This window comes from Podarcis erhardii, assembly GCF_964252035.2.
Source record: "Podarcis erhardii genome assembly, chromosome: 6".
Taxonomy (NCBI): domain Eukaryota; kingdom Metazoa; phylum Chordata; class Lepidosauria; order Squamata; family Lacertidae; genus Podarcis; species Podarcis erhardii.
This window is the reverse complement of record NC_138510.1, coordinates 83,917,264-84,061,442: the sequence shown is the minus strand read 5'-3', so window position 1 is coordinate 84,061,442 and position 144,179 is coordinate 83,917,264.

The following is a 144,179-nucleotide window of genomic DNA, read 5'->3' as shown; positions in this document are numbered from 1 at the left end:
GACAGGAGGATTGTCAAGAACGGATGAGCACTCCACTGTGGACAGCAGCGCAGAAGTGACATTTTGATTAAGCAAGCTGTGGAGAGAGGCTATCGTGAAAAGAATGTTCTACATTTATATATGCAACATGCAAAAACCCAAAATGTTCTCCTAAGAGACTGGATCAAGCTGTACGTGGAATGTGAATTGTAGAAATGGTGTTTTCCCAACTAACCTCTCCATTGTAATAGGGATGTGTAGAACGGCCCTGAGGGATTGTTTTTGCCTTGGGAATTTTGCTTTAGTTACAACATACTTAGCAACTTGGTTGCCCTCTCAACAAATGGGATCATCTTAATAGATGGTCCTGGTTGCGGGCAGGCTCTCAACCTGGTTCCTCCCACCCTGGCGTGGGTGGAGCTATCGCCCTCATGCCAGGGTGGCACCACAATCACCCAGGGCTATTGCCCAATGGAAGTGAGAGCTGGACCATAAAGAAGACTGATCACCGAAGAATTGATGCTTTTGAATTATGGTCTGGAGGAGACTCTTGAGACTGCAAGAAGAACAAACGTATCCATTCTGAAGGAAATCAGCCCTGAGTGCTCACTGGAAGGACAGATCGTGAAGCTGAGGCTCCAATACTTTGGCCACCTCATGAGAAGAGAAGACTCCTGGAAAAGACCCTGATGTTGGGGAAAATGGAGGGCACAAGGAGAAGGGGATGACAGAGGACGAGATGGCTGGATAGTGTTCTCAAAGCTACCAGCATGAGTTTGACCAAACTGCGGGAGGCAGTGGAAGACAGAAGTGCCTGGCGTGCTTTGGTCCATGGGGTCACGAAGAGTCAGACACGACTAAACGACTAAACAACAACAATTGCCCAATCATGTCAAAGGGTGATAGTGGGGAAAACTATAAAAGCAGCAGTGAGACGTGTGCTTGGCTCCTGCTTTGCGCTGCCAAACACCCTCCCTTTAATTTAGATCCTTTGGCCTTGCTTTCGACTTTGGTGGTTGCCCAGCTTGAGTCGGGTGCTGGGTAGGAATTTTCCCATTTAGCAAATTGGCACGGGCCACTTGGTTTTTACCTACCCCCTCAGCAATCGTCACAACTTTTAAGGTGGCGGTTAGGCTTTGGCTCATTGAAATGTGGGGGAGGGGAGGTGCAGCCATCTCCTGCCCCTCCATTTCAAGGGTATTCCATTCAAGGAAGCCGGGGCCTGGTTCCTGTCCGAAGTCTGCTTGAAGGGTGAGGGCCATGCCAGGCCTCTGGGAACACCAGGAGAGATGCAGGCGTGTTTCCCCAAAGCAATTTCCCTTTGGGTGGTTTACCCTTACAGACTTCCTGCAAAGCAGGCAGGAGTCAGATATAGTCTTGCCAATGCCTAAGCCAATACCGCTCTCATTCCTGTAATCAATAAAGTTGTGACCAAATTTTTACCTTAAACAAAATATCTGTGTCTGTGTGAATTTATTTACCCTAATGGGGGGTCAGCTCTTGAGGGTCTTGCCACATAATTAGCAATTTGGTGGGAAGCCTCAAGAGGAATGGGCAACATGTGGTTCCATCCACCCCAGCCAACATGGCCAGTGATCAGGTGACAGGCCTGGGCAGGAGAGCAATGGTGGAGGCCGCCTCCCCAGCCTGAATCTTCCAGAGAAGAGGAAGACAGTATAGATTTACAACAGTGGTTTGTGGGAGGTCAAAGCTCAGAGGCAGATGAGGGGGAAAGCTGGGAAATAATGGGAGAGGAGGAGGAGGCAGAGCCGAAGCAGCTGGCTGACATGTTATCACTAGAAAGCATTCCAGACACATCCCCCTTCTCCCAGAACCTGGCGAGCATTGAAAGTAGGAGAGCCAAGGGCTCAGAGACAGGTGGCCCTAAGCGACAACTGTAAGGTAGGTGGTGCTGTTGATGAATGAGGAAGTGGAAGAGAAGGGGGGTGGAGATTTACTTGGAACAACACCATTACTCCAAGAGGCTGCATGTTTAAGCCTCTCTCTTTGAATATTGAATAAACAACATTGGTAAGAACTTTCCTTGTCTTATCCATTCCTGGCAACCTGCCATGGGGTATGTGGATCCTCTGAAGTCTGACATCTCTGCAATTCTATCATTCTATGTTGTTGGACAACAACTTCTTCATTCCTGATCTGTACTGAGTGAAGCTGATAATAATAATAATAATAATAATAATAATAATAATAATAGTTAATAATAATAATAAAATAATTTTATTTATACCCCGCCCTCCCCAACCAAGGCCGGGCTCAGGGCAGCTAGCAACCAATAATAAAAACAAGTTGATTGAAATACAACTTAAAAAACAAGGTTAAATACAACATTAAAGCATTAAAATGATGGGAGTTGGAAACCAGAAAAATCTGGAGGGCTACAGATTCTCCATTCCTGTATTTCAGAGCTCGTATATCTGGATGAATAATGTGCTGGAAAGCTCCAATATGTACACTACTGGCCCAAAGCATCATAATTTTTCATGTCTGATTATCAAATTTATGGAAATAGCATTTTTGTGATTTAATAAGTCAGTTATAGGTTGTTCATTTCACAGTTAGTTGCTTGAAACTCAATCAATAGCTAATAAAAAAATAAAAATCTAGCCTGTTTATGGTAGTGTACAGATATCCTGGAAAATGCATTAAGTATTTGGAGGTTTGTTACATTGGCTATTAATTGGCACATAATGAGTCAGAGCAATTCACGGGAAACTTAATATAAGGGAATAAACTAATCAGTTATTAAATCACAAATACAGGGAGACAGAATATTACTTTAAATTACGCTACACAATACTGATTCCTGTTGTTTTGTACCTTAATGACTTTGATGGATACCGCAGGAGTTATAATTGCAAGCTTTTTCTTGCCAAAGGATAAAGCAAGTCAGAGCTGCTAAAATGAAACATCTTTTATAGCTGGAATAGCACGGCACTGTATAATCAGCCTGTTGGGCATTTAAACAGTGTAGAATATCACAGTCTGATACATAGTGTAGGCATTATAAATCCATTTATGTAAGCAAAAAACAAACGACAGGCAGCTGTATCTGCAGTTCATTTATTTTATTTTATTTTGCATTGCTGAATTTTAAAACACAATAAAGCACCACGGGAGATATCACAAGAAAATAACATATTTAAACCCCTGGAGGGCAAAGATAAAAGTATTTAAACAATCATTTTTAGGCCACAGGAAAAGAAATGTGTGTTAAATGGAAATCATAGTAATAAATCACCACCATCCCAAGCTAAAAACTGTCCCCAAATCAGCATGCTGCAAACTGAATAACTGAAAATGTGTAACTGAGCAGGGGAAAACTTAGATCTTATCGTACATATTATGCAGAAATAGATGGTAGATTTCTAGTCCGTATCACTTCAAGCTGCAGGTGAGGGAGCTCATATTTTTGAATTTTCCTCAGCTTTTTAAAAAAGGTTTTCTTCTATTTTGTTACCTCCTAGTGCATCAGAGGGGCGTATGGGATGTTAGGGGAGGGGTAGTATATCTGGTGGGGAACTCATTGTGCTCCTTTGGGTCCACCTTTGTGTTAGAATTCCTGCTCCGTGATTGCAGTCATGGGATTGTTGTCTATCACATGACAGTATATGTTTTAACTCCACAGAGTGGGAAGTGACGAAGACAGGATGTTTGTGTTACTGTGTTCTGTGAAGTGGGACTATTGGCCTTTGTTCTTTTTCTCTTTGCTGTCTGATGCTAGAGAGAAAGGGAGCCATGTCGCAGTGCTCCGTGTGTGTTTATATGCAAATAAAGTTGATTAGCCAAAATGCTGAGTTGCTGAGGTCTGTCACACCCAAAAATCAGACTTTTGCTTTTTTGGGAATGTTGTGTATTTTTTGCGTTGTAGATATTGTTATTCATTTTGCATTGTTACATATTTGTACGCAGTGATTTTTCTGCTTCAAAGAAATCTGTTGTGTATCATTCCTGAATGGAGGACAAAAATGGAGGCTTAATTTAAGTAGCTGTTGCCTCACTGTGTGTTAATTTTAAGGCATCCTGTTGTGACAGTGATCAATGTGGAACAGTCTATTCTCATTATTTAGAATACACACTCATCAGCAGCTGTGCTTAAAAAGAGATTTTCTACTAGCATATTATTGTCCATAATGAGTTACTCAATGGGAGCTCTGCTCTCTTCCTGGCAGAACTTGTTACTGGCAAACAAAATATCAACACCAATCTCCAACTGCCTGGTCCCATAATCTAGCAATGCTTGGTTTCGTGTTTGCCTTTATTTATATGAAGGGGGAAATGAAGCAGTATTTTATAAGTGGGTTGTTGTTATTTTGCAACCTTAGTCCCATTTCCACCTAATAAATGCATTTTTGTATCTCTTTGGTGGAGTTGGAGAAAGTGTAATACAATTCAAAAAAGTGTGAATTTTGGAGCATAGCTGTGTTTGGGTTCACATATTGCTTCTAAAAGTGTGAATTAGGTAGGTAAACCAAATTTCTCCCCAAAGAAAGAAACCAAATTTCTTTTAAGAAGAAGCACCTGTCAACCATTAAAATGAAGCTCAGGTATTCATTTAAAATAAAACTCTCTCTCATGAGAAAGCTTTTCTCAATCACGATTCTCATGAGGTCAACAAAGCGTTTGGTTATGCTCTGGCCTATTAGAACCATCAGCAAATACAAGTCAGATGTAATTTGGAAATTCAGAACCGTGAGATTATTTTAGTCAGTTGAGGTGCTTGTTCTTGTTATCTGCGGTTTAATCAGAACAGCTCGATATTAAGTGAGATTAAAACCTGAAAAAAACTTTAGACTAGCTAGAGAATGGCTCTATCGGGTTCTAGGAATGAAACTTCCATTGACACTCAGTAGCAAACACAGGATTTAAAATCCAGTGTTTGCTACCAAATGTACATAACAGGTGTGACGAGTGGGTGGATAAGTTGTCTGTGGGGCAAGAATGAACCCTTTCCCTGCCCGCCACTTTGCCCCACATGCCTCAATTATCAGACACGTTTTGGACAAATGGGAATAAACAGCCACTGCTTTGGAAAATGACTGCCCTAAAAAAATAATTAAAAAAACCCTTAACTACTCCCTTTTTTCCTACCATAGCTCTCCTATGTATGAACCCAGGAGAGCCAGTGTGGTGTAGTGGTTAAGAGTGGTAGTCTCATAATCTGGGGAACCGGGTTCGCGTCTCCGCTCCTCCACATACAACTGCTGGGTGACCTTGGGCCAGTCACACTTCTCTGAAGTCTCTCAGCCCCACTCACCTCACAGAGTGTTTGTTGTGGGGGAGGAAGGGAAAGGAGAATGTTAGCCGCTTTGAGACTCCTTAAAGGAAGTGAAAGGCGGGATATCAAATCCAAACTACTCTTCTTCTTCTTCTTCTTCTTCTTCTTCTTCTTCTTCTTCTTCCCTTCTTTCTGCTGTCTAAAGGGCTAGTTATATTGTCTGGATGATCCTGGATGATTAGCCAAAAATCATGCACAACATCTTCCTTACCCATTCACATCAACTCTTTGAATCCATCTAGCTTTTGAAATATGTGTGTTTTCAATTGGCGCCAGGTCCTCTTCCTCTAACAGGTTTTCAGGATATTAAGGATAGTAGCAGCAAGTGGGGCCAACTCCAAAGGAGAATGTCTAATAATAATAATAATAATATGAAATACCCTATCACACTATTTTCTGCCTGTGCCCTGCACTTTACACTTCTATTTGAACTCTGCACCGCTCAGTGAATCCTAATTCAAAAGTAAAGCTATGCAAAGAGGTCCTGCCCACACATCTCTGGGCATATCATGCAAAATTTTGGAATCTGGACTGCCAGCTTTTCAGCTCCTGTTGTGAAGGGTTCCCTGCCTTCATGTCGCTATGAGAGCAATTCTAGGCAACGATTGCCTTTTTGCTCACTGTTGCTCTCCTTTATAGGAAAAGATAGGGGTGCTTGAAGAGCAGTCCTACCTTACCAATGGTGGTGGACCTTGGTGCCTCAAATTTCAGCAGCGGCCTGTGCAATGGCAAATTTCAGTGCTCCCACCTCTCACCTCCTATTTTGCATCATAGTTGTGGCGGTGTGAGGATAAAAAGACTAAAATCTTTTGCTACTACAAAAAGTAGGGTGGTGCAGAAGATAGTTCAGATGAAAACTCAAGTGTGCGGACCCTGTATATAGACTGTACCCTACTACTTGCACTCCTCACCTAGGGAAGCCTATCCCAGTCAGGTAAAAAGGTAAAGGACCCCTGGACAGTTAAGTCCAGTCAAAGGCGACTATGGAGTTGCGGCGCTCCACTCACTTTCAGGCCGAGGGAGCCAGCATTTGTTCACAGACAGTTTTCCGGGTCATGTGGCCAGCAGGACTAAACCACTTCCGGCACAACGGAACATCATTATGGAAACCAGAGCACACAGAAACACTGTTTACCTTCCCACCACAGCAGTACCTATTTATCTACTTTCATTGTTGTGCTTTCAAACTGCTAGGTTGGCAGGAGCTGGGACAGAGCTCACCCCGTCGTGGGGATTCGAACTGCTGACCTTCTGATGGGCTAGGCCAAGAGGCTCAGTAGCCACCCGCTGTACAGGAGGCCTACATTAGTGATGGTGATCTGAAAGGGAATCTATGAACACAGTGTTACTAAATGTCCAATGATCCAGTTTAGTATGTGTAATCTCCATATTTTCATGTATTCCTAATTTCTGGTTGTCTTTCTGGAACACTCATAGCCTCTGGATTAGTTTTAGCCAACCTGAAGCGTGCTAGATGTAATCAGACTCAAAATCCCATCAGCCCCAGCCAGCATGGTTAAATAGTCAGGACTCAGGAGGGTTGGAATTACTATCAACCTTTGGAAGGCACCAGGTTGAAGAAGGTTGCTCTAGATGGAAATGATGTCTGTGTCAGTTCTCTCCCCCTCCCAGCAACAGAATTCATTAAGATTATAAAATATTAATCATATATTCATATAATGGGACCTCTTGACCATTTGGTCCAGTCATGGCCCACTCTGGGGTTGCGGCGCTCATCTCACTTTATTGGCTGAGGGAGCCAGCGTACAGCTTCCGGGTCATGTAGCCAGCATGACTAAGCCGCTTCTGGCGAACCAGAGCAGCGCACGGAAACGCTGTTTACCTTCCTGCCAGAGCGGTACCTATTTATCTACTTGCACTTTGACGTGCTTTCGAACTGCTTGGTTGGCAGGAGCAGGGACCAAGCAACGGGAGCTCACCCTGTCACGGGGATTCGAACTGCCAACCTTCTGATCAGCAAGCCCTAGGCTCTATGAATTAACCCACAGTGCCACCCGCATCCCATTAATCATATATAGATAGCATGTAATGGCAATGAGCGAGCCCTCTTGCTATCTCTTTGATTCCGCCATTTGTGACATTTCCCCACTGGTTTGCACAGGATTCTACCTGCCAAGAAAAAAGTAGCAGTGAGGTTGCTGCAGGTTGCTGTTCTTTGCCCTCTCTTTTGGTGCTGCGGCTTTCTGTGGAGTGTTGGTTAATTAATTAAATTAATTTCCCATATCTTGCAGGAGATGAGCACTCATTTGCTTTCTTCTGCAATGGAATAGCTATTGAGAATTATTTTTTTTAAAAAAATTAAAAATCCTGGGACTGTTTATGGGCTGAAGAAGAATTAATATTATTGCAATTGTTCTGCGAAACATGGTGGGATCAGCTTCATTACCAGCTTCCTAATTGCACCCAAGACCCTTTGTGTAGAGATGTTTTCACGGTGGGGCAGTTTCCATTGTTATGGATTTATTAATTTATTCCTCAGTTTATTTTCAGGGCAAAGCACTAAACCTATTGAACCATAAGCCTTAGGTGAATAGATTGCTTTCTGCTTGCGGTATTTACTGCTCGAGTAAATTAGGTGTACATAATAACCAGCTGTCGACCTCCAGATGCAATGCAGCCAAGTTGCATAAATTTCCTCCCTCCCTGACATGATGACTTCCCCTTGTGAAAAACTTGGTGGGCTGCTATAAATAACATCCTGCTGCGTATCCTAATTTCACGTCTGCTTTGTTTTTATTTTATATTTTTAATCATTCAACAAAAAACCTATTTTAGAAACAGAAGGTGACTGGGCTGAATGTGTCTATGATATGCTTTCCAAGGTTTTCAGATGTATTCAGCTGGGAATGTGGTATCTGAAGTGTACTGAGAGATCTCGAGAAAAAGGGCAGTGAGAAGCTTCAACATGAGTAGATAGTTCTCTTTGTCCAGTCTTCCATTCAGTTTCACAACAGCTACATATGAAAATATTACCCTGTCTTATAATCAGCCAGAACACTGGTCCATCAAGTCCAATAAGGTCTGCTCCATTGGTCTTCAACTTAGCTACTGATCTAAGAAGTTTCCCAACATCAGTCCCACCATATAATATATGGCTATAAGCTAAAATGTTGGTCTCTGTATACATACCTGGGTTAAAGGTGGTTCCTGGGTTTGAATAAGCTGGAGATTGCTCTTCAAGATCTAAAGCAGAATTTTCAGATGTTGGGAATTGAACCAGTGCCTTTTACAAGCAAGATGAGTTCTGCTGCTGAGCTGTATTGCCTCTCCACTGGGAAGCTCACAAGGTAAAAGGTAAAGGACCCTGGATGGTTAAGTCCAGTCAAAGGTGACTATGGGGTGCGGTGCTCATCTTGCTTCCAGGACGAGGGAGCCAGCGTTTGTCCACAAACAGCTTTCCGGGTCATGTGGCTAGCAGGACTAAACCACTTCTGGTGCATCGCAACACCATGACAGAAATCAGAGGGCATGGAAACACTGTTTACCTTCCCACTGCAGAGGTACCTATTTATCTACTTGCACTGGTATGCTTTCAAAGTGCTAGGTTGGCAGAAACTGGGACAGAGCAATGGGAGCTCACTCCGTTGCAAGGATTTGAATGGCCAATGTTCCGATCGGAAGACCAAGAGGCTCAGTGGTTTACACCACAGCACCACCCACTCACAAGCAGAGTATGAAAGCAACAGCCCACTCCACAGTCTGCTTCCAGCACCTAAGGAGGAAACTCACCACTGACAATGGGGTTGCCACTTAGCTATCATAGCTAGGCACAGAGCCACTCCAACCATTAAGCAGGGTGAGGCCATTACCTCAGGTGGCATAATTCCTCCAGGAGGCATGACTACAGGTCCTACCAACTCTGCCAGAAGTGCTGGTGAGGCGTTCTCAAAGTAAAGGAAGGATTGAACTCTGATTAATAAGAATACACACAGAGGCTTGAACCAGCAAGACTCTGGGAAGGGTGTGTATAATAATCTCTGCCCCTCTACTCCTCGGCCCAGGTCGTTTTATTCACAAAAGAACTTTTTACAGAGTGTTCGTAAGAACCAATCAGATTTCGTCTGAGCATTTCAACAAACCCCATGTGGGGACAAAGTTAAACTACCAAAACTAATTAAGCACACATATTTCTGGGGTAAACAAAACAGAACTACAAAGGAGTGCATTTGGCAACCCCTGAGGTCATAAACAAGCAATATACATGATAAGGAAGACAGGAAGACAGCGATCATTATCACCTTCAGGTGAGATCTGTTTCCTGGCCCTAAGATTAACATCCTAAGATTAACATATCAGAAAAGCTACATCAAAGAACCTGCCCACTGTCTTTGATGACCCAGGATGCCTGCCTGGCGAAGCAACTGGCAGTGTACCTGACTGGTCAAGAAAGAGAAATGGAACAGGGATGTGGATTGATCCAGAATCATATCAAAATAGTTTAAACCCAGTCAACGCAATGTTTTCATTGCTGACACAGATGGCTTACTCTATATTTGTTGTAATTCCTCATAGCAATCCCACCTGATCACTACATGCTGGTTTTGGGCAAGATCGTGCCAATTTGGGGTGAGATCTCACCTGAAATAGTGCAACATCTCACAGTATCTCATGATCTCTGCCTTGGAGGATGCCTTGGAGGAGAAGAAAAGGCTAAGGAGTAAATCCTACACAAATCTGGAGCTGAATCCCTTAGACAGTTAGATTGTGCCTTGTACGCCTCCTTCCAGCAACTCCTGCAACCAAGCCGGTGCCAAATATATTGCTCTGCTTTCCTTTGGATCACATCAGCGAGGCCTAGAGCAGGGATCTCCATACACACTTCCCAGGCTTGCACCCAGGCGAGGTGTCTTCATTCCTTAGCTTCACTCCGAGAGGCACACTCCATTGTCTCTGGAGACAGACGGGTGCCAACACTGTCTGTGCAGCATAAACATTTGTAGGCAGGAGACTTTTCTGCATATACAGTGGAACCTCAGTTTTTGAATGTAATCTGTTCTGGAAGACCATTTGGCTACCAAAACGTTTGAAAAAACGAGGATCAATGAGCTGGCTGCAAAGTCAATGGGGGGAGGGAATGAAAAATGTGCCTTGGAAGCCGTTCGACTTCTGAAAAATGTTTGAAAATGGAAGCAATTACTTATAGGTTTTCAGCGTTTGGGTTGCGAATTGTTCGGCTTCCAAGACACTTGAAAACCGAGGTTCCACTGTACTTAAAAGACCTGACCATTAGGTCCAGTCGTGACCGACTCGGGTTGCGGCGCTCATCTCGCTTTATTGGCCGAGGGAGCCAGTGTACAGCTTCCGGGTCATGTGGCCAGCATGACTAAGCCGCTTCTGGTGAACCAGAGCAGTGCATGGAAATGCCGCTCATCTTCCCGCTGGAGCGGTACCTATTTATCTACTTGTACTTTGACGTGCTTTTGAACTGCTAGGTTGGCAGGAGCAGGGACCGAGCAACGGGAGCTCACCCCGTCACGGGGATTCAAACCGGCGACCTTCTGATCGGCAAGTCCTAGGCTCTGTGGTTTAACCCACAGCGCCACCCGCGTCTCTCCACTGTACTTAGATGCACAGTAACTTCCATGGGATCTGGAACCCTGAATGATCAGGGTTCCTGAACTGCTGAACTGCTTGCTGTATAGACCAGATACTATCATTAATCATCCTGTGATCCTCAGATGAAGGGTGGTATATAAATTTAATAAATGAATAAATAAAAAATACCCCATGGGTTGCCATTTCATATGAAGTAGTGCTATATGGTTGTTATACGACACACCCTTTACCTGGGAGTAAGGCTGCACTGAAAGCAATCAGACTTACTTTGGAGTAAGCGGGTCTAGGATTGCACTGATAACTATGACACTTAATAGCTCTGCCGAAAGTATGTTAACATCTTGCTCTTCGGTTTCCTGCCTGGGATAGATAGAGTATTGCAGAGTAAATTATAGCAATATTAAATTGCAAGGGTTGCCAATCAATATGATATTAAATAGCACTGCCAGATGCTATGCTAAACGCCATTATTTCATTTTTATTTTTAGCTTATGCCTTCTTTAAAATTGCAAATGATTTCACAAAGCTGGGGTCTAGTAAACAACCAGGGAAGGTCTGTGGCTCAGTAGCAACGGTCGTACTTTTCATGGAAAAGGTTCCAGGTTGAATCCATGGCATCTCCAGTTGGAAGAGACCTTACCTGAACCCTTGGAAAACAGCTGCCGATTAGTGTAGATAATACTGGATCAATGGTCCGACTCTGTATAAAGCAATTTCCTATGTCCCTACGTCATAGAGCTGGTGTATTAGTAACCCTTTTGTTAATATACTGTATAAACCAAACGTTTTAAAAAATAAATAAATGTGCATATCCTTGCCTTAGATATGAAGCAGATGATTTAAGGAAAAGGCTGGAAGTCTTTGTGATACATTTATTAGATTATTCTTTCCTTGATCATGAGCATAACTGTATGTTGCATTAAATACATAACTTGCAGCTTCATTTCTGTGTCATTTTCTTTAATACTAAGTATTTGCAGGTGTGGTTTTCACCAGAAGTGTATTACAAAGGGAGGGGGTATCTTTCTGCTTCCTAGTTGTGATCCCAATGAAAATTGTCCTCAACAATATGGGGCTTCTGTTTACCCCAGCTTTTGTGGTGTGTGTGTGTGTGTGTGTGTGTGAATGTGTCATCAAGTGACATTTATTAATTAGGAGTGGATAACTGCTCTGTGCTGGAGCTGAATAACTAGGCAACTGTACCCCTTTCTAAGCTGAGCAATGATGTCAACTTGTACCCATAGTTAGATACGAGTCCCCACAAAGCCTCATGTCACTCTGTTGTCCTGTTTTTCTGTACGCTCTATTATCCTGGACACCATATCCCTATGTTTGTCGATGTTTCTCTACTCTTGGATCCATGGGCTTCCTGAGAAATGAAGCTGTCTAAATGCGGCTTGTGGTTTATCTCTAGCCAGGATCACCCTCGACCCACTAATTGCTCATGGATTGCAGATATGTTCAGGGAGATTCGGTGTACAAACACACACATTATTTATCTGGGTCACAGTTTCTGCTTATAGAACAATAGAGAGAAATGTGTCTCAAGGATTCCAGAACAAGGAAATGCCTTATTATAGATAAGTCAGACACGTTTTGGCACAGTTGCGCTTATCAAGGGTTTAGCTGTGAGAAACAATACAACAGTTGCTCAACTATCCATTTAAAAACATTGGAACCTTTAAGAAATGCACTCATATGTTATAAAAAAGACTTTTTTCAGATGGAACTTTCCAACAAGGAACCTATTTAAACTGAAACCAGCCATATCTTATAACCCATATAGACATACTCTCCATTTCTTTGCAAATTTGATCAAGAAACCTCTGTTACAGAAGAACGTGCATGATAAAAGCTTCTAAGAGACCCACTTTGAATTTCCATTCTGGTAGCAAATGCAGAACCTGACATGTCTGCAGTACTAGATTTGGGTGTCCAAATCTTGCAGAGCTGGACCTCCAGCTGTCGAACTGGGCATCTGTTGAATTGTAACACAAATAGATAGATCATTTCAGAGGCTAATTCTGTGTATCCTGGAGCTAGAGCACTGACTTGACCCATTAGGGTCAATGTAATTATGTAAATTTAGTGGGGCATTATTAGTTGCATAAATATTAGCTGTATAATTATTAGGACAAAATGAACTTTCTGAAACCTTGTTGATAAGGTTCTTGGTTGGTTCAAATTCTGTCCTGTTGGTTAATACGGCTTCTGTAGATTTCAAGTATGTAGATTCCAGGTGACTTTTAACATTTGGAAGTCATAATAGTCCTTAATTTGATTGTCCAGGTGCCATTATTAAAGCAAACCCTTGCCATCCAGATTACAGTCTGTGCATAAAACACCATTCAACTCTATTTAATTTTTTCTATCAGTATAGGGCAGGCAGATCATAACATAAACATAAATTCTTTATTGGTTCCAGGACTGGTCATTCCCATCATTTGTGTATTTTGCAAGAATCCTATTACTCTTCATACACAGTTTTTTGTTGACTCGAGCTCAGTGGTGGATTGATGATTAACCTATTGATGTTTATAGATCCAGCCGTACATTCACCCCTCAGTAGTTCATTTTCCATCCCACCATGTCTCCAATTCAGAGAAGCACAACAGGAATGTATAAATAGGCACTTGGCTTATCATTTTAGGTAAGCTTTCCACTATAAATAGGCATGCCAGTTGTGTTGGGAGACAGTCCCAAGCACAATTAATTTACCGTTAGACTGCCAAACGTAGCTTGAAGGCCTGCCAGTGGTTCCTTTTGCCAAAATTAAATAGTTCACAAGCACCAGGGATGGGAGCCAGAAGTCGTCAAGAAACAAGTAATCTAAACGTACAACTCTGATTTGTCTGTGGAGATTTTGAGCTGCACATATGCTTCACAGGGGTGAGGAGGAGAGATCTGTTTAGTTTCCATTTCAATGCAAACCTACCACATTCACAGGGACGCGGGTGGCGCTGTGGGTTAAACCCCAGAGCCTAGAACTTGCCGATCAGAAGGTCGGTGGTTCGAATCCCCACGACAGGGTGAGCTCCCATTGCTTGGTCCCTGCTCCTGCCAACCTAGCAGTTCGAAAGCACGTCAAAGTGCAAGTAGATAAATAGGTACCGCTCCGACGGGAAGGTAAACAGCGTTTCTGTGCGCTGCTCTAGTTCGCCAGAAGCGGCTTAGTCATGCTGGCCACATGACACATGGCTCCCTCAGCCAGTAAAGCGAGATGAGCGCCACAACCCCAGAGTCGGCCACGACTGGACCTAATGGCCAGGGGTCCCTTTACCTTTACCACATTCACACTTCACGAACCAAGATGTGAACTGAAATGCAGCAGCCCTTTGTAGTGCACACTTTCTTGGAACTTGCAGTGCAGCTCTCCAACCAAAAATGCATTGAGCAGTGGTTCCCAATTAGCTAATGCCCTCCAGAGGACCTTAAGGTCCACAAGTGACAACATTTTGGAGGTCCCAAGTCACAAGGTGGTTAGAATGGTCTCAGCTAGGGCCGGGGCCTTTTCAGCACTGGCCCCAACTTGGTGGAACACTCTGTCACAAGAGACTAGGGCCCTGAGGGACTTGACATCTTTTTGCAGGGCCTGCAAGACAGAGCTCTGCTGCCTGGCCTTTGGTTTGCGTTCGGTCTGACCATTATGTTTCCCTCCTCTTATGGTTTTGATCTATGGGCTATTATTAAAATGAGGCTGCATTTTAAATTGTATTTTTAACCTGTATTTTAAATTGTCCCCCCCCCATTATATTTTTATTGTAATTTTACTGGTGTTAGCTGCCCTGAGCCCTGCTCTGGCCAGGGAGGGTGGGGTCTAATTATAATTATAATTATAATTATAATTATAATTATAATTATAATTGGTAATTATTATTATTATCATTTTCCAAAAGCCAGGCCATGGACCCCCTACTTTTGAAAATTTTGATATCTCTAAAGTAGTTTTTGTTATGTGAATGGTGTCATGGACCCCATGGGTGGGTTACACAGACCCCCTGGGGGTCTGTGGACCACCAATTGGGAATTAGAGAAATCTGTGAAAGTAACATAGAATAGTAGTAGTAAGGAGCAGCAGCATGAAAATGACTACCTGTCCTTCACCAGCAGGTCCCAGGAAGTGTGTAGAAACTGGCCCACAGTATAAGAGTCAGATTTCCATTCATTGCTATGTTCCTCTAGCCATGCCCATCATGGGTATGTGGTCTTATGAAAGTTGCCCAGAAGGGAATTTAGCCTTCAGTCTGAAAATTGGTACCACATACCTGCTGCAGTGAGTGTGAGTGGTGGATTAGCTAAAAATGTGAGCTCAGATACCGGCTTTATTTAGAATCTGTCCTCTGCCACAAACTCCCTAGATGGTATTAGGCAAGTCATAATTACTCAGACTCAGCCCCTCATCTGCAGTATGGAGAAAACACTGACCTACTTTGCAGGGTTATGGTAAGAATTACTGAGATAATAAAAACAAAATAAAAATATTCCTTCCAGTAGCACCTTAAAGACCAACTGAGTTAGTTCTAGGTATGAGCTTTCGTGTGCATGCACACTTAAGCTCATACCTAGAACTAACTCAGTTGGTCTTTAAGGTGCTACTGGAAGGAATTTTTTTATTTTGTTTTGACCATGGCAGACCAACACGGCTACCTATCTGTAACTGAGATAATAAATGTGAAGTGATGCATTCCTATCTTATGTACATAGTATGCATTATTATTACGCTTACTATTAATTTATTAATCACCCTCTAAACCAGCCTTTCTCAGCCTGTGGGTCCCCAGATGTTGTTGAACTACAACTCCCATCACCCCTAGCTAGCAAGGGCAGAGCTCAGGGATGATGGGAGTTGTAGTCCAACAACATCTGGGGACTCACAGGTTGAAAACCGCTGCAACCATCATCTCAAGACGATTTGCTCGTTGCAAGTATTGCTAGTCAGATAGAACACTATTTTAACAGCTAACATTTGACAAATAAGCACCAATTTCTACATCACAAGTTGATTAAGGCTACAGGTATACTTGAGAGGAAATCCCATTGGACTTACTGAGATTTTTTGAAGTAAACCATGCATTGAATTGGGATGGAAAAGGCTTTCTTTTGGAGTAAGCATAAGAAAAGGAAGGAAGAAAGAATGTCCTTCTTTAACTGGCTTACCACTCTGAAGTTTGCAATCCTTTTTTCCTTCTCCTATAGGTATTTGAATTGGCTCCCCACCCCTGAACAATACAGATTATGTCAGATCATTAAATCATTCCAGCTGCTGCTCTGGAGATCACATGAGTAGGTATTTGACCGACAGGATAATTTCAAACCATTATTTGTAGCCCTATTAACAAGCTAGAAAACGGGAGATGTGGGTTGATAATTGGTCTCTGCCCACTGCAAACTGTTGAAATTAATTTGGCTGCAGGCTGAGAGCTAAAAGCAAACCAATACATTAAAGTGGTTGGATCCATACTGCATTGTGTTAATATGCACTAAGGGAGACTATTCTTCTCGGTTTTCCATTTACGACTACCAAGCTTGTTTCCCTTGTTGTCTGCTCAGTCATAAATCATGCATAACTCCAATGAAGTTGCACTGATAAAACAGCTTAGACGGGAACACCGAATAACGAAATTACCAGGAACTTGTAATAAAAACAATCAAAATCTGATTCCTTTCTAGTTTGTATTTGTGTAATCATTGCAGATCTGCCAACTCACAGCTACGTGGGTCTGATCTGGTATGTTACTTCTGTTGACTTTCACAAACCTGTAAAAGCAATAAGCCTCATTAAAGGCTCTCTGTAGGAATCTTTTTAGGAACTATGGCTTCCTCTGTCTTTTCACTTTGGGGTTGCAAGTTTATAGCTTGGAGTTCACAACCAGGGGAAAGGAGGCAGTAACAGTGAAGACTGCTGCCCCCTCCAGCAAAATTCATAGATCCAGCACTGTTAAGAAGGACTCTATGAAACAACTTGGACTACTGCAATGCTACCTTTGGGGCTACCTTTGAAGGTGACCCAGAAACTACAACTAATCCAGAATGCGGCAGCTAGACTGGGAGTGACTGGGAGTGGCTGCTGAGACCATATAACACGGTCCTTAAAGACCTACATTGGCTCCCAGTACGTTTCCGAGCACAATTCAAAGTGTTGGTGCTGACCTTTAAAGCCCTAAATGGCCTCAGCCCAGTATACCTGAAGGAGCATCTCCACCCCCATTGTTCAGCCCGGACACTGAGGCCCAGCTCCAAGGGCCTTCTGGTGGTTCCCTCACTGCGAGAAATGAAGCCATAGGGAACCAGAGAGAGGGCCTTCTTGGTAGTGGCGCCCACCCTGTGGAACTCTCTCCCATCAGATGTCAAGGAAATAAACAACTACCTAACTTTTAGAAAACATCTGAAGGCAGCCCTGTTTAGGGAAGTTTTTAACATTTGATGTTTTATTCTGTTTTTAATATTCTGTTGGGAGCTGCCCAGAGTGGCTGGGGAAACCCAGCCACATGGGCAGGGTATTATTATTAATAATAATAATAATAATAATAATAATAATAATAATAATAATAATTACTACTACATGAAATGTCCCAACAGTGACTAAGAACCTGTAGCACAAAAGCAATGCCATCATTGCACAGCAGGATCTTGAGCACTAATCTATTTATTTATTTATTTATATTTATTTATTTACTGAATTTGTATACCACCCTATACCCAGAGGTCTCAGGAAGTACACAGAACAAAATCCAAATATAAAACCACATAATATATAATCAAAATAAAAACAACCCGATAATGCTCCCCCCACCACATTTTAAAAGGGCATAGGATGTCAATCAAATCAACCAAAGGCCTTGTTAACAAAGGAATGTTTTTGCCTGGCACCTAAAGGTGTATTATGAAGGCGCCAGGTGAACTTCCCTGGGGAGAGCATTCCACAGACGGGCAGCCACTGTACAGAAGGCCCTGCTGTCCTGTTGCCACCCTTCAGACCTCTTGAGGGCCTCAGAAGATGATATTGGGGTCTGGATAGGTTCATATGGAAAGAAGTGGTCCTTGAGGTATTGTGGTCCTGAGCACTGGTGGAGGAAGAGGAGTGTGGGAGGAGCGCAATGCCCACGGCAGCGCAATCCCAGTGTGGTGCTATCGTGACTGCTGCCCCGCTCATGCTGGGTGCCCCTCCTCTCCAGGTGGCGCACCCCACCCCCGGCATGCACGCTAGCCCCGCCCCAACCTGCTCTCCGCCCCCCAGTGCCGGAGCATGAAGCTCCGCCCCTGGTCCTGAACCTGAAGTTTGGGTCAATTTTTTCACCCATCTAGAGAACATTTAAAATATTAATTTACAAATTCTGAATCTATACCAGAATAAACATGGGTTTATGCTCCCTTGAATTTACAATTTGGCTCTGGAAACATTTCCAAATTAATGAAATTGCATGCTTTTTGGGGGAAGAAAGAAAGGCAATCCAACCAAAGCACAGAATATGTGATGATAGGAGCATTTTGCTTCACTTTTCTTGGTTCTACAGAGCAGAGGTCCTTCAGCTATGTGCATTAACGATTCTCTATTGGAACTCTATTTCAAAGTTATTTCCAATAAAACATGGCTTAAAAAAAAAAGTGAGGGGGGGAGAACTGGGTGTGCCCGTGGTGACACGGAATCCTTTTACATGATTAGTGTAAATCCACCCTTAAGAGAAAGCTTACTGCACATACCACATAAATCCTGGAATTACTATTACATTTGTTGTAAAGGGGCCTTGGAGCTTCAGAAATCTGGCATTAGCACAATGTGTTTTCCATTACAATGACAAGTACATGGTGGAACACAAATCCCACTTGAGAGTCTAAGCTGTTTGAAGGGCTTTAGTGTCAGCCACTCATTTCAAGAAGGTTGGATTAAGCAATGAGAAAAGATGCTCCCTTTGCAGCATTATAGTTAGTACATTAATGCACAGCTGTCTATCACGACTTGGCTAAAATTGAAAGGCCACTGTTTGTCATCTCAGATGACATTCATAAACATTTCTCATTATAATGAAGTGATGGTTTTACCGCTTTAAAAAAAAAATGCATCACTTCAGCATGAAATTGTTGCTATGTTTTAATATATGGCATTTTCCCCTAATAAAGCTTCAATTAAGAAACACAGCACAAATGGAAGACCTAAAGTTTCTTCCATTCCACATTTAAGCAAACCTTTATAGGTACCGTATTTTTCGCTCTATAACACGCACTCGACCATAACACGCACATAGTTTTTAGAGGAGGAAAATCCGTAGGCATGCCACCCGTAGGCATTCCCTCCATAACACGCACAGACATTTCCCCTTACTTTTTAGGAGGAAAAAAGTGAGTGTTATGGTCCAAAAAATACGGTATATGCAAATTTGATTCATCCGAATGAGGAGTAATTTGTCCAAAGAAGCAATGCCACATCAAAGGACTGTTGAGAATTTTTTGTTTCTGTTAGTCAAAATTGAAAGGAGCAAGTTTGCAGAGTTCTCGTAAATGCTTTCCTCCTGAGGGGAAATTTATCTGAACTGGACAGAAATTAGGAATGTCTGGTTGAAGTAGTAGTACAGGCTTCCTCAACCTCGGCCCTCCAGATGTTTTTGGCCTACAACTCCCATGATCCCTAGCTAGCAGGACCAGTGGCCAGGGATGATGGGAATTGTAGTCTCAAAACATCTGGAGGGCCAAGGTTGAGGAAGCCTGTAGCAGTATTTCAACAGGAACTATTATATAGCACTTTTCATTTCAACAAGAAATACTGATGTGGAATAAAGCTATACTGCCCATTATCACTAGGTTGTGGACCTTTCCCTCTGTCAGAGCTAAACCATAGGCTGAACAATATAACACAACACGATGGCCAATAATAATGGCACTAAACACTATTTCTAGACTAATACAAATGATCAGAAATTACAACCAAAATCTCTAAATCTTCTTCACCAGTCGCAGTAGAATAATTCAAAAGTTCAATACAGTGGTACCTCGGGTTAAGAACTTAATTTGTTTTGGAGGTCCGTTCTTAACCTGAAACTGTTCTTAACCTGAAGCACCACTTTAGCTAATGGGGCCTCCCACCACCGCAGCACCATTTCTGTTCTCATTCTGAAGCAAAGTTCTTAACCTGAGGTACTATTTCTGGGTTAATGGAGTCTGTAACCTGAAGCGTCTGTCACCTGAAGTGTCTGTAACCTGAGGTACCACTGTATATACATAATCTGTCACCAAATATCGCCAGAACAGAGTTTCCAGATAATCAATATGTTTCATTCAATGCTTCATCAGCCAATCTAGATCAATTCTTCATCAGCCAGACTTGTAAGAATTAATATGAGAAGGATGCAGTTCAATTTCTTAAAAAGCCAATCTTACATGTAAGCAAATGTAAACGCTGTAGAAAATGTGCTCTGGATCAGTGCTCAGATGATACTGTAGTCACTGAACTAAACTGAGCTAAACCATAGGCAGTGGTCTGAGATGAGCCAGGCATCAGCAGCTGAATCAGAGTTGAGGAACTAAACCAAAAGTCAAAACCAAAGAACAAACAAGGAGGCAGAACTGAAGATCAACCAAATAGGGTTGTTATATGAACACACCAAAGCTTGGGAAGACCATGTTCTTAGGCAAGGCTTAACTAGAACAGTTAGCCCTTTTATACTCCTTCCTGTCCAACAGAATCTAATAATCACCATGAGATGCCCTTACTGGGGCCATAGGACAGACATCTGGAAGTATGTCCCATAAGACGCAATGAGCTTTTCTTTGCTTAGCTCATTGAATCTTATGGGACATAGTCCCAGGTGTATGTGTGATCCTGTGGCCCCGGTAAGAAAAGCCAGGCACTCTATTCCATATGTGGTGGCTGTGTAAAGAAATTAAGGTGTTCTGGGAGGATACCCATTTGGAATTGGGGGAAAAAATGTTAAAAATATCCTGTAATAAAAAAACAGAAGCTTTCCTTTTGGGAATTACAGACTCGGACATTCCCAAAAGGGTAAGAGAGATTTTTCTATATGCTACAGTCGCAGCAAGGGTGCTGATTGCGGCAAATTGGAAGAGTGACAAAGTTCCATCAAGAATAGAATGTATATAAAAACTGGCTGAATATGTGGAATTAGACAGCTTGTCAGAAAAAAAACAAAAACAAAAACAGGTATTTATCTCAAGATGGGAAGTCTTCAAAATCTATCTGAAAAATAACAATTGTAGTTTAAAGTCCATCACAGCGTTCAAATAATTTCAGTAGTAGTTTTAAGTATGATGTAAAATTTAAGATTAACTAACGATTATTAAGCTTTAATATAACTTGTTATGTCATGGCAGAGTACAACTGATGAGAAATTGAACTAAGCAGTAGATGGGAAGTTGGGTTTATAGAAAAGGACCATTATTATTGAAAGGTTTTAAGAGTATAAGCTGATGTATTTTTATTTTTATTTTGCTTTATGTTGATGGATATTTGTTGTTGTTGTTGTTCCTTTTTTCCTTGTTGGTATGTCAAAGTGAATAAGAAAGAAAGAAAGAAAGAAAGAAAGAAAGAAAGAAAGAAAGAAAGAAAGAAAGAGAGAGAGAGAGGAAGGAAGGAAGGAAGGAAGGAAGGAAGGAAGGAAGGAAGGAAAGAAAGAAAGAAAGAAAGAAAGAAAGAAAGAAAGAGAGAGAGAGAGGAAGGAAGGAAGGAAGGAAGGAAGGAAGGAAGGAAGGAAAGAAAGAAAGAAAGAAAGAAAGAAAGAAAGAAAGAAAGAAAGAAACTGAATGAGCTTACTTGCTTGCTTCTAATACGGGATAGTTTTGAACTTTCTTAATATGATGCTCTCATGGCCAATAAATGCATTCCAGTGAACATTAGAGACCAGCAAAGGACCACTAGCATCTATATACATTTTTAGAAACCGTGTGCACTGAACCTCAAAATAATAATAATAATAATAATAATAATAATAATAATAATACTACCCCACCCATCTGGCTGGGTTTCACCAGCCATGCTCGGTGGCTCCCTAAAGAATATTAATAACACACTAAAATATCAAACATTAAAAACTTCCCTAAACAGGGCTGCTAAGAGCAGGGAGACAGAAGTCGGAGGGAGATTGAAAACTGCAAATCAAGGAAAAGAAAGGGCAAAATGCAGGCTACTTCCCTTGTCCCTCGACTACTCTCATTTATAGCTGGAGACAAATGGGGCCATTTGCTAGATGGGAGGATAATTAGGTTGACTGTGTTTCGAATTACCCCTGTCTCCTAGATGCATTTTCAAAGGAAGAACAGGTATCAAGCAAGTTTGTGGGGTTTTTGGGTTTTTTTAACATCCGGAAAAGAAAGACATTTACCCTACCACACAGCTGGCTGACTGTCCACGAGAATCCTCCCTGATCTCTTTCATGGGCAGTGGAATTGACAGCTCTTATCGCAGAGTGTTTAACACCAATAAAATAGGGGTTGCGTGATGACAACGCAATTCATTATATTTCCCTGAGGGACATATAATGTCAGATTCCCCACTTCCCCAGGGTGTCTGAGACTTGCAAAACTGTGGCTGAGACACGCATTAGCATTTCCTTTTACTCCTTTGTTCTCAACTTTATAGATATTGATAGAATGGTAATTAGGAGTCAAAGAGAAAGGGAGAGCTAAGTCGGATCAAACGATTTTCCTTCGGTTAATGGCTTCATTTTGAATGCCAGTGCCCAATATGACAGCGCGCTTGAACCCCTTTTAAACCTCTACCCCCACGGAAAATTGATAGAACAATGCTTTATAAATGATGCAAACACCAAATTAATTCAATTAACCAACCAGGAGCAGAGTGGATGCCAGCCTCAAAACTCTGCAGTGGAGGAGATATCTCGCCACAAGGTAGCATTTTCGAGAAGACCCCATTTCTCCTAAGCTGTTTTGGTTTCTTACAGTGATTAAGGTCATCCACATTCTGCCAAATGCAGCCTACCCATTCATTAAAAGCCAGCTTCAGCTTTTTAGACTTGCATTCCATTCAAGTTTGGCACTGGGAACTTCAGAGTAAGGTTCAGTGTCAGGGCTGCAGCCGCTTTGTAATTCCCAAATATTTATAAAATTGGAACTGCATTTATTTAAAGCTTTTCATAAACATATCAAAAGATCCCAAATGGGGTACAAGAAAGAAAGAAAGAAAGAAAGAAAGAAAGAAAGAAAGAAAGAAAGAAGGAAGAAAGAAAAAAAGAAAGAAAGAAAGAAAGAAAGAAAGAAAGAAAGAAAGAAAACAGACAGTAGACAATAAAATAGCCTTAAAAACAATTGTGTGTGGAGGTCCCCAAGCCACCCCTCAAAAAATAATTCACAAATCACACATAATTTTTGTTTAAGGTTTTTGGCATAAAATTTTGGGCCACAACTTTATTAAAATACATAATATGTGAGTGGTTGCTTAGGCATTGGTTATGACTATCTGTCCCCCCGCCTGGGACAGAACTGACTATCTGAACTCCCTCGGAAGCCAGTGAAGGGAAAACAATGTTGGGGATCAGTTGAGCTGAGCGTCAGTCCCTCACCGCTCACTCAACCAGCTCCCCAAGGCTTGCCAGCCCTGGTCCCATTTCAGGGATTGGACGAAATTGTGGCAAGCCCCAGGATTCCTTTAACAGAATTCCCTTCCACCACCATTGGAGGGGCAGGCCCAGCCTATCCTGACCCCTCCTCCACCAATTTTTATAACCAATGCCTAACCGCAACCCTACAAGTTGTGATGAATTGCTAAGTAGTAGGCAAAAACCAAATGGCACCAGCCAATCAGCCAAATGGACAAAATTCCTACTAGGCCCCTGCCCCAATGGCAGATGACCCCATGACAGGCATAGCAAGGTCAACCGGAACACAGGGCAGGCGGGCGGGTGATCCGATGCACTCAGTGAAAGAGAAAGCAAAAGCGGAGTGCCCCAATATTTAAAACCTTTGGTCCCACCCACCCAATTTGCAACACGCAATTTGCCCCAGCAACCTGGTCATACAATCATTGCTTCAGGCAATAACCATTTAACCTGCCTGGCAACAGAGGGCTGGCCTGGCAGACCCCACCGCAACATGTGCTCTCATTTCAGGGAGAACACGCTTTCTGAAACATCCCAGTTTCAATAGTGGAATCTAGGGGATGGCTAACATGGGACTTGGCTAAATTCATCAATTTATAATGTTATAAATGCGTTATAACAATATGACACCAGATGACGCTGTAGAGTTGAAATCGAAAGTCAATAATAATTTCCATTGTGAGCTTTTTTCATGTTTTTAATAGCGTTTTTTAATAGCTGTGTAGATCCAGCCATGCCTTGGGTGAAGGGCCACATTGTATAGCGGTCAACTTTTTGTGGGCCACAATGTGAAAGGCGGGGAGTTATGGCCATTTTTAGATTCCCCATTACAGGCAACTGTGATGAAACAGAGATCAGATTTTTGACCCAAATAATTAAGCAAATCAGAATGACATAATGCAGCTCTGAGACATTTCAGGATGGTTCCAAATGCTGCAGATCTGATCTGAATCGTGCGGTAACTGCACCCCTAGCATAAGATAGCTTTCTGTGTTTTAAAATATCATTCCGTCTCAAACTAGGGAGGCGCGGCAGTGAGGCAAAATGCCTTTTGAGTTGACACCTCAAGCTGTCACTGTCTAGCCCATCACATGACTGAAAATTAGTTGCTGTCACTGGGATTTCTGTTTTTGATCATTGTTTTATCCTTTGCACAGCTTCTTAGAACCTAACAGACCTAGGTGGCTCTGCAAGACCCATTCCTGCCTCTGTGGTGTTCTATTTTCCTGACAATGACAGCTGGGTCTCATTTTCTTCACTTGTTTTCTAACTCATCATTAGAATACTAGGCTATGCTGGCCAAAATAGACGTGAAGCTCACAGGACTTAAGGTCCATATAACCAAAACTAAGAAAAATAGACCAAGTTTTCATCTTAAATTGACCTTTAAAAGCTAAGGACCTATGCAAACCTTAACATTATCTCTATTCACACCTGTCACAAGTCCATCCAATGGCTGGAGTGAGTGGAGAATAGTATCACGTTGAGGTAACCATGTTCCTAACATTGTCATTAAAATAATAATAATCATTATTTTTGCATTTTCTGTAATATTAAAAAAGTACAAGTATGGAAAACATACAGTGTAAATTCCCATCCCCGCAGGAAAATAAATAAATCCAGGCGTACATACGGTATTTAGTTCCCAAAAAAGGTAAGTTCACGGGCTGAATTTGGGATAGTTGTGATTATTGAGCATCGTTGTCTCTTCTGATTTAAAGAAGCTGTTTCAGAGAGAGCCATCAGCCCCTGCTCCTGATGTCCATTCACTGAAAATGTCTGTGGGCTTTTACACATCATAATCTAAATGAGCCTTTGCACACTAGGCTGCTTTAGATATGATAAAGGTAAAGGACCCTGGACGGTTAAGTCCAGTCAAAGGTGACTATGGGGTTGCGGCACTCATTTCGCTTTCAGGCCAAGGGAGCCAGCATTTGTCCACAGACAGCTTTCCGGGTCATGTGGCCAGCACGACTAAACTACTTTGGGCTCAACGGTACACCGTAATGGAAACCAGAGCGCAAAGAAACACTGTTTACCTTTCTGCCGCAGTGGTACCTATTTTTCTACTTGCACTGGTGTGCTTTTGAAGTGCTAGGTTGGCAGGAGCTGGGACAGAGCAACGGGAGCTCACCCTGTTGCAGTGATTCACCTCTTGGGCTTGATGACCGGAAGGTTAGGGGTTTGAATCCCTATGACAGGGTGAGCTCCCGTTGCTCTGTCCTAGCTCCTGCCAACCTAGCAGTTTGAAAGCATGCCAGTGCAAGGGGTCCTTTACCTTTTACATTTTACACTTTACCTTTTACCTTTTACTTGTTGTTAGCCGTTCTGAGCCCAGCTTTGGCTGGGGAGGGCGGGATATAAATAAAATTTATTATTATTAATTATTATTAATTATTATTATTATTATTATTATTATTATTATTATTATTATTATTACTTTAGATATACACATAAATAGCCTTCTCTGTCTTCCACCCAGCTGAGCAGAGTCATTATGAGAGTTCAAATATATATCCTAGTTTTGCAAAAACACTTGAGGTGATTGCATGGCCAGGGAGTGTGGCTGAGGAGGGTGTGGGGGTGTTATTTATTGTGGTGTTGCTACAACTCACTGATCTTCCTTATTAAAAAAAAAATGGAGGGGAGAAACACACAATAAAACCTCTTCATTTTTTTAAAAAAATGTTCTGGGAGCAGAGATTTCCGACCTTTGTTCATCTCAGAGGAGCTATGTAATCCTCCTCTGACAGCGCAAAAACAACTATGAAATGAAGTACATTTATTTTAATTTGCTACCTCCTACTCCAAAGTTATCAATTAAAGCAAGTGGTAAAGTGAAAGGACCTGTGGTTGACGTAGTGCTCCAGAGAGCAAAAGTCTCTCCTGTGGTGTACTGACTGTTAAATAAATGATGCACTTAAAAGTTAACCTTTCTTTTAAATTGAAAGAATGGTTTCTACTCAATGCTCTATGATTTATTTATGGCTTCCCGAAGCCCCTAATGTCATCTCACCTCACTAACGTCTGCTAAGGTAATGCATCTAACGGCACAATTGCTTTTATTAGAAGCACTGCAGAGTCTTCTAAGGTCAGAAATGTCTTGGTGTTTCAGGGGGCTGATAGACACCCAACCAGGACATTTCTAGAGTTGACCCTGAAATTTCATGCGCAACAAGATTTCAAGCAAAACTGGAGGTTCCAGCCTTTGGTGAAATATCTGTTGCGCACAAATCTTTTTCCTAGATGGAAAATTGTTCCACTCGTGGTTTGGTTGTCTTGGTTGCCACCAAAGATGTAAAAGTACTGAATTTTAGCTACAGTCCTGCAGAATATACATGTCAAATTCAATTAGGCTTAACTACTGAATAGACATATAAGATTGTCCTTGGGAGGATGGATGGTGGCTAACGGATGGAGGTTGAATCCTGACAAGACAGAAGTACTGCTCTTGGTGGACAGGGTGAGGGCTGGTGTGGAGGACTCCCTGGTCCTGGATGAGGTAACTGTGCCCCTGAAGGACCAGTAGTGCAGGCTGGGAGTCATTTTGAACTCACAGCTGTCCATGGAGGCGCAGGTCAATTCTGTGTCCAGGGCAGCTGTTTACCAGCTCCATCTGGTACGCAGGCTGAGACCCTATCTGCCTGCAGACTGTCTTGCCAGAGTGGTGCATGTTCCAGTTATCTCCCACTTGGACTACTGCAATGCGCTCTACGTGGAGCTACCTTTGAACGGGACTTGGAAACTGCAATTAATCCAGAATGCAGCAGCTAGAGTGGTGACTGGGAGTGGCCACCGAGACCATATAACACCAGTCCTGAAAGATCTTCATTGGCTCCCAGTACGTTTCCGAGCACAATTCAAAGTGTTGGTGCTGACCTTTAAAGCCCTAAATGGCCTTGGTCCTGTATACCTGAAGGAGCATCTCCACCCCCATCGTCCAGCCCGGACACTGAGGTCCAGTGCCAAGGGCCTTCTGGCGGTTCCCTCACTGCGAGAAGTGAGGTTACAGGGGACCAGGCAGAGGGTCTTCTCAGTAGTGGTGCCTGCCCTGTGGAATGCCCTCCCATCAGATGTCAAGGCAATAAGCAACTATTTTACTTTTAAAAGACAACTGAAGGCAGCCCTGTTTAGGGAAGCTTTTAATGTTTAATAGACTATTGTTGGAAGCCTCCCAGAGTGGCTGGGGAAACCCAGACGGATGGGCGGGGTATAAATAATAAATTATTATTATTATTATTACTATTATTACTATTATTACTATTATTACTATTATTATATTACAACCATTGCATTACAGTGTGTGTGTGTGTGTGTGTTTAAAAAACTCACCACACGCACTCAATTTTGAATTCAACACACTTATGAAATTCCATATGTACGAGTGGTTCAGCTTCCCAGATGGAATGATTCTCCCTTCTCCTTACCCCACATGCTGTTATGGGGGTTCTTCTGTACCCCCTAGAGTCAATTTTGGGCAGTGTTTTTTCTCTGGAAGAATAGGTGCCGGTATTCACCATGACGTTACAGTAAGTGTCTTACTTTTTAACATCAACAGCAGCAGCACAAAGAGATGCCAGTACTGCGTACTCTTGAGTGCCCCTGAAAAAAGCACTGATTTTGGGGGTGCAGGAGGGAGTCATATGAAGCTCGTGGAGGTCGTTGAGCAAAGGGTTCCACTGGCAGAGCTCTTTAGGCGAAGCACAAAATTTGTAAGTTCTTTGTCATTCAAAATATCGAATCCTGGAAGGCTACTAAGTTTCTAATTTGTGTGAAATTCTCTCCCCCCCCCCAAAAAAATCCCAATAAATACTGGAACACTCTGAAGAGTGCTGGTTTCACAGAAGCTGAAGGAGACTTCTGCTATTTTTATACACGACATAGCAGACTGCTAATTGCTTTTCTGTCTAAAAGGATAATACAACATTGCAAGTAATTCTGAGAAATTTATTTCCTAATTCATCACACACTTTTACACATACTCTCTCACACATATTTTTAAGGCAAATTCTTTTCTATCATCTTTCTCAGGCTTTGCTGAAAGCCCTCTTCTCCCTCTCTCTACTTCTTGGTTCAGTATCAGTTAAAGTAAGTGAAAATCACTCGAGGGTAATGATTATCAATGCTTAAATTTAACAACATCTATTGTGAAGAGAGTTAGGCAGTGCATTTAAATAAGGCAAGCTGTGTTTTGCTTTTTGGCTGTCTTATGGAAAGAGATAGACATATGGTGATAGTTCTTGAGGTATTATTTTTGGAAGGAAGAATCCTAGTCCATTCCTTGCGTGATATCTAGATAAAATTATGATGCATATTCTTCTGTTTCAGTTCTATAACCACGTCAGTTGAAGCACAGAATTTCCCCCCCCCCAAAAAAAATATGTATGTTTGCCTAAACTGTATGCAACCTTATAGACTTAGAAATGAAAAATAACTTTATCTGATTGAAACTGCCAAGAGAATTTAGCAAGATGGCATACAATTACCAGATAAGAAGGAAACTAAAACTAAAAACCCAAACACATTTGCAACCGATAACATATTTTGACTGATTGCTCTCGTTTCAAGTGCCGCAGAAGCTGGGTAGCTACTGCTGTCAGCAAAGTAGGAAGACTGCACATTGATACAAATGAAATTCTCGGTGCAAATAAATGTCTGCAAAGTCTGATGAGTGGTATTTACATTTTCAACAGCCCCATTGTCATTAAATCAAAGCTCGCATTTTATTGGCCATCCATCCCACTTGATGGCAGTAACTGAGCATTTCATGAAGTGGGTGGTGAAATATGGCAAATCAGTCTGGCTTTCCCCCCGAGTTTTGCACAAGCACAAGATTCAGTATCAAAATGAGGAAATGGGGGAAGGACATTGGGGGAAGAATGGTAAAACTCACCATTACTCTCGGGCAGGGATAGGAAATCTCAGGCTGGGGGTGGGGGTGGCAAATGCAACTCTTCATACCTTTCTGTGTGGCCTTTGAATCTCCCTTTGGGCTACACACAGCCACACCTCTCCATTGGTACCCTCTGTGTGTATTTTTGCCTGGCTGGAATATCTCTGGAACTGTGTTGGCTTGGGAATCCGATTCAGAGGCTGAACCTGAGGAATCCCAGCCTGCACAGGAGTCCCCGCCTCCAGAGCCGGCTAAGCTGGGGCTGGGGCTTGAACCTCACCTGTGCCGGATCCTCAGGAGCAGACACCAGCTGAATCCGCTCTGGCTCCAGAGGTGCCTGCAGGTGCTCCTTTCCCATTGCCTGCAGGTGCTCCTTTCCCAGCCCTGTCAGGGGAAGGTGAGGTTGCCTCTGGGTCCAGTAACCCTCCAGCCTCTCCAGAGCTGCAGAGGCTCAGGGCAGAGAGGCGGAGGGAACTAAGTTCTCACAGGAGGAGTGCTTGCCTTCAGGCCAGGAGAGGCGAGTCACCTGTGGGCCGGGACCACCCTATGCCTCAGAGGAGATAAAGGCCAGTCAGCCCAGTCCCAGGTTGCCGGAGCAACATTGTCAGTAACCTGTTCCTGCCAGCACCCTGACCTGCTCTCCAGAGTTCCTGACCACACCCGACTCCTCGCTTTGGACCTCGCTTCACCCCTGACGGACAGCCTCCTTACCCTCAACCTAGGACCGGACTTAGACCACGCCACACAGTAACCCCCCCGGGACCAGCACAAGACCTCTGATAATGCTTTTTGCTCTCCCAGATAGTAGGAAAGGGGGGATGTGTGAGTGTGAAGAATTACACAGGGGCATAGGAAGGGGGGTGAGGGATACGGGCTACCCCGGGTGTCATTCTTAAGGGCGGGGTGACATTTGGTACGGCCCCCTCACCCACAACTCCCCCAAGCCTGGCGAGCGGCAAAGCGGCGAGTGGCGAAGCAGCTGCTCTTCCCCTGTAGGCTTGGGAGTCACTCAGGGGTGTGCTGAATGTCACCCCCTTCAACCTGAAGATTGGCTCCTGGGGAGGATCGTGCAGCCACGCCGAGATAGGCCCTAGCTCCACCACTGGAATTACAAAGGTAATATTCACATTTATTGCTCTGCTCACTTTTGCTTCTGGTCCCATCCTATACTGACACATGACTCTTGGAAGGCTGTCCTTTTGGATATGTGGCCCAGTGGCAGGGTGGAGAGCAGGTGTGGGCATGGCTGGTGTGGCACGCTGCCAGCAAGGGAGAGCAGCTGCGATGGCACCCCACCGGGATCATGGTGCCGGGGGCAGTGCACTCCCCCTGCTCCCCTCTTCCTCCGCCAGTGATGTGGTCCACTAGTGATGTGGTAAGAGCTATAGGCTCAAGCCTAGACACAGATCCTGCCCCCCCCCACTTCACCACTAGGCTGCTAGTCAAAGAAGGGAAGTGTAGACCTTCAAGCCAAGAAGGTCTCCAAGCCTGGTGTTGAACATCCAGTGAATCCGGAAGGCCTATGATGTCCCACCTGCATGTGGCAGCCTTTCAAGTCTGGATAACTCATCGCAAAGCTAAACCATTTGGTGGTCCTTTTGTGCCTCCTGCCTATCTGTTTCTCTGATGCATCTACAGGTGCAACAGGCATTTGAAATGTCTCCAGGAACTGAGAGCTCTATTGCATTAATATATTGGCCTAAGTGCCTGGTAGCAACATGAGGTCTTCATGGAACTTCATACACGTTACCTCAAAAAATCCTTCCCACAACTTTGTAGGAGAAGTTGGTAAGTATTATTCCCATGTAAAACGGGAGGGGATCAGCATTTGAGGATGAGAGAACAGTGAGTTCTTGGCTGGGGTGAGATGTGAACTGTGGATGTCATGGTTTTACAGCACACTTTTATTCTTACACAACCATCACTATAAGTCTTTATGGGAATCTGTTCCATATTAGTGACTTTAGCACAGTGTTTTATATAATGAGAATGAAGTGTCATCCAGAAAGTGATTGGGAATTAGCATTTGTAGTTGTGACTTGTTCCTGTGTTTTTCTTTTTAAAATCACATTTGTGCCATTGATCTGAGGCAGGGGTAAGCAACCTAAGGCACGTGGGTCGGATGTGGCCCAATTGCCTTCTAAATCCGGCCCGCGGATGGTCTGGGAATCAGTGTGTTTTTACATGAGTAGAATGTGTCCTTTCATTTAAAATGCATCTCTGGGTTATTTGTGGGGCCTGCCTGGTGTTTTTACATGTGTAGAATGTGTGCTTTTATTTAAAAGGCATCACTGGGTTATTTGTGGGGCATAGGAATTTGTTCCTTTTTTCTCTCTCCCCAAAATATAGTCCAGCCAACCACAAGGTCCGAAGGACGGTGGACCAGCCCATGGCCCATGACCAACCCTGAAAAAGGTTGCTGACCCCTGATCTGAGGCCTGTATCCTTCTCACAAGGCATAGAACTGAGAATCTCTTCATGCAAACATGTGCAAACAGACCCTCCGAGGTCCATGCTTCCCTGTGCTTGTGACTATTGCATGAGGTGCTCCAGATATGATTTTGTTTTTTGTTTTTTAAATAATTTTTTATTAACAGGCCAATCACATCACATTATCCAAATCACATTAGTTCCAAATTATACAGCCAAATTTTAAATTTTGTTGGGGGTACCCATACATCAAGCTCCGCACGAGTCCAAAACTCCGCACGAGTCCAAACATCACTTATATTACTGCTTTATTACTGCTTTAATTAGACAGTTCCATCCAGTTCAATCCAGATAGTCCTTTATTACTTTCTTTCTCTTCTTGTTGTTATCGTATATTCCTTTCTTTGTGATCTCTGATAATTTTCACAAGCAGATTGAAAACAGGCATTCTCTGTGTGGGTTTTGTACTCTCCAAAGATCATATCGCTCAGGGACAGCCTCTATTCAACGCTTCCATAAAAAATAATAATTAATCTTATTATTAATAATTAGTCTGTCCTTTACTTTTCTCAGGCTTGCCAAATAAATCAAATGAATCAGGAGGCTCTGTCAGGTCAAGCTTGCGTTCCAACATTCCTTCTCTTTCAAATGATCCTGATTCTCCTCCCCCTGTTCTTCTTTCTCTGGCAAGCCTGTCTTGGCGAGACGCCATTTTTTAACTGCGTCCTCTTTCTCACCGTTCACCAATCCTCTCTCCTGTTATAATCCATCCCACACAGTTCTTGAATTCCTGCTTGTGATTAGTAAAAACGCAATCTGGGGTGAAGGGTTATTAATATCACATCGTGCAAAGAAAAAAATGTTTTTCCTCCACCCCCCCCTTCATTCCAAACACACAGTCTCCTAGTGGTGATTCATCAGAAGATTTACTTATCCATCCGTCACTCCCTGTCACAGAGATCCATTAATCAGCAGTCTTATCTCTCGAACATTACTTGATGTATGTGCTTCAGCTTCATTCCAATCGTATGTTTCCAATTATAATTCTGAGCTGAAGCTAACCAGCACGCGCTGATTGGAAGATCTGACTTCACCGAGGGCTCGTGCCAAGTGTTCGGCACCCCCATCTCTCGGATCAGGGGGTGCATTGTGAACACCGCTGGCAAGGCAGCGCCCCCCCCGTCTCCTGGGGGGGTAGGAAGACTGCATACTTCCCATAGCAGCCCCTTAATTACCTATACTTCCCATAGCAGCCCCTTAATTACCTCGTATGGGTCAGAGAGATGTTATTGTTGGCCATCTTCCAACGCGCCACCTGGTGGCCCCCCAGATATGATTTTGTTAGCTCAGAAAAAGAACATTTGGTGAGGCTGGAGTGGGAAGAACATTGGAGCTGTTTTCTTTTCTCTTAGTGTCACAAAGGGAATAGGAGAAATCATTACTAAATTGGCCAACACTTTCCCCATATAAAATAAATGAGTTGTAAAAATGACTCTGGTACTTGTCCGGCTGTAAAGAAGAGAGGCATCCAACCAAGCGTGTATAAACACAATGATACATATCACCTTAGAGGAAAATGCATCAGCAAACGATTCTCTTTGTTCAATTCCTCAGGTTGGCATTGCAAAATAAACAGCAGCCTCCCTCTTGCTCTCTCTGATTTACCTCAAGGCGTCCCAAATGGAAGATTTTTCTGTGTGCCCGTCCAATTATAAAACTCTTGGTCATTCACTCTCCTCAACTCCATATGCTATTTTTAGAGGGAGCAAAGTAAAGATCAAAGGAGGGATACAGACTCAGTTCTACATCAAAGGCTGTCATTCTGAAGAAAATTTGCTCGCACCGCTACAGCCTGTTCTCAAAGTCTGCAAACCCAAGTCTCCTATGCTGCACACTGCAATTACTTTTTCACCTAAAGCTATATGGGGGGGGGGAGAGAGAGAGAGAGTGTGCCAAGGGTTGCACTGCTATTTTAATTAAGAGCTGCTGTCAAAATCCAGAACAGTACTTAGCCACCTAAAGAAACCAAGCTTACAACTAATTTGTGATGTTGGCAAAGTTCAGAAATCCTTGGGTATGAACTTTGGTAACTTACGATGCCTGTCTTCAGTATGAGGTGAGCCTTATGGCCTCTGAGTTCCTGTCCAGCTTGGATATTAACCTAGGGAAAAATTATCCCTCTCAATCAGCCATCTACCTGGCTGCTGTTGCTATGGCAGCTGCGACTGGGACGGAGAGAAGTAGATCTCTCTCAATATCTCTCTCCTCCTCCTCCCTCCTATCTGGCACCTGGAACAGGATCAATATGTGATGGGAAGGGCAAAAAGTTCCCACCATTACCACTTAGGAGAAAGGGGCAGAATGAATAATAATAATAATATATTTTATTTATACCTCACCCTCCCCAGCCAAGGCCGGGCTCAGGGCGGCTAACAAGCAATAATAAAAACAAGTTGAATGAATACAACTTAAAAACAAGATTAAAATACAACATTAAACTATTGAAACATTAAAATATTAAAATGCAGCCTCATCACAGGAGGAGAAAAGAAAAAGAAAAAAGAAAGAGGGGCAGGGAATCAAATTGGCTCCAAGCCAAAGGTCAGGTGGAACAACTCTGTCTTACAGGCCCTGCGGAAAGCAATCAGATCCTGCAGGGCCCTGGTCTCATGAGGCAGAGCGTTCCACCAGGCCGGAACCAGTGTTGAAAAGGCCCTGGCTCTGGTTGAAGCCAAGGAATTAAGGAAGAGAACTATCCTTTTTAGGCATTCCCTGTATCCCAATGCACAAGGGCAATAAGTTGGGACTGCTGCCTCCATTGAACTCCCAGTGGCCTGGCTCCACAGCCACTCCATGCATTGCGAGTAAACATTTGCAGCAGGGCGCCTGCTCTGTGCATGCAGGTTTCCATCATGTCCACTCATGGTTCTAAAAATCAAGGTTGGCACCACATGTGCAAAGCAGGTTTCCCCTTGTAGAAGTTCAACCCCAGCAACTGGGGAGGCAACAAGCTCTTCCAAGTGGTCAATGCGTCTGAGAGAATACTAAAAAGGGCTGCTTTGCTGTGCAGCTTTTGTTTGCTACAGATGACAAATAGTGCCAAATAGGGAAGTTTCAGTCGGCAGAAGACAAGACTCACTGCGAGAGTGAAAGGGCAATTCCTGAATATTTGCACAAGCACACAAACCATTGCATTTTTCAGAGGATTGGCTCGTGTCATTCCCCCCCCCCCAAAAAAAACTTCATAATAAACAGACTGCTGGTGTCCTTGAGGAATAATAATATGTAATCTGATATATAGCCAGATGTCCCTGTCCTGTATTGTTCAGATCCCTATTGATGGTATTCATAGGTATACCGGTCAATGTTTGATGTCACAGCAGTGTTTAATTCTATATTAGGATTTGGTCCTACCACATAACAGAAATACCATAACCATACTGCCAATACTATTTTTCTAGAAAAAAACAGTGCAAACTATTTTTCTAGAAAAATAGGTGCCAGAACTCACCATTAACCTCTCCATTTTTTTCTTATAATGGCAATGGCGCCCACCTGTGAGGTGCCGGAACTGAGTTCTGGCAAGTTCCGGCTGAAAAACAAAACAAAAAACCTGGGTACCACACTATGAGCAGGCTAAGACACCCAACAAATGCTTAGACAATATGATCAGCCAAAAAAGAAATTAGTGCATGCCGGCCACTATAATACAGAGTGACCATCCTGTAAGCCATATGTAAACAACCTGGTGCCCTCTAGAGTGTATGTTGTTAGACTATAGCTCCCATCATCCCCAATCATTGGCTGTGCTAGCTGGGGGTGATGGAAGTCAGAGTCCAATGGTATCCAAAGAGCGTTACGTTGGCTAACCCTGCAGTCAACTCTTTAATTGTCACATATGAAAGCTCCTGCCAACCTAGCAGTTCTAAAGCATGTCAAAGTGCTACTAGATAAATAAGTACCACTCTGGCAGGAAGGTAAATGGTGTTTCCGTGAGCTGCTCTGGTTCGCCAGAAGCGACTTAGTCATGCTGGCCACATAACCCGGAAGCTGTACGCTGGCTCCCTCAGCCAATAAAGCGAGATGAGCACCGCAACCCCAGAGTCATCCACGACTGGACCTAATGGTCAGGGGTCCCATTAGCTTTACCTATGAAAGCTCCCTAACTCTGGAGGAGATCTCTTCCATATTCTGGCAACATAGACCAAGTGCTTCCTGTGTTGATAAACCTATAGAAAAAGGTAATGAGAAGTGTAAATGTGGAGGGAGACTCTGTTTAAAAGGGAGTAAGGATCTGGCTTAAAACGCTTTCATATTCCTCTTGGTTCCTCTGTGTCGCACCATAAACACTGTACGGTACCACTGTACGGTATGACATGCCCTCCGCGTCATTTCTGAGTTTCTTGTGACTCATCATCCTTTTAAGTACAAGTGGCTTGTCTGAATTATTTAGTTCTCAGCATTACAGATTCCTCTGATTTATTTTAGATGCCGTTAATGTCTTAATATAGAGTAAAAGTTTCATGATCTCATGTTTTATTTAGGGTATCCTTGTTGGCAGGGGATATTAGACTGAAGCAGCTTCTGGTTCTTTCCTGTCAGCACAGCTGACAGTCATGACAGGACAAGAGGCAATCCAGATGTTTCTAAAATTGGTGAACATGATGCTGAGGGACCCTGCCATTGGCGCATTGCCCCCAAATTCCCCACCTTCTGAGATTCAGGAACCTTGTGATATCCCTACTCATTTCAGAAATAAGGATACTGTACCCCAGCAGGCAAAGAACTTTCTCGTGTGTCCATCTGTCTTCCTCACTTCCAACTTCTGCTGCCTCAAGGCAGTCATCAAAACTACCTATTTCTTTCTTTCTTTAGTTCTGTAGGTGTTTAGTTAGCCAAAGGCCTAGGAGTAGGGGAATGTTCTTACCTGGCAACTAAAGATATGTAATGAAGGAGCCAGGCGAGCCTTCCTGGGGAGAGCATTCCACAAATGGGGAGCCAATGTGGAAAAGGGTGATACCCTCCAGAACTCTTGTGGGGGAAACACCAGACCCTCCAAGTGTCCCTATTTTCCAGGGATTTCCCTGATTTAGAGAAGCCACCCTAATTTTGGATTTGATCCCAGAATGTGCCATTTTTCTTTAGGATATCCCTATTTTCATTGGTGAATTGTGGGAGGGTATGGAGTTATTTGACCCGAGCTGTCTGAAGGCAATCCTGTATAGGCAAGTTTTTTTCTTGAAATGTTTAATGCTTTATTATGTTTTTACATATGTTGGAAGCTGCCGAGAGTGGCTGTGGCAACCCATTAAGATGTGTGGGGTATAAATAGTAAAATTATCATAATGGGATGGGATGTCTCAATTTCCATCAAAGAAATGTTAGAGGGTATGAGGCACAAGAAGAAGGGTTTCAGCTGCTGATCACAGGGTCCAGGTTGGTTCCTGTGAGGAGAAGCGATCCTTGAGGTATTGCAGTCCTGAGCCATTTAAGGTCAATGTTGAATTATGGACCCTCCAAGTGTCTCTATTTTCCAGGGACAGTCCTGGATTTACAGAAGGCATCCCAGCTTTTGATTTGATCCTGGAACATCCCACTTTTCCTTAGGACATCCCTATTTCCACCAGAGAAATGTTTGAGGTTATGGAGTTATGCAACCCCTGAGCCAAGGAGATAAGTAACTGTACAGCCCTTGGAAGACATCTGAAGGCAGTTCTGTACAGGGAAGGTTTTTCTTAATGTTTAATGTTTTATTATGTTGTTATATATGTTGGAAGCCACCCAGAATGGCTGGGGCAAACCTGACAGATGGGTGGGATATACAGTAAATAATAAAATTATTAGTATTATTATTATTGAATAGGATGTCCCTATTTTCATCAAAGAAATGTTGGAGGGTATGCATTGAATTGGGCCCAGAAACAACTAACTCAAAGCCTCTACAGTCAGGCCAGGATTGGATTTATATTCTCCAACCAGTTGTCCCAGTAGCATCTTGGCCACCGAATTCTGCACCAACTGAAATTTCTGAACCATCTTTAGAGGCAACCCCTCATATAATGCATTGCATTAATCCGACCTATGTGCTCTCTCTTTAAGCGAGATATAAGGAAAGACCAAAGTGATCAGCAGTCACAGGGTTACAAGGTTGAACCCATGTTTTCAAAGGCCATACCTACAAGGTTGGAAGTAAGAGTGGAGGAGAAATTTGATTCAGGTCACAATAAAAAGCAAACCTACCTGATTTGCTCACTCCAAAACAGTACACATATTCACGGGCCTCTCATGCTCTCAGGACAGTATCTTAGATCTCTTATTCAAGGGGCAGCTGCTTTATTCAATACCCCTTTTTAGGAAATTAGAAGCCTTGCGAATTGGGAGCTGGTGTGGTATAGTGCCTAAAAATCTAGGTATGGTCTTTGAAAACATGGGTTCAAATGCCTGCTCTATGAAGAAAATCACTGGGGATCCTCAGGGAAAATCATTCTCTCTGCTTGAAGAATTACCTGACAGGGCTTTTGTGAGGGCAGAGTCCCATTCTCTGAACTCATTGGAGAAAAAGTGGGGAAACGAAACGAAACCGTGAAGATAAATTGCGGCAGATTTTACAGCAGACAAATGTAATATGATCCCCATTAATATGAATAAAATGTGTAATGTACCACATCCTGCAATGAATTTGATCCTGGGGGGGGGCGGAGGAGAGAATACTTTGGTGAAAAGCACATCATTCACTGAAGCTAAACATACCCAGAGGGTTGCTCACTTTTTTGCTGAAAATCAGAGGGTCAACTTCCCAATTAAATCCTACATACGCCCTTGCAACAAAATCCTCATGTACCAAGATTTCCAGAGAACTCTGCTTCTAGCAAAGTTCATGGCTTTCTGATGAGAACAGAATTCATAAAAATGAGATTTGGGAGGAAAGATCCTTGTTTGAAAAAACTGTCTTCTCAGGATCTCAGTTAACCTCTGCAGATGCCACTTGGTACATCATTCAAAGATTGAATGCTTATTTATTTATTGGAGCTATTTATATACTGCTTCACCCCTGGAGTTTGTAAGTAGTCACTAGTCATTTGTTTAGGAGGGGAAAATGATTAAGATATCTACGTGTAAGAAAGCAATGCTTATTTTCCACATGCAAGGAATATTTACAGGAACATCGAAATACAGGACACAGAACAGTAAGACTCATAACATGTGATTCTGCTGATAGTGTAGCTGAGCCTTTGTGTGATTACAGAATCAGTCTAGAAATGACTTCTGTATGATAAAGTTACTTGTAATGAATGTGGTTATATAAAAAAACCAACCTTCATATTGAAAAGATTCAACAAAACAGCCAATTCTTCCTCTAGTGCTTCATCTATTAGATGTCAAATTATAGAAGGAAACATGAATTGGAACATAGAATGAGGAGTATAATTGCTGTGATATAGTCTTTAGACATTGAAGAGGATAATTTTGAAGAATGTGAGGTTTATGAAATGTGTAATTTCTAGAAGAATACCTTACAGCTGCTGCTTTGAACTACAGTTTGGAAATAGTCTTCGGTGGAAAATAGCACAGCAGAATTCTCTTCTTATTCATGATTTTCAAACATTTGATCCACTAATTTTAAACACTAGGATTAACTATGAATAGTCCTTTAAGTACTGAATCTAAATGATAAATTACTAATTTTGTTGCAAGGATTCTCTGTAATTGTTGGATAATTTCTGGGTGGTTTTGTGTGTGTGTGTGTGTGTGTGTGTGTGTGTGTGTGTGTTTAAAAAAAATCCTGGAAAAGCATATCTAATTGCATACAGTGCATCTGATCCAGATCTTTGAGTATTAGTTTGGGGCTGCTCCTCACCTTGTGATTGTCACTGGAGGCAATGAGCATCCTTCAGCTACGCCAGCTGAGATGCTTCCTGGATGGAGATAGCTTAGCCACAATGACACACTTATTGGTAACTTCTAAGTTGGACTATTTCAGTGCAGTCCATATGGGGCTGCCCTTGAGGTTAAGAAGCTGCTACAAAACACAACAGCTAAGCCACTCTGGAACTGTGTATCACGTCGTCTTCTTCTTCTTTGGTGATCACTTGTAGCCAAGTAAGATTGTCTTCCATAAACATGGTTTTAACAATGAGTCCGTAAGTGACTGTGGAGGCCAATTCTGGATCCACACGTCCTTCCACAATGGGGACATTGGTTTCTGGGTGGTAGCTGATCACGGTGTGGATTTGCAAAGCATGCATTCCTCCTAGCATGTTTCTCCCTTGTGTCCTGAGTTCGAGTGTCTTCAAAGCCCATGGTTCTCCAACTGGAGTGCTCGCAGGCCAGTGTTTCCCAGTTGTCAGTTGTTTATACTACATTTTAAAAGATTTGCCTTGAGACAGTCTTTAAACCTCTTTTGTTGACCACCAGCATTCCGCTTTCCATTTTTAAGTTCGGAATAGAGTAGTTGCATTGGAAGACGATAATCAGGCATGCGCACAACATGACCAGTCCAACGAAGTTGATGTTGAAGAGTCATTGCTTCAACCCTGGTGATCTTTGCTTCTTCCAGTACACTGATATTAGTTTGCCTGTCTTCCCAAGTGATGTGTACAATTTTTCGGAGACACCATTGATGGAATCTTTCTAGGAGTTGGAGATGGCGTTTATAAGTGGTCCATGTTTCACAAGCATATAGTAAGGTTAGTAGTACAATCGCTTTGTAAACAAGCATTTTATTTTATTTTTTTTTTATAAATATTTATTAAAGTTTTTAAATATCAATGCACAAATAATAAACATTCTTACTTCTGTCACAAACATAATTTCATCACTTCTTTGGACTCCCTCACGTCTCCCGCTCCCATTTACATCGTTAAAAGTGTTTTCCAGACAAATTATCAACTTGTTTACAATCTCATGTCCACTCATTCAAATATAATCTAGCACTTCTTCCAAAAAATTTTATATTTTCTTTAGTCTCACTTATCATCAAATTTAAATCTAATTTAGTGGTGGCCAATTTTTTATAATCTAGCATCCTTCTTAACATTCAACCAAATTACATTGTTTTTGTAGATACATCTTGAATTTCTTCCAGTCTTCCTCGATCTTCTCTTCTCCCAGATCACGGATTCTGCCAGTCATCTCGGCCAGTTGCATATAGTCCATCAGCTGCATCTGCCACTCTTCCAGTGTGGGTAGATCTTGAGTTTTCCAATTTTTTGCGATGAGTATCCTTGCTGCCGTTGTTGCATACATAAAGAATGTTCGGTCCTTCTTTAACACCTTCTGGTCGACAATACCCAGAAGGAAGGCCTCTGGTTTCTTAGTGAAGGTATATTTAAATACCTTTTTCAGCTCATTAAATATCATTTCCCAGAAGGCCTTCACCCTAGGGCATGTCCACCAGAGGTGAAAGAATGTTCCTTCATTTTCTTTACATTTCCAACATTTATTATCAGACGAATGGTATATTTTGGCAAGTTTAACTGGGGTCATGTACCATCTATATATCATTTTCATTACATTTTCCTTCAGAGCATTACATGCGGTGAAGTTCAGCCCAGTGGTCCACAACCTTTCCCAGTCCTCTGTAAACAAGCATTTTGGTTTCCCTGCGAATGTCAAACACTCTGCACTTCAGTCAGGAGAAAGAGCTCAGGCGATGCTGGATTTCGGCATCAATGTTGGCCCTTGTGGAAAGATATAACACACATTGTAAAAAAATTGTACTGGATGCCTGTTTCTTCCTACACAGAGCCAAGTTGAAGTGGGACTGGTAGCAGGGAGGCCCAGTGCCATTTGCGAGCCAGAATGAGCTGAGATCACATTTCCAGGAGGTTAGAGATCCACTCATAATGGCAGTTTATACCTCCATTTTCACTTTAGGTGAACTCTGGTGGTACTTTGCACTTCCTTAACATCGTGTATGTGTTCTTTTTTCTCCATAGTTTTTAATCTGAATTTTAAAATTCCCCTCCTCCCCAAAGGTTCAGCCTCAATTTTTTAAGAGAGCAGTGCATGCAGAGGTTGCATGAATTAAACATCTGCAAAAGGAATCCCGGCTTCAACGTGACTTTAGCAGTTCCTTACATGAATGCTTTTCCATTATTGTTGTTTATGTGTGTGCTGTGCATACATTATTAGTGATCTGGGTAGATGTCAGTGCAGAATGATAATAAGGTGATAAACCTTGCATCACCCTGCATTCTATTATCATTACTACCCTGCAGGCATTTCATCTTTTTAAAGAAATTAAAGAGGGGAGGGGAGTGCAGTTTTCAAAGAACACGGCGAGATCCGTTCAGAAAAGAAATAAGGGCTTATTTTGTTTAATGCACAATGTCACACAGCTTTCCAATATACCAGAAATATCTCTTCTGGAGAGAAGAGTTTTAACGCTTGGCAACAGTTGCCTTCAGTTTTTGTAAAACTGAAAATCTTTCAATTTTGCATTGATCCTCATGCCTAGGGCTGGATAAGAACCTAAGAATCTAAGAAGAGTTTTGCTGGATTGGACCAAAGGCCCTTACAATGCAGTATCCCATTCTCACAGGGGCCATCCAGAAGCCCACAAGAAGGACTTGAGTGTCATCTCCCCACTTGTGATTCTCAGGAACTGGTAGAGGCATTTGAAGGTAGAGCATCAGTATCACGATGAGTAGCTCTTGATAGATCCATCCTCCAGCAATTTGCCTAATCCTCCCATTAGAAATGCTCCCCTGGGTTGGGTAACATGCCTCCAATTTGGGAAGAGCAAAGATCATAATAATTCCCTCATAAGTGGAGGAATAAACACTGAAGGGAACATTCGCAACCCACTCTTTCAAACTTCTTTGACAGTATGTGAAACAAGAATTTTGACGCATTCCCTTATATATTTTATTGTATGGCTAATTAGAGGGGAATCTGAAATCAATGGGGACTTTAGCTTGCCAAATGAATGCCAAATACTTTAATTAATGGGATTTCCTAGGAATAAGTCACCCCCAGTGATATTCATGGATGATGTTGAGTCTGCCAAGGTGCAACTGAAACTCTTGATCATAGCCAGATCAAAATATCACTGCATAGGGTTTCCAGGCAATTTCAAGTGAGATTTCTACTGAGGTTGCCTGTTGCCTTGTGGGACATCTTTAGGGGGAAGAAAAGGCTAAGGAGTAAACCCTACGCTAATCTAGAGTAGAGTCCCTAAGGCTGTTGGACGCATCTTGTACTACTACTACTAATAATAATAATTTATTATTTGTACCCCACCCATCTGTCTGGGTTTCTCCAGCCACTCTGGGCAGCTTCCAACAAAGATTAAAAATACATTAAAATGTCACACATTAAAAACTTCCCTGAACAGGGCTGCCTTCAGATGTCTTCTAAATGTCAGGTAGTTGTTTATCTCTTTGACATCTGATGGAAGAGCGTTCCACAGGGCAGGTGCCACTACCAAGAATGCCCTCTGCCTGCCTCCCTGTAGCTTTGCTTCTCACAATGAGGGAACCGCCAGAAGGCCCTCGGCACTGGACCTCAGCATCCGGGCAGAACAATGCGGGTGGAGACGCTCCTTCAGGTATACTGGCAACTTCTGCAGCCCAGCTGCTGCCAAATGTATTGCCCTGCTTTCCTTTGGACCACATCAGTGAGGCTGAGAGGCGAGTCTAGTAGTCTGGGCAGCCCAGGACTTCCATACACACTGCACAGGCTTGCATCCCAGAGAGGCCACTTCAGTGCTGCTAATGTTGCAGAAACAATGTGGGAGGCAGCAGTTACAAGTTACCAGTCTTTGAAGACATACCAGGTGCTGTGATTCTCCAGGCACTGTGAGAGCCAGTGTGGTGTAGTGGTTAAGAGGGGTGGACTCGTAATCTGGTGAACCGGGTTCGATTCCCCGCTCCTCTGCATGCAGCTGCTGGGTGACCTTGGGCTAGTCACATTTCTCTGAAGTCTCTCAGCCTCACTCACCTCACAGAGTGTTTGTTGTGGGGGAGGAAGGGAAAGGAGAATGTTAGCCACTTTGAGACTCCTTCGGGTAGTGATAAAGCAGGATATCAAATCCAAACTACTCTTCTTCTTCTTCTTCTTCTTCTTCTTCTTCTTCTTCTTCTTCCAGCAGTTTGACTCGCCAGAGATGTATGTTAATGGCAAGTGAAAGAGCTCTACTGCGTAATGTCTGAAAGACAGGAGATGAAAATCGTTTTCTTTACTTCTCATTGTTGGCTAAGCTAACAATTCTGGTGTTTTTTTGGTCTGACCATTAAACATGGTGAATTTTCAGGATCCACATGGACCCTCTTCGTGCAATTAACATGTGAAGTGAGTAAGTGATTCTCCACATTGCAACCTGGCAACCCAATACTGGATTAAATAGTTCAAGGGTGACAGCTTAAAAATCAGGTTTGCGCTGCAAGGCCAGTAGCCATAGCAGCATCAGCAAATTATTTTTCTGTCCCTTCGCCAAAAGTTTACCAAACTGTAATTAAAAACAACACAAGCAAATAACCTTATGAATCTCTTCTTCCAGATGTCCAATTAGGAAGCATCATCTTCCCTAATTAACACTGGTAATTGCACCCAGATTGGGAAGCTAGCATCATTTTATTCTTTAGGCGAGGCAGAAACTTGGCTACTGCCTAATTAACTGCCCTCTGGGATATCTTTGTCCTGTTTGAGAAGCCATTCTGTTTGTACAGATGAACCACCAGATATCAGGAAGTAGCCATTAGCCGAGAAGCTGCCAATTGGGCTACTGAAGAGAGAAGACATTCCTTAGGGAACTTGATGTGATACATTTGGTCTTTCAATATACTGTGAATGATATGAGAGGCATTTCAAATCCAGAGGCTATTCTTCTAAAGAAACAAGAACAACAGTGCTATGATCCCTGTAGTTGTTTGCTAACTGGATCTAGATAGCCAGATTGGGAATTATATATTATTTTGGATATCTTTTTGTTTCAGTTCAGAAATTTATTTTTCTAGCCAAAGGCCATTACAAACATGTAGTTATAGTATTAATAAAACAATACAGAATGTAGATCCATAATATAATCCACCATCCATGATGAAAGAGAGAGAAGTTACCTGAGAGACTAACAAACTCAAACCCAGCTTGATTAAACCTTAAAATAATAATAATAATAATAATAATAATAATAATAATAATAATAATAATTTATTTGTACCCCGCCTATCTGACTGGGTTTCCCCAGCCACTCTGGGCAGCTTCCATAAAAACCAGAAATACAAAATCACCATAACAAACTATATAATTGTATCTAACACATTTTCCTGAATTATTATTATTATTATTTGCAAACAGTGCATTAGAGGGCTACTCTGTCTGCAAAGAAGCTATTATTGTCACTCCAAAGAAATAGAACCATTTATGCCAGGGTGCATCTACTTTCTTGTGAGAACAAAGGTTTCAGAAAGCAATCTCTTGACTTTCTATATAAGGGGCAAGCAAACAGATAATGAGTGATATCTTCCCCCTGTAGCTGACCACAAATGCAAAGTCTGTCTCTGTGTGGGAACTTGTTGTAGCAGCCATCCAAGACTGCAGTGGCCATCACTTGGAGACGCAGCTTAATAAGGGCATTTCTTAAGGAAACTGGTGAGAATTTGGACAGATAACTGGCTCTAACATGCTCTGTTCTCAAGAGTGGATACAAAGAAGAAACTTTGGTGTTTCTACTTAGTTGCAGGTCCCTTCTGGATTTTATCCAGAAGAGCCGATCCTTTTGTTGACACTTATTCAAGGTCAAAGCAGAGCTCAGTCCCGAAAAATAATAATCTAAAACAGCTGAACATGTTGCTTTCCAGAGTTGGTCATCCCTCAATTCCATATAGCAATGCACAGCTACTAGGCTCAATAGGCATAGTAGCAATTTTTTCAATATACTTTAACTGAGCACAGTCTTCTCTTGCCTTAATTGTTGGTCACCCAGATTCTGAACAAAAAAGAGCTCCTGGTATTCCTTCTGGTAGAGAGTATATCCTCCAATTTTATTTTATTTTCTATTCTACAGAATTAAACTTTAAAGGAGTTTTAATCAGAACTGCATATTTCAATGGCATAGAGCATTTGAGTAAGCACTTTGCTATCAAATATCTTTAGATATGGTTCAGCCATCTGCTCTCTCTTATTTTAATAGAACTCCATCAAGGCCCCATGGTTTTCAAGTTCCAATATTGAAAGATGGCATTTAATTTTTTGGTTATTGAATCTGATATGGACTTTGTGAGCACAGACCTACCAAACTCTGGATGTACCTTCAAACTATCACCAACTCCTATTTCTTTGCTGGTAGGTCTTATCTGCAGGAATACAGTCAGAATTCCTATCTCTACTAACCTGACCAGTGTACCAGTTATGGCATTCAGACCAGAAACTTCCTTTTCCGATCCATCAATTCTGCTAAAGATCTTAGGACAAGACCTGCCAAAGAAAACAAAGTATTTATGTATGCTACAACAGTGGCAAGAGTCTTGATAGCACAAGGATGGAAGAATGAGGAAATCCCGACAAAAGAACAGTGGCGAGAGAAATTGATGAACTATGCAGAACTGGCTAAACTGACATACAAACTGTGAGATAAGGACAACTGTAACTTCAAAGAAGAATGGGAACTTTTTACAAATTACTTAAAAAGGCAAAAAAAAAAAATATGAATTGGACTCCTTGGCAGGTTTTGAATAAACATACACAAATTTATTGACAGATAATATAAAGATTTATACAATTTTATAATATGCGGAGAATAATATGTGTGGAGAAATCAGAGAGAGGGGCTGAGGGAAGTCTCTGGGGGGAGGGGAGGGTTTGAGGGGGAGGTGGGGAAAAAGGGGAAAATAATGAATTTGATATGTTTTGATATTTTGCTATATTGAAATTGCTAATAAAATTGTTTTTTTTAAAAAAAAAAAATCTGCTAAAGATCCCCTCTATTGTTTGTTTAGACAGGCAACATAGGTTGTGTAAAATTTCCCACAGTGAGAGAGTTTCAGGTTCTGCTGTGGCTCAGTCTATTATGCAAAGATTGTTATTACGTATGGTTGAGGTTTCATTATATGGAGGAAGCTGAGGTTGCCTGGGAGCATATATATCAGTTGCTAACAAGTCCAGATCAATTGACCACTTAGCTAAGTTTCCATCAGAAGAATAGGAAGCAAAACCTCTTCCTTGGGATAAGGCATCTATAGCTGCAATACTTGCACGCTCAACATATAATGAACCAGGGCTGCACGTTAAAGACATATTAATTACATCTTGCTGCAATTGTTTTTCAGTTACCTCTGCCTCCATTGCTTCACTTGCTGAATTACAATAATCACAAAAGTCCAGCAAAAAATTCTGGACAAAATGTGGCAATGGTGTTCTGGACAATTTGTCTCTGTGCTTCTGTAGTAACAATGTTAAAATGGTTAAAACTGCAAAGTATTCTTGACTGTTGTATTTTCTTGACTGCTCTTCATTGGCTAACATGTCTAGTGTGTGTGTTTTTTTGGTATGAACATTAACATGGTGGACTTTCAGGACCCACTGCCCCTATAAACACACTTCATGCAATTAACATGTGAAGAAAGTTAGAGGGATTCTCCATATTGCAACCTGGGACACAGGTGGTGCTGTGGTTTAAACCACTGAGCCCCTTGGGCTTGCTGATCAGAAGGTTGGTGGTTTGAATCCCCACAATATGGTGAGCTCCCATTGCTCTGCCCCAGCTTCTGCCAACCTAGTAGTTTGAAAGCACATCAGTACAAGTCAATAAATAGGTACCGCTGTGATGGGAAGGTAAATGGAATTTCCGTGCACTCTGGTTTCTGTCATGGCTTTTTGTTGCACCAGAAGCGATTTACCCATGCTTACCCAGAAAGCTGTCTGTGGACAAATGCCAGTTCCCTCAGCCTGAAAGCGAAATGAGCGCCACAACCCCATAGTCCCCTTTGACAGGACTTAATCGTCTAGGCGTCTTTTACCTTTACCTTTTATACTGAACTAAATGTCTTAAGGACAGCAGCTTAAAAATCAAATTTGTGCTGCAAGGGCAGTAGCCATAGCAGCAGCAGCAAATTATTTTTCTGTCCCTTCGCCAAAAGTTTACCAAACTGTAATTAAAAACAACACAAGCAAATAACCTTATGAAACTCTTCCTCCAGATGTCCAATTAGGAAGTATCATCCTTCCTAATTAACACTGGTAATTGCACCCAGATTGGGGAGCTAGCATCATTTTATTCTTTAGGTGAGGCAGGAACCTGACTACTGCTTAATTAACTGCCCTCCAAGATCTCTTCTTCCTCTTCTGTGTCATTCTGTTTGTACAGATGAACCACCAGATATCAGGAAGTAGCCATCAGCTGAGAAGCTGCCAACTGGGCTACTCAAGTGAGTGGCTATTCCTTAGGGAACGTGGTGTGATATATTTGGTCTTTCAGTATATTGTGAATGATATGGTTGGTATTCTAAATCCAGAGGCTGTTGCACATTCTTCTAAGGAAACAAGAATGTCAGTGATAAAATATCCACAGTTGTTTGCAAACTGGATCTAGAAACCCAAAGCAGGAATTATATTATTTTGAATTTTTTTGTGGTTGTTTTTTAAAATAACTATGGCAATTTGCATTTCTGTATTTTGAAAGCCATACTCCAAACTAATTCCTTAATAAATGGTACTATGTGCTTCTGAAGCCAAACCAAACTTTCAAAATACTTGCACTTGTATAGTTCATTTCTACTCAAGTGGTAATTTTGTGCAAAGCTGAACAACCTTTCTCCCCAGGAACATGAACTTCACTTACCTAGGAGTGATGCTCATTGAATACAATAGACTTTCTTCTGAGTAGATCTTGTTAAGAATGCACTGTAACATGTGAAGTGGATGATCTGTTACAACTTTGGAATCGTCTGAACCTTCGAAGTGCTTTCGCCTGTTGCACAGCTTAGCAGAGTATAGCAGAGTACCGCAGTGATTGTTGAGCAACTCTTGAGCTTGCCCAGGCAGGACAACGTTCAGGAACAAAAACTCCTTACTAGTAACTTGATACTTGTTGTTTTATTATTTACAGCAGCAAACATACAAGTCTACCTACAAGTTACTATTTACAACTCGACTTCTTCACTCTCAGCAACTCCTCAGCAGTAACCCCACCACACTAACACTCCTCAACACCAGTGTTATAGGTCATGCCTATATAAGGGATCTCAGCCAATCACTGGCCTGTTGCTGGGTCTCCTTATCTCTAGGCAGATTCCTTTCATGCTCTGTCTTCCCAGGTTGCTGTGGAGACACTATTTGCTAATGTGCCAAGCTGCACTGAGTACATGGATTCCAACATGATCCACATAAGAGGGCTTTATGTGTGCAGGTGTGCCGACTCTATAGGGCCAAGGTGTCTTTGGCTCCCTCAATATCTGTTGGCAAGGAACCGTACCCCCTCAACGTTGAGGAGGCCAAGCTCAGAGCTGGGCACAGAGTGGGCTCCTACTAAGTGTGAGAGCAGAGGAGACACCAGAAATTGAAGATTCACTGCTCTGTGATCCACACTTGGACTGCTGCCAATGATGCAATGTTGCACGTGCATCGCTTGCTGTGTATATGATGTCATGCATGCACAACATGTTATGGATGCATGGTGTCATACACACAGGACACACTTTAGATACATGATGTCACACACACAACGCACACTGGGTCCCTTTAATCTTGGACGCAAAATGGCGCCTCTGTATGTGTGTCTTCACGTTGGATGCCTATGTTGCAAAAAAAAAAAAAAGCAGTATAAACACCAACAACTGGGAAACACTAACCTGTGAGCGCTCCAGTTGGAGAGCAGCCTTTACCAAAAGTGTCATGGGCTTTGAAGATGCTCAGACTCATGACGCAAGAAGAAACGTCCTAAGAGGAAGGCACACTTGGCAAACCCTCACCATGATCAACTCCCACCTCGAAATCTATGTCCCCAGTGTGGAAGGATGTGTGGATCCAGAACTGGCCTCTACATCACTTACGGACTCACTGTTAAAGCCATGTTTGCCACAAGTGAACAAAGAAGATGATTATAGCCAAGTGCCTGGTTGCGTCCCTACCAAGTGAACATATCATCACTTAGGTATGAACAATACCAAAAGGGGAGGGGGAGAATAAATATGTGGGCATTGAAATTTCATGGACCAAACAAGCTAGTATGTAACTATTTCATTACTATATAATACATTTCCTTGCTCCTTCTAATGCCTTATTTACTCTGTATGTTTGGGTTCCTTTGTTATACCTTTGCTAATAATGCAACGCACTCATGTATTCTGTACTTTGTTCATACAGACAGCATAATTGTAGCATTATTTTACAATCCCTTTCATCTACGGTTTCTTCACAATTGCATGGAGATTTATGTCCTGATGAAGAATGCTGGGAAAGCAGATTTGTTTAATTATAGATTGTTGGAAATTCCAGTGAGAAAGCGACTTACTTCAAGTACCGTTATGCTAATTGCGATCTTTGTGACTTGGGGGACTGCTATATATAGAACAGCCTTCCAAATGTGTCTTTGCCTGAATGACTTCCTTGATGAAATATAGATGAAGAAAACTACTTTGTGCAATCTGTCTCCTTCCATAAATATGAACAAGTTTGCCTGAATGCAGCAGGAACATTCAAAGAACTCCTAAAAACCTGTTTCACTATAGAGAAGCCTAAATTGCAAAAGCAAACACCAGTACTTGCAGTAGGAGGGGGCTGAATCATAGTTGGGAAAATTGTCCATGATCTAATATTTGCCCCCATGCTGCCATTTTGTTTTCATTAATGTAGGTCAGAGGTGTGCAATGTAGTTCCCTCCAGATGTTGTTGGAGGGCATCAGTGCCAGTAATTATGGCCAGTGGACAGCTGTAAGTGGAGCTGTAGTTCAACAACATCTGGAAAGCACCAAATTAGCTACCCCTGATAAAGGTGATGGGGATAAAAAATATATAACTCAGTGTACAAAAACCTGAGCTCTCTGGAGAAAAGAATGGATAATCATGTGATTAATAATAATAAAACAAGTACACTGGTACCTCAGGTTAATTATGGTCTTCAAACAAAAACATCTTGGAGGTCCCAGGCCACAGAGAAGTTAGGCTGGCCTCAATCAGAGCCAGGGCTTTTTCGGCTGTAGCTCCGATCTGGTGGAACGATCTGTCACAAGAGACTAGGGCCCTGCAGGACTTGACATCTTTCCGCAGGGCCTGCAAGACAGAGCTGTTCCACCAGGCCTTTGGCCAGGGCACAGCCTGACTCCCTCCTTTGGCAATCCTCACAGAACTTCTAGCCCAATGGTTGCCATTAATTTGATTGGAATTAATTTTATAATGGAATGATTTTAGAATGTTTTATTGTTTTACTGAGCCCAACTTTGGCTGCGGAGGGCAGGATATAAATAACATTTATTATTATTATTATTATTATTATTATTATTATTATTATTATTATTATTATTTCATTCCGGAGGTCCATACTTAACCTGAAACTGTTCTTAACCTCAAGCACCACTTTAGCTAATGGGGCCTCCTGCTGCCTCCTGCTTCATCCTGAAGCAAAGTTCTTAACCTGAAGCACTATTTCTCGGTTAGCGGAGTCTGTAACCTGAAGCGCCTGTAACCTGAAGCGTATGTAACCTGAGGTACCACTGTAATAAACAAGGCACCATGATACAGAGAGAGAGATGTTGCTGAAGTACAACTCACATCATTCCTGATCATTGGCCTTTCTGGCTGAGTCCAGTAACATGGGGAGCCCACTCTTGCCCTAGGACCACAACACAGATTGCATCCCAGTGAATTCGCTTTTGCAGTCCTGTGGGATGTGTGTGTCAAATGCAAACCTTTGAATTATGCAGCTGTTCAGCTTGCTGCCACAGAAATGTTTTCCCTTGAAATGCGAAGCAATGAAGAACATGATTGGCTTTGGTAACCCTTTGCTAATGGATGTGGACAAGCAGCTTGTTTTGTGAACTAGAGCAGACATAGCAGCACGAAGGTGCTTCAGCAGTGCTCAGTCTACATATGCAAGACTCAAACAATATGAATTATGCAAGGAACAGCGCAACAAAATCCCCACCATCTCATTGGCTGTAAGAGCTGAGGCCTGCAGCTCTTGCATAGATATATGCACACAAATTAAAAGCAATTTGCAATTTCACAACCAGAAATCCTGCAGTCAAATGAGATGTTGAACTTGAAAAACTAAGAGAAAAATGTGTTGTTCTAAATAAATAAATATGATGGGAACTAATTCATCTCAAAATCTCTGTTTTAGTACAGCAATGGATTTTTTTCATTGAAGGTGGAATTCAATGGCAATATGAGGTTCCAACAAATTGAAAATAAAAATACATGTACTTAAATTTTGATGCGCTACCTTTTTGGGGGAATGTTGGAGAGGGGCATGTGTTTAACCCATTCACGTGCCTGCAAAATTTCTTTTGCAGTTCACCACAAAGGCTTTTCTTCTGGATGGTTCATGTGCATCTTTACCCTCACAAATGCAAACCCGGAATCCCATGAAAGCAAAAACACCTTGATGTGGGGATGAACTGGAAAAGTGGGCATGTGTTAAACACTCCCATGACTGTTCTGCTGAATGTATTATTTTCCCTGGAACCATCTAGGTTTTAATACATTTGTATGTCATGTGTCATTTAGACCTGAGAGGAAGTGACCTCTACTCTAGGAAACTTTTGATAGTCTTTTGTAGTATCCTTGCAGTAACCTGCTATGAGACAACAGTGCTTTTGTTGTTGTTTAGTCGTTTAGTCGTGTCCGACTCTTTGTGACCCCATAGACCAGAGCACGCCAGGCACTTCTGTCTTCCACTGCCTCCCGCAGTTTAGTCAAACTCATGCTGGTAGCTTCGAGAACTTCGGCGATCAGCCTTCTTTATGGTCCAGCTCTCACTTCCATACATCACTACTAGAAGTTCACAAATAGAGATGGGCAAAATATCCCAAAAACAGATCTCTCAAAGTCTTTGCAGAAAATTGTCAGAAAATCTCATGGTCCCCATCCCCCACAAGAATTCTCCAAAGCAAGCCAAATTCTTCTCCATCCCTAAACATGTTATGACATTACTAAGAAGGTTATTCCTGCCTCGAGCTTTTTTGTGGCTCCATTTATTAAGCACTAATGATTCACCCCTGAGAGGATAAAAACCTTGAGGGAAGTCTTCCAGTGGCAGCAAAACTGTCTTGTCCAGAGTCTGATGACTCTTATATTGCATAGAACTCTGTCTATTTCAATGCATCACACAAGGCTGCTTAGACTCTTCTCAGAGTATCTAGTATTACATTTAAGGTTAGATGAGAAAGAGAGAGAGATGATAGATAGATAGATGATAGATGATAGATAGATAGATAGATAGATAGATAGATAGATAGATTCAGCAGGAAAAAGACACACAAAGTCTACCACAAGAAATCATACTCACAAACCATATTGTCTATTAATTTTCACTCATACCACCCAAAAAGTCTACTGGTCCAAGAAAGATTCCCACTAACTTTCTCAAAATCAACAGAGCTAACTGGAGAGGCCATTTTGGAGAAGTAGATTTGGGTGTTTTCTGAGGGTGCCACTGTAGAAAACACCCCAGACATGGTTGCCAACCAAAGGTTCATTCCAAAATTGGGAGAGGTGCAAAATTTGAAAGAAAACCACCTTCAAATTCACATAATCCAGGAGTCGCAAGCCAGCTCACACCAGAATTTCCAGGTAAATTCCTCAAGCATCCTTACCCTTGACCAAACCATCTTAACCCCATTTCTTTGATGAACCCCCTTCGTGTCTTTGCTTTCCCTGCATCCAATGTTTTCACATCCCTTTCACTTTGGTTGGCACCAGAATTTTCCAGATCCAATAAACACATTACAACCTTTTAGATCACCATATTCGGGGGAGGGGGGCACCCTCACAATTGTCTATAAAAGTTTAGCACAAGAAGGGTATTTGAAGTGAAATCGCTGCAACTTCCCAGATTGCTGACTGAATCATTCCTTTGTCTCGCTGCTGGTATAATTTATGGCTTTTAAGCATCATTAGTCAACTTTTTGATTTCACATGGCTTCCAGTAGTTTTTTCAGGTATGGCAAGTTTAATGGTGCCTTCATTATAATTGTGTGGGGCTGAATGTCAATTACTACTTGATCAATACGAAATTTTGCTTCAGTCATCTATTTCTGTCTGCCTGTTTGTTTAGGTTTACTTCTAAGGGACATTTTACTTTAGTGTCTACTTGTATTCAAAGAAAGAATTTTCTTTGAAAATCTCTTGCCACAATCCAGAGAAGGGCCAGTATCTCTGGATGAATGTAAAATCATGTGTGCCAATTAGGAATGGATCAGGCCCATGCGGGGGGGGGGGGGGGAGAGCCAGATACACTTTCCCTGGGCCTCAGAGGACTTAGCTGGCTTGTGGGGGGGGGGGGGCACCAAGGGCCTGCTCAACATAGGCTGTCATACTAAAAACAAGACTCCCATCCTGGGCTTCAGTCAAACTGCATGAGCAGTTTGGAATGGATATATCATTCTATTCATAGTCCACAACAGATTCACATGTACTCCTTCATTAAGTCTGCTCCATCCCATTTTTGTAAAATTCAGTGATTTTCTTTTTAAGCATGAAAATTAGCATTTGGGGGTATGCATTTTACCTTAAGATAGGTGAATTTTTGCACCCAGATATACATTTTCCACACATCTTTGTACACCTTTGGAGCTTGCAACTGTACTGCAAAATTCCGAGAGGTTTTAAAATGGCATTGCAGTGAATATTGCAACCCTAACCTTGTCTGCTAGGAAGTAAGTCCAATTAAATTCAATAGGGCGTTCTCCCAAGTGGGTTAGGACTGTAGCCTTGGTCTTACAAGTTCAACTCAGACTGGTTTCCTCAAAAATGGGGGCTGAAGAAAATCCTTGAGCATTTCTAGTTTCAGTGGGTACAGCACAAGCAGTTCTGCCCCTCTCTCTAGCTGCCAAGACTGTACATATAGAACCATCTCAGAAGATCATGCCTAGCAGTTGTCCAGAGCAGCAATAAAGTGATGGGGCAGTGATAGCTGTAGCCTTGACCCAGAAAATTTTCTATCTTTCTAAGGAGCCTCTGAGTGCACAACCAATTCAGGGTGACTAATTAGAAGACTGCTTTTACTTGAAAGAAAGTTCACTGGGAGTCTGAAGTTTGAAGCTGAGCATGGCAGGAGGTGGGGTAGCTGAAAACAACATTCCCATGATGTTGCTTTGGATGCTATTTAATTCATACAGATTCTGAACGTACCATTAAAAAAATCTACAAATTTATAATTAAAGTAACATTTCCAAAACTGGAGATGGCCACCACTCTGATGCCATCAGCACTGAAGTTTGGCAAATGCAGATATAGATATATAGTGGTACCCAAGTACTTAATTCGTTCTGGAGGTCCGTTCTTAACCTGAAACTGTTCTTAACCTGAAGCACCACTTTAGCTAATGGGGCCTCCTGCTGCTGCCGCACCGCTGAAGCACGATTTCTGTTCTCATCCTGAAGCAAAGTTCTTAACCTGAAGCACTATTTCTGGGTTAGCGGAGTCTGTAACCTGAAGCGTATGTAACCCGCTGTACCACTGTATATATATACCACTGTATATATATGTACCACTGTATATATATATATATCCACCTGCTGCATCCCACCTTCAATAATTTCAGCATTCCAGTGGCATAGGATATGTAATTTGATCAAAAACTTCCAAGACGTAATACTAATGTGCCTGGATATATAGATGGAACATTTATACTAAAGTATCTAAGCATCCAGACTCCATTTATAACTGCGGTGTGGGCATGCTTAATTTCCTGTGCCTGATTCTCATCTGTCACAGACAGGGAGCGCATTTGTGTATACTGTCTAGACAGTGTTTCCCTCTTGGGATTCTCAATTTAAATGCTAATAAGCTTTGTTACCTGATGGGGTTATGATTACTCAGCTCCAGTGCCCGATGCCATTCATAACTTTCTCAGCTCTAATTGGCTCGTGGACCTGAAGGCGTGGAGATTTGATCTTGTTGCCACAATGGGGCATTTTGTTATCCAAAGAGGTGGATCTGACATATCCCTCCTGTCTTGCATCTCCCCACCCCCCTCTGGTTTCTCCCTGATGCCGACATAAGGGGCACTGGGCAGGTCTGAAGCTTCTGGCTGTGAATTTGCAGGTTCACATAGGTGTGAACTGAGACTCTGTGAAACAAATTAGACTCAGGACTTTTGGAGCTTGCTAATTTGAGCCAATTCAAGTACACCTGAGCAATCCTTCACTCTGCTTTTATGCCACATCTTTCTGCTTCTTCTGAATGGAAAAAAAAACATTGTCGGAACACGAGTGGAAAGACTGCCGGTTCCTGCTGCAAATTGCTGCAGTTCAACACTTTGTATGAACACCAAACTGCGATTTTAAAATAGATTTTAAAAGCTCAGCACAGCCGTTTCTACTCACGTAGACCTAGTAAGCGAGGTAGTTTGCAAACGGCTAGAAGTGCTCCTTGGCACCAGCACACTTAAGCAACACAAAATCTTCCACTGTCTCCCTCTTTACATGTCTTCCTTTCTTCTTTGTTTATTTCCCAGAGGGAGGCTGTTTCTTTTTCTATGATGCATCTTCTTCAGACTGAGAAGTATTGGCATCGTTTTCAAATTTCCCATTCAAGTAGCTTATCCTTAGGCTGCCTTTTCTTTGGTTAATATAAAAATAAAATAAAATTCTGGATGGTGTGGTGTGTGCATGTTGTGAGTGAGCAATGGTAGTAGTGAAAGGAGAAGATAATACACCTGGTGAATGTGGGAAATATACGAAGAAGATCTGTGTAGAGAGTCTTTCAAAGAAGATGTCATGGCCTCCTTCACCTGGACCTTCACCTCCCAAGACTATCAACTAGCAATTGCCCAGTGAGAAGGACTGCAAAAGAGAGATGGAGGTAGGTGAAGATCGAATCTGAGTCCGTTCCAATTGAACTATCCCTCCCCTTCTCCCAGGATCAGCAGTCACCATTGTAGACTACAATAACATTCATCTGACCTCTCAAAAACTTCAACACACTTAGCATGAGGGAGAGAGGTCTGTATTAAATAGGAAGGGGTAATGACCGCTCCCCACTTAAAACGGGGGGCGCCTTTTGCGTGGACGCAGCCCTGGATCTGGAGTGGCCCCCATCAGCATAGGCTTTGCCTTCCCTCAGGTGGGATACCTGGAGGTCCCCGCCTACCCCAGCGAGTTGTCCAATCCCACCTGGGGGAAGTGTTGCCAGGGAAACCAGGCCAGGTAAGGGGAGGGATTACCTGCCCACACAATAGAGGGTGGATCTTAATTGTTAATCCTCACTTGGCTCCAGAGCTTCTCCCACCCTACCCACCCTCAGTTAATGTCTTCTTTTGCAGGTTAACTTTTCTTCATAGGTTTTGCAGGTTAACCTGTCTCCACAGGTATGCGGGCGCTGCTACGATAAGGTCGCTGTTAAAGGGCCGGAAAGGAATTTCCCTGCATTGGCAGGTTTCGCCTTTCCCGTAGCAAAACGTCACAACTTTGGCAGTATCAGGCCTTGGGCGGAATCCTTTAGTCCATCTTCCTCTTTGCGGCGGCGATACCAGGGTTCCCCGTTAAAGGGGTTTTTGAAGGGAGGCTTTGGCCGTACGCCGAAAGGTCGTCATTGCTCTCCCCTGCGGCGGCGTAATGGGGGCGGCTATCTCTGCTTGAACATATGTTCTCCAGAGCCGGCCCATCCCCCCCCCACACACTGGATAACCCTGATGCTCCCTAGGTCCCCGGCTGGGGACTAGGGAGGGAGAACGCCCAATGCCTGAGCCAAGGTCTACCCACATTTGAAATTTAATAAAGTTGTGGCCAATTTAATCCCATAGCACGTTGTCTAGAGTCGTTATTCCACATGACGGGGGGACCACTCGGGATCTGGGGACTCCGCCTGTCCACGCAACATCTGACCTTAGTTGGAAGAGAGCTCTATCATTGAGTAGATGGCTCCTGTTGGCTATGTGTCATGGACCAAGCCATGGAGTACCTCCAACATTTTTTCTGATGAAAATAGGGACAGCCCATTTCATCATGATACAGTGTTGCCTAGCCAGACGAAATTAATCCGTTCCGTGAGGCTCTTTGTATAGCGGTTTTTTCGTCTTGCGAAGCAAGCCCATTGCCAGCTTAGTGGATGAGCGCTATTAGCGGTTTAGCGGCTTTTAGCGATCAGCTGTTAAGCGGCTTATCAGCGGATCAGCTGATAAGCGGCTTAGCAGCTTAGGAAAAGGGGGGGAAGGGGGGAACCCGCAGGAACTCGCAAGACATTTCGTCTTGCGAAGCAAGCCCATAGGGAAATTCGTTTTGCGAAGCGCCTCCAAAACGAAAAACCCTTTCGTCTAGCAGGTTTTCTGTCTTGCGAGGTGTTCGTCTTGTGGGGCACCACTGTAATTTTACTGTTCATACCCCACACATCTACCGATGGAAAGAAAATGCTGAAACCCACAACCACATGTGATCTCCATTCTAGATTAAAATATTTCAAAATACTTCAAGGAGAAAATGACATTAACATGGCAGTCATCTGGAGTTACTATAGCAAGGGATACTCCCTCAAAGGCACAGTACACAGTACTACAACACTATTTGCGTTTGCTATTTGCTTATTAAGCAGTTTTGTGTTTTTTAGATTGTAGTTTTATGTTGTGAACCACCCTGAGATCTATAGAGGAAGGGCGGAATACAAATTTAATAAACAAAAACACGCAACAACATCTTCCTGGTTTGCCCGAGCCACTCTGGGCAGATTCCAACATATATTAAAACATAATAAAACATTAAACATTTTTTTAAAAAAAAACACACCAAACATTCCCTATACGGGATTGCCTTCAGACAGCTCGGGAGTCAAAGAACCCCATACCCTCCAATATTTCTCCAATGAAAATAGGGACATCCTAAGGAAAAGTGGGATATTACGAGATCAAATAAAAAACCGGGATGGCTTCTCTAAATCAGGGGTGTCCCTGGAAAATAGGGACACTTGGAGGGTCCCCCACTAACAGGGATTCTCCCAAAGACTATAGTTATTACAGTTGGCATCCATCTGTCTCAAGAGACAATGGAGTATATCTCCTCTTCAGGGCACAGGCCTGGGCAGTGTGCATGGAGGTCTTGGGCTAACCAGATGGACAAGACTCCCTTCTCAGCCTTGCTGAAGTGGTTCAAAGGAAAGTAGAACAATACATCTGGCACCAGCTTGGTTGCAGGAGTTGCTGGAAGGAGGCGTCAAAAGCGCCATCTATCCATCTTAGGGACTGCACTCCGGATTTCTGTTGGTTTTACTCCCTAGCCATTTCTTCTCCTGAAGATACCCCACAAGGCAGTGTTCTAACAGATTGAGGTTGAATCCTGACGAGACAGAAGTACTGTTTTGGGGGGACAGGAGACGGGCAGGTATGGAGGATTCCCTGGTCCTGAATGGGGTAACTGTGCCCCTGAAGGACCAGGTGCGCAGCCTGGGAGTCATTTTGGACTCACAGCTGTCCATGGAGGCACAGGTCAAATCTGTATCCAGGGCAGCTGTTTACCAGCTCCATCTGGTACGTAGGCTGAGACCCTATCTGCCTGCAGACTGTCTTGCCAGAGTGGTGCATGCTCTGGTTATCTCCCGCTTGGACTACTGCAATGCGCTCTACGTGGGGCTACCTTTGAAGGTGACCCGGAAACTACAACTAATCCAGAATGCGGCAGCTAGACTGGTGACTGGGGGCGGCCACCGAGACCACATAACACTGGTCTTGAAAGACCTACATTGGCTCCCAGTACGTTTCCGAGCACAATTCAAAGTCTTGGTGCTGACCTTTAAAGCCCTAAACTGCCTCGCTCCAATATACCTGAAGGAGTGTCTCCACCCCCATCGTTCTGCCCGGACACTGAGGTCCAGTGCCTAGGGCCTTCTGGCAGCTCCCTCGCTGTGAGAAGCCAAGTTACAGGGAACCAGGCAGAGGGCCTTCTTGGTAGTGGCATCCACCCTGTGGAATGCCCTCCCACCAGATGTCAAAGAGAAAAACAACTACCAGACTTTAAGAAGACATCTGAAGGCAGCCCTGTTTAGGGAAGCTTTTAATGTTTAATAGACTATTGTTGGAAGCCACCCAGAGTGGCTGGGGAAACCCAGCCAGATGAGCGGGGTATAAATAATAAATAAATTATTATTATTATTATTATTATTATTATTATGGATAACAGTAATTATGAATTGGTAAATCAAGGCGTGTTTCAACTATGCATGTTCATCACTTGATGACTGCAGCATCACGTGAAAATGCACGCTCACGCTCATTGCATGGCAAACCTCACGCTCATTGCATGGCAAACACAATTTTTTTCAGTTGAGTTCATTTTCCCATTCAGCTGGCAGTTATAAAAAGGCAGTAACCATGCAAAGAAATCACATCATGAGCAAATGAACCTTCGACCAAAAAGCATAGTCTGTGATGCCTCTTCCCTAACACCCCTTCTCTAATGCCCTGTTTTCTCTTAGCACATATGGATAAAGTGTAGCCCTTGTAGTTGTGATGCTCATGTTTGGAAGTTTCTCAAATTTCAGGAACAAGTTAAACAACCCAGAGCACGATCATTTCCAACCTCGATTTCTGCTGCCCGTCATTCCTCTTTCCATTAAAGGTAGCATATTTTCCATTAGGAAAATGGCAAGCCGTGAGCTCAAACAGCTCAGCTGAGCCACCAAGAAAAATATAAGGATCATTGTTAAATATGCACTGATTTTTAATAGCTTTGCCTTCAAAATGTTAGTTATATCATAACACATTTACTTGAAGTACAACTCTTCCTAGTTTTGCCTACATCTGAATTTTTTCATGAAATTATTTCTATTTTTCATTTTAAAAAGACTAATAATGCAATCAATGATAATAATAATATGTTGCCCCTCATTGTTTTGTTCTGTGACCTATGCATGTTTACTTGGAAGTGAGTTTTGCTATGTTTCATGGGACTTTCTCCCTAGTATGTGCTTTCTGTGTATATAAATTCAATGAAGAAGAATAAATAAAAAAGTGAACATAAAGCAGCATGCATAGTTATGAAACATTATTCAAGGGAAGCCATTGCATTCAGTAGTCTGCTCTACAAGAGCATTTTAAAAGCTTGTTAAATTTAATTTTGCATTTTGAATACCTGCAACTACCGCGAGCTTCCAAATAAAGCTGACAATCATATTAAGCAGAGCATTTGTATGCAACAGTGTTTTCAACACTGTAAACACTATGGAAAAGGAGGAGGGAGATGTGAAGGAAAGCCATCCATTTTATTAAAGGAATGAATTGTCAGTGGAGAGCAGCTTATAGGACAACATCTTAGCAAAATGACAGTGGTCCTTCTGCAAAGCACAGTGTTGTTGATGAGAGGGCCCCGGAGACCATTGGTGCCACCTCCTACTTAATAAAGTTGGTGGAAAAAATTAAGTTACTTTAAAGCAACTTTGATTTTTAACTAACTTTAAAAAGAACATTTTTAAAAGTGCAGGCATTCTCCCACCTTACCCAGAATTCTTTGGTCTGAGGAAGAACCCTCAAGGCAGAGGAGGGGGAAGGAAATGCAGAGACAGAATGATAACTGTTGGATCAATACATCAACCTCTAATGGATGATTCAGAAGGATTGGGTCTGGCATCACTTTGGCTGCTTGTGTGTGTCAGAATCCCTACTCAGCAGAGTTACATCTCAAGGCAGCTCCTTCCTTGGAAGTGTCTTTGGGGTTGAAGGTACACAGCAGGCAATAAACACTCATGGACACCATAAAGATTCAGTCAAGTGCAGAGGTCTACTTGACAGACAAAAAAGCATATTGGTATCAGATATATACAGACATTCACCACTGTCATGGTCAAGGCATGCTTAGAGTCCAACAGGAGTCCAAGACTCTCTCTCTCCTTCTCTCACCACAAGACACAAGCAAGAGATTCACAAGAAGTTACAACAAGTTTACACAGAGCCATTGTTATCAGTACTTCTGACACACTGCACATGTCCAAAGAACAGTTCCCACAGAAAATGTCCTTGCATAGAGAAACAATCTCAACCTTTTGCTGCTTCTTGAAACTTCTGCTTCTGCTTCTGGAACAAATGATTCTGACAGAGAGAGAGAGAATATCCAGAAGATAACACCCCAAAGGCAGTGGCAAAATGATAACAAGTAGTGAGAGAAGGAGCTGAAAGAAGTGGAGTGCTGTGCGTCACTGTCTCCTGCCTCAGGTGGCACAATGTCTTGCACCAAGCCTGTCCTATCCCCCCCTAAATTTATCCAACCTATGCCCCTGTAGCCTTCAGAAGACATTGTAACATTCCAGGTGGTTGTTACAAAAGGTAAGGGGGAAGATTTCCTCCGCCCTTTTCCCGTAATTTGAGTACTGGAAACACCAGCGTAACATTGAAACAGACCTTTAAAACACATCTGCAATGTAAAATGAGCAAGCTAGATTGGGGGTTCCATGAGATTCCTTAAAACAGTGAGAGTCTTTGAAATGATTAGTACCATTGGCTAAAATAAAAAGTGAAGTGATCCAGCAGACTCTTTTTACGCTCGGATTTCCCCCAGCTCTGCTTTTAGAAACTATTCTGTTGTTGTTGTTTAGTCGTTTAGTCATGTCTGACTCTTCATGACCCTATGGACCAGAGCACGCCAGGCACTCCTGTCTTCCACTGCCTCCTGCAGTTTGGTCAAACTGATGCTGGTAGCTTCGAGAACACTATCCAACCATCTCGTCTTCTGTCGTCCCCTTCTCCTTGTGCCCTCCATCTTTCCCAACATCAGGGTCTTTCCCAGGGAGTCTTCTCTTCTCACAAGGTGGCCAAAGTACTGGAGCCTCAGCTTCACGATCTGTCCTTCCAGTGAGCACTCAGGGCTTATTTCCTTCAGAATGGATAGGTTTGATCTTCTTGCAGTCCCTGGGACTCTCAAGAGTCTCCTCCAGCACCATAATTCAAAAGCATAAATTCTTTGGCGATCAGCCTTCTTTATGGTCCAGCTCTCACTTCCATACATCACTACTGGGAAAACCATAGCTTTTACTATATGCACCTTTGTTGGCAAGGTGATGTCTCTACTTTTTAAGATGCTGTCTAGGTTTGTCATTGCTTTTCTCCCAAGAAGCAGGCATCTTTTAACTATTCTAGCATTTCACTATTTTAATAGTTGCAAACCAACTCTGCAATAAGCCAGCTCCAAGGAGTGAGGCAGTCACATATCACTTCCCCTGCCAGTTCCTAAAATGCCTTGGACCTGCCCTCATGTGGTGTGCTTGCACGCACATAGACACAAATGTGTGTGCACGCACACACACACAGCAATTAAGGCAGTCATTGTCACTTCTTAGTTAATGGCAAGTGGCACAAAAAAGCCTGATTGTTGCTGTTACACGTCACTAGAGGTCTGAGCGGTCCCTACTCTCCCCTTTTTTGCATTAAGCAGGCGATAGTGTTGCTATCGCAGTCCCTGGGTTGGCATTGCAGCACTTCAGTGGCTCTTTCCAAGGCTAATGAAGCTTGAGTATATTCAGAGCAGCCCAAATGGAAGTCCCAGGACTGCATTTACAACACTTATGCAATACAAATTGTTAACAAGGAGGATTTGGTTTAGGTTTATCAGCAGCCCCTTTGCTGCTCAGGGACCGCACTTCAGCAATTCTGGTTGCCAGAGAGGAGGAAAATGTGTTGCTTCTAAATTGCGCTCTGCAGACAACTTTTACGGAGAGAGAAAAAAAGAAACATTAAATGCCTGAGAGCAAAGAAGAGCCTCGTGACACCTTAAATGCAGGGAACATTTCAGACGTTCACTCCATTTCAGATCCAGTATAAAAGACGGGAAAGCTAACATTAGCCGGTAGAAGCTATTGTGGTGCCTGTACCATTACTGGTGGCAAACAGAGTCTTTGGGGCATCATGTTGATTGGGGGAATGGTAAGGGAAGAAATAATAATAATAATAATAATAATAATAATAATAATAATAATAATAATAATTTATTACTTATATCCTACCCATCTGGCTGGGCCTCCCCAGCTACTCTGGGCAGCTTCCAACAGAATATTAAAAACACAATAAGATATCAAACATTAAAAACTTCCCTAAACAGGGCTGCTTTCAGATGTCTTCTAAAAGTCAGATACAGTGATACCTCGGGTTAAGTACTTAATTCATTCCTGTACTTAACCTGAAACTGTTCTTAACCTGAAGCACCTCCTTAGCTAATGGGGCCTCCTGCTGCCGCCGTGCTGCCAGAGCAGGATTTCTGTTCTCATCTTGAAGCAAAGTTCTTAAACTGAGGTACTATTTCTGGGTTAGCAGAGTCTGTAACCTGAAGCGTATGTAACCTGGAGCGTATGTAACCCGAGGTACCACTGTAGTTGTTTATTTTCCTGACATCTGGTGGGAGGCCGTTCCACAGGGCGGGCGCCACTACCGAGAAGGCCCTCTGCCTGGTTCCCTGATCATTCATGTTCAGTTACAGTTTGTGAGCACTACTGCTTGAATTGCTAGGAGCAGAATCTGAAGGTGGACAGCATAGCTTGAATCCACCGGACAACAAGACAAGTGTAATAAACAGCGGCTATGCTTCAGAGGTGGGGAAAGTGTGGCCTTCCAAAAGCTTTTGGACTCCAGTTCCCATCAGCCCAAGCTAGCATGGCCAATGATGAAGGATGATGGAAGTAATTGCCTCCCATTCTAAGGGCACCCATACTCTTTGGGCACCCCAAATATTTGAGGGCTGCCCCCCAAATTACCTGTGCTGAGCCACCCCAGCCACATGAGAGTGCAGGTAAAGTGCCCAATTGGCCACCCACCCTCCCTCCCAGGGCACCCTCCCTCCTTTCCTCCTCTCCAGTGGCCTCAGCTTGGACCTGGTGCCCACGAGCCCCCTGCCCAGGAGGGGACTTTGCCAGCAATATCTGCTGGCCTCCAGGTGGGGAGAGGAGGGAGTGGTGTTCCGGCTCGGCCTGCTGTTGTCTCCCAGTGAGCCACTCAGCTCAGCCTCTCAGCCTCAGCCTGGGCAATGTCATCTCCCATGCCCAGAGCCCAGATGCCCAAGTCTGAGAAGTATCGGGCGAGGGAGGAAGGTGGCACAGCCTCCGCTGGGCTGGGGGGGCTCACTCTGGGCTGTGCTTGCTTGGCTCCAGTCTCTCTCCATCTGTCCATCCTTCCTGAGACCTCCTGGCATGTGGCAGGATGGTGAGCCCTTCCAATATTTTATTCAAGTTGGTGCCACTGATGGGAGTTGTCAGCAGGTCTGGTGCCAACTAGCCAACTGCCTAGGGTGCAGAGTTCAGAAGGACACAGAGCTGGTCTTTGCGGAGTACAGTTTTATACAAATTTGTTTTTGCTACATAGTTCTGGGCTTTTCATTTTTGCCTTCAAGGTATCTGTTTTTGAAAAGAGAAGTTATTTTTTTAAAATAATATTTATTGAAGTTTACACAACCATAAGAAAAAACAACATACACATACACAGACAAAACATAAAAAATAAACAAGTATAATTTCAATCCTTATTTTCTTAAACCTAATTTCATCGACCTCCTCATACCTCCCCCTTCTGCATTCTAATTTCATTATCTAATCAGCAAATCCATTCCCTTATTTCCCATAGCTTTTAACAATTCTGTTCGTTTTCTCTAATCAAACCTCTGTAAACCACGTAATTTTTAAACCCATGTCAATTCTAGCTTTCGTTAATTTTTTAATATTTATTAAGATAGTCTTTAAATTTCTTCCAGTCTTCTTCCACTGTCTCTTTCTCCTGTTCTCGGATTCTGCCGGTCATCTCTGCCAGTCCCATATAGTCTGTCATCTTCATCTGCCATTCTTCCAGTGTGGGTAGATCTGGTGTCTTCCAATACTTTGCAATAAGTATCCTTGCTGCTGTTGTAGCATACATAAAAAAGGTTCTGTCCTTCTTTAACACCACATGGCTAACCATACCCAGGAGAAAGGCCTCTGGTTTCTTCAAGAAGGTGTATTTAAATACCTTTTTCATTTCATTATATATCATTTCCCAGAAAGCCTTAATCCTTGGGCATGTCCACCAGAGGTGAAAGAATGTACCTTCACTTTCTTTACATTTCCAGCATTTGTTATCTGATAAGTGGTAAATCTTTGCAAGCTTGACTGGAGTCATGTACCACCTATAGATCATTTTCATAATATTCTCTCTCAAGGCGTTACACACCGTAAATTTCATACCGGTGGTCCACAACTTTTCCCAGACAGCAAACATAATGTTATGTCCAATATCTTGTGCCCACTTAATCATAGCTGATTTAACCGTTTCATCCTGTGTATTCCATTTCAGCAGCAAGTTATACATTTTTGAAAAGTTCTTAGTTTTGGATTCTAACAATTCTGTTTCCAATTTCGACTTTTCCACCTGGAAACCATTTTTTCTATCCAACTTATAGACCTCCAATATTTGATAATAATGAAGCCAGTCTCGCACTTTGTCTTTTAGATTCTCAAAACTCTGCAATTTCCACTTATTGCCCTCCTGTTCTAAAATTTCACAATATTTTGGCCATTTAGACTCCATATTAAGTTTTTTCAAAGCTTTTGCCTCCATTGGTGACAGCCACCTTGGAGTTTTATTCTCTTGAAAAGAGAAGTTAGTGGGGGGTGGGTGGGTGTGAAAGTATTTAGCCTTGCCTAGGGCACAAAACAAGAGACACGGGTGGCGCTGTGGGTTAAACCAGAGAGCCTAGGACTTGCCGATCAGAAGGTCGGTGGTTCGAATCCCTGCAATGGGGTGAGCTCCCGTTGCTCAGTCCCTGCTCCTGCCAACCTAGCAGTTCAAAAGCATGAAGTGCAAGTAGATAAATAGGCACCGCTCCAGCAGGAAGGTAAACGGCGTTTCCGTGTGCTGCTCTGGTTTGCCAGAAGTGGCTTAGTCATGCTGGCCAAATGACCTGGAAACTGTACGCCGGCTCCCTCAGCCAATAAAGCGAGATGAGCGCCGCAACCCCAGAGTCGGTCACGACTGGACCTAATGCTCAGGGGTCCCTTTACCTTAACTATGGCACAAAACAGTCTGGCACCAGCACTGATTGTCGGCAGGCAACAACTGAAGGGGGACAGATTCCCCACTCCTGCTGTCATTGGATGCAGCTGCAGTCTGGATTGGCATTGTGAGGGACAGGAAGTGCAGAGAGTGTCTCCTTCATGTTGTTGATTGTCAGGTGCGCAACAAACGCAGACAGATTTAATGCCATGCTTTGTTTGGCCCTGAGATAAATTAACAATGGGGATGGCAACTACTCTCTGCTTCCATCTGAGACAGTCAGATTGGGGGTGAGTCACAACTCATCCCTGTGGTTATGGATAGATACCCCGGGCATGAGAGTTTAAGATACAAAAAAGTGGTTGAATGTTGGAGGGATGTGATTCCCTGATATTAAAGTTCAGTTTTATACAACCTCCTACTTGCATATAAGGCGATCAAAAGTCTGAAGGACATAGCATAGCCAGGGGGCCGAGCTAAACCAGCAGCCCATCACTACCAATCTGACAGACTGAGGCGCAAGCACGAGGGTGTTTTGTTTTGTTTTCACCTCACTGACTGCAACAAATTTGAGGAATGAAAAATAAAGCAAAAAACACTTCCCAGGCCTGCATCTTGAGCAGTTACGGGCATCCTCTGCATGGGAAGCTCATTTTAAAAAGGAATTTGTTCTGGTTTGCTCACACCTCCCGAAAAGAACTTCCAGCTCCTACTGACCCCCAGAATTATTTTGACGGGGACTAGTTTCTTCCTCATCACTTTTTTGAACCACCACACATACTTACTTGAGCTGCAATTCAAACCTTCTCTGTCCTCATCTAGCAGGACTTTATGGAGCAGTGGGACCACTGACAAATTATCAGCACATGGTGGCCGGGGTGCAAGATGGATGGCAGGCAGTAATATTAGTGTACCAGCCTAGAGCTGGTGAAGCAATTGGTCCCAGGGCCATCTTACTGAGGCAATGAAACTGCCTTCTGGTTCCATGGATCCTGGAGTGACTTGGTCTCCTCTGCCCCTGGAATCCCCATTATAGAGACTTCAGCTGGTCGCGTGTTCAGACCCAGAGACCTCCCCCTTAAATAAATTCACACATGACTCAAATTTTAATTTTGGTTTTTGAAAGAATTTAGGTCACAACTTTATTGATTACAGAAGGTGAGTGGTTGCATAGGCTCTGGTTCGACTAGCTCCCTGCACTCTTGCAGGCGGCACTGACCCAGGGCACCAGCATAGGTCCTTGAACAGAATACCCTTCACATAAGGATGGCGAGAGCGTTCACCTGAACCAGTGCCTATCCACAACCTTACAAGTTGTGACGATTTGCTACGTGGCAGGCGAAACCCAAATGGCAACAGCCAATCAGCCAAGTGGGGAAATTCTTGCCATGCCCCTGTCCCAATGACAGACGACACACAACGGCATAACAAGGTCAAGTGCACAATGCCCTAAAAGTAGGGAGAGGTGGGCAGGTGTTCCAAATGCACGTGCTGAAAGAGGAAGCTCTGGGTCACGTGCATGGGTATAAATAGGTCCCTTGAACCGTTTGGACTGCGTCCCATTGTCCAGATTGAACCCAGCAACGAGGGACCTACCAATCAGGTGTTGTGGCTGACCAATCCAACCCACCCACAACACAGGAGGTCGGTCTCCAGGTCTCACCACAACATGTGCCCTCTTTTAGGGAGGACACGATCTCCAGAAGTACTCTTGGCTACCTGCATAGTCAGTGAATGGAAACAGGATGGATCCCACCATTGGAGTGGTACAAGGATCAATATTTGATGGGAGAGCTGGGCAAAGGGACTCCTGACAACTCCCATACCTCCCAGCCCAAGTTGGGTGGGTGTGGGGGGTGGTTGGGTTGCACTTCTTCTTGAGCAACAGTCAGGGTTGTGTTTTTTTATTGCTCTCTCCCATCCCAATGATTCAGCGAGCTACCATCTGTGTACTGATGGCAATTATGTCATTTCAAGACTGGATTATTTATGCCTGTTACACAGATTTTGCAGGGCTTGTTAACCTTTATTTTTGCAACCGAGCCTGAAATTGGTATCTTGTACACAATTTTCAGTGAAGTCATAGTGAAAATGGTGGCAAATTGACATTTCAAGGATTCCTGTTTCTTTTTCTGTCATTAATTTGTATTTATTTATTTCTTTTTTAAGCAGCAACATTGTACTCTCTGACACACCTCCTGTAATGGGAAACAATATTTTTTTATGGTGTAGCCCATTAGTTTTCCAGCTGACGAAACATGCTTGTAAGCTGAGCCACTCAGGGTCAAACTAAATGTCATGTTAAATGTGCTGGTTCTTTTCTTTTAACTTAAAAAATAAAAGCAGAAACATTCTGGATTAGGGTGGGGCCACAGCAAGTGGAGAGGTGTGGATTAATCCTTCCCCACTGTCGTCCCTCACCTCAAATCACTGCTGCACACCAAATAGCAAAAAGCGAAAGAGAAAGAAACTCTGGCTGCCAAAACTTTAAACAGGTGTAAGTCAGAGCTTGGTCATTAAGGAAAGAATGTGGGTAATGGCCAATTTGAGAAAGCCCAGTCTCAGATCCCACCAACAATTTCAGAAGGGCATGTTCCCATCCATTTTCAACCCATAGCTGTCAACTTACAGAATTGAAAATAAGGGACCAGCAGCCTCGAAAATAAGGAATCAGCAGTCAAAATAAGGGATTTTCCAAACACAGGTATGTTCAACTTCTGAGCCCCTCCAAGCCAAAGGCAGGAAGCCCAGCCAGCAGCCAAACGAAGCCTCAAGCAGTGGTTCCCACAGTGCAGCAACCCGGCAAAGTGGATGCAGCAAGGAAAACCACTGTCACCTCTCCGCTGGGAAGCACAGAGCAAAGGCGAGTCCCCAGGCAACGCAGCCTATTTGATTGGCACAAGGCATGCAAGCTCCACCCCCAGTTGTTCTTAGACTCCTTATTGGGTGAGCAATGCAGCCAAGCAACACAGTTGTAGCCTCCCTCCTCCCTGGCCAGCAGGGAGGGAGGGAGAGGAACTGCTTCCTTTGAAACCCAGGAAATTTAAGGGACATCATCAATAAGGGACAGCAGCGGAACACAGTGTTGGGATAAGGGACTTTCCCGCCAAATAAGGGACGGTTGACAGCTATGTTTCAACCATTCCTAAATGTCTCTGCCTCCAAATAAAACAGATTAGAATAGATCCTGAGAACTGCAAATTTCAAAGTGCCTCCACCAACTTTGGGTGATTCCTATAAGAGTTCAGCCCTGTCCAGAACTGGAATCTGAAGTCACAAGAGGAGCAGGGCACAAGCACATCAATGGGAACCCACAATCCTGAATGTGAAATGGCTCCCATGGTTGTCTAGTGTTGTAGAAAACAAACCAAATGATACGAAAATGTGCATAAAAATCTGACACACAGCATAAATTGCTTTTCTTAGTGTTTTGTGCTATAAAGAAGAGATGATATGCCCCACAGAAGTACAAAAGGAGAATGAATAGCCCTCATTGTTCATGCCGTTAGGATCACAGAACCAGCAAGTAAAGATGTAGAAAATTCTGCTGAATAGCATGATATTTTAGTGGTCATGCTGGCTTAAAAAATAGTGATAAATATAAAATACTGCCTTCCCTGACACAGGAGTTCTTTTAAATGCAGCAGAGGAAGCAGAACACCTTTCATATAAATAAGTGCCAATTCTTTAAAAAGGTCTGAAAAAAAATTTTTTTGTCTCTGTCTCCCTTACACACATTTATGAACAATTCCGTACATATACTATGCATCTAGGCTGCCTACACTTCAAGAAAGAACTATGGTAGCAATTTCAACAGTGGATATAATGTTATTCCCAAATTTGCTATTTTCTTGTCTTCTTCTTTTTTATGGTTGCAAAGGTATGGAGTGAAAAGGTAAAAATGCACCAGGATACTTAAACGATCTTTTTCTTTGCCTCACAACTTTAGTGAATAGATTAAATAGAAGAGCTGAAAAGAGCCCGACTTGGCTTTCCCAAACAACCGCACTTGTGGTCAAACCTTTTGAAAGTTGGCCTTTCCATTTCAAAGCATGTTTGCCCAACTTAGTTAAATGTTACATCTGATCACAGGTCCCCCTGTAGCTTTCACAGTTCTCCCTTTGCCAACCATACTACGTCATGCGACCCTGATAACTAGGTTATGTGAATCTCTTTTTCCTGGTATGTTGTATCTCATGCTATCTGGGGGAAAGGAGTGGAGGAGGTAGTGCCTTATCGCGAAAGGCAAACTGCAACCTGTGCATGTGCACTCATGCTCACAAAAGCATACCTGCTCATTCGAGACATGTTCAATGGAAATGCACTCTTGTCAAACACTGTTGGCTCAGAAACCAATCAAAATCATGTCACAAGAAAACGTCCTATGAAATAAGTTGCAACGCTAATATGAGGTTGCTGGCTTGCAACTTCATTCTCCCCACTCCCCACTGTTTCCTTTATGTCTTATTTGTTGTCCAAGGTGTCAATATCTCTGCATGCACTTTTTCAGCTATTGTAATTTAGGTTTCTTTATCCTGAGGCCCTGATAGGTGTCTGAGAGCAATGATAACCCAATGTGGGGATGCAGCAGGCATAATGTGAGGATCTGGCAGTTCTTTCAGTTTGGAGAGGGTCAGGGAATAAAGTAAAACCAAGAGTGGTTTGCTGTATTGCAATTTATTTGGAAAAGCTTTGAATGTGTTAGGTGAAAACTTATATTTTATATTTTATATTACCATAGCAAGCAGGGCCATCTTTAGCATATGTGGTGCCGGGGTGCAAAAAACTTCTTTTTTAGGGGGAGAGAGGAGAGCAATCCCTGCAGAGGCTTGGGAGGGAAGGTGCATATGGATGGCGGATGCACAACTCTCTCCCATGCCACTGTGGGAGGAGAGCAACCCCCGTAAAGGCTTGGGAGGAAAGCTGTGCAGGAGGGCAGAGTCGGCTGGCTGCTTCAGCACCTGCAGTGGAAAAGCCTGTGCTGCTCCGACGGGCTCTGCTCCGCTCAGCAGCGGCTGTTGGCTGGCCTAGCTCTCCAATCCCCAGACTCCAAATCTCAGCCCAGACTCTCAGCCTGGTGCCCCTGAGAGTCCGGTGCCCGGGTGCTCTGCACCCCTAGCGCCTATGGGTAAGCTGGCCCTGATAGCAAGGGTAGGTGGTTATAGGGATGAGACCCCAGACTATGCGCACATTGAATTTTTTAAAAAAGAACCACAAATTTGATTAAAAAAAAAAAAACAACCTGTAGGCTTCTTCAGTTTCTAGCTTGAATCATATATTTTTTTTCAGCTATCTTGTGTTGTACCTAAACAATACCTGAGCCTTTAGAGCCTTCTGTGTCCTTAATTCTCATAAAATTTAGCTGGCTAAAGTTTTGTTTCTTGAAAGTTTTGTTTCTTGAAAGTTAAAATTGGCCAATAGGACTTGTATTCAGGTATAAATGATGTTTTAACAACATCATTAACATCACACATTCGGATTTCTGAAAGCTTTCTGGAAAGCGCATGTAGAAGCTGGCAGATATGTGGATTTGTCTTCTTCCATCTAATTATCAACTGGAAGGCTGTTCCAAACACTACACATCTTCCCTTTAGCTGTCGAATGTTTATGGAATGTTTTATGCAAGTAGGTTAAGCAAACATGCAGTAATTGCTTGATTGCTTTCTACAGCTCTGTTTATCCCGCAGAGTAATACCAGCCACTAATCTTGTTATCACACCAAAAGAGGAAGTGAAACAAGATTACATCCATTGTCTCGTCCTAACTCTGGCGTAGGCTATTGGCAGGAAGTGTCTAAGTGCGCCAAAGATGAATGTGAAAGAATGTACTGCACTGCTTTTTATGAAATATATGGATAATTTGTCTTTTCAAAGAAATAGAACGTTACAGGCGCTTGGATATTTCTGAGTATGACTGTTTGTTTCACTTCAGCTGCTTCTTGAGAAAGATGGATAGATCTGACATTGTTTTAAAGTGCTAGAAATTGCTTGCAAATGCATGACTAGCTAAGCAAAGTGGCTGTTTTATTAGAAATATGGAGCCGGGTTTTCATCGCAGACACTTTTAACAGTGAAAACTGAAAGAACATCATTGGTCGTTGGAGTCATTCTGGATTTATGTTCCCACCCCTCCTGCCTTCTTTCTTGACTTATTTTTACACCAGAACATCCAACATTTTCCATTGTGCCCTGAATCCCCTCTATATTCACGTCGCTCTGTTTTCTAATAGGCACAACAGGAGCAGGGCTGAAACAAGTGTTCATATGTGTTTGATATTTGACCCACTTCCCAGTTTTGTGACTCAAATATTTCAGAAATTGGGGATTCAACATTTGTGATGCTGTACCTCAAAACTGTAAATCTTTTAGGAATGCCGACATCTATGGATTGCTTTCTTGGCATTAAATATGCTTTTTTGGATTTACTGGGGGACTTCAGTCAAAAGTTTTGACTGACTTGCTGGAGTAGCACATCAAAAGCCTGCAATTCATACAAGAATTGTACTGCTCTGGAGGTGGTGTCAATCATGCTGAGAATAGAAATTACCATCCCCAAACACCAATGATCACTCCAGTTCCTGAGCCAATGAGTCCCTCCACCCTTTCCCCTCCATCTCCAGTTATAGTGCTGAGGGATTTCTGGAAGTAGCTTAATACTGTAATAACATCTTAGGCCCAATTGCCACATTTCTTCATTAATTTTTTGCATTTAAATCCTGCTTTACTTCTGATGTGGAACCCAATGTGGTATCCATGTGCTTCCCAAGCAGTCAGCCATCCATCCAGGTATGGACCAGCCCCAAACCTGCTTAGCTTCAACAAGGTGGTGACTTATGAGCCTTCAAATCACCACTTTGATGACTCCAGATGAAAAGGAATCCCGCTGTTGGATTCTTCTGTTGTTGAATGGGAGCAGGTGGTGCTGTGGTCTAAACCATGGAGCATAGCTGTCAACTGTCCCTTATTTGGCAGGAAAGTCCCTTATCCCAGCGCTGTGCCCCGCTGCTGTCCCTTATTGATGATGTCTCTTAAATTTCCTAGGTTTCAAAGGAAGCAGCTCCTCTCCCTCCCTCCCTGCCGGCCAGGGAGGAGGGAGGCTCCAATTGTGTCGCTTTGCTGCGTTGCTCACCCAATAAGGAGTCTAAGAACGACTGGGAGAATGGAGCTTGCATGCCTTGTGCCGATCAAATCGGCCACGTTGCCTGGGGACTCGCCTTTGCTCAGCACTTCCCAGTGGAGAGGTGACAGTGGTTTTCCTTGCTGCATCCCCTTTGCCGGGTTGCTGTGCTGTGGGAACCACCGCTTGAGGCTTTGTTTGGCTGCTGGCTAGGCTTTCTGCCTTTGGCTTGGAGGGGCTCAGAAGTTGAACATACCTGTGCTTGGAAAATCCCTTATTTTGGCTGCTGATCCCTTATTTTGGAGGCTGCTGGTCTCTTATTTTCAAAACTGTAAGTTGACAGCTATGCCACGGAGCCTCTTGGGCTTGCTAATCGGAAGGTTGGTGGTTCAAATCCACACGACAGGGTGAGCTCCCGTTGCTCGGTCCCAGCTCCTGCCAACCTAGCAATTTGAAAGCACGCCAGTGCTAGTAGATAAATAGGTCCCACGGTGGCGGGAAGGTAAACGGCATTTCCCTGTGCTCTGTTTTTTGTCACGGTGTTCCGTTGTGCCAGAAGCGCTTTAGTCCTGCTCGCCACATGACCCGGACAGCTCTCTGTGGACAAACATTGGCTCCTTCAGCCTGTAGTGAGATGAGTGCTGCAACCCCATAGTCGCCTTTGGCTGGACTTAACCGTCCATGGGTCCTTTATCTTTACCTACCAACCTGTTGTTGAGTACAGTAAAGAATGGAACATTGGGAAGCAACTACTAAGCTTCTAACAGATGCCTCACATGCCGCTGGGGTGCATGCTAGAGTGTCTCCCTTGAACTGCTGTCCTTGCAGCATTCCACTTCCAGACAACATTCTACTTCCAGAGAGCTAAGCTTAGATGTAGAGATGACAGAGGGGAGCTGGACCCTGCAGCTCTCCTGCAGATCCATCCTGACAGCTTCTCTGCTGAAGGCTGTCCAGCCCCACTGACTCACAGAATGCACAGGATGTTACATGTTGTTGAGCAATGAGCCTAGCAGGCAGAGAGAGAGAGACTTGTGGAGCTCGCCATAGTAGAAGATTACAGGGGAGGAGCCCTGACTCAGAGAACTAGAGAGCTTTACACCAGTTCAAGCAACTCCTTTATACAGTGGTACTTCGGGTTACATACGCTTCAGGTTACAGGCTCCGCTAACCCAGAAATAGTACCTCGGATTAAGAACTTTGCTTCAGGATGAGAACAGAAATCGTGCAGCGGCGGCGTGGCAGCAGTGGGAGGCCCCATTAGCTAAAGTGGTGCTTCAGGTTAAGAACAGACCTCCAGAACGAATTAAGTATGTAACCAGAGGTACCACTGTACAGGGTTTTGGGGGCTTTATGAACCTCCTTGTAGTCCCCCCCTTTCCTTAATACAGTGGTACCTCGGGTTACAAACGCTTCGGGTTGCAAGCAGTTCAGGTTACAAACTCTGCTAACCCGGAAGTAATACCTCGGGTTGCAAACTTTGCCCCAGGATGAGAACGGAAATCGTGCACCAGTGGTGTGGCTGCAGCGGGAGACCCCATTAGCGAAAGCGCGCCTCAGGTTAAGAATGGTATCAGGTTAGGAATGGACCTCTGGAACAAATTAAGTTCATAATCCAAGGTACCACTGTAAAGAAAATAACTGCAAGTTAGCCTCATCTCTCTCTCTCTGACCTGTGAATGACTTGCCCTTCCTGTTAGCCCCATGAGACTAAGATGAAAGTGATTTGCTCTCTCTTCACCACTATGGTAGCTTTCAGGGGACAGAACTGCTGTGCTTAGACAGCACCATGCCTGCAGGGCCACAGAATGGAACTGTATCTGTCACATGACACAAGGGACTGATCAAGTTCCATCTGGCACTAGTAGCAGATGCTGTGGGGGGACAGAGCCAGTCAGCTGACTTCTGGCTAGTCCCTTCACTGCTGCATAGAGATGGGGAGGGATGGCGTAGAGAGGACTCAGTAAGGGGCAAATCCACAGGCAGGTGCACCATATTGGCTTGACTGGTGTGGTGTAATGGTTAGGAGTAGTGGACTAGTAATCTGGTGAACCGAGTTTGATTCCCCACTTCTCCACATGCAGCTGCTGGGTGACCTTGGGCTAGTCATACTTCTCTGAAGTCTCTCAGCCTCACTCACCTCACAGTCTGTTGTGGGAGAGGAAGGGAAAGGAGATTGTTAGCCGCTTTGAGACTCCTTAAGGGGAGTGAAAGGCGGGATATCAAGTCCAAAACTCCTACTCTTCTTCTTCTTCTTCTTCTTCTTCTTCTTCTTCTTCTTCTTCTTCTTCTTCGACTATGCTCCTGCCTTGCCCCTCCCTCTCTAAGCAGCAATGGCACAGCTAAGTGGAGGTCAGGTGAACAGCGGCACACCCTTCTTCTTCTTTGGCAATCACTCATAGCTGAGTACAATTATCTTCCAAAACAGGTTATTAAAAGTGAGTCCGTAAGTGACTGTGGAGGCAAATTCTGGATCCACACGTCCTTCCACATTGGGGACATAGGTTTCCAGGTGTGATGGCCTGGGAATCCGATTCAGAGGCTGAACCGGAGGAATCCCAGCCTGCACAGGAGTCCCCGCCTCCAGGGCCGGCTGAACTGGGGCAGGGCCTTGTTTCTGAAGTGCCTGCACCTGTGCCGGATCCTCAGGAGCAGGCACCAAGTGAATCCACTCTGGCTCCGGAGGTGGTTGAGGAGACAGTGCCTACAGGTGTGCCTCTCCCAGCCCTGTCAGGGGAAGGTGAGTCTCCCCCTGGGTCCAGTAACCCTCCAGCCTCTCTTGAGCTACAGAGGCTCAGGGCAGAGAGGCAGAGGGAACTGGTTTCTCCCAGGAGGAGTGCTCACCTTAAGGCCAGGAGAGGCGGGTCTCCTGGGGGCCAGGACCGCCCCTGGCCTCAGAGAAGATAAAGGCCAGTTAGCCCGGTCCCAGGTTGCGGGAGCAACGTCGTTGAAGAGCTGTTTCGGCCAGCACCCAGTCCTGTTCCCCCAGAGTTCCTGTCCTTGCCCGGTTCCTCGCTGTGGACCCCGCTTCGCCCGTGGAGGACTGTCTGCCGACTCTTGACTCAGGTCCTGAACCTCACCCTACGGTAACCTCCCCCCGGGACCAGCACACCGGGCAGGAGTTGATCACGGTGAGGGTTTGCCAAGCATGTTTTCCTCTTAGCAGGTTTCTCCCGTTCGTCCTGAGTTTGAGCATCCTCAAAGTCCATGACTGTTCTCCAATTGGAGAGCTCGTAGACCAGTGTTTCCCAGTTGTCGGTGTTTATACTACATTTTTTTTTAGATTTTCTCTTTTGTCGACCACCAGCATTACACTTTCCATTTTTAAGTTTGGAATAGAGCTTTGGAATATGATAATCAGGCATCTGCACAACATGATCAGTCCAACAAAGTTGATGTTGAAGAATCATTGCTTCGACACTGGCGAGCTTTGCTTCTTCCAGTTGTTGTTTAGTCGCTTAGTCGTGTCTGACTCTTTGTGACCCAATGGACCAGAGCACGTCAGGGACTCCTGTCTTCCACTGCCTCCCACAGTTTGGTCAAACTCATGTTGGTAGCTTCGAGAACACTGTCCAACCATCTCATCCTCTGTTGTCCCCTTCTCCTTGTGTCCTCCATCTTTCCCAACATCAGGGTCTTTTCCAGGGAGTCTTCCCTTCTCATGAGGTGGCCAAAGTATTGGAGCCTCAGCTTCATGATCTGTTCTTCCAGTGAGCACTCAGGGCTGATTTTCTTAAGAATGGATAGGTTTGATCTTCCTGCAGTCCATGGGACTTTCCAGAACCATAATTCAAAAACATTAATTCTTCAGCGATCAGCCTTCTTTATGGTCCAGCTCTCACTTCCATACATCACTACTGGGAAAACCATGGCTTTAACTCTACGGACCTTTGTTGGCAAGGTGATGCAGTACACTGGCATTAGTTCGCCTGTCTTCCCAAGTGATGTGTAAAGTTTTTTTCGGAGGCACCGTTGATGGAATCTTTCGAGGAGTTGGAGATGGTGTTTATAAGTGGTCCATGTTTCACAAGTGTACAGGGCACCCCACCATGCTGTCCTCTACTGTCTGGAATTATAAAGTCAAAATCTTGTGTGAAACTTGTGCTTGAATTAAAGATCAATCTTTTCCCAGACTTGCCTGCTTGCTTTCAAAAATGGCAAATGCGGTGGGGCAGAACTGTGGAGCTGTGCTCCCCAAACCAGTGTCACTTCTACTTACCTGGGATTACAGTCCCATTAATGCACCTTATTTGTTATTTTATTTGCATAAGAAGACTGGCTGACAGAAGGCTATTTTGCTCACAATTACTTTCCGCAGTAGTAGGCTGTCAATCTTCCTCGCCTTTGCCTTTTGTCATTTTCCCATCACAGTTATGAATCCTGCAGAGTCCTAAAGTGCCTTTTTTGCAGACTGAAATTGTTCTGTTGGTTAATTTCATCTCATTCTCAAAACATTGATCAAACTAATTTTGGGAAAGAATAGAAAGTCAATTTTCAAATCAAAAAAGAAAGTAGGAGGTGCATTTGATCAATTGTCCTATACATTAGACGAACGAGTTCCAACATGAGGGTTTAATCATATGTGAAATTCAGTTTGTCATCCAGTTTGAGCCTTTCTTTTGACAAAATCCATTTGAACGTTCCTTTTCTTTCTTTGTAAAGAAATAATGGAATTATGTTTGTCAAAACTATTTAGTGTTGCCAAAAGTCATTTCATGAGGTTCTCGTGTTTGCTTCTGTCAATAATATTACCGTATTTTTTGCTCTATAAGACTCACTTTTCCCCTCCTAAAAAGTAAGGGAAATGTGTGTGCATCTTATGGAGCGAATGCAGGCTGCGCAGCTATCCCAGAAGCCAGAACAGCAAGAGGGATTGCTGCTTTCACTGCGCAGCGATCCCTCTTGCTGTTCTGGCATCTGAGATTCAGAATATATTTTTTTCTTGTTTTCCTCCTCCAAAAACTAGGTGCGTCTTATGGTCTGGTGCGTCTTATAGAGCAAAAAATGCGGTAAGTGCCTTGGTTTAGTTCTAAAAAACTCATGCACATGCACATCTATAAATAGGTGTCCCTGAGTGCATATGTATTTGTGAGCATTTCTAACAGTCCAGTGCATCATATTCTAGAGTTGGGATTGGAACCTGTGGCTCTCAAGACATTATTGGACTAAAGCTAAGGATGAGGGAGAAATTCAATTCAGTTCACTTTTAGATTTGAGGGAGCACCTACAAAGCTAGGCTGGAGAACCCGTAGTCTCTGTTGTCTGAAAGCCATACCTGTTAACAAACAGCAATAGGACACTTCCTGCATATTAGTGCCATTTGATGTTTCAGGAAGAAAAACCTGCTTTATGTGCAATGGCTCGTAAAATAGCATAGCACACCGCATGAAAAATGCAATGAAAAATACATTTGGGCTAGCGGAGGCTTAGCATTTCTAGATTCACATACAACCCAAATAAATTGTATGGATGCTAGCACAATGCTATCTTCGCTTATCTGGGAGTAAATCCCATTGAACTCAGTGGGACTTACTTCTGAGTAAGGCAAAGGATTGCACCGTAAGGATTTTGTTGTTGTTGCAGGTCATTCTGCCTGAATGATCTCATCCCTTCATGCTCATGTGAGGAGAAAGCTGTAGCCCCTTGCAGCGTATATTCATTCATGTGTAACGCAGCATGGAAATCTTACAGTCAGCATTTTAGTAGTGCGGGCCAGATACTCTTCTGAATCAAAATTAGCCATTAAATCTGATTCGGCAGAATAGGCTTTCCCTCTCCCTTTGCTTTACTCCTGTGAATAATTTCACTATATAGAGGAATTAACCATGGGGTTTGGCTTCCCCCTCACTCCCTCTATGAATCTTTCACAAAGCTAGCGGTGGTAGCAATTTCATGCGCTAAGTACAGCCACAAATATAATGAATGCAGATAAATATTTTAGTGGTGATCAGAACCACTTATAAAGGAAATAAATGGTATATTTTGCCACTTGAGCTTTCAATAACTTTAGGAATGGCTAAACTTACTGCAGATACTTGCTGGCCGTGTACCTGCAGAGGTGTGTGTGTGTTCTGGGAAAGAGTTGGGGGAGCTATCTCCACAATTAAGGCTTTTAATGTTCCTTGAACATCTTTATTACCCCTTTTGTAATTATGCAAGGATTATGTTTGTGTATAAAGGTAAAGGTACCCCTGCCCGTACAGGCCAGTCTTGCCAGACTCTAGGGTTGTGCACTCATCTCACTCTATAGGCCGGGAGCCAGCGCTGTCCGCAGACACTTCCGGGTCACGTGGCCAGCGTGACAAGCTGCATCTGGTGAGCCAGCGCAGCACACGGAACGCTGTTTACCTTCCTGCTGGTAAGCGGTCCCTATTTATCTACTTGCACCCGGGGGTGCTTTCGAACTGCTAGGTTGGCAGGCGCTGGGACCGAACGACGGGAGCGCACCCCGCCGCGGAGATTTGAACCGCCGACCATGCGATTGGCAAGTCCTAGGCGCTGAGGTTTTACCCACAGCGCCACCCGCGTCCCTATGTTTGTGTATACATAGCCACAATATTTATTAGAATGCTACCTGTTCCTTTGCAAAATTATTTTGACAGCATAAAAATGACATCCATTTTTCCCTCCAAAGGAAACATACACAATTTACCCTACCCTCTCTCTTTATTATCTCATTGCTGTTAGTTTATGCACATACATATACAATAGGTTTGGACTGAAGTTTTCCCACCTCCCCCTTTGTTCTGCATTCCCTCTCCCTGGCAGGATGCTGTCAGCGGCTCCCAGCTGTTTGCCCAGGAAAGTATAAAGACAAGGAAAGGTTTCTTGCCATCCTTTTTTATTTACAGAGAGAGGCTATAGAACCCAACCTCTTGGATAATGGCGTTGTCCCAAGTGAATCTCCACCCCTCGTTTCTCCCACTTCTTCATTCGTCACTTATATGGGTGCTGCTACACAGTGGTGTACGAAGGGGGACGGAGGGGGCAGTTCGCCCTGGGTGCCACCTGGGGGGGTGACAAGATGGGCAGCTTCCTCTCCCCAGCAGTGGAGCGGCGAAGGGCACGTGCGCAGTCAGTATGGGCATCGTTCGCGGCATCTGTATGGGCTGTCGCTCACACAGTGTCCATATAGGCTGCCGTGTGTGCACAGTCCGATCGGGCTGCTAAGCGGTTTGCCCCGGGTGATGGAGAGGGTTCCTCCACCACTGCTGCTATGTGCCCACTGTCTTTGAGCTCTTTGCTCTCCTACTTTTAAGGCTTGCCAGGTTCTGGGAGATGGAGGGTCTGGGATGCTTTCTAATGACACCTTGTCTGCAATCTTCTGCTCCGGTTCTACCACCGCCTCCTCCTCTCCCAACATTTCCCAACTTTTCCCCTCATCTGCCTCTGAGCTGTGACCTCCCTCAAACCCCTTTTGTCTTCCTCTTCCTCCCCCCGGAAAGCTCAGGATAGGGAGACGGTCTCCACCATTCCTCCTCTGCCCAGTCCCTGATGCTCCCTAGAAAATGGAGTCTTCAGTATTTCTCTGAGAATCATGTGTCAAGGGAAGCTGCAACAGGAAGAGGGATTGCCCACGTCCAGTCATAGGCAGTAGTGACTGCAGAACACCATTGTATCTAATACACAAATGGATACACAGTGGACCTCCAGATGTTACTATATTTTGACTCCCATCATCCCTGGCCACTGGCCATTCTGTTTGTGACTTCTGGGAGCTGGAATCCAACAACATCTGGAAAGCCACAGGTTTCTCATCCCAAATCTAAGGGGATAGTTTTCCATATCTGCCTTAGCAACTTTTCTAATGACAGTTTATACTAGAACTGTGCACAAATGTGCGTATAAAATTATCCACCCTATTTCTGGGCAGGAGGCGCGAGAAGATCCATTTCATCAAATTTCTCCAGGGGGAGGAGAAATACTCACCATTAACGATGGTTAACCTCACAATTAACGATGACAATAGCACAACTTCTCTCCTCCGCTTCCCCAGTTGGGTTTTGTTCATTTGCTGCAAATGGCAGCAAGTACTTCTGCAGCCTGGCCACCATTTTACTCTCCATAATTATAAAACACCAGGCAAATAGGAGGGGACATAGTTTTGTGAAGGGATGTTGGGTCTGTGAGGACAAGTATGGATGGTTTCAGTCTGAATCTCTAAGGCAGGCATAGGCAAACTCAGCCCTCCAGATGTTTTGGGACTACAACTCCCATGACCCCAGAACCAGTGGTCAGGGATGATGGGAATTGTAGTCCCAAAACATCTGGAGGGCCAGGTTTGCCTATGCCTGCTCTAAGGCAATCCAATATCCGAGGCTCCATCTGCATTGTTCTTGCTTACATAAGGTCTTTGAGTGTATGCAGAACTTTTTACCTAGTTAAGATCAAATTCACATTCAGTCTTCTACCTGCTTTTGCCTCTCATCCCATCCACAACTAGAATTACACACCCACGAAGGCTGTCCATAACTGAAAAAGGTTTAACCACCCCCTGTTCTATATAATACAGAGTACAACATTGGCCAGCAACAAGATTGTGTTTTAATACACAGTTACTGGCTCACACTTGTGTTCCCTTACAGGAACCTACCAGCTCCTTGACACTCCTTTTGTTTGCAAGCCACTAGATGTTTATCGAGTCTCTTTTAGACTCCATACATGACTTTTTGGTAGTTTTTAGCATGGCAGGTGTAGGAAGTCCTCTATTGGAGATATCAAGGATGGAGTTTGAGACATTCTGCATGCAATGCAGGGAATTTTACCACCAAGCAATGGGCTTTGGATAGCTGCCAGACCACCAATGTACCCACAAGCCTACATTTATGCATCTCTATGTGCTTGTGAGGTACATATCACCCCCAGAAAAGCAACAAAAGCAACCTTGTATTTTCCTGAAGAATATTTTCTCCATCCACCAGGCCAGTTGTGCTAATAAGCCTGTATGATGCATGCAAGTATGCATGAAGGAAAATATAGCGACTCCCGAGTCTTTTAAAAGCAACAGAATGCTCCTTGCCATTCTCTATTGCTCAGATAATTCATAAATGGCAACAGGCCTTCTGGCTCATCCTAACGTGCATTCTTTCTGCTGATTTAGTAGCTATTTCCTTTTCCTTTTACAACTGAAAATCTCAATTGACTCTTATGAATTTCTTTTGCCCTCGGCGTACGCGTCTCCCCCAAAATCCCATAAGCTCTAATTATTTCCTTTTGTTGTTTCTATATTTTCATGTGGAATTGCCTCTCATATGGCTGTAATAATGGCATTGTACCTTCAGCTGCAAGATTAGAGTGCTCTGCTTCCTCCCTGGACTGGGCAATTGGCACTTAAAGGTGTTTATTGTCAAGGAAAACTCTGTGACGGATGCAAGCGCTGAGACCCAAAGGACAAGAGATTTTTGCTAGGAGAGCCTAATGCCTTCTTCAAAAATGCTCCAGGAACTCCACTGTACTTTGATCATCATTATTTATATCACAGGGTGTTTTCTTTACCCAGCCTTGACAAACCTTTCATTATTATTTATTGTCAGTAATTTATCGAAGCATTCCAGGAGTGCGTTTTAAGATGATGGAATGAGCAATCCTGCTAAGCCATAATTAGACAAAATTGTTGCACAGATCATAGTGTTTTGAAAGATGTAGTAAGTCTTTTTGTCATGGGGGATCAAACTGGTGCATTGCCAATAGCAGTGCTAGCAAGAAAACCAAGTATTGCAAAGGTTAAAATGCATTATCTTTTCTTTGTAAAGCATTTTCTGCATAAGGCTTTAATATTGTTGCATAATATGTATATATTTATTCGAAGACTTTGGCAGAATTCTAATTCCCCAAATGTAAATGAGAGGAAAATGAGCCTCACGAAAGGCCAACTCAAATAAACTTAGGGCATGATACAAGCACACACCCAATTTTGTTCCCAGAAAGTAATTGGTACAGTGGTACCCCGGGTTAAGTACTTAATTTGTTCCGGAGGTCCGTTCTTAACCTGAAACTGTTCTTAACCTGAAGCACCACTTTAGTTAATGGGGCCTCCTGCTGCTGCTGTGCCGCCGGAGCCTGATTTCTGTTCTTATCCTGAAGCAAAGTTCTTAACCTGAAGCACTATTTCTGGGTTAGTGGAGTGTGTAACCTGAAGTGTATGTAACCTGAAGCGTATGTAAGCCGAGATACCACTGTATAAGTCACAATAGACTCCCTTCCCTCTTTCCATTGCTAGGCACACATGAAGACCACAACATATTGAGCATTACGTACAATGGCAAGCCTATGTGCAACTCCCATATGTAGCCCAGAGCATGACTTGCTTGTTGGTTGGATTCCTGGATAAGAAGTGCCAGTATGACTATATGGGAGGTGCTCAAGGCTTTCCTGTTGTGAGTAATGACCTGCAGAACAGTGGGCAAGCTGAAGGAGAGGAAGGCTGTATTGTCAATACACTGTTACATATCCCCCACTGGGCGTGGTAATCCAATCAGGGAAAAAGGGAGGCAGACTATGTTTAGGGCACCTTTTCTAGCCCCTCCCCCTTTTCGGGGTGAGCAGAGTGGATCCTAAAAAGGGCTGCTCAGTCATGGATACAGCTCCTGAGCTGCTCAACTGCCTCGTTCTTTGAGTCAGAATGACTGAATCTGTATCCACCGCCCATGTGCCATTTCATGACTAGGGGCTTCCAGATTTCATGGTCCTGCCCCCATTACCATTTGCTGATCGCCATGGGACTTTGGGGGTTTGGGTAGGGTTTTTGGAAGATGCCTGTGCATGAATTTGTTTTATGTGTGTAGATCAGTGCACATTGATCAACACACAGTCTTTCCAGTAGGGCTCTGTTCTGATGGCATGAGTAGTCATGACGAACCGGTAGATCCTAACTGCTGCAGCCTTCCTCCGCCTTCACAGCCGTTGTAACATACCATTTGTTATCATCTACTTGTTCTACCATTGAGGACTTCTTAGATCATTCTTTGTCTAGCTCCTTCTCTTTGACCTTACCACCTTGGGTGACCCTGCTGGGAGTACGAGATTCCCGATGGCTTCACCCACAAGGGTCATGGGAATGTGCAAGCCCACTCACCACAACAAGGTGATGATCCAGCGAGTGAGACTCTCACATATACCATGAGTATGAACCATGTTCATATTTGTTTTCTAATACATTATGGCATGATGACTAACTATCACAGCCACCCAGTAAACAACACCAATGTCAAATGCATGACCACTTCCTGTAATACCCAATAACCATCGCAGCTTGCTAAGACAGCAGTTCTAAGGCAGGAGTAGGAGTGGGAAGAGAATAACCAAAGGGATCATCATCAGGGTAACACTGAGGGCATAGGAGTCCCCCATTGGAAATAATTAGAGGAAAATAAACTAGGATAACTGCAGTGCTGGTGCAGTTTAATCTCCATTGGGAGGGAGATGTCGGGGGACTGGGAGGGCAATAGATCTTTTGAATACAACCCTTCCCCCAGTTCTCCTCCATTAGGTTAAAAAATGGTAAAGGACCCCTGGATGGTTAAGTCCAGTCAAAGGCGACTATGGGGTTGCAGCGCTCATCTTGCTTTCAGGCTGAGGGAGCCGGCTTTTATCCACAGACAGTTTTCTGGGTCATGTGGCCAGTATGATTAAACCGTTACTGGTGCACAGAAGACCGTGACGAGTGCCAGAGTGCACGGAAACGCTGTTTACCTTCCCGCCGCAGCGGTACATATTTATCTACTTGCACTGGCATGCTTTCAAACTGCTAGGTTGGCAGGAGCTGGGATAGAGCCACGAGAGCTCACTCCATCGCAGGGACCTTTGAACCACCGACCTTCTGATCAGCAAGCCCAAGAGGCTCAGTGGTTTAGACCACAGCGCCACCCGCATCCCTTCTCCTCCATTATGTACCTTCAGTAATGTCCCCTTTCATCCCTACAATAATGGAGCTCTGATGTCAGGAAAGAGAAAGCCATGGAAGTTTCTGAAGTTGTAAGGAAGGGAAATCTGATGTCGGCTATCATTCTCTGAGATGAGTCTCCACACCTACAGGCGCAGAAGCAATGCTTTCCATGGCACCAAGGAACTAAATGATGTCACTGTAAGTCTGCAATGGCATGAGGAATTTGTTCAAGTGTGTGTATATGTGTGTATGCTTGAATGTGTGTGTTTTTTGATGTATAGTGGCAAGTCCCATCCCCCCCCCACATGTATGCTCAAGATTTTGACACTGACAAGGTAGTGAAATCCTGCATATCTTTTGATCATGCAATCAATTTCCCCGGTCAGTCTTGCTATGCCTGCATTGAAAGGTCACAGTTGCTATAGCTATAATAATTGTTAAGGACAAGTTTCAGGGTTCTTTTTCTGATATAATTTAATCCCCATTGGGTGGCTTTGGAAATGTCTCCCTAAGTTCTCTGAAAGCTTGTTTGCTGCTAGAGCAATCCAATTTTTCTTCTGTACAAATAAACTTGGTGCACGTGCTGTGATTCTTGTTCTCGCTTTGAAATGTTTTACAACCGCCATTAGTGCAGCAGCCAGCTGTCATGACGGATGTCGATATTTCTTCTTCAGACAGATCATATTCTACAGTCTCTAAATTTGTGATTTTATCGATCACCTGTCGTTTCTACAGAGTGAAAATCCACTTCAATTCACTGGGACAAACAGGCAACGGAACGAATGTTGGGAAAGGACCGTCCAAGCACAACACGAATGTACAGGGCAAAACTCTTATTTTTAATCCTTTGATTTACCGGCCTAGCAATCCTATATATGTCAACTCAGGAGTATGTTTCATTAAGTTTAATGAGACTTATTCCCAGGTACGCAGGTGCTGGATTGCAGCATTAGATACAAAGCCCAACATATCCCAAGGGCTCTTGGGGGTAACAGGTTTTGCAGAATGGAAAACAACCTCTCTTCTCAGGAAATTGCACGCTCAGACAATAAATCTTTTCAGGCGCTTTCTCATCTTTGTTGCTTTTCTTTTGTCACATCTTTGTATTGGGCCAATACAGAAAAATAGCAGTGTTCCCTTTTTCAAAGCATGCTATGGAAGGAAGTAAACTAGGATAACTCTAACTAGCAAGGAAGAAGCTTGTCTATATGAACCAACTGGCCAAACATTTGAATCCTTACTTGAAAATAAGTCAAAAGAAGTTCAGTGAAATTTACAGTGCAATCCTATGAATATCCAGTGCTTGGGGGGGTGGTACGTAGGGGTACGCATACCTCTAAACATTTTGTGAATCTTTGTACTTTTGTCCATTTACTGTATTTATTTCCCCCGATTTGAACTATAAAATGGTGATTTTCTTGAGTCAAAATGAGAGTACCCCTAAGCATTAAAAAAAAGGCAGTGTGAATATCTATGCAGAAATAACTCCCCCGTGGTTCTTCCTTCAAGGTAATGGGTCTAGGATTGCAGTGTTGCTTCTTTCCTTGAAGTAAACCATCCTGAACACAATGGCATACCCTCCAACATTTCTCTGATGACTCCATAGACTCTGTCATTTCACACATCCAGCTGCCAATAATCAAATGTACGGTTTTCAAGTTGCATATACAAACCAGCTCTAAGTTGCAGCTAGACAGTGAGTGCTGCTCATCTAGGCCACAATCCTAGCCCCACTTGCCTGGGAGTAAGCCCCACTGAATTAAATGGAACTTGCATTAGACACAGTAGAAATGAACATGCATATAAGCAGATGGAAATGAGCAGATGATTAAAAAGCAAGTGTACAATGTAACGAGAACAAATTGCACACAACATATAACTAGGATATCTTGCCATGGCAACATAACCTTGAGTCCTACCATAGTTCAGAGCATGACTTTTGCACAAGGGGTGGGTGGACTGGAAATATATTGAATAGCTGAGGATGACAAATTTGTCATTGTCTAAGATTAAAGACCTGAGGGGAAGGAACTATAAACGCTGATCTGGTCCTGTATGTTTTGGGGTAGTTTTTAGCAAGATTGTAGACTGCATGCTTCAGTAAAATAAAGCAGAGGTGACCAAATTTATAAAGAACCTAAACTAGATGTAGCAATTGTCATGTGGTGAGCCTTGGCATGTAAGCAGTGGTGTGGGTTTTCTCGAAAATTCTAAATAGGAACATTTTTTGAAATATTAGGGTAATTGGCATCAAAATATTTTTTCATTTTGCATTGGAACATTTTCTGAGGCTCTAAGAGAAATGTTCATTTTACTTGCATCTAGTAAACAAAGCTAAAAACTTTGAAACTCCTATACTTGCCAAGTATTTTTTTTGCTATTGGCATCCATTCAATATTACTGATGAACTTATGACATGGAAAGCTTTCAGCAGAAGAAAAAATAATAATCACTCTGAAATTTTCTGCTTTGGAACAATTGTCACTTCATGGCATCACTCCACAGCACTGCATGCAAGATTTTAAGTAAGTAAACAAATAGTCAATATCGATCGTGTACCATGTAATGGGGACAGGGACTTTAACTTTGCACCTGCAAGCAATTGGAATTGGGCGGTCCTGAATTTGCAATTAGCAATGGAAAGAAAGTTTGCATGTTGGTCTGTCACATGACAAATACTACTCTTTGACTTCACTCACCCCCTTTGTGGATCCTTATATTTTAATTTTCATTCTGCATCTCATCACTGACTCCAATTAGTATGCGTCCTTATTCAATTCATAGTTCAAATTTTTACTACAAGTTTTCTGTCAAACCTACTAATAAATGCAGTTGTTCACAATAATTTTTCAAATACATTATATACTTCCTCCATTCTTTATTAAATTTTGATTCTTCTTGACTCCTAACTATTCCTGTAAGTTTTGCCAATTCAGCATATTTCATTAATGTTATCTGCCACTCTTCCTTAATCAGAACTATATTTTCTTTCCATCTCTGAGCTAACAATATTCAGGCAGCTGTGGCTACATACATAAACAATTTATTCTGATCCTTCAGGATCCCTATAATTCCTAAAAGAAAAGCTTCTGCTTTCTTAGAAAAGGTTATTTTCAACATTTCCCCCCAACTCGTTATATGTCATTTCCCAGAAAGCTTTTATCACCTTACATGACCACCACATATGATAAAAGGTGCCTTTTACATTTACCTCTTTACATTTCCAGCACATATTAGAGTTTGATTTATACATTTTAGCTAATTTACTAGGAGTTAAATACCAACAGCACATCATTTTCATATAGTTTTCTTACAAGGTATCACATGCTGTAAATTTCAGATCTATAGTCCATAGTCTCTCCCATACTGCTTACACTAATAATAATAATAATAATAATAATAATAATAATAATAATTTTTATTTATACCCCGCCCTCCCCAGCCAAGGCCAGGCTCAGGGTGGCTAACAAGCAATAATAAAAACAAGTTGAATGAATACAACTTAAAAACAAGATTAAAATACAACATTAAAATATTGAAACATTAAAATATTAAAATGCAGCTTCATCACAGGAGAAGAAAGGAAAAAGAAAAAGAAAATCTATATATAGAGAGATTTTGGATATATCACTATATCCAAAACCCTCGCCCAGTGTATCATCACTGATTTGACCTGTTTGTCTTTTGTTTGCCAATCCAATAGAAGTTTATACATTTTGGAAATCGACTTGTTTGAATTTTCTAGCAACTCCTTTTCAAATTGGGAGGTTTTATTTGAAAAAAAAAAAACTTTCTTTTTTATCTAACCAAAATACTTCATTAAGTCTGTGAACCCAATGCATCTCCATCTCCATCTCTGGCTCTGAGATGAAGGAGAGTGCCAGAGGTGTACTGTCTTTCCTCTGTTATTCTGAGCCTAGAAGGCACTTCAAGGGCAGGTGTAGAGCAAAGCTATGTGCCCCTGCTTTACTTCTCTTGCTCAGAACTACAGATGAAAAGTGGAGGCATGCTGGCTTGCCCTTGTCAGCCACCAAGGCAGAACAAGCCTCTGTTTCCTGCACTGTTGAATGAAGACCAGTGGGAATTTTGTTGCCTCCTCAGGATAACTGTCTTGAGCAAGCAACAAGTTTTCGTTTTCATTGCATGTGCAAAAAGGAAGAAAACAAATTAATTGTGCAAGGAGCTGAATAATGAAACAGATGGGGCATGCATTGCACAACAAATATTAGGCTTCAGTCCTATAAACACTCACCTGAGAGTAAGTACCATTAAACTCCCATAATCATCACTTCCAAACAGTGCTTTTTTTCTAGGGGGGGTGCAGGGGTACGCATACCCCTAAACATTTTGTGAATCTAAGTTTGGCCTCATTGAGAGGCAGTATTTCAATATGAGTAGGAAAATGAGAGTATCCCCAGACATTTTTTTAGGGGGGGGGGAGCACTAAGTAGACATGCATAGGGCTACAGTTATTGTCTTTATATTGCTTAGAAAGATTTTACAATGGAAAGCAGTGCTAAATTAAGGAAACTGCATGTGCAAATAATTTTGGAAGCTTATCCGTATTTACAACGACATATCCCAAACATGGAATGCCAGTATTTGGGAAATATTTGGGAAAGAAAAAATCATGGGGGGAAAGTAGGGGAAAGGTTTCATCAATCCCTAGATTATATCATATTCAGGCATCACATAGAACAAAGGGTGCCAAAACATGTGTGTGTGTGTGTGTGTTTGCAATAACTACAGACCCCAGCTAACTCTTCTTGTTGATTTGTAGAAAATCTCTTGATTAAATTTTTGAGCCATCTGCTGCCGAATTGTTCCGTGCAAAAATGTCAGCAGAAAGAAAGTGCAGGGCTGTCAAACGTAGCTGTGGAAATGCTGATTTTTGGCACGCCTGTGCAGGAAGGGATGTGTTCAGCATTAAAGTGGTCATCATCCTCTATAGAAAGCAAATAAATATTTTTGCTTACTCTTTCCTGAAATGACACGGGAATCATTAAAGCATTAAATTAAATTTACATATTTTCATCACAGTTTGCAATCTCAAATCAAGCGGCAGTGAGGAAAATACAGCTGGGATGAAGTCTAACATGTCTTCATGGAAGTTTATACTGAGTTGTCGGCATTATCATATGCCTCACACTATTAACTGCATGGTAATGGCTCTGCTCATTTTCTTCTCCAGTGTGCCTTCCTTTGCCAGATGTCTCTCTCTCTTGCTTGTCCTTTTCCCTTCATTTGATTGGAACCCTTCCCCATTTCATAAGCTGCCTTATGACAAATGAGAGCTTTGGCCCACCCTAAAGGATCCTCATTGGCTCCCAGTACATTTCCAAAGACAATTTGAAGTGTTGATGTTGACCTTTAATGCCTTAAATGGCCTTGGCTCTGTATACCTGAAAGAGTGTCTCCACCTCCATCGTTCAGCCCAGACACTGAGGTCCCGCTGTGAGGGCCTTCTGACAGTTTCCTCACTGTGAGACATGAAGCTACAGGGAACCAGGCAGAGGATCTTCTTGGTGGTGGTGCCTGCCTTCCCTCTCATCAGATGTCAAACACGTAAACAACTAATTGACTTTTAGAAGACATCTGAAGGCAACCCTATTCAGGGAAGTTTTTAATGGTTGATGTTGTATTGTGGTGGTGGTGGTTGGGAGCTGCCCAGAGTGGCTGGGGTAACCCAGTCAGATGGGCAGCATTTTAAATCATCATCATCATCATCATCAACAACAACAACAACAACAACATCACAACAACAACAACAACAACAACAACATCACTTAACCATCCAGGGGCCCTTACCTTTAGCTTTACCTCCTCCTCATCTAGTTCAGTATTGTCTTAATTGACCGGCAGCAGCTCTTCAGAATCTCAGACAGGGTTGTCTCCCACCCTTGCTTTGAAATGCTGAGGACTGAATCCACATGCTCTGCCACTGAGCTACAACCCTTCCTTTTTGGAGGATCCCGTGCATCCTTGGATCAGCTCTTTCTACTTTAGGCCCTTGCCCATCTCCTTTTTGAAGTTCTAGTTACTCTTCCCATCTCTCTAGGATGTGAACAGCTCAACCAGTAGCAGCCAAAGGTCTTTGGCTTGCCCTTGCCCCTCTGTGATAGTAGGTTACCTGAGCTACTGCCATAAAAAAATCTTATTCCATTATCCAATCAACACAGGCTGGACTGTCAATAGCTAAAAGGCTCATTTGATCCTTTCTGTGAGAACCTGCTCAAATCACATGCACTCTGCTCTCCTGAGTCTCATCAACAGCCTTCCACCCATCACTTACAACCCACCCATGTCATGACTAATGCTGAAATATCCGAGGATATTAAATTCAATGAGCAAACAGCTGATAGTAAGCATGTGTGGAGAAGATGCAGAGCACAAGCAACCAGGCAAAGTGTCTTGGACTCTTGCTTCCAGTAGCAACAAGCAACTACTTTACCCAAGTTACACCATGCTTGAGTAAATGGAAACAAAACGTGTAACTTTTGCAAGAGATATCCACACACCCTTTCTTCTCTATATGGCCTGACAAAGTAGACCTTCATGAACCCATTTCTGGAGGTTTGGCGGGTGGTGGTGGGGAGATGTTTTCTGCTGTGTCTGAACATAGAGAGATTTTACTGCATTTCAAATTAGCTGGCACATCAGAGGTACCAAACATGAGAACATAAGAAGCGCTTGTGGGAATGTTCAGGGTAGCAGGAGAGGATATATTGTTTATTAATATCCTCCCTAACATGCGCTAGAAAGTTCCTTTATGTAGCAGAGTTACATTCCCCTTTTACATGCACAGCAGATAGCTGGTTGCAGGCTTGTGTGAGCCTCTCACTATTATACAACCCAATCTGTCTCAGATTGAATTGTACGTTCCTGGTAAATTCCCTTGAATCCCTCTTAAAAGAATAAAGACATCACAATCTTATTAAAAATCAATAACAGAAGCTTACTTACATCAGTTCACAGTTGGATTCCTGAAGGCAGACTTAGTTACAAATATGTACATGTGGATCTACCCCATATGGGGGAATAATCAGAGCAGTCCTAGCTAAAAGCTGGTCAAACGAGAAAGGATGTCAAAAAAGAGAAGTGTGCTGCGTGACTCATCCTTTTGTTACTTGGACAGGTTAGGTCATACCCAACTTCTAGCACATGCAAAAAGAAGGATTCTCCAGCCAGGAGGAACAGGAAGTTTTGACTGGCTGCACCAAACATTCCCTCACATGTCTTCTATCTAGTCCTGTTCTTGCAGTGGCCAACCAGATGTGAATGGGAAGCAGGACTTGAGTGCAACAGTGCAGCTGGGCTTTCCTCTCAGATTTCTGAAGGCAAAACACTGTGTTCTAGTCTTCATAGTTGCCCACCCTTGCTATTTGCAGCAATTTAAAATTATTGGGTTTCCAACCTTATTTGTGTCAATGAATCAGTATGGGGGAATTATACCCAGCACAGTGGGACAAAGGAGTAAAAAAAAAGATGGCACTGGTATTATTTTCTATATCCGTGAATGGAGCCAAAACTTAAAGGCAACATCAAATAAATAAATCCATGAAATCATCAAGGTGCCAGCAAAAGTAGTCTTCCCTTTTTCACCCACAATGCATTAAAGTTTCCAGTTGTCCAAACAAGCATAAACTAAAATCATAATTTACAATTAGGTCTGGCATGCCTGGTGAAATCCAAGGCGACTTATCTTTTAAGCAGTCACAATTCTACCTCTCTTTGACATTTAATCAAGTACATAATAAGTTTATTGCTCGGTAGGTTACTGTCCCACAAAACAGTGTCCCTTAATCAACTAGGAAAACCATCTCTGTAGGAAGAGATGAGAGAAGAATACTGTGGATGCTTTCTGGTAATAGAAATGGGGATGTTTTTTCAGAGTGGGTGGGGAGATAATGGTTGGTGTTGAGCCACCAAGAAAGCTGAAAATACCTTCAGACCAATAGCACTTATTATCATCTTCCACCGAATGCTGTGAGATTTTTTCCCTTTATAGATAAACAGATAAAGTTACCAACATATTTCACTTAAGGAAAAATATTTAGGTGAATTTGGGAGGTCTTCCCCAGTAAAATAAGAGTCAGTAAATAAAATAAGACCCAGTAAAATAAGACCCAGTAAAGTAAAATAAAGTAAAGTAAAATAAGATCCAGTAAAATAAGACCCAGTAAAGTAAGAGCCAGTGTAGTGTAGTGATTAAAAGCTGTGGACTCATAATCTGGTGAACCGGGTTCGATTCCCTGCTCCTCCACATGCAGGTCCTGGGTGACCTTGGGCTAGTCACACTTCTTTGAAGTCTCTCAGCCCCACTCACCTCACAGAGTGTTTGTTGTGGGGGAGGAAGGGAAAAGGAGATTGTTAGCCGCTTTGAGACTCCTTAAAGGGTAGTGAAAGGTGGGATATCAATTCCAAACTCTTCTTCTTCTTCTAAAATATTTTGAGGGATGCAAACAAAAAACAAAAAAATCTTGACAGATATGTAACAACTGTCTCATTTTTCTTTAAAAAAAAATGTCTCTAACTAACTCCTAGCTTTGTTTTTAATGAAAATTGGCTATGCAAGGCAGCTACAGAAAGCAGATAAATAGCAGCAGGCAGAGCAACTCATCATTTTCCCTTCAAGGCCATTTTGCTTCTCAAAATGCAACTCTCCACCCGCAGCTGCTTTTCCACCCACTGGGAGAGAAACAGCTTGAACAGTTTAAAAGAGGCGAGAGAGCAGCCTTCTGCCCTGTTCCTCTACTCTTGATCACAGCCCCCGTGACTTTCTTTCATTTTTTAAAATACTAAGAAATAGATAAGAACATAGTAATTTAAGAAGAGCCTGCTGGATTAGCCCAATGGCCCATTTAGTCCAGCATCCTGTTCTTGCTGTGTCCAAACAGATGCCTGTGGGAAATGCACAAAAAGAACACTCTGGAAACTGGCATTCAGAGTCATTACTGAGCATGGCCCTCATGGCTAAAAGCCACCAATAGTGTTCTCCTCCATGAATTTGTCCAATCATCTTTTAAATCCACCCAAGTTGGAGGCCATCACTCACTCCTGTGGCAGTGAGATCCACAATTCAGCTTTGCGCTGCATGAAGAAGTCATTTTGTAGCCTTATTAGACTTTACCAATTGGTGGGCTCTGCGTTGCTCCCAGACGGGAGGAAAGAAGTCAAATGACACCGAGGGTTGGTTCAGAGAAAGAGTTCTTTATTTCTGCTCTCGGGAGCAGCAGAAAGGCACTTGCGTGGTCAGTCCACAGTAAGTCCAAAGAAATGAGAGATTTCATGCTGTATATATATCCTCCAGGCACCCTCTCCCCCCCTCCCCCAGGAATCCAGCCATGTCAGCTTATACACGCAGGTTGACATCACAGATGTTCCTGCTCCGGTACTCTTAACCATAAAAGGGCTTTCCTTCCTGTATTCCTAACCAGGGTATTCCTGTTCCTATATTCTTATCTTGGAACAAGAGGTCACCAACTCGAAGAACATACTCTGGTGCTGTTCCTGGACGAGGTCTGTGCATCAGAGTGTGGTCAGGACGTAAGATAAGACCTAGACATGTCATCCCTACTCCACTAAAACAGCCAAGGTCATCCATTGCCGTGACTGATAAAGGAGAGAGCTTTGTTCATACAGCTGTGTTCTTGTTATGCATTTGCTCAACAGCTCAAGTTTATGCATTTTAGAAATGCTTTCTTGGAGAAAGAAGAAAAGGGGGTTGGGGTTGGGTCCTGTTTCAAACTAACTGCACAGAAGCCCATTCCTTCAATTTCTTTTATCTGCCCTGAATCTTCCAACACTCAGACAGTGTGGTGTAGTGGGTAAGAGCGGTGGACTTGTAATCTGGTGAACCAGGTTCGCTTCCCCTTTCCTCCACATGCAGTTGGTGGGTGGCCTTGGGCTAGTCACACTTCTCTGAAGCCTCTCAGCCTCACTCACCTCACAGAGGGTTTGTTGTGGGGGAGGAAGGGAAAATGAGATTGTTAGCCACTTAGAGACTCCTTAGGGTAGTGATAAAGTGGGATATCAAATCCAAACTCCTCCTCCTCCTCCTCCTCAGCTTTATTGGGTGTCCACAATTTCAGGTGCTACGTGAGAGGGTGAAAAACTTCTCTTTTCACTTTCTCCATGCCACACATAATGTTGTAACCTTCTATCATGTTACCTCTCACTCACCTTTCTTCTAAACAAAGATGTCCCATGGTACCTCGTGTTAAGTACATAATAATAATAATAATAATAATAATAATAATAATAATTTTTTATTTATATCCCCCCTCCCCAGCTGAAGCCTGGCTCAGAGCGGCTAACAACAATAAAAGTAACACAGCATTCTAAAATCAGTTCAAAATCAAATTAATGGCAACCATTGGGCTAGAGTTCTAGGAGGATTACAGAAGGAGGGGGTCAAACTGTGCCTTGGCCAAAGGCCTGGTGGAATAGCTCTGTCTTGCAGGTCCTGCGGAAAGATGTCAAGTCCCGCAGGGCCCTAGTCTCTTGTGACAGGGCATTCCACCAGATTTGATCCTCTATTTTCTACAGAGAAATGTTGGAGGCAGGGGCCTGGTAGGAATTTTGTCCATTTGGCTGATTGGCTGGTGCCATTTGGTTTTTGCCTACTGCGTAGCAAATCATCACAACTTGTAAGGTTGCGGTTAGGCATTGTTTAAAAAATTGGTTGGTGGAGGGGTAAGGATTGGCGCTGCTTGCCCCTCCAATACTGCTGCTGCAAGGGAATTTTGTTAAAGGAAGCCAGGGGATTGTCATTTTTTCGTCCATACCCCTGAATGGGGCTTAGGGCCACGCAAGCGCCCGGGAGCATGGGGGGGTGAGGGTCTGGTGCCCGGCTCCATGCTCTCCCCAATATTGTTTTCTCTTAGTGGCTTTCGCTGGAATCCGGAAGTCAGTTCTGTCCCCGGGCGTGGGGACAGATAGTCATAACCAGTGCCTAAGCAACCACTCACATTTATGTATTTTAATAATGTTGTGGCCAAAATTATGCCAAAAACCTAAAACAAAAATTATGTGTGAATTGTGTATTTAGGGGTGGCTTGGGGACCTCAACATGCAACCAGGAATCACTGCCACCACCTCAGCAGGCTCAGCAGGAGCCACCTCAGCTGAAGTCTGTGGTGCAGGGGCCAGAGCTGGCCAGGGCTGAGGTGAGGAAGTCAAATACTACCTGAATATTAAAACACACATCTTTTGGTTCTGGGAGCATGGCACCAAAAGACACAATTTTCATTAGCAGAATGTTGGAGGATATACAACAGAACTCTGAAGAAGAAAAGTTCAAGGCCTTTGTACTTGAGGTTAATATTCTCCTAAGCTTCTAAATTTCTGAATATGTTGCCTCTCTTTGGTTTAATGTGATTTTCATGTGTAAAAACATCTGGTTCTGTTGCTCTTGATGCTAAACCTGTAATCTCCCTTTCAGACAGCTTGAGATCATGAGCATTGTCCTTGAGAGCAGCTGATGTTCGTTGGACTGTAAAGCTGAAATTACCTGGAGCAGAAGGTATTTTTAAACACATGTTATTCCAAGGTAGGCAGCTTCTCGCAGCATGAATCTTTTACTCACTGCTGCACTCAGCAGTTCCCTTCCCTTCCTGGAAGGCACCAGGGCACAGAAGATCACCTCAATGCATTGTATGTTTGTGTGTGTTTAGAAGCTAACTGTTATGAGCTATCCCCTCAATATTATTAAAGTGGCTGTGTTTTGACAGCAAAGAAATGGTATGACCACAATAGGAAAGGACAAAGGAGATGGAATTTAAGAGCTAACAAAAGCATTTTCAGTGCAGTCCTGTGTACATGTATTCAGATGCACCTCTTATTGCACACACAAGTGGTGCTGTGGTCTAAACCGCTGAGCCTCTTGGGCTTGCCAGTCAAAGGGTCAGTGGTTCGAATCCCTGGGCACGGTGAGCTCCTGTTGCTTGGTCCCTGCTCCTGCCAACATAGCAGTTCGAAAGCATGACAGTGCAAGTAGATAAATAGGTACCACTGCTGCAGGAAGGTAAACAGCATTTCTGTGCACTCTGCTTTCTGTCACAGTGTCCAGAAGCGGTTTAGTCATGCTGGCCACATGACCCAGAAAACTGTCTGTGGACAAACACCGGCTACCTGAAAGTGAGATGAGCGCCGCAACCCCATAGTCACCTTTGACTGGACTTAACCATCTTATTGAATTCAGAAGCAGTGTGCTAGGTGGGACAGAGCCAGAGACAGTATGCCCTGTTTTGTTGCTTGGGCCAAACAAGAATGTGCCACCCTGCGCCTGTAGAATCCTGCCAAATGCCATTCTGCCATCCCACAACACTCCCATAACTGTATTGCATGGCAGTGCCCATGAGGCACCTGTGAATAGTTGACAGCGGTGCCAGATTCTGGCAAGATCTCAGCAAAATCTTGCAAGATTCTGGTGAGTTCTCATGTGATTTAAGTGAAATCACACCAGATCTATCAGAAACCAGCAAGGCTGGACTTCTGGGTTAGCGCCTCTGGTAATGGCGGAATTCCTCTGATCGGGAGGAATTTGCTTCATAGGAATCCGGGTCTGGCCGCCACGGCGAAGGCGGAGACCCACTAGAAATCACAGGCGGGTGAAGCCTGTGAACGTGGGATTCAGCTGGCACCTTTTGCGCCTCCCCTACTCGCGGGAAAACCCGGTTTCAGGGATCCGGAGCGACGTGGGGTGAGCGGCGCGGTGCTTCGAATTGACTGCTTCTTCCACAGAGCGAAGCCGCATAGCTGTTGCCAGAGAGCGCTGACTTTTTCCTGTGGACAATTTGATTTTAAAGCAACTACCCATGAGTAGAGCGGAGAATTGGATTTTTAAACGTCTTAATTTGGTGCTGAAACGGGGAGGTCTAAAACAGGAAGTCCACCTTCCCCTTTTGTAAATAGATTGAAGCAATGAGGATGCAAGCTGAAGTCTCGGAAAGCCTATTGCAAAGAACTAAATTTCCATCAGTAAAAAATACTAAACCCCCCTGGCAGGAGAAGAGGGGGGAAAGTTTTGGACTGAGTATACCTGCAGGAGAGAGCAAACAGAGTTAATATACCACCGCTCCGATCCTGGAAACGAGCTGCCAACAGGACTGACCGTGATTAGAACGTTCACTGACAGTTAGTTAAATAAGAGGAATACATTGTTTCCATGGTCTCCGTCTGCGTTTTAAAAGGAGTAAAAGTAACATAAAATTGAAACTAACTTTATTGTTTGAATTGAGTTTAAAAGGACTAATACAAATAGAAACTGTTTCCCTCTAGAGGAACTGTCTCCCTCTAGAGGAAGCTTTTGAAACTGTCACAAGAGTTGAGCTGGGGGAATTTCCAGCTGCAAGATAAAAACCCGTGAGATTCTGGGGACCTTGAATCAGTTAAGAATGTTGACAGAAGAGGCCTTAGTGGCTATATTATGTAAGATAAGTGACTCACTGGAACAGCTTCACAAAAAGGTGGATGTGGTAACTACCAAAATTGACAATTTGGGACAAAAAGTGAACACCAATATAGAAACTATTCAGAAACTGACACAGGAATCTACTTTGACATGGCAAACTGCGGAGAAGGCTAGGGAGAAAGTTATTGCCGTTGAACCTAAAGTAACACAATTGGAGAGAGAGAGAGTCCCAACCTTACAGATGCAATTTGATGACCAAAAGTTGATGCCTGCTATGATTGAGTTTAAAGAAAATCAGATTTCGAGGATCAGAGCCCTACCTGAACTGGAGAAGGAAAGTTTGATAGATTTCCTTACACAGGAATTTGATGACTTTTGGGACCGGGACTTGGGTCAAGAAGAGATTAAAACTTTGAGGGCTCTCAGACTTGGAAGAGGAGGGAAAAAAGAGAAGAACAAAATAAGAGACTGTTGGAAATACCAGAGGAACTTAGAAGAACAACAGTCAAGTGTGGAAATTTTGAAAGACGTCCTGAAATACCTTTCGGATCTTAGATTTAACTACGGAGATTTGGTTGCCCTGTCGAGAAGGAATAAAATCATCTTTAGGTGGGAGTTTCCCCGAGATCTACTCTTTAGCCTCAAAGGAAAAATGAAAATAAGATCAGTGGAAGACAAAGTAAAGTTCATGTATAAATATGAAGAAGACTCGCAGAAGGGACTTGGAAAAGAGTTAAGAGCATCGGACAGAAGATCACCAGGTTGATGGACTATAGGGAATTGGCGGATATGACTGGCAGAATCCGGGACCAGGAAGAAGAGTCGGTGGAAGAAGATTGGAAAAAGTTTAAAGACTATTTATAAAAATATTGTAAAATTAATAAGTGTTAGAAAAATGTTGGAAAGGAGCTATATGGCTTTAGTAGAAATGTTACAAGGAATTAAGTACAAATAGATTATTAGAGTATTAAAGGGAAAATAAAGTTAAAATATGTTAAGACAATTATATATTAAAGGGAAAAATAAGGTTAGAATATGTTAAGATAAATTACAGGAGACAAAACAGAGGAAGATGGAAAGGAATTGCTGAAACAGTTAATTAAAGTGGAATACAAAAAGGGAGGTGTGAGGAGGTCGTTGAAACAAGTAAATGAAAGTTAAGATACTGAATTTATTAGATGTGTTTTAAATTGTGTTTGTTTGGTTTTGTTAATTTAATGTTTGGGGGTTGGTGTTGTGTGGTGTTTTTGCTTTTGTATTGTATTGTATTGTTTTGTTTAATTCTTTGTCTTTCTTTTGCAGTCTTTAAAATGTTAATAAATATTATTATTTTTTTAAAAAGACAGAAACCAGCAAGGCTGGCAGCACTGCTTCTCTGTTGGCGGTGGGTCTGGTGGGGCACACATGGGGCAACACCTCTTTGGCTTCCAGACCCCACCACATGGGCAGGCAAGCCCTGGGCGGAGCCACTCCTCTTGCTTGCCAGCAGGTGAGTTGTTGTTGCTTGCCAGGAGGGAGAGGGGAAGAAGGGAGGTCAGCACAGTGCAAAGACACTGATAGAGCCAATCAGCTGCTGCTGCCTGTGCTGCATTAGTCTCCTCACTGGCTCCACCCCTTTTTGGTAAATGATGGCGACTCAGCTGCCAGAAAGGTAGCTCCACCCAACCCAGAAAGCTACTTCTGATTTAATTCAGTGGAACTTGCACCCAGTTAAGTGCGTATGGAATAGCAGCCTTTGTTTTTTTCAGTTATCTTTTTAAAAAAACCATAGAGACTGTTTCAATAAAATAAAATAAAATAAAATAAAATAAAATAAAATAAAATAAAATAAAATAAAATAAAATAATGGATTTCATTTTATTCAGAGAAAATGACACACGCCTAATAAACTGTGTTTTAATTCTCTTTATAAACACAGACACACAGACAGACACACATACAAATATATCCTGTACATATACAGTGGTGCCTCGCAAGACGAAATTAATCCGTTCCGTGAGGCTCTTCGTATAGCGGTTTTTTCGTCTTGCGAAGCAAGCCCATTGACAGCTTAGCGGATTAGTGCTATTAGCGGTTTAGCGGCTTTTAGCGGATCAGCTGATAAGCGGCTTATCAGCGGATCAGCTGATAAGCGGCTTAGCGGCTTAGGAAAAGGGGGGGAGGGGAAAAAACCCACAGGAACTCGCAAGACATTTCGTCTTGCGAAGCAAGCCCATAGGGAAATTCGTCTTGCAAAGCGCCTCCTAAACGGAAAACCCTTTCGTCTAGCGGGTTTTCCGTCTTGCGAGGCGTTCGTCTTGCGGGGCACCACTGTAATACACATATTTAAGAGTCCCATGGACTGCAAGAAGATCAAACCTATCCATTCTGAAGAAATCAGCCCTGAGTGCTCACTGGAAGGACAGATCCTGAAGCTGAGGCTCCAATACTTTGGCCACCTCATGAGAAGAGAAGACTACCTGGAAAAGACCCTGATGTTGGGAAAGATGGAGGGCACAAGGAGAAGGGGACGACAGAGGACGAGATGGCTGGACAGTGTTCTCAAAGCTACCAACATGAGTTTGACCAAACTGCGGGAGGCAGTGGAAGACAGGAGTGCCTGGTGTGCTCTGGTCCATGGGGTCACGAAGAGTCGGACACGACTAAACGACTAAACAACAACTATAATTTATTATATGTTAGTATTGTCAAGGAGGGAGTCGCTTTCCCAAGTCCTCCCTCCAACCTACTAATCAATCATATACAAAAGGGTTATCAGGTTTTATTGGCTGCTTCTATGGCACCCGGAAGCTGTACGCAGGCTCCCTCGGCCAATAAAGCGAGATGAGCGCTGCAATCCCAGAGTCGGCCACGACTGGATCTGATGGTCAGGGGTCCCTTTACATTTACCTTTATGGCACCAGCTACCAAACATCAAACAGCAAGTCTAAAACACGGTGAGTTCTCTCCTCCCCACCAGGCAGTTTAACTCAAAGATTTATAGGTGCTGGGGAATGCTGGCAGCCAGCCAGCCCCGTCACATGCTCCCACTTTGGGGACTAATTGTTACCCCCTGCCTGAGGGGCCCCACACAGCAATACTTGCTCACAGGATTACTACTTCATGAAAAAATATGTTATTCTAATTAAGTAGAAGACCTACAGAAAGTATAAATCAGCATTGGCTTCTACTACTTTTCTTCTTCTTCTTTTGCAATTTTACCATTTTTGTGAAACAACACCTCAGAATGACACTTCCAATTAATCGCTTTATTGATGCTTATGAAAACTTAGAGCTGGACAAAAGCTATACCTTACTTAGAAGTAAATATGCACCCTCGGAGGGTTTCCCATGTGCCATAATGTTTATATCAAATGCTGACTATGCAAATCCATTATTTGGTTGCCATGAGGATATTTAATACGTCCAGAATGTGTTTCATTGAAACCCATTTGCTAGTTAATCACCTTTGTTTCAATGGGACTCATTTTCAAGTTAATGCTCATATGATTGCCACTCAAAGCGCGGTACAACAATCTGAAAGACCGGACATCAAAAAGCACTACACTATGAAACCGTAAGCTCAACAGTGCCTGAATGTCTTAACCTGGTACAAAAATGAAAACAAATTTGGTGCCAGGGGGATGCATTCTGTAAGTGGGGCAGCAGATCGAGAGGGCCCCGTCAAACACCCATCTTCATAGATGCTACCACAATCAATAAATTGTATGGATTGACACTGAAGAGGAATATGAGATATTGTGTCCAAAGTCTATGACTAGGGAGGATTAAGCCTCACATCCTATTTCAGGTTTTAAAAATACTAACATGTTATTAAAGAACTTTCCGATATGAAGTGCAAAGTGAGGTCTGTCCCATAACCTCAGGGCTTCCTTCTCCTGGGGCCATTAGGATCTAGACTATGGTTACCAGATGTCCCCGTTACCTGGGGACAGTTCCCGGATTTACAAATCTGTCCCCAGACAAAATCTGTCCCCAGATTTCATTTAATCTCCCTGGATTTTTATTTTAAGTGTTGTAGATTTATTAGTAGGGAATGAATGTTACGTGATTGGTTCAATGGCACAAGACACATCATATGGGGACTTCCGGCGAGGCAAAATAGTGGGCGTCACAGCAGCGAGCAGCTCCTGAAGCCAGCCAGAGCCAACTGTGCTACCACTGCCACTGCCACTGCTGAGGGGGAACCAGGGATGCCCAGTATGTCAACTGGGGGGACTGCTAACCCCCCCTCCCAAAACCCAAATCAAGCTGGGGGCAAGAGCGCCTGGCCACCCAGCCAACAGCCCAGCGGCGCTTCGGGGCCAGTTAAACCCCCAGAGCTGACACAGAGAGGAGGAGTGGAGGAGGAGAAGGAAGAGAGAGAAAGAGGAAGGAGAAAAAAGAGGGGAGCCCTGACCTTGCTGCGCCTCTGCCACCAAGGAGGAGAGGTAGGAGAGCACTGGGAGGACCAGGACATGTGGATGAGCCCAGACCGACCTTAGCCTGCTCCATGGCAGCAAGTGCTCCAAGAGAGCAGGCTGAAGCCCAGAGGAAGGCCGTGCGACAGAGGAGACCACAGAAGAGAAGATATTACTTCTTTATTTATTTTTTAAAATAATATATATATTTTTTTTAAAAAAAAATCCCTCTTTTTTAAAAAAAGACGTGTCCCCGGATTCTTTGAAAAAAATCTGGTAACCTTAATCTAGACTGCATTCAATTTCTCATTGGAACCTGATTCTGATCCCCAATTTAGACAGAAAAATAAATAATTATGGAACTGTAGAGTTAAATACCTAAGGTTTATAAACTGTGAATTGGAGTCCCCTTTTTGGGACCTGTTATCTGTACTGCAGCAAAAAATATTTAAGTTTGAGATAGCGGAGGGAAAGCAGTTTGCTCAGATGTTGGGCTATTTACTTGTAGTAAATATTATCAAAGCAAAGTACATATTTTCTAATTTGCATTGACTGTAGTGCACGACAATTAGGCATGTTTAAGTTCTATTAAATGAAAGTGTGTTGTAACAGGGGATTGGATTGTGGACAGAGGAGATTATGAGATAAACAGTGACAGAAAAATACAGCCAACAGTAACTTTCCAAAATGTCGTGTTAAAATAAAAGCCGAACACTGTCAGGGGAGACTTTTGCTTTAAAAACTGTGTGTCCCCCTCCTTAAGAAAACAATGGAGCACAGCCTCTTAAAATGTCTTAAGGAAGAGCTTGCTCTTTTATCATCACTAACTACCTCCAGAACACGCCGATGTGGCAAAGAAAATTAACTATGACCCTTCCTAAAACACCACAGGCAATGAACCTTGTTAAAACCCACTTTCAAAAACTCAGTTCAGCCTTGCCCCTCCATAAAACCATCACAGGTAGTTTTATATACCACTTTCACAAAACCACATAGAGGGAAATGACCTCTTAAAAAAACCCAACGCCCTAAATTGTGTCCCTTTAAAATATTGTTCTTTTGGTTTTTTTTTAAGGTATCACCTTTGCTAGTTCTCAATAATGTTTCTTGGGAATCAGCACTGAGACTTTCCAACCTACTCATTTTTTTATATCATGTAAAATTGGCATGCTTCTCAGACTGGATTTCTAAGCATGCTAGCTTGGAAAAAGCTCCATCAAAGTCAGAAAAATGCACCATCAATCTTCACTTTACCTACTTTCTGTAGAGACCACTTGGAAAAAGAAATCTGTTTGTGATGGCTTATATTTCGGTCAGCTGCTTTACATCCTATGGTCTAACCAAATGTTCACAATAAACAACTATTTTTTAGAAGACATCTGAAGGCAACCCTGTTTAGGGCAGCTTTTAATGTTTGATGTTTTATCATATTTTTAATATTCTATTGAGAGAAGCCCTGAGTGGCTGGGGAGATCCGGCCAGGTGGGTGGGTTATAAGCAATAAATAATAATAATGACAACAACAACAACAACAACAACAACAACAACATATGGCAGTTACCTATGTTCTAGTCTGTGCCAACTTCAGATGTAGCCTGTTTTGTTTTTGAATTAATCTGTGATTTTTTTAAAAAAAGAAGCAAACATTTGAATTTATATAATTATCGAATATATTTCCCTAGGGGCTATGCCCCTGCTTGCTCTGCTCACCCCCCCCCCCGGCCATTCCCCCCATATTAAGCTCCTAGACCTCCCCCTTCTCTGCAACTCAGCCACAGCTCCTTGCAAAGCATTTATTGTGTCCCATCCTAACCACTTAGCTGCTGCTGCAGAAACCTCATACACTTCAAGTCATAGCTAAGATAGACTATAAAGATTTTTTCCCCCACATGAAATTTGCTATATAAGTTATAGCGCATTATCTACAAAAATGTTACACTCCGCTCATTCTCGAGAAATGAACAAATGAGAATCTGTGGCCTTCTCTCTCCCCCCGCAATCTCTGAATACAAGCATAAAGCATAACCAGCCATGCATCTCCATCTGTAAATACAAACATTTCATCTCTGTATCTGCTTTTAAAAAGGGGGGGGGGGTTGGATTTTCCGTTGCATCTGTCTTGCATTGGGTACGCTGTCCTCAGCTGAATACTCTTCACTCCCCTCCAATCAATTTGTCTTTGAAAGGAGCTAAAACATTGCCCACAAAAAGCAAGCTCTCCTCTATACTGTCATCTATAAAATATGACTTTCATTGATAAAGTCAGCGAGCATATTATCAGCTATCAAAGAAGAGATTTAAAACTTCTGCCTAAAGACAAAAATCCAAAGACTGCAGATAAAAGCAAATGCTTCAAGTTTATCTCCTGCAGAAAAATATGGCAATCTTATTTATCTTTTGGATGAATAGAGGTTTATAAATCCACAGCTGGATTACACACACACACACACACACACACACAGAGAGAGAGAGAGAGAGAGAGAGAGAGAGTAGAAAAAATGGACAATCTATCCTTACATCAAACATATATGTCGGACTACAACTCCCATCAGCCCCAGCCAGCTTGTCCAGTGTTCAATGATGATGGGAATTGTAGTCCAACTCCAGTTGTGCACATTGAGCCAGGAAGAAGAATGGGTGCTTACCCAACTTTGGGGTGAGTGGCAGTTGCTGCCTGCCGTGACAGCTTGGGCATGCCCCACAGCCCAGCACCATTTTTCTGGGGCCATTTTTCTGTTCTTCTTAGCTACCGAGGAGGCTCATGGGTCCCCACCAGACCCTCCAATCAATCCAGCCAATCCACAGTAGCCTGGGGGGGGGGCATGACTTGGGAAATGGACCTGGGAGATGCAGTCTTCACTCAGGTCTGCTCCCTAGGCATATATTCTCTGCAGCACTCAGCTTTTGCTTTCTCTTTCGCTGGGGCACTCAGCTTTCGCTTTCTCTTTCACTGAGTGCATCGGATCACCCTCCTGCCCACCCTGAGTTCCGCTTGACCTTGCTATGCCTGTCATGGGGTCGTCTGCCTTGGGGCAGGGGCCTAGTAGGAATTTTGCCATTTGGCTGATTGGCTGGTGCCATTTGGTTTTTGCTACTACTTAGCAATTTGTCACAACTTGTAAGGTTACAGTTAGGCATTGGTTATAAAAATTGGTGGTGGAGGGGTCAGGATAGGCTGTGCCTGCCCCTCCAATGGTGCTGGAAGGGAATTCCATTGAAGGAATCCTGGGGCTTGCCACGATTTTGTCCAATCCCTGAAATGGGACCAGGGCTGGCAAGCCTTGGGGAGCTGGTTGGGTGAGCGGTGAGGGACTGACACTCAGCTCAACTGATCCCCAACATTGACTTTCCCTTCAACTGGCTTCCAAGGGAGTTCGGAATGTCAGTTCTGTCCCAGGCGGGGGGACAGATAGTCATAACCAATGCCTAAGCAACCACTCACAGATTTTGTATTTTAATAAAGTTGTGGCCAAAATTATGACAAAAAAACTTAAACAAAAATTATGTGTGATTTGTGAATTATTTTGTGGGGTGGCTTGGGGACCTCCACACGCAAATCCGTTCCAGAAGTCTGTTCCAAAACCAAAGCGTTCCAAAACCAAGGCACGCTTTCCCAAAGAAAGTAATGCATAATAGATTAATCTGTTCCAGACTTCTAAAAACAACCCCTAAAACAGCAATTTAACATGAATTTTACTATCTAAGGAGACCATTGATCCATAAAATGAAAGCAATAATCAATGTACTGTACTATAAAATAAATAAGATACTATTGTAGATGATAAAAATAAAAATTATTTTTCATCTTCCCTGCACTGATGATAGTCATTGTTTGGATGGGGGGCTTTTATCCATTTCCGCAGTCACACAATCAATCAATCAATCAATCAGTAGATGAACTGGGTTCCCCACAGTCACAAAAACAAATTAACCAAAAAAGCTTCAAAAATAAAAAAATTCAAAATAAAGAGAAAAAACAAAAGCTCCAAACTGAATCCATTCTGGAAGTCCGTTTGACTTCCGACATGTTCAAAAACCAGGTACCCCGGAAACAATAGCCGACAGCCGCATCGGATATTCGGATTCCGAAAAACGTTTGAAAACCAGAACACTTACTTCCAGGTTTTCAGCATTTGGGAACCAAGGTGTTTGAAAACCAAGGCATCTGAGAACCAAGGTACCACTGTATTTTGGAAGGTAGAAAAAAATGTGAAAACAATTTGATATTTATTTATTGCTAACACTAGCAAAACGTATGAAAGCTGCTACTACATCCCCAGAGAACCAGAGTAATTTTAACATTTTGGAAGCATTAATACAATCTTGTCTTGGCCCTTTAAAAAATAGCCCCAAGTAAACAGTATCAAACCAAGCTGAGCAATGCATGGAAATATCCTGAAGAAACATTTATGATGTTCAGATTGTCAGTTGTTAGGCAGACAAAACAACGTTAAAACAACATTTAATGTTCATAGTGGGGAGAATTACTCTGTCGCTTAGGCCCGGAAGAACATTTCATAAACTAAGAGCATTACAAGGTTTGATTCCCACAGATTCCCTGATAATGTTTCTAAAACCATGCTGTGACTCTGATATTTTGTTAAACTTTGGAGAGAGAGAAAGAAGAAATGATTTATTAAATGGAATATTGTACTTTCAGTTATTCCTATATGCTTTCAGTGTATCTGTAGGGCACATTTTTTGAGTGATTCATATCCATTCTTCTCCTTCAGGATTTTGTCATGCAGGTTTTATGATTTCAAATAAAATTGCCCTCTGAGACACAGTTCTTTGTGGATCAGCGAGGAAAGGGAATTGAATCAGCTACTTCTTTTTGCAGATCACCGTGGAAAGAAACATTACCTTTGATCTTCAAGCCAGACCTTACTTCTTGGTATTTTTTAACAAATCCTTCAATAAGCTAATTTTAATTTGCAATGTGTCCTGAAAATTCAACTGGGTTTTGTTCTCAAAAATGGGTGGTTCACACACCCAGACTCATTGCTAGATTTCTTACCACTTGGTTATTAATGTCAGATGGCGCACAGATGAAAAAGTGAATCAAATTCACTGGAACATATTGTGTGTCTGGTGTGACACTGGGTGTTAAATTCTGTCTGATCTGTAATGCCTCATTCACACATGCAAGTCACCACTTGATGATGCATGGAATGATGAAAGTGGATGTGGCAGTCATAACAATGTGAAGCTGATAATAATAATAATAATAATAATAATAATATTTACATGCTGTCCATCTAACTGCTGTTCCATCCAATATATGGAACTGGTCAAGGCCACACAGTAAGTCACACATGATTGGAATGGTATGGGAGCAACTACTATGATCAGTGCTTTTGGGGGGAGGAGACTCAAGGGTACACATACCCCTAAACATTTTGGGAATATAACAGGAGAAGAAACTATTTTATTTTATTGGGAAAAAATTTCTTCCCTAGCACAGTGAATCGTCAGTTCCGTTGCTCCCCTGATGGCAGCCTAAATTTCCTTATCTGATGTTTCCTGAGTCTCAGATGGAAGCAAGTTTTATTGTGTTAGTGCACACAACCTCATTCGCCATGTGGAAGTTACTGTGAACTGTCAGCTATGTAATATGAGGTAATGTATGTTCTTTGTACTTTCCTCCATTTACTGTCTTTCTTTTGCCTGATTTGAACTATAAAATGGTGATTTTCTTGAGTCAAAATGAGAGTACAGTGGTACCTTGGGTTACAGACGCTTCAGGTTACAGACTCCGCCAACCCAGAAATAGCACCTCGGGTTAAGAACTTTACTTCAGGATGAGAACAGAAATTGTGCGGCGGCAGCAGGAGGCCCTATTAGCTAAAGTGGTACCTCAGGTTAAGAACAGTTTCAGGTTAAGAATGGACCTCCAGAATGCATTAAGTTCTTAACCCGAGGAACCACTGTACCCCCTAAACATTTTTTTTTGGAGGGGAGCACTGACTATGATAATACATGTAAAGAGAACCCAAAGGGTTCAGCTGCATTGGCATGTTCTTGTTCTTGATTTCCTCACACCAGCATAGCAACAAGAAACGGATCACAGGGTAACGGTTCCTTAAGTGCTCTGGTAACTTTCAATGCAAGCCCAAAATTCCAGAGGTTTGATTAAATCCAAGTCTCCAAAGCCTAACAGAATATCAATGGTTTTCCTAACATGCTTAATTCAGAATGAGGCTGTTCATTATTCAGTACAGCATAGTATCCCGCTGCTGCCAAGGGCAGAAAAAAAAAATCCATTTTTTCCCCTGTGGAAAACTGCACAAACTCCACATCCTTCAATATGAACCTGCCCATATCTTATTATTGCTTTTGTAGGCCCTGGTCTTTGTCACACCACCTAAAGAGATTTGGTAGGCGAGAATTTACAGCAAGGCCTTTTCTGTGGCTGCATCCTGGTTGTGGAATTCCCACCTGAAAGAAGTTCAACCATATTCCTAATGGTTTCTGGGCAGCCAACAGAAACACCTAATTTCATCTGTTGCTCAATTATTAAGATGCGTCTTATAATGCTACTCAAGATTTCATTGCTCTGCTCACTTCACTCTTTTAAACTCTGCAACCACAAAATTAAAAGACGCCTGCTTCTTGGGAGAAAAGCAATGACAAACCTAGACAGCATCTTAAAAAGCAGAGACATCACCTTGCCGACAAAGGTCCGTATAGTTAAAGCTATGGTTTCCCCAGTAGTGATGTATGGAAGTGAGAGCTGGACCATCAAGAAGGCTGATCGCCAAAGAATTGATGCTTTTGAATTATGGTGCTGGAGGAGACTCTTGAGAGTCCCATGGACTGCAAGAAGATCAAATCTCTCCATTCTGAAGGAAATCAGCCCTGAGTGCTCACTGGAAGGACAGATCCTGAAGCTGAGGCTCCAATACTTTGGCCACCTCATGAGAAGAGAAGACTCCCTGGAAAAGACCCTGATGTTGGGAAAGATGGAGGGCACAAGGAGAAGGGGACGACAGAGGACGAGATAGTGTTCTCGAAGCTACCAACATGAGTTTGACCAAACTGCGGGAGGCAGTGGAAGACAGGAGTGCCTGGCGTGCTCTGGTCCATGGGGTCATGAAGAGTTGGACACAACTAAAGAACTAAACAACAACAACATAAAGATTTAATTTGATGCCACTGGTTCTGAGTGTACTGGAGGTCTTTAAAAATAAAAAGGAATGCAGTACATACACATCAGACGCCAGTGGCGTTAGATGATTTTGTGTCTTAGGGCTATTTTGTCCACATTGAGGTCTGCATTCTGTCCTCCATGCATGCATATACAAAGGGTGAGATCTTTTAACTGAGCTGCATGACAGCATATTGCAGACAGATACTGAGGGATTTTTGGCTAGCTGACATAAACAAAATCCAGCATATGCAGCGTGCTTAACTGTACTGTAAAAACAATCCTCCATCTGTGTGCTCTTTCGCTTTTAGCATTCTGCTTATGCTTAGGAAAACAAAGCAAAAAAGCAAATAATTTCCACTAACTGGCTATAGTTGCTAAGCTACGAGAAAAATATATTGACCTGACTTTGGTAAATGATTTCTTTTTGCATACATCATTTACCAAAGTCAGGTCAGTATATTTTTCTCATAACTTGTAAAGTTGAAGTCCATAGTGGCCCCATGATTAAATAAAGCACTTAATGTTATTCAATGGAGAAATGTCTTGGCAACTTGATAAGATGAAACCCCATCAGCTTCGTTCATAATGGTTCTTCCGCTATCTTTATTTGGATATGTAAACAGGCCTTCTCAAGTGATGTTTATTAAACGGAAGACAGAAATTAATCTATTCATTAATTTACAATGGGGAATGATAGCTGCTTCTCTGTAATAATATGGAATCTGAACAAATACATTGTTTATTTGTGTGTGTAAATTTATGTGTGAATCTTGGTTTGACGCTAATTGCTAGACACTAATATATTCTATCTGGGTGCTGGAATTTTCTGAAGAATAATGAGAGGACAATCTCATTTTCTGTGTGACTTACATCCATGGGGCACTGGAAACAAGAATATTTGGCAAGAATAATGCATTAATGTTCAGCATGCAGACTGCACAGGATTTATGGAGTCTTTAATGTTTCATGGCCTTGCTTTTATATCTTCAAGTTCTTCACATGTTGGATCAATCAAGAACATCTGAAAATGTGATGTTCCGGTTTAGGGGAACGCCAAAACCTTTATAGATGCCCCATTTGATACAGTAAATAAGTCTGTAGTGATAAATGGATGAGTGAATGTGTCGTTTATGACAAAAAACACGGGTAATTCAGTAGGGGGGGGGGAAACCTTATAGATTTGAAAATTTTGCCCAAACAGGAGGATTGGTGCATAATGAACTCAACAATCAAATATTATTATGATTGTGATTGTGTATTTCTGGCACTAAGCCACTCACCTAGAAAAAAATAATAACACAAATGAGAGTTTCCTGGAACATTTTTTCTACCTAAAGCTACATTCTAATGTATCTGGGGGTAGTAAAATTTCTCAAAACAGCCATGTGTGTGTCAGTAGCATGGCACTTAATTCTGTTCCCCTTGATCAGTTTTTGTTTGGAAAAAGCAACAAGACATTTGTTATCCCCATATGTTAATATTAGATGGGACAAAAAAGCAGTCTAGCAGCAAAAATCAAGAGATTTCTTGGGCTATATACATATTTATTGCCACAGGCTCTTTTAGATTCTGAAAAAGAAAACTCTCAGAAAATTTGAATTTATGTAATCAAATCAGTTTTTCTTGGATTTTTTTTTAACCACAACATGCTATATTGGCTAGGGTAAAGATAAACACAACCAAATGAAAATCACATCCCATGTAATATTAATTTGGTTTTATTGGAACCTCCCCCCACCACCACCACCACCGTTGATGCTTTTTTGTGTATGGAAAGAAAACCATAAATAGAAATTGGCTGGAAGTGTATAAAAGCTTCTAAGTATATAAAAGCTTGTGCTTTTTATCTTTGAGGTGCCACCCCCTCGACAACTTGCTGGTTGAGGTTGTATCACACTGACCTTGCAATGCCTAAATAAATGTCCCATTTGGTTGACAATTGGAACCTGGATTTTATTGGCCATCTAGGCTGGACCCACATGTTATTGGATATTGAGCCCCAATATTTACCCAACACATTTGCATTCCATCTTTCTTCTGTCGTGGAATCCAAATTGAGATACATGTAGTTCCCAGGAAGTCTCCCAACCAGACCTGCTTAGCTTTAGCAAGGGGGTAGTCTCATATGCCTTCAGACATATGAGGCTTGGACCATATGATTTCAAAAATCTTTCTGTGGTCTTATATTTGCAGTCGCTCATTCACATGCTTAAGTCATTACTTGGTGTTGCATCATAAATGCTCTTGACAGGATGGTGGGTGAAGATTGTATTAAAGTTGTTAAGGGATCAATAAAATGTGTTCCCTGTTCTGAATATGTTATATTGTGTTGGGTTTGCATCAATATGTTGGAGACTTGAGTACAGTTTGCAATTGCTACATAGCAGATGGCAATGAGCTATTGAGTTGCTCAAGGTTGGAATATTGCTATACTTTGTTACAAAGGATTGGTGCTCTGGGAAAGAAAGAACCCCAAGCATTGCATTTGCGTATAAAATTTATCTCTGTGTAAAAGAGTGCTGCTCTTAACTTAAGACTTTTAAATGATGTCAACGCGGAAAATACATTATTTATGAGCATATATTGGATGGGTGGGAAGAAACAAAATTAAAATTTTAACTATGATAAATATATGGCTCGTAGAGCAGTCAAAGAACCCTCAACAAATAGTTATATTTTAAGTGACCCCAGCCTACTCCTCCAAGTCTTGGTCTCAGGAACTGCTGTCATAAAAAACAATATTCTGGGAAAGAATGTACTGAAACAATTAGCATAATAAATGTACTAAAGGAAATGTACTGGCTCAGAGCTGCCCTGCTTGGATGCCACTAGCAGTTCATCGACAAAGATAGCCCCCAAATGGCCGTGAGGACAGCTGAATGCAGTCGTCACACCTCATAAACATAAAAGCGAATTAGTCCTGTTTCAAAGTCCCCCCTCCAGCTTTTCAAAATGCCCCCTTTCCTGCAAAAGAAGCTTTGATTTTTCTGCTTAATTTTCTGGACGCAAAGTTTAGAATTCCAGTCAGTGCAGGTTTAGGAGCTTACATTTTTCCAAATATATTTTATAATTATATATTTTATTAAGTTTCAACTTTTTTTAAAAAAAAACAACACCATCAAAACTCAGAGTGGGTTAAAACATACAAGGAATTTTTGAAGGCAGGAAATTCCTCAAAAGAGTCGAGGGGGCTGCATTCAATGATAGTCTTACACGGAGTAGACCCATTGAAATCAATGGAGCCAAGTTAGTCTATCAACTTCAATGAGTTACTCTGAGTAGGACCAGCATTAAAGACCAGCCATGAGGTCCCCAAATCTGCAAGCTGGCCAAACAATTTCTCTTACAGTAAAAATTGCCTGCTTAGGAGAAACGTCTGAGGAATCTTGAAAGGTGGAGGAGTTTCAACAGATCTATCAAAATTGTTCAATACGTCCATAATTTAAACCCATCCTGAAGAACGTAAAAATTGGTGTGCCTGGTCAGAGCAAGACAAGAGTTGCTATGTTCTCCTGCTGCCTGTTCTTTTCAAGTCTTCTGAGGGAGGAAACACAGAATTAGCAGCTGTTCCAGTTCCAGTTCCTGCCCTGATGCTCCATTAACCCTAGCCTAAACCTTCTCCTGTTGGGCCACAGCAGGGAAGGAACCAAGAGGACCAGTAAGCAGTGAAGTGGGAAATGCAATTGCGGCCTTTCCTCCTGCTGCCTCGGAAAATTGAGAGGCGTAGGCACAGCTTCTGGGCGATGACCTTGTAAGTGTACTTCAAAGGTCCATGTAACCATAGCTCACTGTTCTCCAAGATCAACCAGCTGGAATAAAAGATCATTTAACATCTTGCCACTGGTTCCCCATTCTCGCTGCCTCATATCACCCCCTTGTGGAATTATACCCGAAGAAAGCAGAGACTTTAATTCATATTGCATATATATATATATATATATATATATATATATATATATATATTTGCTTTCGTAGATTTTCACGGGTACAGGAATGCAGGTTTTGGTGTCCTCGGGTGTCTTCCCGTGTAAAAGTTGGGGTGTCTAGGCGACGTTTCGACGAGGTCTCACTCGTCATCTTCAGGCTGGTGCTTTTGGCTTCTTGTTACTGGAACAGAGCAGGATCTCAGTGTTTGAGTTCCTATAAATACTGTAGAGGGGGTGTGGTGTATAGCCTCCAATGTTCTGGGCAGAGAGGAAGTTCCCAGGCTAGTGTGCCTTTTCTTCTTTTGTTCCTTAATTACTTGAGAGATATCTTGAGTGATTTATTGAGTGATATCCTGAGTACCACTTAGGTGGGTCATTAGGTGTGGATTAGTTGTTAAAGTCTTTGTGTCTTGACCTCTTGAACTTTGTGAAGAGTTTTCCTGAGAAGATGGCTGTACTGTACTTAGTTGTGCTCTGGCTTGGCTTCGTGTATAGGGGCGAGCTGTGGTTTTGTGGCTTGTGTCAGCCAGATCTGTGTAGGGATTGCAGGGGGGTGCAGCATCCGGAGGTGCCACCATGGATTGGCTACTGGATGGTGTCTGTAATTCATCTGTGGAGAGGGTCTTGGTTTGGGTCTGGTGTGGTTGATTGGTGTTGGCGTTCTGTGTGCCTCTGGATCTGGTGTCAGTTTTTGTGGGGAGGGCTAATTTCCAGATGTCTGGCAAGCGGGATGTGTCGTCACGCTTGTTCATGTTGTGAGGGTGTTTCTCTATCTCGATGGCTTCCATGATTATTCTCTTGTGGTGATGTTCCGTGTTAAAGAGCAATTTGGAATCTGCAAAATTAATTTCGTGTCCTGTTTCTTTCATGTGTTGGAAAAGAGAGGAAGTTTTTTCTTCTTTTTTGACGGCATTCTTGTGTTCTGCGATACGTGCATTTATTCGTCTGTTTGTTTGTCCAATGTACGTGGCTGGGCAGACTTTGCAGGGTATTTCATAGATCCCTTGGTTTTCCAACTGGATTTTATCCTTGGGGTTTCTGAGGATATTGGCTATTTTTTGGTTGGTGCAAAAGGCTGTTTTGATATTGTGTTTATGGAGGATTTTGCTAATTTTATCTGTAGTGCCCTTGATATAAGGAAGGAGGGCCATGCCATTGTTTTCTTCTGTGTCTTGGTTTTTGGGGGGTGTTTCCTTTTGGATTAGCTTCGTAATCCTGTTTTGCTGGTATCCATTGGCAATTAACACGTTTGAGAGATTCTGTAACTCAGTTGTCAAGTGGTCTTTGTCAGCCAGGCGTTTGGTTCTGGAGATGAGAGTCTTGGCTACGGAGTTTATTTGTGCAGGGTGGTGGTGTGATTGTGCATGTAAGTAGCGGTTGGTGTGTGTTTTTTTCCGGTAGATAGTGTGTCCTAGGGAGCCATCAGGTTTTTTGTAGATTAGGACGTCAAGGAAGGGAAGTTGGTTGTTGGCTTCTATTTCCATAGTGAATTGTATTTTGGGGTGTAAGTTGTTGAGATGTGTGAGGAAGCTATCCAGTTTTTCTTTCCCGTGTGGCCAAATTACAAAGGTGTCGTCAACATATCTGAGCCAAAGTTTGGGTTTGTGTTCTGACTTGTCTAAAGCATTGGTTTCAAAGTGTTCCATGTACAGGTTTGCGATGACCGGTGAGAGGGGTGATCCCATAGGTGCTCCTTCTATCTGTTTGTATCTTTGTCCATTGTGGATGAAGTACGTGTTGGTTAGGCAGTGGTTGGTCAGGTCCAAGATGTATTCGGGGGGATTGTATTTGTTTTGAATAGCTGTCAAGGCTATGAAATACCCTGCAAAGTCTGCCCAGCCACGTACATTGGACAAACAAACAGACGAATAAATGCACGTATCGCAGAACACAAGAATGCCGTCAAAAAAGAAGAAAAAACTTCCTCTCTTTTCCAACACATGAAAGAAACAGGACACGAAATTAATTTTGCAGATTCCAAATTGCTCTTTAACACGGAACATCACCACAAGAGAATAATCATGGAAGCCATCGAGATAGAGAAACACCCTCACAACATGAACAAGCGTGACGACACATCCCGCTTGCCAGACATCTGGAAATTAGCCCTCCCCACAAAAACTGACACCAGATCCAGAGGCACACAGAACGCCAACACCAATCAACCACACCAGACCCAAACCAAGACCCTCTCCACAGATGAATTACAGACACCATCCAGTAGCCAATCCATGGTGGCACCTCCGGATGCTGCACCCCCCTGCAATCCCTACACAGATCTGGCTGACACAAGCCACAAAACCACAGCTCGCCCCTATACACGAAGCCAAGCCAGAGCACAACTAAGTACAGTACAGCCATCTTCTCAGGAAAACTCTTCACAAAGTTCAAGAGGTCAAGACACAAAGACTTTAACAACTAATCCACACCTAATGACCCACCTAAGTGGTACTCAGGATATCACTCAATAAATCACTCAAGATATCTCTCAAGTAATTAAGGAACAAAAGAAGAAAAGGCACACTAGCCTGGGAACTTCCTCTCTGCCCAGAACATTGGAGGCTATACACCACACCCCCTCTACAGTATTTATAGGAACTCAAACACTGAGATCCTGCTCTGTTCCAGTAACAAGAAGCCAAAAGCACCAGCCTGAAGATGACGAGTGAGACCTCGTCGAAACGTCGCCTAGACACCCCAAGTTTTAAACGGGAAGACACCCGAGGACACCAAAACCTGCATATATATATATATATATATATATATATATATATATATTGTCAGAGCTGCCCAAGGTCCCAGCTCACAAAGGACCAACGCCAGTTCTTGTTATATACAAAAGTCTTTATTGAAGTTCAGTTTCGATTTCAAAGCCGCGGCGCGCAGCTCTACGTCTTGGACTCTAGACCGCTGAAGCTCCGTCTGAATCTCCTCCCCCCAGACACCAGTTTAAGACTCTAGCCTTGCTCCACCTCTTCCTTTGCTCTTTCCTCCTCTGGGTCCGCCTGTCCGCTGGGGTCTTGCCCTTTCTAGACTCTTCTGACGCTGAGTCCCCTGAGTCTTCCCCCTGCCTCCGGCGGGCTTTAGGACCTGGTTCCCAATCCGGGTTTTCTGCTGTCCCGCGCGCCTGTACATTTGAACTTGGCGTGCGCGCCCAGCCGGCAACCTTTCTCCTGACCGTTACACTGCTCCTGTCACTGCTTTCCCCCTCGGGGGGGGGCTAGCTGGACCTGACTTCTCCTCCGTTCCCTCACTCTGCGATATAGGCGTGGCCAGCCCTGACTCATCTTCTCTCCCTACTGGAGGAGACGCTGGCCCTGATACATGGGACTCTTCCCCCCCACTCCGCTCTGGTGGGGGAACTGGTCCTGATCTCCCGCTGCTGCTTTGGGAGTCCCCACTGGCCCCTTGCTTCTGGTGTGTCCCCCCCTGGGACCCCCCTTGCCCTGGCCATAGGCGCCCCCCTCTGGGAATCTTCTGAATCGCTTGAGAAGCTCATGGAATCTCTCGGGCCACTGTCATACTCCCCTACGCTGCCCTCAGATTCTTCCCCTTCACTCTCCGTTTCCTCTCTCCCCTGTGTCTCTGCTCCTGAGCCCCTGACACATATATATATATATATGGGCTTCATACCCACAGTTTATGCTGTTATTCCTTGTTGTTGTTGTTGTTTAGTCATTTAGTCGTGTCTGACTCTTCGTGACCCCATGGACCAGAGCACGCCAGGCACTCCTGTCTTCCACTGCCTCCCTCAGTTTGGTCAAACTCATGCTGGTAGCTTCAAGAACACCATCCAACCATCTCATCCTCTGTTGTCCCCTTCTCCTTGTGCCCTCCATCTTTCCCAACATCAGGGCCTTTTCCAGGGAGTCTTCTCTTCTCATGAGGTGGCCAAAGTATTGGAGCCTCAGCTTCAGGATCTGTCCTTCCAGTGAGCACTAAGGGCTGATTTCCTTCAGAATGGAGAGGTTTGATCTGCTTGCAGTCCATGGGACTCTCAAGAGTCTCCTCCAGCACCATAATTCAAAAGCATCAATTCTTCGGCGATCAGCTTTCTTTATGGTCCAGCTCTCACTTCCATACATCACTACTAGGAAAACCATAGCTTTTACTATACGAAACTTTGTTGGCAAGGTGATGTCTCTACTTTTTAAGATGCTGTCTAGGTTTGTCATTGTTGTTCCTTACCTTCATATATTTACTTTTCAAACTTTGGAAATCGCCAATGAAAAATAAATTCCATGCGCATTAAAAAGTCTTTAGTGCTCCTGAATGAAGACATGGCATTGAAAACTGTCTGGCAAATGAGCTTGTGTAGCAGACAGGTTAACAAAACACAGCCTAAATAATTTAGACGGCGCCATCGTTATGCTCAATTTTCTCAATAAAGGCTCACATAAAGAGAGTCATCTCAACTACACAAGGGCAAGGAACTCTTTCCCCCCCTTGAGATCTGTGTTACCTCAGCCAAAATCTGTCAGGGTGGTGTTGCGACAGTGAGTGTGGCCAGAATCCAAAGTGGGTGGAGCTACAGATTGATGGACTATCTTTCAGCATTGATATAACTCATGTTTCCTTCCAAAGGACCGTAAAAAGATTACATACCAATGATGAGAAGACCAAGCAGTACAGTACATGGCAGGGTAGCAATAAAATGGGAAAGTCTTAACTCCTTTGCAGGTCCAGTGACATAGGCAGCAAAATGACCAGCTCTAGGCAAGGAGGTCTTAAATATGAGTACAGCAACAGAATATCTCCTTTATTCTGACTAAACATCGGTTTGAAACTGATCATGTGGATGACTAGAAGCAGGGAAGGAGAATCTACAGCCCACGAACCAGTCTTGGCCCATCAGTGGGTCCAATTTGGTCCCACTAGGCTATTTTCCCCAAACCATGCCCATCTGCCCATCTGCTGATGTCACTGGTGATGTCAGCTGATGGATGGAAGACAAGGTCTATTCCTGCTTAGGTTGCATTGGTTTTGTACTGTACTTATTCATCTTAAATGTGAATTGCCTATGGTCTTAGCATTAACCACTACACCATCATCTCATTGGCTACAGCAGTGAGCAGGATTAAACAGGGCATACCTAGGATTTCACTGCTAAGCAGTGCTGTACAGTGGTACCTCAGGTTACATATGCTTCAGGTTACATACGCTTCAGGTTACAGACTCCGCTAACCCAGAAATAGTGCTTCAGGTTAAGAACTTTGCTTCAGGATGACAACAGAAATCATGCTCTGGCAGCACAGCGGCAGCGGGAGGCCCCATTAGCTAACGTGGTGCTTCAGGTTAAGTACAGTTTCAGGTTAAGAACGGGCCTCTGGAACGAATTAAGTAATTAACCCGAGGTACCACTGTATCATCAACACTAGATACGTTTTGGGGAATCTGGGATGAGTGAAGAAACTAGTTACCTACTAATTTCTCCTGCAGTGATATTTTGAGGAAAATTTGGATTTCCTCCTGTGAAGACACATTTGATGAAGCAAAAAGAAATTCCAGTTCAGCCGGAGAAATTTCCCACACATGCATATCCCTAGCTAAGGAAGCGCTTAACTCTCTCCCACTCTTATCAGTAAGACTTAAAATGTGCTTAAGTTTGGTTGAATCATTCCCTGTTTCATAGTTCTTTCTATTACAGAAAACATTGAGAATAATGCAAGGAAAAAGAGGTTAGAAACAGCAGCGCCACTTCTTATTCATCGCCAAATGCTGTGTGGAATAAAAAATAAGCACTTTGTGCATAACTGCTCTTCAAGGTAGAATTCTTATAAAATAAATTATGCATAACTTGATTCCAATGCAGTCTTAGGAACTGATTGTATTTCTCATTGGAGACATGTGTATTCCCCCAAGTTGAGAGAAAATGTGCCATGCCACTGCAGGTTTTTCTATCAAATATTCTGGCAAAGAATCTAAAAGTAACTATTTAGTCATGTAGCTAGTAGACCAGTTTGCTTTGGGACGTGGGGGGCGCTGTGGTGTATACCACTGAGCCTCTTGGCCTTGCTGATCAGAAGGTTGGCGGTTCGAATCCCCACAACGGGGTGAGCTTCCATTGCTCTGTCCCAGCTGCTGCCAACCTAGTACAGTGGTACCTCAGGTTAAGAACTTAATTTGTTCCGGAGGTCCGTTCTTAACCTGAAACTGTTCTTAACCTGAAGCACCACTTTAGCTAATGGGGCCTCCTGCTGCCGCCGTGCCACCAGAGCACGATTTCTGTTCTCATCCTGAAGCAAAGTTCTTAACCTGAAGCACTATTTCTGGGTTAGTGGAGTCTGTAACCTGAAGTGTATGTAACCCGAGGTACCACTGTAGTTTGAAAGCACACCAGGTCAGGTATAAATAGGTACCGCTGCGGCGGGAAGGTGAATGGTATTTCCATGCGCTCTGGTTTCCATCACGGTGTCCCATTGCGCTAGAAGCGGTTTAGTCCTGCTGGCCACATGACCCGGAAAGCTGACTGTGGACAAACACTGGCTCCCTTGGTCTGAAAGCAAGATGAGTGCCACAACCCCATAGTTGCCTTTTAATGGACTTAACTGTCCAGGGGGTCCTTCACCTTACCTTTTTTTAGACCAGTTTGCATCTTTCTATCTATAGAAAGGAATGGGACCTGGGAGAACAGGGTTCTAATACCACTCTGCTACGAAGCTCACAGGGTGACTTTGAATCAGTCTCCCTATGCCCCCCCCCCAGCCTACCACACAGGGTAGCTTTAAATATAAAATTGGGAAGGGGAGAACAATTTGTACCACCTTGAGCTCCGCGGAGAAAAGGTGGGATAAAACAGAGCTTTTTTCAGCTGGAGTGCGCTGGAGCACAGTTCCAGCAAATTTTTCTGGAACACCCAAATGACAACTCCTGTCCCTGAGACCTGACAGGAACCAACTCCTGAACCAATGACCCTTCTCCTCCTCCTTCCCCAATTACACATCCCCAACCCTGACAGGGCTGTGGCATTGCTCCTCCCCACGGGCAGAGGCCACTGTGGGCAAAGCCAAGCTCTACCCGCAGGATGCTGAAACATCCCTTCTACCTCTTCACTTTGGCCGGTCTAGCAAGAGGAGGTGGGAAAGCCCATGGTGCTGGAGGAAGTGAGCAGGGACAGAAAGTGCAGGGAAGGGGAAGCCATGCCACAGCATGAGGGGATCACCACAAGGAGAAGGAGGAAGAAGAAGAAGAAAAAGAGGCAATGGGGTGGCTCAGCAGGGGTGGAGTGGGGGGCCAGGTGGCCAGAGATGGCATGCCTCCAGCCTAGTCAGAGAATGGGAAATGTGAATGACGGAAGGGGCGTGTGGTGGGGCTGGGGGGGAGGACAATGTGGTGGTGAGGGGACAATTCTTGCACCCTTTCTCTAGGGAAAAAACGCTGGATGTAAATACAAATAAATAAATAAAGACCACATCTTTACGGTGTTATGTATTCAGTGGTCTGTGTTTGCCTGAGCTTGAGCCTAAACTAAGGATTCTGAGCTCCTGTGTTCTGATTCGATACACAATATCCAATCACAGAACATTTCAGGATTTGAGCCTCTGCCATTGAACCTTAAACTCTGAGTCATGATTTGCAGCTTGGAAGTTTAGACAGCCAATCACGTTGGGAGTGGGAGTGGCCCAGGCCTTCAGAAATGTATATAAGCAGTTGCTTTGGCCCTGTTGTCCAGTTCTGTTAGTTCAATAAAGGTTCTTGCTGTTATCACTGTGTCTTGCCTTGTGGGAACCCACCTACACTTCATCTACTGTACTTTTTGGTCAAAGGTATCCAAGAGTGTTGGTTCAGAAACAGCAGCAACAGCTAAAATAAAATAAAATAAAATAAAACAAATAAAATAAAATAAAATAAAATAAAATAAAATAAAATAAAATAAAATAAAATAAAATAAAATAAAATAAAATAAAATAAAAGCAACTTGCACCATTAACCATAGATTAAATACATCAAAACCATAGATCAAAATTTAATTAGAATAAGACAACAATAAATAAGAATCCTTAAAACTCAGTCAATTTGATCCGGCAATGCTTGCTGGTATTTATAGGTGGCACAAAACCAATGCCCACTTTTCTTTCTTCCTCTCCACCGTCAGTTGCCTCTTTATTGTGTTGTGATTGTGTTGCTGTTCCCTGTTGCTGCTGCCCTTTACTGTTTCCAAAGTTGTACCAAAGTCACCTACTGTTGTTAACGGAAATTGTCCAAGACTTTGAGCCTTCTGTACATTTCTGCTTTGGGCTGCTGCTTGTGTCGTACTGTAGCCTTTGCCAGTGCAGAACAAAGACAACTTTAAACTACAGGTAATGAGAATCTTCTTCCTGCCTTTAGCCAAATCGAAATTGTTGAGAGACGGTGAGGCAACTCATCTAAGCTGCTATTGATTTTCAATAAAATTCACTTTTAATTGAGAAAATTCCCCTGCACACAAACACACACGCTGTTGAGCTTGTCGTAACCTAACTGCAACATGGTAACTTTTGTGGTCATTGTCTGAATTTTAAAGAACTGGTCTGACACATCTTTATTTAAGAGTGAACATGCCTGAAAGAAAACAATTACACTAGACGGGGCCAATGGCAATTGATTTACCTGATCCATCTAAATCTTGTCGTCTTTGTGTGGCTAATTGGATCAACTTGCAATCGCTGCACCTGTTATTCAGCTTAGGCCTGCAGCCTCTGGTCTAATAAATAATGTATTTCTCTGTGGGGGGAGAGGAAGATAGCACTTCCAGCTCTCCCCACAGATTCAACCTGACCTACATCCCAAAATGGTATTGACTGGAAGTCCTATCGTGTTCATTTGTTTTATGAGTTGTTCTGTGATTCACATTGTTGTCATTCACACCTGGATAAAAAAGAAGGAAAGAATCTTCCCTAGGCCGATTCTACAGCCAAAAAAATTATGAAACCAGCTCCACCAGAATGCCAAGAGTGGGGGGCTGGCTGGATCCTTGTTTCCTCCATCCTCTGCAAGCTGAGGTTGACATCACAGTTGTGGAAGGAGGCCCACTTTTGCCTTCATGGAGGATTATCTGATTGTCAGGGCTTACTCTCTGTAAGCCTTGGCAATCAGCTTAGCAGCAATTTTCAATCATGAGCCCCACAGCCCTGTCAGGACTGAGCATGAATGGGCAAGCTCAGACTGATGAGGGGGATGAGGAAGAAACAGAAGGATGGTGAATCACCACCACTGATAATTGAGTGGTGGAAGACTAACAAAGGTAAAAGGTAAAGTTAAAGGACCCCTGGACGATTAAGGGGTTGCTGCACTCATCTCACTTTCAGGCCGAGGTAGCCAGTGTTTGTTCACAGACAGCTTTCCGGGTAATGTTTCCAGTATGACTAAACTGCTACTGGCACAACGGAACACTGTGACAGAAGCCAGAGAGCACAGAAATGCCAATTACTTTCCCGCCGCAGCGGTACCTATTTATCTACTTGCACTGGCGTGCTTTTGAACTGCTAGGTTGGCAGGAACTGGGGCAGAGCAATGGGAGCTCACTCCATCACAGGGATTTGAACCACTGACCTTCTGATCGGCAAGCCCAAGGGGCTTGGTGGTTTAGATCACAGTGCCACCCGCACCCCATATTGGAAGACTAGCACTCTGATGTGCACCTAGGACTCAAAGCTATATTCACTCGGCAAGGTCATTGGATGGTCTTGGGCAACTCACTACTGCTAGACCTAACCTAGGGCTGACATGGAAGGCCTCTTGTTCTACAGTTGAAATGAATGTTGAGAGACCATTCAGTGATCTAGCTACTTCGAATATATGCATGGTTAAGCAAGCTATTAAAAGACTATAACATATATTTGAAGTGGCTTCCTATGGATGCAGAAATCTCTTTAAAGATTCAAATCCTTTAAAAGACTTCTTCCTGCAAAGAGAGATTCAAAGATTTGTTATCAGAAAGGTGGGAAGACGCTTCAACCTTAAGAGCCGAGTTAACAGTTAATGCTGTAAAGGGATTAAGATTCCAGATAGTCACTGTGTGCTTAGCAATTTCCCACATCATCTGTTTTCTGGAAGCTGTATACTTCTACACCATTTAACAAGCAGCAAGATAATCTCATGATTCAAAGCAGCAGGCTTTCCAGTCTAGGACCATCTTGGGTACTCCAGCACAATGTTTCTGCCAAAATGGCCACCAACGCTTGAACCACCTTAAGCAAGAGATGACACAGAGACAGTCTTGTGTGTGCTAGGCTAGGCCTTCCATATTAGCTCCTACTCTTTTGAGAGAAAAGAATCATTCAACTGGACCTCCTTGAGACTTGGCCTTATTGAAAGGCTTGGCTTTACTTTGGTGGCTGAGTGACAGACAGAAGGGTGTAACAGCATTTCAGTGAAGTCCTTCAATGTTCATGTGCTGGGATCTGTTGGCTGTTAGTGGTTCTATAATTACCTTCTCTTTGAGCTCAGATAGGCACCAGGACTGATGGCCTCTTGGTGCATATTAAAAAATGTATTCATGCTTGCAGTCCTCTGCAAGTGTTTAATTCTGGTAAGTTATGATTTTTACTCTGCCCCTGACTATTAGCTGCACGTAACAAATATATAAATTTGGATAGTAAGTTTTTTAAAAAGTTGTTGCACATCTCAAGACAGATGTGGTAGGCAGCATAGAAATGTTTTCATAAACATATATTTTTTCTCCAAAAAAAGAAATGGGTTACAATGAAACACAGTAGGGTATCTGACTACAACATATGCATTGAGTGTGGTGTGACTCAAGTTTGCACAAAACAAACCAACCCCAGAATCAAACAGAAAAGTTTTACAACTCCCCCCCCCCTTAACAGCAACCCCATTAGCTTGTGAGTGCAAAGGTAGGAAACTTTTTTCTGCACTTTTTCCTGCAGTTGGATTTGCCTGTTTTCTAAAGTTATGCAACAAGCTCCTTATTGCTGTCTTAATTGGAATGCTGTAAGCCCTCTAACCCAAGGGCTATTGGATTGCTTTCTCATGTTTTTTATATTTCCCATGCGGTAACACTCAAGAGTTCTGCACACATTGCTTTGTACACTGCAATTGGGTCAGGCAATCCCAGTAAATGAATAGCTGGGTAGACCTGCCACCCTTTGCTAGATTTCTATGGCTGAAATGTTGCACTTCCAAATGTACGGCACTATAATAGTTTTAGTTACAAATAAACACAAAAAGAGGATATCCAGCAAATTTCTTTTTCTTCTAACTCCCTTGTAAGCACAAGCTCATCAATCCTTTCAGGCTGGAGATAAATTGACTGCCAAATTATTGCTGTCAAATGGCAGCAACACCCCCAAATGCCACTTATATTAGCTTTAATGAATAGTTCCTAGCACCATCCCTGAGGCTATAGCTGATACTCTGAATCTGATACAGAAATGGCAACCTAGATTCCGAGAGCATAATGTGTGGTTGCCTGCCTCATTGCTATATCAGAATAAGAGACACGGGAGGAGTTGAGGTGATGTCTTTATTTTAACTTTTGCATGTAATGGTGTTTACTTCTCTCTTTACAGGGGAAAAGGAGGACAGATTTAATTGCAGATCTGGTCATCGTATATAGGACTATTTAAAACTGCTTAAAGAGTCTGGTGAATTAACAGCTGTGCCTCTAACAGGGGCACCAAGTACTAGGGTCCCCCCACCGAAAATTAATCAATGAAGGGGGCAGGTGCCCTCAAAGTTCTGCAGTGGCCATTACACTTACTGACCCTGAGGTTTACTTTAAAACTACTTTTTATGCAGCACATGATGTGGTCGTTTCTATCAGACCTGAAAAACACATTTTTTAATGATTTAATGCTGGAGAATTTTACATTGCGGAAACTCTGTTTTCCTTTCCTTTGCTTATGCGCCATTTCTCTGCAATCATTTCAATTAGCTGTGAGGGCACTTTGCTTGTGCCAGGGAAACCCAGGCAGTTAGAGAGTGGCGCTGGCAAATTTCTATATGAAAGTGGTCTTGAGGGAAATAGCATAGCAGTTAAAAGAAATTATCCAAAGGAAGTAAATGTGTGGCAATTTATCGAATTAATCTGGAGTGCAAATTGTAGCGGAAAAGCTTGTTTTCAAAGCCAAGGAAGCCACACCAATAAATAAAGGGCTTGTTAAAAGGGAAAAGCTCACATTATGGGATGTAATAAGCAATCATAAAACCTAACACATAACAGATGCCCTGTTTACTTTGATTCTCAATTGGGACCCTCCACGTGAAGGTATCTGGTAGACCAGGAAAGCATGTGGCAATTTAAATCTATTAATATCTCTCTTGCCTCCCAGTCTCCACATAGCTGTCTTCCTTATTCCATTCCCCAATTTCAACTAAGTCATTGCATGATGCAAGGGGAGAGCAAGGAAGTTCCATTGCACAAGCAGAAATCATTCCACTCCCACAGTGACTTAGCTGGATTCAACCCTCTCTCTGTTGGTGAGCTTATAAGAATGGGTTTTGTATTTTCCCTTGCACCTGCAAACACAATGTATGTTGGGCCTCTGTGTGCATGTTTAGGAAACACCTGTATGTATATTCTATGGGGTCCCAAAACTCTCTGGAGCTGATTTATTCGTGATGTTGCAAGATGCATAGGGGAGCAAAAATAAGGACAAAAATGGCTACTTTTCTCTTCCACTAGCTGATGCCTCCACTGGATTCATGAGTGCAACTGAATTCCATCCATTCTATTTGTGTTCATATGAGAACATGCGAGCCCAAGTCTAGCACAGTCTGCTAACGTATGCAGAACATTCACACTTAAAACTCCATGTGAAACAGCCTGGGTTGATGCTGTTTTATTAAAACTTATCTCCAGTCAAGAAGTAGACATGAATGATGATATGGTTGAAAATATATTTTATAGAACAAGTCAAAGTAGAGCCAGTTCATGACATACCACAGAGGCCTGGGGATCAAGAATAATCAATGCCCCTAGTTGCCCATCCCACGAAAGCGTCATGTTTCAGAGATTTCCACCTGCTGTCACTATTAGGAGAGCTGATGATGGTAGCTTTCTTCACCAATGGGTATAGTGGGGGCCTTTACTGCAATGAAGCTGCCAAACACCACCAACATCATTGCAGCCCCTGTCTGGCAATGGGGACCAACAGAGAGCCACCAGTGGTAGATTTTATCCTGCTTTAGTGATCAACCTTGGGATGTTACAACAGCATTCTTCCTTCCCTTTAAATGTGCTAATGAATTTGGTTTCAATGGGCTATTCATAACTTTAGAGAAGTGTGGAGATCTTCTTGCATCCAAGTTTGTTGGTTAATAAAAGCTTGTGCAATTCCTTACACCCCCAAGGAGCTTAGAGAAACGAAGATATTTCCCCTAGATAACAGCGGAAGAAATTTCAGAAAGAAGAAAGGCAAAGCTCAGGTTTGTGCACAAGCTGTTAAAAATATGAAAGTCCTGTGCAGCTTTTAAAGCTGCCGGGCTACGTATATTCTTGTTGGACTTTCACTGGGGATTTAATTTGGCCTGGTGAGTTAAAAGCATCAGCAGAGGAGGGGGAAAAATCTTTTCAGGCAGGTTCACAGGTGGAGCTTACAGAGCTATCAATGACATCCAGAGAGCCAGCTAAACCTGGAGGCCATTGACGGGCCATGTCATTCTCCTAAGTAACTGTCACAAATTTGAGAAGGATCCCTCCATGGATTTTGCAGGTTGAACAAAACGAGGGGGGGAGGAGAGATAAAATGCCCCCAGGCAAAATCTGGGAGGTTGTCAGAGAAGCTCCTGAAAAATTGAACAAATAAGCGCACGGTATATATAGCCTTCAGGAAGCTGTGCCTGTAAGGATTCACCAACACAAGTTGAGTGTGATTGAAGAAATAAATGGGGTTGTTCTCGAAAGTATTATATTCCTCGTTCCCCATCTGTTCCTTTTATGGAGGAATTAAACAACTGTGAGGGGGGAGGCAGTGAAAGGAAGAGACTGGAGCTAGCTCAGTAATTAAATTGTGGAATGATTACCTTTGTAATTTCTTTTTTGAAAAATGCTTATTATTGTTATTATTTTGTGTGTGTGTGTGTGTGTGTGTGTGTGAGAGAGAGAGAGAGAGAGAGAGAGAGAGAGAGTTAGAGTTCATAGCATCAACAGGAGAACAACAAAGCGTTCTGAGGTTTGGGGGTACTTTAAAGTGTATTTCTCCCCTACCACTCTCTGGAAACCATTTGGATCCATTAAGTGGCAGGGGTGGACCATCCGAATTGGTCCTACCTCCCTGCAGAGGGGATGGGTTACGGAGAAGTCCAGTTGCACCAGGAAGTGATCTGACCATAGCCCAGAGTGGCTGGGGAAGCCCAGTCAGATGGGGCGGGGTATAAATAATAAATTATAATTATTAGTATTAGTATTAGTATCTAGTTTCCCCTCTTTGTTTTGTGAAACTGCATATACTGGGGTTATTTTTGTTTATCAGGGCTTGCAAAAATGTACATATTGCCAAAACTACATACAAAGGTTTGTTTCTTAGAGGAAATTCACACTTAAATGATTTAAGTGATTAAGAACACTTCTAAAGATTTAAACACACACACACCAAAAAAACAGCCCTCAAATTGCTGCAGAAATGTGGAGAATTGAATTTCAGATTGGAAAAATGAGAACCTGCACCAAAACTGACAGATCCTTCCATCCCTACTGCTGACCAATTCACACTTTCTTGTAATGTGCAAATTCACTACAATTGTTATTTCCATCTCAGTTTTTGGAAATAATGTGGTCTTGCTAATTTTGCTGGGTAGGAGCTTTCATGAGTATTGCCTCTTAAAAATTACTGGATCTCTAGCATTTAATATGTTTTTTTTTTTGAAAAGAAAAGAAAGAAAAAGATGTTGGGGTTTGATTCAGCCACCTGCAAACACTTTGAATTCAAAAGAAGAGAATTAACTCAGGATTGCAGCCCTAAACTGCTTTAGGTTTGCCTGGATTGCGCCCTTGCTATTAGAGCCATTTGGTCTGACAATAGTGTGTCAGAAATCCAATTGCAGTTGAAGAACTTAAGAAATGGCTGAAATAATTATACCATGAGTGAAGGTAGGTTCCCTGAGGGGAACACAGCCATTGTTAAGTACACACCTAAACCTAATACTTTTCAGTATCAAGAAAAGTAAACAGGACATCACATCACATAAACAGAAAAAGTGGGCCCTAATTGCAAGTGCTCAGCAGTGTGCAAGTGCCGTTTGCTTGAGGCAGACAAAAAGATAAATCCTTGCTGTGAGATTCATTTCCTATCTTCTGAAAAAGGAACTCTTGGCTTCAGCCTTTTAATTAAATCTATAATCCCACTACTACCACCGCTGCAGCCATGTGGTCAATCAATTTGGCTGGCAGAACCAAGGTTCTTGGATGTTCCACCCCATCTCCTTTGCCGACTACCTGCCACAAAGTTGTCTATCATCTCTCCTTCTCTAGTCACACTTGTCACCATAGGGTTGCTCTTCTTGTGACTTCAATGAAAGCCACATTCAAAGGCAAGGGATGCTGGTGTAGTGGTTAAGAGCAGTAGACTTGTAATCTGGTGAACCGGGTTCGCGTCCCCGCTCCTCCACATGCAGCTGCTGGGTGACCTTGGGCTAGTCACACTTCTCTGAAGTCTCTCAGCCCCACTCACCTCACAGAATGCTTGTTGTTGGGGAGGAAGGAAAAGGAGAATGTTAGCCACTTTGAGACTCCTTTGGGTAGTGATAAAGTGGGATATCAAATCCAAACTCTTCTTCGTTTCTTGTGGGACTCCAACTACCATCAGCTTGAGACAAGGTGGCCAACGGTTAGGGTTGACACTGAATGTTCTTTCCAACAACATTTGGAGAACCAGAGTTTCTCTACTCCTGCTTTAAGGAGTATGAACCTATTGCATTAGAAAGTGGGCCATGCTTTCATAATCACCAAAGGAAATATACCACTCCAAAATACAGTGGTACCTCTACTCACAAACCTGATCCGTTTCAGGGTGCCGTTCACACCCTGAAAAGTCCGTAAGTAGAGCGCCGCTACTGCGTGTGCACAAAGTGCGATAGAGCGCTTCTGCGCATGTGTGAAGTGCGCAGATCGTGCATGTGCATGCACGCACAGCAAAACCCGGAAGTATACACTTCCGGGTTTGCCGCATTCGCAACCTGAAAATCCACAACATAAAGCAAACACAGCCAGAGGTATAAAGAAGAAGAAGAAGAAGAGGAGGAGGAGGAGGAAGAGGAGGAGGAGGAGGAGGAGGAGGAGGAGGAGGAGGAGGAGTGGTTTGGATTTGATATACCGCTTTATCACTACCCAAAGGAGTCTCAAAGTGGCTAACATTCATGACTGTACAGGTTTGAGTATTGGATGTGTATGTAGTCCTTGTCATGTTCAGTTTTTACACTCATGGAGTCAAATGTCCGCTAGCCATGTGTCTTTTAAATATAACCTGCAAAATGGTCCTTAGGCTGGATTCATAAATTGTGGCTTTGTAGAGAACACACGGTGACTGTGCATGATTTTTCCATGTTCCAAGGCTTTAGAGCTGTGCAGTTGCCTTCGATGAGGAAGCACAAGTAGAAGAGGATGTGGAAGAAGCCATTCCCAAGAGTTCTCTGATCTTAGTTTGCTATCTTTTTGTTAACAGCAGGAGTAACAGTGCCTAAGGAGTTTTTGAAGTTGGTGCTTGGTATGGTTCTTTGATTTCAGAAATATAAGTGATCTTCCTTTCTATTCCTCCTTTTTCTTGTTTCCCAGGTGTTGACAATTTTAGGCTAGAGACAAGGGAATGTGGCCATCTGGTTCAAAAAGATTCCCTACAGCCATGTTGGGGTGTGGGTGTGTGCACAATCCAACTCATAACCCATTATATTTGGGTCATTTCTTAGGGAGAATCCATGCTCTTTTCCCCACCCAAAACCCACCTCCTGTGATTCCTACTGGACCCTTCCCAAAACTTTAATGACTGGTGGCTTGTAGGATAATTACTTCAGTTATCATTCCGAAATTGGGAAGGCTTCATCCCCGAAGAAGGCACAAACATCCCTGCAAAATGCACCCATTTTGGAAAATAATATAGACATTTTCTTTGGGGGTTTTTATTATCAAACTTTAAAGGTCCCGGCCACAATTTGCTATGCTTACTGCACTATGGAAGGGCTCCCTTGCCTGTACAGTGGTCCCTCAGTTTTCGACAGTATCAGAAGCTGAATGTTTCAGTTTTCGAACTCCAAAAAGCTGGAAGTAATTGCTTCCATTTTTGAATGCTTTTTGAAAGTCCAATGGCTTCCCTGGTGTTTGTTTTTTTTTTTTTTTCAATTTCCCCCACTCAGATTGCAGGCTGCCCTTTGCGCCTCGGTTTTCGAATGTTACAGAAGTCAGATGATCTTCCAGAATGGATTACGTTCGAAAACCGAGGGACCACTGTACATCTCATCTACTTTGTCCAGAAAGGGGGGGAGGAGAGATTCTAGCCATTTTCATATCCCCCATTATAGTGAATGAGGAACACAGAGCTTCGTATTATAGAGAAGGGCTTAAAACCCAAAGCACAGACTGAAGTAGAAAGAGCACAAAAATGCTGATGAAAATTTTAAGAAAGGACAGAGACCAGGCAAACTCATTCCATTGTGAGCATTACAGCAAAACTGGCATGGAGGATTTTTTGGAAAAGTGGCGTCACTCAAGTTATATGGGAAATGGCTTGTTTTTCATGCTAGAAAGGAGCAGAATAGTTATTAATGTGCCTGTTTCTGGGCTCTATCAAGGCCACAGCTTGGTTGTCAAAGATACATCAGAAGAGATGGGAGATTTTCGGTCTAGCCAAGTCTTGTTTCCTTAGCTTCGGTTACAAACAAACATCTTTGGGTTATTTTTTTTAAAGGTTTTGTTGTTTTAGTTTCTGAAATGTGTGAGCAAATCTGTTCTTGTATGGAAAGGTCACACATGACTAATGACAGGATGGCAAGACAGATGATAGCAGTTTTCAAAATGTAATTAAGATGGGGAGTTTCTCAAGGTCTGTGGTATATTTTGCTGTCCTGGGCCCCCACCTGGCGCCCAACCGAAGCCGATAAATGGAATTGGCCAGTAGCATATCATTCTAATATCATATTAAGAGCTATTTTATGTTGTGGTGTGAATTATTTTCTACATGTAGAAAGAAATTGCTTTTATTTTGCATTGTGCTGTTAGCATGCTATGCATATTCATGGTGAGACACAAATATCTATGAGGATTTTATGGGGAAAATAATCTGCATCCATCATTTTCTATTGACTATTTTGGTCTCTTTCCAGCTTATCAATAGTTTTAACAAATGGATGCCTTCAGACTGAAACTTCGGGATATATATCCCTCCATCTTTCACTTTAATAATCTACAAGGCAATATGTTTCTACTGAAATCTGTCACAGATGACAATAAAAATTGGCTATACCCTTAAAATGATTGCTTCCATTCATTTTGCTGACTTCCTTTAAGGAAGTCAGTGGATGTGAAGCTGTATGTAGAAGAATTAAATGGCCGTGTGTGTGTGTCACCCCCCTCCAATATTGGCGCATTTCCTTTCCTCTCTTGTTTAGAATGTCAGTCCATTGAAAACTAGCTTTCTTTGTTCTGTCACCCCACCACCGCCAGCCCCGCAGCCATTGGCTGAAATGTTATGATGTCACAGAATGTTCACAAACTTTCTAACTGTTGCAGTAATGAAAAACTGTAACTGCTCTGAACAAAGTCAAAGGTTATCTAGATCAGGGTAAAACAGACTTTGGGTTTGTGAGATCTGCTTCAAATTTTGTTTTTGTTTTTCAGAACTCTAAAATCTAGCAACCAGAACCTGGTGCAAATGACATGAATTAGAATTAAAGAGCATAGTGCTTCTGAGCAACTATTGAGTACAGGGATTTCTTTTGAGCACCAGAGTTCACAGTCCTTTCACACACACACACATCAATTCCAGGTCACCGCAAACTTTCTTCATATGAGTAGTAAAATGTTGGTGTTTGGGGGGTCATTTTATTGCTGATATTGTTAAACATTTGGGAGTCAGAAATCCTTCATCTACTGCAAATAACCCAGAGATCTATAGCAGCTCCCAATCTACTTTCTGTATTATATTGTGCTTGCTTGTGGCAGTGAAGCCTCTGAGAGTCACTGCTGAGATTACCAGTGACTAAATGCCGTAAAGAGATCACAGGAGGCAGAGAATCTATCAGCCAAACTATGTTTTATGTTGCAGCTTTGTGTACTTTTATTCTTGTAAAAGGAGCTGCAAAGTAGGTAACTTACGTATTTCGGGGTGGTTGCACATTGAAGAGCTCTATCCTTTTTCTCTATGCTACAGTTGCAGCAAGAATACTCATTGCGACAAATTGGAAAAGTGATAAAGTCCCTTCTAGATCAGAGTGGATTCAAAAAATGACCGAATATGCAGAATTAGACCAGTTATCAGAAAGAATAAAAAAATAAATCAAAGGAAGTATTTACCACAAAATGGGAAGTCTTTAAAATTTATTTGAAAAATAGCAATGACAGTTTGAAGTCTGTAGCAGCATTTGAATAACTTCAGTAGGAGTTTTAAATCTGATGGAAAACCTAGGATAGAATAAATAACATTAAAGCCAAAAGATGCTATATGGCACTGAATAACGGATGAGAAATAGAAGTAAGGAGTAGAACGGAAGTCAGCTACATAGGAAAAAGTCATTTTTATGTTAAATGTATTGTGAGCAATATTCAATGTATTGGTGTTGTTGTTGTTGTTTTGTATTTTTCTGTTCTTCATTCTTTCTTAGTTGTTAGGAGGTGATGGATATCTGTGTATCTTCATATTTTCTTTTTGTATGTGGTGTATTGAAGTGAATTAAAACTATTGAAAAAAAAGAGAAGAAGAAGAGCTCTACCCTTACCCCCATGTCATAGCACCAACTGTGATCGCTCCCCCTAAGCTGCTATTAGCAGAGAGAGAGAGATTAAAATCTTCCTGCAGGTTCTTCTTTCTTTGGCTGTCAGTCTGTCTCCTCCTCCTCCTCCTCCTCCTCCTCCTCCTCCTCCTTCTTTTACACATATTGTTTTTATTGCTTTGCTTCATGAAAAAGAAGAAATATATATATACATACATACAAACAGAAAAGAATAGAAGTACAATACAGTATAAAGAAAAAAAGTGAAAGTAAAATAAATAAAAAAGATATATATATATATATATATATATATATATATATATATATATACACATAGACTTAGTTTTTACATCCACCACATTACCTGATCTTTGCTTTCTAGGCTTCCTTTAGCTTCTCCGAGAATCATTCGAAGTAATACTTTAAGTTACACATTTCTTAGTCTATATTGTCGTTGTATCTCTTCATATGCATTTCTTAGTTTATATTATCCTCATAAATTGTTTAGTCTCCTATTATCTTTCAACAATAACTCTTATTTTTTCACAGTACGTCTCTGAATCCCTTTAGCGTTATTTTCCCTTGGTTAATGAATTCCAGATAATCTACATATTTTCCCCAATCCTTGGTGAACTTTTGGTCTTTTGTATATCTTACTTTACCTGTGAGTCTATCCAGTTCCTTCTTCTTCTTTCTCCTTTGGCGGTCACTTATAGCTGAGTAAGATTGTCTTCCATAAACACGGTTTTAAAAGTGTCCATAAGTCATTGTGGAGGCCAGTTCTGGATCCACACATCCTTCCACAGTGGCGACATAGGTTTCTGGGCAGGAGTCAATCACGGTGAGGGTTTGCCAAGTGTGCCTTCCTCTTAGAATGTTTCTCCCTTGCGTCCTGAGTTTGAGTGTCTTCAAAGCCTATGATGCCTTTGGAAAAGGCTGTTCTCCAATTGGAGCGCTTTCAGGCAAGTGTTTCCCAATTGTTGGCATTTATACTACATTTTTAAAGATTTGCCTTGAGACAGTCTTTGAACCTCTTTTGTTGACCATTTTTAAGTTTGGAATAGAGTAGTTTCTTTGGAAGATGATAATCAGGCATCCTCACAACACGGCCAGTCCAACGAAGTTGATGTTGAAGAATCATTGCTTCAACACTGGTGATCTTTGCTTCTTCCAGTACACTGGCATTAGTTCTCCTGTCTTCCCAAGTGATGTGTAGAAATTTTCAGAGACACCGTTGATGGAATCTATTGAGGAGTTGTCAGTCAGTAGTTCATGGCTGGCAAACATATTGGAAACATGGTGTTCCTAGGCTGGAGCATGACAGACCACAGAACTGTCATAAAGTGAAACCTGCACTCCTAATTTTTGAGGTTTAGGGCACAAGAACCAAATTACACTAATGTACATGTCGCATAGCACCCAAAAGTGACAGCATATTATTCTTTGACTGGAACTTTGGCGTTACTTACCCAAAAGGTTGATCACCTTCTAATCTTCACAGAAGGCTATAAAGCTAACCATTTTTTGCATCTTAGCTTTCGAAACCTAGCTCCAGAGAAAGAAAAAACAAACAAACACTAGATCTAATCAATATCTCTGTTTCTCAGAGGCACTGCTTGTTTTTATGGCAAAACATTCTGCCAGGCTCTCTGGCAGCCTGATCTTAGAGATCACCTTTGAGTGTATCAGAACATGCCACAATTTCTACCACTGCAGCTCAGCTGTGATTATATTTCAGACAAGTGAAGCAGGCTTTGCAAGCTGCATTGTGCTTCTAAGAAGCCTTCTGTCCCAGATGCTATTACCAAGGGAAGAGGTGTGTGTTTACACCAGCCTCTGCAGCTCCTGTAGGTATTTTGCAAGGGGGATGAAAAAGGACTTTTACTTACCTTCTTATCCTCTGACACTACACACTAGTGTGCTTGAGCAGACCTAAACAACTCCAAGGCATCTTCTCTCACCTTTTTACTAAATAAAGCTGAATGTTCCTCTTTGCCTGAAATTCTTACCCTTACATAGAAGTAAAACCAAAGGTGTTTATACTTTTGATAAAATATCTTGAAGGGATGCCTGAGGAATTCAATATCTGTGAATTCTGTGACCTGGTGGTCCCCACTTCTCAGGCTAATGTGCAGACTGGAATTTAGCTACCAAGCCGATTTCATACTTCTTAAAGTGTTGTAATATAGTTCTCAGGAGTGTAAACATAGCCAAATATGCACACATACACATACAGAAAGAGCAATATCATTTAGTGTTCATGCTTATGAATGCAACATGCATATGCACTTAAATAATGGTGCATTCCACCCATTTACAAGGGGAGGGGGCTTGGATTCTGAAGAACAGAAATATTTGTATTTCATCCTAACTAAAATCTTAAATGGTATCCACAAATCTCCACAACATAGGGTGCTCCAAATAGAATTTCTGCCCCTTCCAAGTCAAGATATGTAGGGCCCAAGCCCAGCCAAATTATTTTGGCACCCAAGGCAGAAAATTCTATAAGCACTTTTCCTGCTCTCCGGCCATAAAAATACAGCAACAATAGTAATAAATTATGTATTACTATTTATTCTTATTTATTTAATTCTTATTTATTATTTATTTAAGCAAGAATATGCTGTGCTTCCAGGCCCGTCTTACCCATAGAGGCTAGTGGCGTGGGCGCCAGGGCGCCAAGCACTGGAGGGCGCAAGGCGAGAGTCCAGGGAACACCGAACAAGTGCGCTGAGTGAGCGAGGGTGCGTTGGCTTGGTTCTTTCCCTTTTAGCCTGCAGGCACCAAATTCTGCGGGGTGCCAGAGGCTAAAAGGGAAAAAACCCGAGCCAATGCTCGGTGGGAACAGCACATGTGCCCTTGCTTGCTTGTTCGGCACAGGCCCGCTCGCTCGGTGTGCTGCCTGCTGTGGCCATCGTGGCATGAAGCGTCCAGCTGAGCAGGGAGTTGCTGTGTTCAGTCTCCACCTCTTCCCTACTGGAGGAGCAGCCCTCCAGCTGCTGCCCGACTCCTCCAGCCCTGAAAAACATTGACAACTCTGGGAAAGGGGGGTGGCGCCAGAGGGATCTTTGCACCATGGTGCCGGATATACTTAAGATGGCCCTGTGTGCTTCCATGACATCCAAAATGAGATGGCGCAGTTGCCTCACTTTGCCTAAAGGCAAAAAAAAAGAAGAAAAAAAGAACAGCAATTTACTTTCAATGCCTACCAAGTTATGGTAAATAAATCAGTTTGAAGTAAATAGGAGCCACTGGAGAATATGCCCATCTCCCATATTTGTATGTTCATGACCATCCTTTTAACTGATTTTGCTGTCTGAGCCCAGCAGGCCAGAGACTAATCTCGAAAACTTGAGGTCTTTCAAAGAATATGCACTGGAGGTTCCCTCTTTTTCCTTTGCCCTCATCTTCCATTCCTCCCTCCAGCACCTTTCCTGGGTGGAAGATATTTAGGACCCAGCAGGAAATGTTAAAAGTTGCCACACATCCAGCAGAGAGTAGAATCAATTGCAGCAAATAAGATATATCACGGTTACATTAAGCGCTGTGTTTACTCCATAAATTATTTCCTGTTGTTAGTTAAATATATCATCCAAGACTGCACATCCATCTTCACTGCAATAGCAAAAGGCAAGGAAGTGCTTTGGAGAGAGGACAAGGTATTCAAGATAACAAGAATAAGATGGTGAAGCAGTCTAAGCCCGATAATGGGAATGGAAAGAAAGTGGCCCCCTGCGAGGATATTGTGCTGCACAGTAACAAATATTCTCTTAAAACGTCAGCCATACATTCCTTGTTCCCTCATTGCAACTCTCCAGTAAATATAAGGTTTAGATTCTTTTTCTCATGAGTGGATTATTTTGTTTCTGCTTGAAATTTGATGAAGCTGGATGAAAATATCGCTGCTTTAAGTGCTCATTTTGGAATGAATTGGGACCTGTGCTTTTTAACTTGTTCATAAATGACCAAGGGTTAGGAATGAACAGTGAGGTGGCCAGGTATGCTGATTATACTAAATTGTTCAAGGTCATTTTGAGAGACACAGACAGACAGAGAGATAGAAACAGAGACAGAGACTGGGACAGTGAGGAGCTTGAAAAGAATCTCTCCAAACTGAGTGAATGGCCTCAGTTTGGCAAATTCAATTCAGTGTAAACAAGTGTAAAGCAATCCATGTTGCCAGGGAGATGGGGAACCCTTACTTTCACATATACATTCATGGAAGTCTGAACTTTCTGCGATGGGCCAGGAGCAAGACCTTGAGGTCATATCAAACAGCGTGAGGAAGATGTCATTCCAGTGTGTGACAGTGTTGAAAAAGGCAAAACTTCCAATACCATAATGCCTCCTCCTCCTCCTGAACCTTCCTGAGAAGAGGAAGACAGTATAGATTTACAATGGTGGTTTGCAGAGGGTCACAGCTCAGAGATAGAAGAGGGACAAAGCTGGGAAATAATGGGAGATGCAGAGCAGGAACAGCTGGCTGACATGTTATCACTAGAGAGCCAACGTGGTGTAGTGGTTAAGAGCGGTGGACTCGTAATCTGGTGAACCGGGTTCGATTCCCCGCTCCTCCACATGCAGCTGCTGGGTGACCTTGGGCCAGTCACACTTCTCTGAAATCTCTCAGCCTCACTCACCTCACAGAGTGTTTGCTGTGGAGGAAGAAGGGAAAGGAGATTATTAGCCACTTTGAGACTCCTTAAGGGGAGTGAAAGGCGGGATATCAAATCTAGTACTAAAAGAGTACTTGAACTGATTCAAGAATTTGGTCAGGTTGCAGGATTTAAGCTGAATAAGTTTAAAACCAAGGTTTTAGAGAAAAATCTAACCGTGATTGAGAAAGAGAGGTTTCAGAAGGAGACAGGTTTAACGCTGGTAAAAAAAAGTAAAATACCTGGGGGTTAACATGACTGCTAAGAATGTGAACTTATTCAAAGATAACTATGAAAAATGCTGGTCAGAAGTGAAAAAGGATTTAGAAATATGGTCAAACTTGAAGCTTTCCTTGCTAGGCCGTATTGCTGCTATAAAGATGAGTGTATTGCCAAGAATGTTGTTTTTGTTTCAATCATTGCAAATTTTGGACAAAATGGATTGTTTCAAGAAGTGGCAGAGAGATATTTCTAGATTTGTCTGGCAGGGCAAGAAGCCAAGAATAAAATTTAAAATATTAACTGATGCAAAGAAAAGATGTGGATTTGCCCTGCCAGACCTTAAACTTTACTATGAATCAGCTGCATTTTGCTGGCTGAAAGAATGGCTGCTTCTCGAGAACACAGACATTTTGGATTTAGAAGGCTTTAATAACGTATTTGGGTGGCATGCATATTTGTGGTATGATAAGGTTAAAACACATAAAGCATTTTAAAACCATATTGTCAGGAAAGCATTTTTAATGTTTGGGTAAGATATAAAGATGTACTTGAATGTAAAACCCCAAGGTGGTTGTCACCGATGGAAGCAAAGGCTCTCCTGGTATGCCCCACAGAGAAACCTACGGTCTGCAAATAATAACATCCTCAAGGTCCCAGGCCTCAGAGAGGTTAGGCTGGCCTCAACTAGAGCCAGGGCCTTCTCGGCTGTGGCTCCAATCTGGTGGAACGCTCTGTCACAAGAGACTAGGGCCCTGCGGGACCTGACATCCTTCCGCAGGGCCTGCAAGACAGAGTTGTTCCACCAGGCCTTTGGTCAGGGCGCAGCCTGACTCCCTCCTCTGGCAACCTGCACAGAATCTTGCTTAATCAGTTGCCATTAATTTGATTTTAATTGATTTTTATAATGAAATATTTTTAGAATGTGTGATTATCTGATTGTTTGATTGTTTGATTGTTGTTAGCCGCCCTGAGCCCGGCTTCGGCTGGGGAGGGCGGAATATAAATAAAATTTATTATTATTATTATTATTATTATTATTATTATTATTATTATTACTATTATTATCAGAAAAAGCTCAATATGGAGGCCATATTGCTCAATATGGAGATTTTGGAACAAGAAGGAGATAAATTGAAATTGCAGAGCTTTGAGAAATTAAAAGATAAAGTGCAAGATTGGCTTCATTATTATCAAATAAGGGAGGCTTATAATCAGGACAAGAAAATTGGCTTCCAGGTGGAAAAATCAAAACTAGAAACAGAATTGTTAGATTCCAATACTAAGACACTATCAAAAATGTATAACTTGCTGTTGAAATGGAATACTCAGGATGAAATGGTGAAATCCTCTATGATAAAATGGGCACAAGATGTTGGACATAACATTATGTTTGCTGACTGGGAACAGTTATGGACCACAGGTATGATATTTACGGCATGTAATGCCTTAAGAGAGAATATTATGAAAATGATATAGAGGTGGTACATGACACCAGTCAAGCTTGCAAAAATATATCATTTGCCTGATAATAAATGTTGGAAATGTAAAGAAAATGAAGGCACATTCTTTCACCTTTGGTGGACATGCCCAAGGATTAAGGCTTTCTGGGAGATGATTTATAACGAAATGAAAAAGATATTTAAATATACTTTCTTGAAAAAAGCAGAGGCCTTTCTCCTGGGCATGGTCGGCCAATTGGTGCCAAAGAAGGATAGAACTTTCTTTATGTATGCTACAACAGCAGCAAAAATACTCATCGCGAAGTATTGGAAGACACAAGATCTACCCACCCGGGAAGAATGGCAGATGAAGGTGATGGAGTACATGGAACTGGCGGAAATGACTGGCAGAATCCGAGACCAGGGAGAAGAGTCGGTAGAAGAAGATTGGAAGAAATTTAAAGTCTATTTACAGAAACACTGTAAAATTAAGGAATGTTAGAGGGAGGTTGGAATGAAGTTAAGTGGTTTTAGCAATAATGTTGTTAAGGGGTACGTAAAAATGGATTGTTAACATGTAAAAATGTAAAATTATAATTTATTATGATAAAGTATCAAGATAAATGCAAAAGGGGTAAGAACTTGCTGAAATAACTATTGAACTAGAATACAAAAGAGGGAGGTGTGAGGAGGTCAGGGAAATAAGTAAATGAAAGACAAGATATGGAAAGATTGAAATGTTTTTAATTGTTTTTTTTTACTCTTTTTTGTACTTTGTATTTCTTTTTCTTTTCTTTTTTTTCTTTTTTCATTTTTGTAATTTCTTTGAAACTTTAATAAATATTATTACAAAATAAAATAAAATGGAATAGCAATGTGTGGGGAAGGGGAGGTGCGGCCATCACCTGCGCCTCCATACGTAAGGGTATTCCGTTAAAGGAATCTGGGCGTGTGGCTCTTGTCTGAAGCCCGGGGAGGGGCTAGGGCCATGCCACAACCCCAGCGGGAACCCAGGGGGGCTCGAGTTGATCTGCATCGGCGGGGCTCCCCCTACTGGTGGTTTACCCTTCCAGACTTCCTGCAAGGCAGGCAGGAGTCAGATATAGTCTGTTGTTGCCAATGCCTAAGCCAATACCGCTCACATTCTGTAACCAATAAATTTGTGGCCTAAATTTGCCCATTAACATTAACCTATATTCTGTGTCCTTGTGTCTTTATTCCTGGGGGTGGCTTGGGGGTTTTGAAGTGCAAGATGCATTTCATGCTCATTGGGTCCCTAACATCAACCAGCAGTAACCCAGAAGAGAGCCACATTGGGGTGCAAACTATGCACATGAAGGGATTGTCGCATGGATAAAAGCATTTTAAATGAGATGCAGGGATGTGTGGAACCCTGTTCTGGTGAGTGTCCTGCACCATGCATAAATCAGTTCTTCCTTGCCTGGGAAAGAAAGGCAGACTTGCAGTTCCTGTGCTTTCCTATTAAATAAGTTAAAAACAGTGCCCAGGAGCAAAGATGCCGATGCAGGGCGGACAAAATAAAGCCTGCTGCATGCTGGAGATTAATGAAATAGGCGAAATTTAATAAATGGGAAGTGCTCCCTTGTTATCAGATAGAAATAAGTTATTGGAATATTACAATAAAACTACGAAGTTGGGGCAAAAACATAAAGAAGCTATTATTGCTAGCACCATTTGTTATATGCAGCTGAAAATACCCTAGGAAAATATAAAATATCTGAATGCATAGAAATGACCATACGCAGACAGCACTTTTATTTATTGTGAAGGCTGAGCTGTCATTAGCCCTCCAGATAAAGAGCAAATAATGAATCTGGTTAGCTACACAACAACATCTCTATGAAATATTGCAAGTCCTGGCAATTTGTCTTCCATTTGTAATGTTTTGTTTTACTTAGGAAGAACAGAAAATGAATGTTTAGTAGCAGATGCAGGAATGCTCAAATGCTGTTCTCGCCCTTCTAAAACAATTTTCAGTGTTATCCTATTATGTCTACTTGGATGTAAGTTCCATTACGTGCAGTGGGTAGGTGGGTATCAGACTGCAGACTTTTTCATTTAGCTTTAGAGAGGTCATCTCACAAACAGAATGGTGAGCAATGCATAGCTTTATCAGCAGTGATACAAAACTGTTGCAGTGATGTGGTCGAAATGTCAGGCTTTTATTTTTGCCTGAAATACAAAGCGTCATTGAAGTTTTGTTGGCTTTGCTTGGAACGTTCCCTTTGCGTCTTGATCATCACGATCATCTGGTGATAGCAAAAATAAGAAAGAAGAGATCTGCAACAAATATTGTGATGCATCGTCTAGCGAATTTTCACCAAAGACGGAGTTCAGTTCACCACTATGGATAGTGGGCCAGTTCAGAGTACAGTGGTACCTCGGGTTACATACACTTCAGGTTACATACGCTTCAGGTTACAGACTCCGCTAACCCAGAAATAGTGCTTCAGGTTAAGAACTTTGCTTCAGGATCAGAACAGAAATTGTGCTCTGGCGGCGTGGCGGCAGCAGGAGGCCCCATAGGCTAAAGTGGTGCTTCAGGTTAAGAACAGTTTCAGGTTAAGAACAGACCGCCGGAACGAATTAAGTACTTAACCCGAGATACCACTGTAGAGTGCTTCTGGCCCAGGGGCAGTGAGGCTGCAGGCAGCAGGGGCCAAACGTTGGGGAGATGTAGTAACCACAAGACATGAAATAAGCTGCAACTTTATCAATTTAAGATGTTAGTAGGCTATGGCATAGGCATGTGTAGAATCAAAGTGGTCTCCATACTGCCTCAGCCCTATCTATTCTGCTGCTTCTTAGAAAATGCTGCAATTTGATGCATTTCCCCCAAAATGAGCTTCTATCTGAATTAAGAACAAGAATGAGCTAGCTGTGTTTTAAGCCAGTATTGTGTGCCCACATGTACCTGTCCCCCATTAGGGGCAAATGAAGCAGGCAAGGGGCATTTGGAAATAGAAAATACTGGTCTCCAATTGAAGGTCTGAGTGGCTGCTGTATTTATTTATGAAAGCAAATCCTGAGGGGAACCAACCTCGCATGATTAAATGTCATGTGAAGTCTAAGTCTATGCTAAGATACCTTACCACAGTTTTAAGCGCAAAAATCATTAGCAAGCAGAGGTGCAAGAAGCACAGGCTTAGCAGATGATAATGTGACTACTATGCATTGCTAATGGCCCACTCTTGTGCGAAAAGTTAATTGATTCTGATTAACTCGGCAGCTACTAAAATACTTTTACATTTTGTAAGATTCAGCTGTTGCTTCT